At 39.7% G+C, this 144,179-nt stretch overlaps 4 protein-coding genes across 4 annotated transcripts in view; all 4 read right to left on the bottom strand.

Moving 5' to 3' along the window:
* Nucleotides 1-27,111: 27,111 nt before the first annotated feature.
* Nucleotides 27,112-102,695, bottom strand: mtx2 (metaxin 2). Its single transcript, XM_052016517.1, has 10 exons — nucleotides 102,524-102,695; nucleotides 72,879-72,926; nucleotides 72,087-72,133; nucleotides 52,499-52,571; nucleotides 43,487-43,563; nucleotides 42,976-43,068; nucleotides 42,734-42,772; nucleotides 41,699-41,824; nucleotides 28,260-28,336; nucleotides 27,112-27,611 (listed from the first exon to the last, which is right to left on the bottom strand). Exons 1-10 carry the CDS (start codon nucleotides 102,561-102,563, stop codon nucleotides 27,401-27,403), a joined length of 831 nt encoding a protein of 276 aa, XP_051872477.1. The 5' UTR covers nucleotides 102,564-102,695; the 3' UTR covers nucleotides 27,112-27,400.
* A 26,337-nt stretch (nucleotides 102,696-129,032) lies between these two features.
* LOC127572055 (homeobox protein Hox-D1-like) lies at nucleotides 129,033-130,373 on the bottom strand. Its single transcript, XM_052018904.1, has 2 exons — nucleotides 129,797-130,373; nucleotides 129,033-129,437 (listed from the first exon to the last, which is right to left on the bottom strand). Exons 1-2 carry the CDS (start codon nucleotides 130,371-130,373, stop codon nucleotides 129,073-129,075), a joined length of 942 nt encoding a protein of 313 aa, XP_051874864.1. The 3' UTR covers nucleotides 129,033-129,072.
* Nucleotides 130,374-136,779: 6,406 nt separating this feature from the next.
* Nucleotides 136,780-138,234, bottom strand: LOC127571199 (homeobox protein Hox-A2-like). Its single transcript, XM_052017349.1, has 2 exons — nucleotides 137,889-138,234; nucleotides 136,780-137,525 (listed from the first exon to the last, which is right to left on the bottom strand). Exons 1-2 carry the CDS (start codon nucleotides 138,232-138,234, stop codon nucleotides 136,780-136,782), a joined length of 1,092 nt encoding a protein of 363 aa, XP_051873309.1.
* Nucleotides 138,235-140,628: 2,394 nt separating this feature from the next.
* hoxd3a (homeobox D3a) overlaps nucleotides 140,629-144,179 on the bottom strand; it is a 36,255-nt gene continuing 32,704 nt past the window's right edge. The window contains exons 4-5 of the mRNA XM_052028798.1: nucleotides 143,423-143,959; nucleotides 140,629-142,049 (exon numbers count right to left, since the gene is read on the bottom strand). Of these exons, the coding sequence (XP_051884758.1) occupies nucleotides 141,301-142,049; nucleotides 143,423-143,906 (1,233 nt within the window). The 5' untranslated portion in view covers nucleotides 143,907-143,959 and the 3' untranslated portion in view covers nucleotides 140,629-141,300. The remainder of the gene's footprint in view (nucleotides 142,050-143,422; nucleotides 143,960-144,179) is intronic.

Below are 144,179 nucleotides of genomic sequence, written 5' to 3'. Positions count from 1 at the left end.
AATAGTCCCACACGCATGATCAAGGTCAGTGAAGGCATCTTCAAGTGCCACATCCCACTAGCCTAATACACTGCTCAGTGCATCACAGCCCCATCATTCATCTCCCAATATTCTCTGTCAATCAGGGCTCGTACTTAGCAGTCACAAGCTCTACTTCACCCTTATGTACATACCAAGCCTCCCACCTGCATCTCGGAGTCGGCACACACTGCCAGTTATCCAACCATATTGGGAACATCAGCCAAGCAAGCTATGCAACACTAGCTGAACTTCTTCCCTCCCTCTTGCAGCACAAGGTAAACAAAGGCAACTGCAGGAAACTGGCAGAAGACAGGCGTAGCTACAAGAGTTCCCCATCCCTTCTCCAGAAGAAGGCAGTGCTAACCTTCATTAGCGTGGTTGTTACCACAGCAAGGTACAGACAATAGGAAATTGTATCCTCACGTCTAACTTTCTTACCGTCCATTTCCCCTTCTCCTGCAATTATTTCATCTGATATACAAGTTGCAGCAGTGTAGACATGCAGCTGCTACCTACCACCCCCCCCCCTCCCTTTTACTGGAACCCTTCCCTTGTGTCTGTCTCTTTTCAGATGGACAAGATCTGTAAACTGGAGAGGTGGTGGTACAACAGCAAAAAGAAAGCACACCATCACTTGCTTTAACACTTGCAGCCGTCAGCTCAGATACTGACATTGAGGATGGCTGGGAGGTGGGACCTGCAGAAAGCAAGACAACAGACACTGGGAGATTTCCAACCAGAAGAGCATAGGTTCTCGCTTGCCAAAGGACACTGAACATGAGTTCTGCTGCAGAGAACTCATGTGAGGACTTTGATGAAGCTGCCTATCAAAGAAGAGTGAAAACCATGTGCAATTAAGTGGATGATGCTTGACAGATCTGACAGAACACCTGTACACAAGGTCATGAAGGACTTCAGCATCAAATTTTTCTGGGGCATTGGAGAAGGTTGGAGACCTTCCTAGCATAGAAGTAGTGACATGCATGTGGACTGACCCGGTGTCTGATGGCTGGTATTTTGCCTTCCAAAGCAGCAGTCACTTAAAGTTGTCATTATGGCTGTGGATAACAATGTTCAAAAGGGGTTGCCCTTCAGCATGAGATGGCACATGAGGGGAGAACTTCCATTATATGTGTGCTGCACACAAGTACTGAGGAAGGGCCACTGACCTGAGAGGTTGACTGGTTTCCCTTCCCACAGGTGCTGCTTGACCTGTTGAGTTGCTCTGGTATTTCTGTTTTGTTTCAGGTTCCATCATCTGGAGTTTTATTTGTTTCCCACATGTGCACTCTGCTGTAATGAGCCATGTCATCAGCGCTTATCGCCCAATAGTTACCAACTGCAATCAGGTGGTTGCACTCCAGACGGCCATAAGGTGAAGACTTCTGAACTTCTGCCATGATATTGGATAAAGCAAATCTCATTGCTGCTCAGCAGCTGACAGTTGAGGAGATAGAATCTCTTTCAAGTTGTAGTATAGTTCAGAGATACCATGCATTGGCCACAGAGTCTATACATGGAATCAATAGCATCCAACACCAAGGGTAAACCTGTAATAATTGTAAAGTCACAAACTTGCTCTGGGGCCAGACTGAACGAAATGCATTTAGCTGTGTTTGATATTCGAGAATTATTAACTTTCCCTACGCAATAATGTAAGGTAAATAGCAAAATTATGTAAATATCTCCCAGTCCTGCTTGGAAGGTGCCTGATAAAAGTTTGTGGCCACAATCTTCTTGACATCTACTTGCAATGTCGACCTTGCATTGGATGATGGTGTGGCTGTGGCCAGAAGAGGAAGTATATCTCAGTGAGAACATTTGAAATGTGAATGTCTCACCATGGTTCAGGGAAGTGAATTTATCCCTGAAAATCCCAAGGGTTTATAGCTCATTTTCCATACTCCTTCCTCTCCTTTGACTTCCAGCAACTTTTCCTCTTCTCAGTGTCCATTTGTTCATTCCCTCAATCACAATGGGAAATAACAACTTCTGCATCTGAAGCTGAGAGCAACTGGTTTGTTAAGAAACCTGGAGGTCAAGACAAAATCCTCTAGGCCCTTACGTACCATTCATTGTAGATTGAATCAAACTCTAGAAAGCACCAAAATCTTGCATGTTGTGGCACCGGGCAAATCAATCGGCAACTACAACAAGTAGTGCTTAATCCCTTTAAATAGCATCAGAGGAAGATCATTCCATCTGCTGTTTGAATGTTCAGTTGTGTAAAGTCAGGAAAGGGCATTGACTGAGGCAGTGATCTCCAAAATGACAGTGACCTACATAAAATCAAATTAAAATCTTATGTTCTAATATAACCATCTAGTGAGCATGAACTATCGGATAGGCCAATGTGGTTGGCTTGGCTTCTATTTTGTTTTCCAGGGAAGCTGCTATACTGGGCTTCCCTGGTGCCATAGAGAAAGCTGCACAGATATATTCTAGGATAAAGCATCCAGTTCAGCACAGTCTAGCTCAGGTACAGTGGGTTGAACTTTATCCAGAATAGTGTACTTTTTCAATAAATTATCTACCGATAGTAACCAGCTGTTACCCAGAAAAATAGCAGCAGAACTGCAATGTTTCCAAATAATTTTAGATTGTGTTTCTGACAGGACTCAAGGAGAGTACACAAAGGATATTTAAAATCTCACAAAAGCATTTTGGTAAATGACTGGTCATAACTCATTGCTGAGCGCTTTGACATCACCTCTATTCAATATCTCCTTCTAATAGCTTGTCTTAGATTTGGAACTTACTGTGTGGGTAGAAAGTCATAGCTGATGAGCTACGGTGGTGAATGATCACTCTGTAATATTTCATTTTGTTGGCCAAAAATTGTTTATAATGACCATTAACAGTGTTTAAAAACATGTTTTTTAAAAGCAGCGTTTAGTAAGGTAAATATGACAAGAGGTGTTGCAACATGTAATGTTTAGTTATCTGAAATTATAAGATATTTAATTTGATCATAAGTTAACTCATTAGTTTTAGTTCCACAGCTCTTTGTCTGCACTTTATTGATGTTATGTGAAAAGTTAATGCTTTTTCCTGCCCTGATGGTGACTGAGTTTATACTAGAGGGAATATAAAGAGACTCTCTAATTGTCTGATTATAGTCACAAGAGAGACTGATGCATTTTCCCTTTCTGAAATATTGTGATTCAAGTCACAGTGCAAAACCAGTAGAATAAGAAGCCACACCCATGTTTCAACAGATCTTTCAAAATGTAAATTCTCTGAAATTTCTTTTTAGCGAACACTAAATGCAATACACTGGGCCACTGAGGAAGTGTACAAGATTGGCTACATGCGTCCACACCTATGATTCCATAAATAAAACAATCCTGCTTCCAGCTGAGAGAGGCACAGAACAAAAATAGACTACAGTACTGATTTCTACAGGAACTATTGTTTTCACGCTGTGCTTCCAATTTCTTGCATGATTCATGAGTGGAAATACTTAACACAATTCATGCTATCCAGCAAATTGGTAATTTGTGCAGGGTTTGCTTATGCTGACATGCCAAAATTTTCCAGCATCAACCAATCCATGTGCAACACTATTGCTGAAATGTTCCAATCAGTTCCATGACTTAAGATATCTTAACACACAGTGAAATGCACCTTTTGCATAGAGTGTTCTGGGGGCAGCCCGCGAGTGTCACCACGCTTCCATTGCCAACATAGCATGCCCACAACTTCCTAACCCACACGTCTTTGGAATGTGGGAGGAAACCGGAGCATCCGGACGAAACCCACACCGACACGGGGAGAACGTACAAACTCCTTACAGACAGTGGCTGGAATTGAACCCGGGTCATTGGCGCTGCAATAGTGTTTCACTAACTGCTACACCACCGTGCCTGCCGAACCATGCGCAGAGAACCTAATGTGAATAGCAGGAAGGGCTCTACCCTACCTATACTACAAAAGGAATTACGCATGACCTGCAGGTTTCTTTGTGATTCATTGCACGGAGAGCCAGTTGTGCAAATTTGCCTTTTTTTCTTTGCTGGATGCCAGTGGAGTTTCAGAAGTCAAAAGGTTATGCCATGGCTTAAGGTAGATTTTTTCTTGAGCCTTCATGCTGGATATTATAACATGAAGCTTTGGTGACTGCACCTCTAAACCTCAGCTTAAAAGGGAGGAGAACAAGAGGACTTGCAGGACAGTGACACAGTAAAAAATGGAGGGAATTGGTGGGGAGAAGTAAGGATGGCGAGAAGTCTGAGCAGGACCCCTTATCTGCAACAGATTTTCCAGGAATAGTTATCCTCCATCCACTCGTCTGAGGAGCAACACATGAGAAAGTTCAGCTTCTCCATGCACATCCTCACAAATACCCAACACATGCTGCCAGAACTTGTGCTGAATTTCTATTTGCAGGGGGGTATTGCAGACATGTAACATATTGCAATTTGCAGCACAATACTGCATTAAGGTTGTTACAGGGGCTCTCGACTCAAGAAGAATCAAGTTCACCTCTCTTTCTTTGGGCTGAGAGCAAACAAAGAGATCTTCCAGGATAGTGGGCTGTCACTTTCAGTGAGGAGAAATCTGAATTGAATTCTTACTCTTGGAGATTAAAAAAAAATTGTTGCTCAGATGAAGAAAGATCTGGACAATATTCAGGCATGGGCTGATAAGTGGCAAGTAATATTTAGGCCACATGAGTGCCAAACAATGACCATTTCCAATAAAATAGGAAACAGTTTGCCTTGATATTACCATCACCAGATTCTTTGCCATAAATATCTTGGAGATGACTATTGACTGGAAACTTCACTGTAACAGCCACATAATTACAAAAGTAGGTCTGAGATTGAATATCCAGCAGTGAACAGAAACCTAAGAGGAGGGTCATGGCAGAGAGAAACAAAGCTGAAACTTGGAAAATTAGTACCCAAATAAATAAGCAGTGGCGACAAAGGCAAGCAGCAAATAGGGTCAGAATATGGAAATGTTAAATGGCTAAATTTAAAAGCTTTAGATCTGAATACATGCTGTATCCGCCACAAGGATAATTTAACAGCACCAGTAAGAGATTCTGATCAAAGTACCATTACAGAAACATGGCGGCAGGATGGCCAAAGCTCAGAACTAAATAGTCCAGGGTAGTTGACATTTAGGAAGAACAGGCCAAAAGGAAAAGGAGGCAGGGAAGTGCTGGTGATGATGAATAGCAATGAGAACAGCAGTTGGAAGGGATTTTGGCTCAACAGATTGTGGTTGTGGAATTAGCAATGGATTGGATGGAGCTAAGAAGCAGCAGGGAGCAGAAAACCCTGGTGGGAGCTGTTTATTATAGTTATGATTAGGACACAGTGTAGTAAGGAAATTAAAGGTTCATGTAATACAGGGGCAATACAGTAACCTTGGGACACTTAAATCCACATATAGACTGGAGAAATCAAATTAGTCTCAACAATACAGAGGAAGATATCGTGGAATGTATTCAAGGATTTCTAGATCAGTATGTTGAGGAATCAAATAGGAAACAGACTGTTTTAGATCCTGTACTATGTATAAGGAAGAGTTAATTCATAATTGTGTTGTCAAGAGGCCCTAGGAAAGAGTGACCATTATATGATAGAATTTTACATTAAGTTCAAAAGTGATGTAGTTCAATCTAAAGCCATAGTTTCCATTCTAAACAGAGGAAGCTATGTGGAGAATGTATTTCGTTTATTGAAATTTCTTCACTGAGAAGATGGTGAATCTTTGGAATTCTGTACACTGGTGGACTGAGGGTACGCAGTCATTGACAGTATTCAAAACAGAGGGCAATAGATTTCTGAATGTTAAAGGAACCAAAGGAGATGGGGACAGGGCAGGAAAGTGGTGTTGAGACAGAAGGTCAGCTATGATCTTGTTGAATGGGGAAGCAGGCTTGAGGAGCCAAATGGCCTCATCCTACACCTATATCTTACATTCTTATGTCTTGGCAACTGATTTTTGAAAGACCTTCCCCCATTTACATGGTACACGTTGGGAGATGGATGGGAGTTCTCTCTATTTGCCTGGAAGAGTACAGCTCCAATATTTAAGAAACCCAGCACCTGCTGGAATATGGCGGCCTGCTTGTTTGGCATGCAATTAACCATCCTGAATATTCACTCCTTTTACCACCAGGGCACGGTGGCCACAGTGTGTACCATCTACAAAATACACTTCAGTTACTTGTCAAGACTTCTTCATCATTAAGGACCCTCGCCACCCGGGACATGCCCTCTTCACGTTATTACCATCAGGGAGGAGGTACAGGAGCCCGAAGACCCACACTCAAAATTTCAGGAATAGTTTCTTTCCCTCCGCCATCAGATTTCTGAGTGGTCCGTGAACCCATGAACACTACCTCATTATTCCTCTTTTGCACTATTTATTTTTGCAACTTAGGAATGTTTTAATGTCTTCATATCTTGCACTGTACTGCTGCCACAAAACAACAAATTTCACGACATATGTCAGTGATAATAAACCTGATTCTGATTTCAGAATACCTCCCAAAGCTGTAATCTCTGCCACCTTAAAGGGGTAAGGGCAACGGGCACACAGGAACATCACCACTTGCAACTTTACCAGCACGTCACACACTCATCTGTATTGGAAATATATTGCTCTTCCTTCATCAGGGCTAGGTAGAATCTCTGAACCCTCAGTCTAACAAAAATGTAGGAATACATTTACCACAGCAGCAGGTCAATGTGTCAGTACCCCATCAGCTAATTACTCCACTAAATAGTGACCTTGTTATCAATATGTATATTGACGAGAGTTAAAATAAATTTAAAAATGAGCTAGAAATTAATTGGCACTGAGGGATGCACAGTAAAGGGTCATTGTGTGATGTGCCAATGTTCTTGCTTTGTGCCCAAAATTCAGCTGAGACCCAAGGCATTAGGCACTGTGAAAGAGCCTTACAAACTTTCCGCATCCATTGCACCCTTTGTGTACAAAGAAAAGTCTCACAAGATGAATAATGAAACATTAGACAGAAATGACCAAAAACATTGCTTTTGAGCTTCATCTGGTGGTGGCGCAGTGGTTCAGCTAGTAGAACTGCTACCTGACAGCTCCAGCAACTCAAGTTCGATCCTAACCTCCAGTGTTGTCTGTGTGGAGTTTTCACATTCTCCTGTGACTGGGTGGGTTTCCCCTACCCCTAGGTGCTCCAGTTTCCTCATACATCCAAAGACATGTGGGTTAATTGGTCCCTGTAAATTGTCTCTAGTGTGTGGATGAATGATAGTATCTGGGGAGGATGATGACAGAATTAAATGCATTCGGGTAGGATAGGTGTAAATATGGTGTCTCTGTGGTAGCTTTCTCATGTTAAGTTTACGCCATTGCTTATTCTACATTGCCATCTTTTTGTCAGTGTTTTAATTTTTGTCCATTTAGGTAACATTTCTACCTAACATTTTTATTGCTCATAATTATATGCAAATGCAATGGATCTTTAAAACCAATTGTGCTGTGTAAGACTTTATATTAAATCTGACCAATGAAATGAGCTCAACTGCACTAAAATCTTCTGATGAAAACATTCCTTGCCAGACATCAGGGCTGCAATTTATTGAGAAGTACTTTTTTCTGGCCAATCCAAAAGCCTACACACCTATTAGTGTAGAACTGTGATCAGTAAATCAAGGAAACCATCACGCATTAAAGGGAAAAAAATGATTGAGAAGATGTGTTTGAGTGTACATTCGTATTATTGTAGATGATTGATTTATCTTATATCATGCAACTCAGTCACTTAAAAATAAGTTTAGTTGGAAGAATGAAAGATTAAAAGAATTGAAGAGATTATATAATCTATGATTAATTATTTAAACAATGTAAAGTTGAAGGACGCAGGCAACTACGTATATTTAATTACTTTAAAGCACCTAGTAGCAAAACATAAGAAAAAATATGGCTTTTTTTTCTGTATATCTATTGCATTGTGTGCATTCGTAAGCATTATTGAATTTAATTAAAACATTAAAGTCTTTGTTGTAGGCAATGCATGTAGTTTTCCTGTGTGGATTTGGTTGTATGTTTTTATGTCAGCTATTGATGTATCAATGTGTTTCACTCAGTTGGATTCAGCTTTGAACATGCTTCTCATTTTCTGCAACATTACGGTATACTAGAAATTGAATGCTTTCTTTAAGCTTGATGGTTTCTGAGCTTTTTCACTGTAAAAAAAAATCACATAATTTTGCAAGGAAGACCAATGGCTTGTAAGTGGAGCAGAATATGGAATTGATTTATGTTGCCGATTTTATGACTCTGAGACCACAGTGGCTATTAACATTAAGGTGTCACTAAGGGGCGTAGTCCTGCCTTTTACTACTGCATTAATGTTTAGCTGCAGAAGCACCTCTTTGATTTCTAAGTTCAAGTAAAATGTACTAAGAACTCCAAGACCATTAAAAAGCAATACAGCTTTGAGGCTGTGATAATAGCTCATTTCCTGGCCATTAATCCAGACATCATTTAATCACTCATAGAAATCCATTTCTCTTTATTGCTATTTTGAGCTCAGTGCCCCACTGTCACAGGTGCAGGCGATATGTGACTCAGTGGTATAAGCCTTCTTTAAAATTAGGACAGTGCTAACATCCCTTTAGACACAAGTGTTTTTTCCTGAGGATCTGTCATCTAGTTCCAGTTAAGAGCATGAGATGAGCTCAGATTCGAAACAAAGAATCTTTCTTATAAAGACAGTTGTTATAGAAAGGCTGTGCAGGGGAAACAGGATTATGGAACACGGGCAAAGTTAAGTTCCTGTCTCTGCAGCTCTGTATAAATTGGCACCATTTAGTTCATTTCCTTGCTTCCTGTCATTCTTTTGTTTCCTACATCAGTACATTGAAAATCTGACAATATTTACACAACAAACTGATTGGTAAAACTGGAACATTACGGACATTCATCCACTGGAACTTTGCTCTATTTTATTTTTCAAATTTATAATGATCTTTACATTTGCAGATTTGTAATCGTTATTTAATTATTAACATTCTTTTCAGAGAGAACTTTCTTTTCTGTTTTAGTCAAACTCTAAATCTACAAAATTTCAGAAGATTGATTTCATGACAAGTCATTGCTCTAAATCCTGAAAAAAAATCCAGAAAATGTGACTCAACAGAAGCAGAGATTGTCAAACTTTTTTTGCAATGAGTCCCCTTTACTGAGAAGCAATGTTTAAAAAGATAATGTTAGTGTGAATGCAAGTCATAGAGCTGTTTTTTGAAACTTTAGCAGATTTGCTACAGGAGATAGTTTCTTTCTATTCATTTACTCTTCTCGGTTTTATGAAGTTGAATTAGATCAATATAATTCCCTGAATGGAAAACATGTGATCTGTTCCCACTTGGCCAGTGTTACTTCTGTGGACATACGACAGAAAATCTGCACGTGAGCATGAAAGTGAATTCTGCCGCACACCTGGCCACATAATGCTGGCAAAATGGGAGCAGTTATGAGGAATTTCCTGGGAACTCCAATTTGCATTTTGTTAATGTACTTTCTTTGCTATTGGATCTTGTGTCTCGCTCTCCTGGACATGGAATGGCGATGGACACAAAATCCATAATAACTTTGAAATGGGAAGTGGTTGAGTAGTTGATAAAAATGTAAATTGTGTGGGGAAAACCAGGCGAATGAAAGTAAGTGTATGGTGGTTTCAGAGTACTGACACAAGCCCAGTGAGGCAGGATGCATCCTGTGCTATAAAATTATATGTACTAAAAATTTATTCACTTTTCTGCAAATTTACTGGTGCATTTTACCTAAATCTTTTTGTGTATTTCATATGCACATCGAACACGTTCCAAAATTTGAATAACAAAGAATGCTGAGAATACCCATTTAGTCCGGCAACATCCATGAAAAGAGAAAAAGAGATGTAACTTTACAGGTTGATGACCTTGCATTCGACCAAGCTAGTGCTGACATAAACTGGAAAGGCTGGTTGTCTGAAATTGTTGAATTCAATATTGAGTCCTGAGGGCTTTAATGTTCCTAGTTGGACTGTTTTGTTCACAAATAGTATTTCTTTTTGCAATAACAATAACTTGTAGTGTTACGTACCCCTTAATGCAGAAAAAAAACCCACAACACAAGGGAATCCCACAACACAAGGGAATCCCACAACACAAGGGAATCCCACAACACAAGGGAACCCCACAGAGAAGTCATCAAACAAAAATGAAGAGAAAGCAAAATGATGAGATCTTAAGAGGGGTGGCCAACAGCTGCATCAGTGTTGGAATTAAAGGACAGTCTTCAAGCAGGAGGTGTGGAGGGGTGGATGAGCTTAGTGAGGCAGGTGAGTTTAGAGAGCCGACTCCATTACGTGGGGCCTGAGGACTGAATGCATGTCCCTCCATGATGGACAAAAGGAGGAAAAAAACAAAAGTAGCTCAGCTCAGAGGAGTAGAAGATTCTTGTTTGCAATGTAGGCTCAGGGGAGATAAGACAAGACCACAAAGGGTTTAAATATCAGGAGGAAAATGCTAAATTGTAGGTCAGGGATTGGAAGCCAGTGGGTCAGCAAGAACATGGTTTCTGTTTGAGAGGTATTTGGTGCAGAATCAAATACAGACAGCAGGATATTGATTGAGCTCCTAGAGGGTGAAGGATAGAAGCCCATTCAGGAGAATATTTGGATAGTTGTCACTGGAGATGACAAAGGCATGGATGAAAGGGTGATCAACTTCAAGTTCCTGGGAATCAACATCTCAGAGGATCTATCTTAGGCCCAACACATTGATGCAGTCATGAAGAAGGCACGCCAGCGGCTCTACTTCATTAGGATAAGATATCTTTATTAGTCACATGTACATCAAAACACACAGTGTAATGCATCTTTTGCGTAGAGTGTTCTGGGGGCAGCCCACAAGTGTCGCCACACTTCCGGCCCCAACATAGCATGCCCACAACTTCCTAACCTGTATATCTTTGGAATGTGGGAGGAAACCAGAGCATCCAGAGGAAACCCACACAGATACAGGGAGAACATAAAAACTCCTTACAGACAGCAGCCGGAATTGAACACAGGTCGCTGGCGCTGTAATAGTGTTACGCTAACTGCTATAGATGTGGTACGTCACCAAAGACTCTTGCAAATTTCTACAGATGTGCAATGGAAAACATTCTGACTGGTTGCATCACCGCATGGTATGGAGGCACCAATGCACAGGATTAAGACTGCAGAGGGTTGTAATGTCAACCAACTCCATCATGAGCACAACCCTTCCTATCATCAAGGACATCTTCAAGAGGTGGTGCCTCAAGAAGGGCAACCATCATTAAGGACCCTCACCATCCTGGTCATGCTCTCTTCGCATTACCTACCATGGAGGAGGAGGTACAGGAGCCTGAAGACTCACAATCACTGTTTTAGGAACAGCTTCTTCCCCTCCACCAGCAGATTTCTGAACGGTCCTTGAACCCCTGGATACTGCCTCATTATTCCTCTTTTGCACTATTTATTTACTTCTGTAACTTATAGTAATTTTTATGTCTTGCACTGTACTGCTGCTGCAAAACAACAAATTTCACGATATATGTCAGTGATAATAAACCTGATTCTGATTCAGCAACATTAAGAATGAGATAGGATTGGATGTTCCATTGTTACAGATGGTGTTTAAGATGGAAGTGATATTGGAGTGGAAAAGAACACCAAAGGTTTGTAACGTTGTTACCTAAAGGATTACATGATCCTTACAGTGTAAGCCAAGATGATGGCTTTTGTTTTCTTCATCTTTAACTGGATGAAATTGTTACTAGTTCAAGTGGGAATGTTAGAAACACACTGGGAGGAGTGAGACTACATTACAAAATAGAGTTGGGTGTTGTCATGGATGTGAAAATGACACTTTGCCATCGTTGGAGTCAAAAACAGTCAACAAAGAGCTGAGGAAGAGGAAGGACCCTAAACCCTTGGGTAGCAATGAGCAGAGTATAAATTGCCATGGCTGAGATGATCTGGCTATGTTTATTTAGATGGCAAAAGTGAAATCCAGCAATCCAGATTCAGTCAGTTAATAAGCCTCTGTGATTATTTCTAGAGTCTGTATGAAACATGAGTTGTAATATGCTGCCAACATCATTGCCGGATGCCACACAGGAAATTATTGTTCAAACTGAATATAACAGGCCAGGCGTGTGATCACTGCAATATAGTAGATTTATGACAGCAGTCAAAATGGAATGGTTCCAATTGCAATAATATCATAAAAATGGATAAATCTTGTATCATACTAGAGCATGATAACATTTGTTATTTTCTCCTGTATATTCGTTTCATTTCCCTGTACCTCATACCATTCATGACTGAAAGGACTGATAAGAACTCACTCACATTCCCTCCAAAGATTTCCTTGGACTTACCAAGAGGAATGTTAATGGAGTACTTGGAATCACCTTCTTTATGATCCTAGTTGCTACTTAGGTCTTCCAGGATAACACAGCTGAGATTGTGAATTTTGTATTTTAGGGATCACAAACTCAAGTTAGTGGAAGATCAGGTTCAACATGTAGAAATTAAAGTGGTATTATAAAAGGATCAATGGTGAGAATACTGTTATTGGATAAGCATGCTGAACTCAGGAACTAAGGACAATTTCAAAATTTGCTGGTGATATTTAGGGAATGCAGCTAATGCAAAAAATGACTGGTAAAATACAGAAATATTAATACATTCCCATAATGGGGATGCAATTGGAAAATGTATTTCAATGTAGGTAAGTAATAATACATTTTAGTTGGAAGAATATCTCTTTGGAAAATAATTCAATGATTTTAGCATACAGAGAGACCTGGAGCTAGAGGTACAATAAGACAAAGAATGGTTAGGTTAATGAATATACATAAAAATACTAAATAAAGTACTGCATGAAATCACCAGAGGTATAGAACTGAAGAGAGAAGTAATGCTGAAAGTCTACAGGAGCTCAATAAAGTGCCTAAAACTATGAACTATTCTGGTCAACTTAATGTAAAGGGAATCTAGAGGTATTGGAGAGAGTCCAAAAAATAAGCTTTATAGTTCTGATACCATAACAGAACTCATTGTCTGGATTAAGAGTAATAAAGCAGCCAGATCTCTTAGATTTCTGGACTAGGACAAATCAGGTTTTAATATCTACAGCAGTCTAATTTGTCTGCTGACATTTAGGCACACATTCCTCACCCTAGTTGTTAATCGTATTCAATAAAAAGATAAAGTGGCCTCTTGCCTAACCACCACCTTTATAAAAACTCTCCAACTGTCTCCCTCATTTCCTTCTCCCACCTCAGTGAAGTAATTTGGATTTCAAGGCCATGGAAAGGTGTGAAATATATTTTGGAGAATCTCAATCGAGATCTCAAGATACAATTTCACTATAATGATGGTAGATCTCACCTTCCATAAATCCAAAAGATCCAATTGAACTAATTAAAAATCCCTAAATATTACCTACATTATTATTGCAGAAGAAAAACATATTATTTAAAAATGATTACAAAGTCACTAAACTGATTTCCAAAACAACTTGGGAAACCTGTAATTCAAAAGTATTCAAAATCAGTTTATATATGAGATCAGTGTGGAAAATGGCTGCTGCCTTGTCAGTAAAAGCTTGACATTATGCACCAACCGCAATAGTAGTAAGGTGTGGTTCAGATGTGGTAGTAAAATGGAAGTAATTAGTAGGATTGCTCGCTAAAACATGCCAAAGGATGACCTTGCATCATTCTGGTCAGGATGCAGGAATTAAAACACAGTGAAATGGATACAAATGCTTTTACAAATTAAGAAAGCTTTTTATGAAATGCAATTAAGTGTATAAATTATTCTTATCGATAATTGTTTCCTACATGAGTACACCATATGGATTTTGCTGATAATTTGGGTTTTTATATATTCAAATGCTTTTACTGGCTGTGCAGAAAGCTTTTTACTGCCCTTCCTCTGTGTAAGTCACTGGAAATCAGCCACTGCAATTAGAGGGCTTCACCAAGCTGACTTGTAATGTGCTTTCCTAACATCAATACATGACGTGAGAATTCAATATCTTTTATATGAGCATCAGCTTTTTTTTAACTAAATGGAGAAGCTTTGTGTAGATGGAAACACTTCCAGTGCTAAGTACCTTTCTCGTCCTTTCCAGAAAGATTGCTTTTTGTCCCCCAGCTCAATTTGTAACTGGGAAACATTAAGAAAAAGGTATTCCTTACACATTGAGCAAATACTAGAAAGAGCCGAGTTGGTATTAGCTATACAGACATCTGCCGCACACTATGGAGAGAAGTATAATTTTGGTCCATGAATTCAAATTGGGAATCTGGTTTGAATTCCTAAACTAATAAAGCTAAGTTTAGTTACTGTCTAATTGTAAATACAACAAGGTTGTATGTACACCTCTTCAGGAAATTCAGCACTGGAAATTCTGTGAGGCAGTTTGTTTTTCAAGCACTACAGTACCCAATAGGTTTGCATCCACATGGTCTGCACCGGAAGTGCGTGGTGCATTATATTTTTTGGGCTGCTCTGTAATTCTCTGAAACAGGTCTGATGGCTGTAGCTTATGGAAATGTAGAAGCCTATGTTTATCCCTGGCCCCCACAATAGCCTATTATCTTAAGCCCAGCATAGTACAGCCAGGAATATTACTTCAATTAATTTACTTAACCAAAAATGGAGTCGGGGAAGGTGATTAAGTGAGTTGGAGTAGGCTGCTGATTCACCACTTTCTAAAACTCCCAGTCAGCTGCACTACATCAGATCTGGTCAACATCCTTGGCCAATGTCACAAGTACCCAAAGTCACTCCTTGCCTGCCAGCTGCCTCAGCGCAACATAATTTCTGTAACATGTTTGTATTTCACAGTGAAGACACTGCAAACTCCACCAACAACAACCCATCTCCCTTCACCATGTCTGTTCACTTGTGAGCCGTACCCTTCCCATCCATGAGGACATTGTGGATAAGCATCAGTTCTCTGGCCCGTCACTTAAATTTCTCATTCTCCACACTCATACACAGGTATTTTCACTGCTTTCCTTCTTTAGCCTGGTTCTGCACTGAGTAATTTCTCATCCTTGGCGATTTCAGCCTCCATCTTTTTTATTCATATTGTAGAATTCACGCATCACCAGCAAAGCCGGCATTCATTGCTCATGCCTAATCGCTGATCTCTTTAAATGAGATGGTCTTTCTGATGAAGGTACTCCCATAGTGCTTTTGGGCAGGGAGTTGCAAGATTAGATCCAGTGACAAGGAAGGGCCAGTGACATATTTCCAAATTAAGATGATGTGTGACTTTAAAGGGAAACTGAAAATCATGGAATCATAGAAAGTACAGCACAATACAGGTCCTCCATCCCACAATGTTGTGCCGACCTTTAAACCTCGCCTTGAAACTATCTAACCCCTTGCCCCCACATATCCCTCTATTTTAAATTCCTCCCTATGCTTATCTAGTAATCTCTTGAATTTGACCAATGTACCTGCCTCCACCACCGCCCCAGGCAGCGCATTCCATGCCCGAACCACTCTCTGGGTAAAGAACCTCCCTCTGACATCTCCCTTGAACTTCCCACCCATTACTCTAAAGCCATGCCCTCTTGTATTGAGCATTGGTGCCCTGGGAAAGAGGCACTGGCTGTCTACTCTATCTATTCCTCTTAATATTTTGTACACCTCTATCATGTCTCCTCTCATCCTCCTTCTCTCCAAAGAATAAAGCCCTAGCTCCCTTAGTCTCTCCTCATAAGGCATACTCTCTAAACCAGGCTTTGTATGTGCCTACTGCCCTTATTGTTCTTAGTGGCGAAGATTGCTGTTGGAGTAGCCTTGGTGAGTAAGTGGGTTCATCTTATAGCAGCCACTGTGAGCTGGTGGTGGAAGTAATTAATATTTAGGGTGGTTGATGGCATGCCAATCAAGTGGGCTGCTTTGTCCTGGCTTGTACTGAGCGTCCTGAGATTTGTTGAAACTGGACTCCACCTCCGCCAAAAGTTAACCAGCAAAACTGCAGCAGAACATGGAGCAACACACACAAAAAGTGCTGGAGGAACTCAGCAGGTCAGGCAGCATCTATGGAGAGAAATAAATAGTCGACGTTTCAGATTGAGACCCTTCATCAGGACTGGAAAGGAGGAGGGCAGAAGCCACAATAAGGTGGTCAGGGGAGGGGGACACGCAGGCAGGTGACAGGTGAGTCCAGGTGAGATGGGGAAGGCAGGAGGGTGGAGGAGGGAGGAGATGTAAGAAGCCAAGAGGTGATAGGTAGAAGAGACAAAGGGCTGAAGAAGGAGGAATCCGGTAGGAGAGGACAGTAGACCATAGAATAAAGGGAAGGAGGTGGGGAATAGATGGGCAGATCATGAGGGTGGGGGAAGGGGAAAGAGAAGAGGGGCCACAGGAATGAGGGAAGACAAAGGAGGAGAGGGGAAATGGAATAAAAAAGTGGGGGAGAAGAGGGGAGGGGTAACTAGAAGTTACTTTTTGTGCGTGTTGCTCCAGATTTCAGCATCTGCAGGATCTCTTATGGCTCAGCAGAGCATGGAGCTGCCTTTGAGGAAGAAATAGTTGAGGTACTTTCCCACAAGAAGTAAAGGAAGAATAAGCAGATCCAGAGTTCCACAGATGCTGGAGAAGAAAAGGCTGCTTCTGATACGTATCAGGTTGTAAATATCAGTGAGAACCGGCCTCATTATGAAAGAATCAGACAGTGAGTGAAAACTGAAAGAAGCAAAGAGAGTGATAAGAAAAAAAATTGGCAACATAAATGGAGATCCAAAAGTGTTCTTAAGGCAAATTAATAGTAAAAGGGTAATATTTGGAGGGGTGAGCCGATTAATAAAAATAGGAACATGCACATGGATGCTGAGGGCATTGTTAATGTACTAAATGAGTGCTTTGTACCCATCTTCACCAAAGAAGAGGGTATTTCTGAAGTAATAGTGAAGCAGGAGATAGTTGAGACAGTGTATATGTTAAAAATTGATTCCATGGAAGCATTAGAAAAGTTGGCTGGACTTAAAAGTAAGTCACTAAGTCCAGATGGGATGCATCCTTGGAAGTCACAAGGGCACTGACCGTAATTGTTCAATGCTCTTTGTGTATGGGGATGGTGCCAAAGGAATGGAGAGCAGCAAATGTTACTCCTTTGTTCAAAAAATGGGGTGAGGATAAATCCAGTACCCACAGGCCTGTCAGTTTGAAAGTTGTAGGAGACCTTTTAGAAATATTGATCAAGGGCAATATTAATAGTCACCAAGAGGAAAGTGGATACATTAAGGTAAGCCAGCATGGATTTATTCAGGGTGAATCATGTTTCACCAGATTGATAGAATGTTTTAATGAGGTAATAGATACAGTTGATGAAATTAATGCAATTCATGTGATGCACGTGGACTTCCAGGCTTTTGATGCCAGAGAACAGGCTTTCCAGCAAAGTTGAACCATGTGGTATGAAAGGGACTTTGACACAAAGTTAGCTCAGTAAATCAATGGAGGGTTATGGTGAATGGCTGTTTTTTGGATTGGAGGGAGATGAATAATGGCATTCCCCAGGGATTAGTGTTGGGGCCATTACTTTTTTCAATCTATATTAATGACCTGGACTTGGAGTGTCAAGACATAACTTGTAAATTTACAGATGACATAAAACTTGGTAGTATTGTGAACTGTAAAGAGGATAGAGATAAATTACAACACGATATAAACAGGCTGGTAGAATGTGCAGAAAGGTGGAAGAAGGTGGTTAATGCAGAGAAATGTGAGGTGACACACTTTGGTTGGAAGAATGAGGAGTGGCAGATAGAATGAAGGATATTGATCTAAAGGTGGTGCAGGAATAAAGGGGACATGGGGTACGTGCATGTCATTAAAAGTGGCAGCACAGATTGAGAAAATAGACAATAAGGCATGCTTATTTAACAGGCATAATGTATAAAAATAGGGAAGTCATGCTGAACCGTCATAAAATATTGGTCCACTCTCAACTAGAGTGTTTTGTGTTTATTTCTGATTGCCTCATTATCAGAAAGATTTGAAGGCATTTGAGAGAGCCCAGAAAAGATTGGCATGACAGTTGAAGTTACAAGGTTGTATTAGAGGGGCTGGGGCTGTTTTCTTTAAAGAAGTCTAGGGTAGGGACATGTTCGGCACAGTTTTGTGGGCCAAAGGGCCCGAATTATGCTGTAATTGTTCTATGTTCTATATTAGGTCAGGCGGGGTGGGGGAGAGGGAATCTGATATAAGTGATGAGGAGTCTGGACAGAGTGAATAGTGGGTGGTTGCTTTCATTAGTGGAGGAGTTGGGAATGAGAGGTCACAGATATAAAGTAAAAAAAGTCATGCAGCGTGTGTTTGGAATCTGGAATGCACTGCCTGCAGATATGGTAGAAGAAGGTTTCATTGTGGTCTTCAAGAGAGAGTCAGCGAAGTGTAGGATGAAGAAAGATTTGTAAGGCCATGGAGAGGGTGCCCAAAGTGGAGAAGCTGTGGAACTACCGAGTTTCTCTGAAAAAGAGGGGGTGGGGACACAATGGGCTCAATGGCCTTCTTCTTTGCTGCAGCCATTCTTCTTTTCTATCATTCTCTTTCTACATAGTCACGCACCCTCCTATCAATCTCTCTCCGATGTAAACAACCAAGCCTCTATTCCCAGCTACCTCTTTGACTTTTCCCACTCAAGTGGCATTGCTATTCCCGTTATTCAAATCACTTAATTAACTCTAATTTTGTTTTTGCAATGCTCTCTGTTCACAGCCTCTGTTCTCATCCTTATCCTTTTGCATACATCCCTGAGTTATTGAAAAAAATTTCTTCCAATGATGCACTGGCACCAATTGATTCCAATGATGCACTGGCACCATTTCCATGTCTGACCCATTTCCATTTCCTTGGGTTCAAGGAAATTGTTCCCAAAATGCGCCTGGAAGTCCACGTGCATCACATGAATTGCATTAATTTCATCAACTGTATCTATTACCTCATTAAAACATTCTATCAATCTGGTGAAACATGATTCACCCTGAATAAATCCATGCTGGCTTACCTTAATGTATCCACTTTCCTCTTGGTGACTATTAATATTGCCCTTGATCAATATTTCTAAAAGGTCTCCTACAACTTTCAAACTGACAGGCCTGTGGGTACTGGATTTATCCTCACCCCATTTTTTGAACAAAGGAGTAACATTTGCTGCTCTCCATTCCTTTGGCACCACCCCCATACACAAAGAGCATTGAACAATTACGGTCAAAATTTCTTCCAATGATGCACTGGCACCATTTCCATGTCTGACCCATTTCCATTTCCTTGGGTTCAAGAGACAGCAACATGAATAGCTAAGGTGGACAATTGGTTTTGCCATTTGCCACCAGATCTGGTGAACTCAGCACTGCCCTGCATCTCTCACGTCATCACTTCTCTCAACTCAAGGCTGCAGAATGTTTACTGTAACAATTACCATTTTTTTTTTAAATTTCAAAGACCTACAAAGCATCTGAAGATTTTTTTTTGAGACATCCAAGTCCAATTGTTTATTTTAGAGATTGAACTCCAACTGCGGCAAAACTAAAATACTCTGCAAACATGCTAAGTATTACTTATTATCTCTGTTGAATGTTTTACACATCTTCAATATAGTTCTGGTATTGATAATTTCCATTAACAGATTGATAGACTCTACCCACTAATTTATTACAAAAATTGCACATTAAAGAAACCCCCATAAATAATTTTTATGATTCATGTTATGTACACAATTAAGCAGATTATAATTTTCTATAATTGTTGGAAAATGTGATAATGATGAAACTGTATTTTTTGAATTGACATCTTTCTTATTTTGCTGTAATATGTATCAAATTTTAGCCTTCAGGTACTGGTGAAGAGAAATGGTTAGGCCTCAGCTAACTTATCATGAAGCAATTGCATTTTTTTCTGGACCTGCAATATAGAGCTTTATTATTATTTTTTGTCTCTTTATTGAGTATGTACTGTTAACACCATTATATGTTCCTTACCTTGCCTCAGCTACCAATGTTTGTGGTTTTATATTATAGTGAAAGCATGGAAAGCTAGCACAGACAGGAGTAAAATCTGCAAATGACAAACTTGAGGGCTTTACCAAATTGTTGCAAACCGCAGTGACTTTGTCAATATCTTAAACTGACATTTTGATACTTATTGTGTGAATGATGCCCTGTAAATCTCAAACCATTAACAAATTATTTGTGTCACTTTTCCACTGTTTCAACCCAGCACATAAACTGCTTGCCATTGTAACACCACAGCAAAAAAAGCTGAACTCAGCCTTTTCCTATAGTTGGGTGCTGAGCAATCTGCACAGGAATGAACGTACACAGGGCTGTCATTTGTCCTAGACTGCACATGATCTGAAGGTTTTTCACTTTAAACGCCAACCCATGTGGCAGATGATGTATGTGTTTCTTCAGTTCTGTGATTACCAGCTCAGAGCTGTGGTGCAACACTCCTCACCTCATCAGTTCCAGGAGCTGCGCTCCAACATGGGTGAGGTATTTGCAACAAGATGGCTTCTGACATTCAGTGAGGAGGTGGCATTCTGTTGTAATTTTGGTATATAGATTTTTGAACAAACCTTCTGCTGCTGGCTAACTAAAACAATGTGTCTGCTGGACTATTAGTATCCATACATTACATTTGTGGATTTATCTTTTCAAAAATATCTAACTTTTATAGAAAGCTACTGTCACTGTCTGGAGGTAACAACAGAAACAATTCTTCAAGCTCGTAACCCAGTTTGGATTTGTAAGACCAGATAATGAGCAGCAGTTTTTCTCTGTAGTGAATCATTAATCAAAGAAATGATCCTTGCTGGTGTTTAGATGTTTTACTTAATTCCTTACCTCTGGCCTGCTGCCCCACTAGTGCCAAAATTATTATTTCTCACCCAGCAGGTGATAAATAACAACTTCAGCCATGATTAATACAGTGAATTTCAAAACCAGACTAATGTAAAAACCAAAACCTGCAGAACAAGTGGGTGATAATTGTTGTGAGAGCCATGGGAGCTGTGGTCTTGCTTGTAAAAGAAGCTGCAGGAAATGAAGTGCACACTAGTAGCCCAGCTGATCCTAAGAGGCATCATTAGAGACAGATCACCAGCACCATCATTTGAACATCCTCTTTCTTTCCTCCCCTAATTGTACATCTGAAGCAATTGGTCAAAAATAAGTTTGCATTAGGGTTGATTTTTATATTTGGCTCAAATTCATTTGAATTGCTCTCAAACACAGGAGAAAAATTCAACATAAAACGCTGTACTAACAATAACCAGTTATCAATTATGCCTTGTTCCAGTCATGAGCTTTGATCAGCAGACATCTCCACTGAGATATCACAGTCTAGCTATCTGTATTATGCAGCTTTCTTCAGGATAACTATGTTATAACCTAAGGAATTAATTCCTATGGATCAGAAAGGACTGGATGCTCTTAAAAAATTAAAATATCCTTATCATTCCTTGTATTATTACAATTAATTTGGTATCAAATTGTATTAATACAAAATGCGTTATTGTTTGCTTAGACGATACTTAATTTGATTCTCAGCCTTTCAGCTACATTTGTTTTTTTAACTACTCCTTTAAGCATTAGTGGTAACATTAGCTCAATAGTGCCAGATTTGGACTAGCAAAAATACGCAGACAATATTCTTTAATAAGGGCAAATTATGCTGCATGCAAAAATCAATATTTTGTTACATTTCAAAAAACAATCTTTCTTCCATTAATTTTTGTATCATTAATTTGACATTGAGATATAGTGGCAGACTTTTGATACTGAATTAAAAAATCTTTGGCAATATCTAAAATGGAGAAGAAAAAGTCCATCATTTTCAAAATAGTAATTTGCTTTTCAAATCATCATGTTTCTGTTTGATACTAAAACCAAACTTTAGATTTTGTGGAAACATTTAACTTCAACTTTTTATACATAACTGAAATGCTTTTATATCATGCAAGATTAAATGAAGCACATAATCCAATAATTCCCATAAAATATATAAACAAAAAAGCATTCCACAAAACGTAGCTTTACACACTATTATTCTTTTCGAAAGAATCTTTCTTCACTAAATAAGAGAAATGAAATACTATAAGACAGGAAAGTTTCAGTAAAAATGTGCTGGGGTTTACAGTACTTGACATTAGGTAAAGAAAAGGGATTGAGAACTTTAAAAAATGCTCCGATTTTAGGAAAGATATTGATTGAAATGTTATTTTTAAAAAAATATTTCCCTCTGAAATTTTGTATTTAGAAGCAATCAGACTTCTAACAGATGGTAATCATTATATATTTCATTGAATCTTACGCTGCATTTCAATAATGATACATTGGGTGTTGGATGCAATACACATACACACACATATATACTGATGCAATGATCAATCCGGTATCATTACCTGTAGTTTTTAAACCAAGTTTTACACTGGACTGGAGATGCACTCCAGCTTAGAAAGTTTGCTTCCATTAACCTGAAACAAATCTGAACATGCATTTTTCCCCCAAGTATTCTACGTTTACCTATTTTTAAAAACATAGATTTTACAATACATACAATAATCAAACATAATAACAAGCTACTGCATTTCCAATAGTTTGAACTCTTATGGCCTTACGCATTAAAAGAAATAAAATATGAATATACAAATTAGGAAGACAGAGAGGCTACTTGGTCCTTTGAGCAAGTGTCATAGTGTCAACGTTTAATAAGATCATGGCTGATTGGATTGTAACATTAACTCCACATTGTTTCCATTCCCTGCTAACATTTCACCCCCTTGTTCACCAAGAATCAATCCACACTTGCTGTCAGACTCTGTTTCCATTGCTCTTTGAAGAGTGTTCTAGAGATGACAACCCTCACAGAAAAGAATTCACCTCGTCTATCTTAAATGGACACATTTTTGTTTTAAACGGTGATCGCAAGTTCCAGATTCTCCCGCAAAGAGAAATGTCATCTCCACATCCACCCTGATAACATAACTGAAACATAAGATCTTGAAAGGTGTCATCTCTCATTCTTCCAGTCTCCAGCGGATACAAGATTAGCACATCCAATCTTTCCTCAAAAAAAGCCTATTCCAGGTAATCAGTCCAGTAAACATACTCTGGACTACTTCCAACATAATTACATCCTTAAATAAGAAGACCGATACTATAAACAGTGCTCGTGATGTGGTCTCCCCGATGCCCAATATAACTGAAGCACAATCACCTACTTTTGCATTCAATTCCCCTAATAATTATAACATTCTGTTATGCTTTCCAATTACTTGGTCTACCTCCATACTAGTTTTTTTGTGAACCATGAACTAGGATACCCAAGACACAAGAGACTCTACGTCCCACTATCATACTGACGTCCCACTATCATACTGACGTCTATCCATGGCTTCCTCTACTGCCACGTTGAGGCCAGACGGAGATTGGGGAACAAAACCTCATGTTCTGCCTTGGTAACCGTCTCCAACCTGACGGCCTCAACATCGATGTCTCTAACTTCCAGTAAGCCGTCCCCTCTTCTTTCCCCCTACTTTTTTTTTCCCTTTGTCTTCCCTCATTCCTGTGGCCCCCTTCCTGATGACCTGCCCATCCCTTCCCCTGCCCTCATGACCTGGCCATCCCTTCCTCGCCTCCTTCCTTTATTCCATGGTCTACTGCCCTCTCCTACTGGATTCCTCCTCCTTCGGCCCTTTGCCTCTTCTACCCATCACCCCTCAGCTTTTTACTTCTCCCCCACCTTCCCCCTCTCACTTGGACTCACCTATCCCCTGCCTGTGTGTGCTCTTCCCCCTCCCCCAACCTTCTTATTCTGGCTTCTGCCCTCTTCCTTTCCAGTCCAGATGAAGGGTCTCAACCTGAAACGTTCACTGTTTATTTCTCTCCATAGATGCTGCCTGACCTGCTGAGTTCCTCCAGCATCTTGTGTGTGTTGCACTGGGATGCTCAAATCCCTTTGCATCTTAGAGCGCTGCGATCTTTTATCATTTAAATTATATTTTCTTATTTTTCCTGCCAAAGTAGACAATTTCATATTTCCCCACATTGCAGTCCATTTGCCAGATCTTTTCCCACTCATTGAACCTATCTTATATCTCCTACTGCTTTCTTATGTCCTCTTCACAACTTTCTTTGGTGCCTTCAGCCAGTCATTTATAAAAACTGTAAAAAAAGAGGCTGTAGCACTGATTTCCGTGGCAGAGTCCTTACTATATTTTCCCAACCAGAAAAAAATTTATGCCTCGTGTTTCCTGTCAGCAAGCCAATGTTCTATCCATATTACCTTCTACACCATGAGCTTTTATTACCACAATAACCTTTGATGCAGCATCTTATCAAATGCCTTCTGCAAATCAAAGTATTCACTGGGGAGTTGTCAGCCCAAAGTTCCATAGTTCACTCAGTACAGTACCTCTGATGATTGTAATTTTCCAGAGTTCCTCCACCCCTTCCAATTCCTGACTGAAGCTATTTCTGGGATGTTACTTAATGGTCCATAGCAAAGAATGATATAAATATACCCATTTAATTCCCCTGCTACCAGTGTATTTTCCAGATTTAATTCCCAGATTTGTTTCCTGTAGGATCAATGCTCACTTTTTGAAATATTTATAGAAACTCCATCTTGCATTTTTACCGTCTCATGCATGAATTTTTCCATCCCTATTAATCCTTTAATCATTTATTGCTGTTGTTCATATTCTGTACAAGCTTATGACCAGTCATCTGTCCTTGCAAAATTAAGCACTCCCTCTCAAAATTTTGATGACTGAAATTTCTTTTTTTTTATTAATCAAGGATAGCAAGTTCTCCCACTGGATGTTTTTTACCTCATTGGCATGCATTTATTCTGTGTATTCCAAAAATTCCCCTTAAATATCAGCCATTGCACCTCAATTGCTCAATCCCTTTACTTAATTTGCCAGTTCTCTTCAGCTAGCTCTGCTTTTGTAAACTCATAATTGATCTTATTTAAGTTTAAATACTAGCCTTGCACAGATTCTTCTCTCCCTCAAATAGAATGCAAAGATCATTTATATTACGACGGCTGCTCCCTAAGGTACCCTAACTATGGGGTTATTAATCAATCCCATCTCACTGCACATTCACTGGACCAGTGTGGCCTGCTCTGGTTGGTTCCAGAACATGTTGCTGTAAGAAACAATCCCAAAAAATCTATGAGCTCTCATCTAGGCTACCCTTGCCCATCTGATCTTTCCAGTCTACTTGTAAAATAAAATCATTGTACCTTTCTGACATGCTTCCATTTTTTATATACATCCTATATATAACCATCCCACTGTGTGGTTACTGTTAGGGAGCCCGTATATCACTCCCACAAGTGACTTCTGGGCTTTTGGTTCTCACTTCTACCCAACCATCTTTGCATCCAGATTTCCTGAACTTAATTTAGAGTCTCTCCTTTACAATTTCCTAGCTTACTGACCTTCTTTAACATCATGTACCCTTCAGTATTCTGGTCCCAATCTATGTCATCTTGCAGCCATATCTTTGCAATGGCTATCAGATTATATTTATTTCTATTTACCATCCTAGTTAGTCTTTTATCCACTGGAGTTCAGGGAGGGAGGCAACTTGATTAAACCATACGAGATCCCATGAAGTCTCCATAGGTTGGATATGAAAGGGATGATTCCTCTTGTGGCAGAATCTAGAACGAGGGGAGTCACTGATTAAAGATAAATGGGTGACTACTTAAGACAATTTTTTTCTCTCAGAGGGTCACAAATCTTTGGAACTCTCTTCCTCAAATGGCAGTGGAACCAGAGTCTTTGAATAACAAACAATCTGCTGGAGGAACTCAGTGGGTTGAGAAGCATCTGTGGGAGGAAAGAAACTGTCGATATTTCAAGTTGAAACCCTGCATCAGAATAGTTCTGAATGAAAGATAAGATTGATAAGGTGACAGGTTAATGCAGGTAGACAAGAATATGGAGTTAAGATCACAATCAGATTAAGTGTGATTTTATCAAATGGTGGAGTAGGCCTGAGGGGCCAAATTGTCTACTTATCTCTAATTTACATGTTCTACCTGTTTAGTTTTGAATGCTCTGTGCATTTAGATACAAAGACTTTAGTTTTGTCCTTTTCTTATTTTCGTAACTTCTAGCCTTGACTGATTTACTCTTTAATTTGTACTCTCTATCCCTTCCTGTCACAGTCTGTTTCTCATTTCCCACGTTATTACCTATTTTTCTAACCCATTCTCCATTTTCCCAATTGGATTTCTTGCCCACACAACTTTGTTTATAATCCTCTCCATCTTCTGGATATGTGGCTTGCTAGAACATACAACAAATGTGGTTCAGGTGTAAACTGTCCCAATAGTACACATCTTACTTTCCGCAGTGTTCCACAAATCAGAACCCACTTCTACCACACTAATCACTGAGCCATACATTCATTTCTTTAATACTAAAGCCAAGAAGGCTTCGGTAAAAATGTGTTAATTATGCAAGTCTCAGCTATTCACTTCATAGTCATATCTTCAATATTATTTGCAATCCAGCTACACAGTATTGTACATTTTGTGTCTGAGGTCATGATTGAGCTAAAATGCATTTGTAAATTAAGGGATACCACAATCTGTTAAAATTGCATTAAAAAGTTTTAATGAGCAGCTTTTGTAAAAACATAATTGGTTTACCTAGATTTTATTCAGACCAACCAGATCTAGTACAAGGCCTGCCATAATCAAATGGAGCCATCAAATGAACAGGATTTAGGATTGCTGACTGGATTTGGACAAGCAAATGGCTTCCATGAGCTGACTCTCTGGCTCATTGCTGGAGAGAGCCACCCTTTGAATGTAGAATAAAAGGGACTAATCAGCTTGTAAGTACAACAATCCTCCTTTGGTATAGTTGTTAAATCCTAAAGAGAACCGATTGGAAATTTAGGGCTGTAACTGCTAACATGTTAATCCGCTTTGCAATGCAAATTAAGTTTCTTTTCGTGTCTTTCTCAGAAGTCACAGGGATTTGCTTCATACTTAAAATCACTACGATCAGAGGACCATTAGATTTTCTGCATTTTTTTTAATATATTTTAAGTCAGTACAGCTCCATCAAGTTGCTTGTTACATTTATATTCAAGAGAAAACAAAGGACTGGGTCATCATACTAACAATTAGATCATCAGACCTGTATAGTGTTTCACTTAAAATGTTACAAAAGAACAGACTGCAATTGTACCACACTGTATATGGCATCAGCTTGTTAAATACTCTTCAGTTTTATTGTTTGCAACAATGCAATATTAATTATTGTTTCCAATAATTTACTTATTTTGCTTTTTTTTTAAAAAATTACTTTGTGGAAGAGCCTCTTGAGCACCTGGATGCTGAACTCAATGCACTCTCTCGATCATGCTCTTCAAAGTAGTTCTGCTCTATTCTTCTACAAAACTTTATGAGGTTTTCATAATTTTTCACCTTTTCACCAAGTGTATCATCGGTCAACTGAGTTGTAAGGATTGTGAACAAATGACCAAACACCAGTGCATCCAGTTCTGTTGGCCTGCAGCACAAACATTAAAAGGTTAGCTAACCATTATTTTTGAAGGCAACACCGAGACCTGTAGCAATATACTGTAACAAGGAACAGATTAAGGGAAGGTCATTGCAAGGGAGATTGGCATAGGACTTCTGTTCCCCGAAAAACTGCTGGCATTTCTTAACTAAATTAAGCCAATCTCTAAAGGTTTCACAGACGCAGACCATCTTAATTTTTTATTACAGTAATTTATTATACAGGTACTTGTCCTTATAAAAAAAATCTTGTCATTAACAGATTAATTACATTTTTCCCAAATGAGCACAAGTTAAATATACCAAAAAAGTACACTTTAAACTGGATGTGGGACGATGCCTTATGACCACTGACAGTTGTCCATCTCCGCAAAGAAAAATCTGCCTCCCCTGCTGCAGCTATTGTACATAACAAAACCATCCTCAAAATAGCATGTTGCACTTCAAATAGCAAAATACATTGCTTCTGGGCATTTCATCTGCCAAAGACACTGATGCTGTGTGGCATTCCTTTGTACTTATGGTTAAACAAATGGAAATAGAGAAGACATGAAAATCAAGTGAATACAGCATTGGTCCAAACACCATCTCTATTCTCCACTATTGTACTGTGTGTTATCCTAACAATGTAACTTACTGTCGGGTAAAGAAATAGGGCTGGGATCCCAGTCTTTGAGAGAGAGCCTGGCAGCATCGATCTACATCTTCATGTACCTAATAGTTATCCGTAGGGAGAAAAGTCAAAAATTACATTGGTAATATGCAACCAAATGCTGTCACGAAATACATATCTTATATCAGCTCGCTCTAAGGTCAAATACATCAAAAACAAAACTGACAATATTCAGCTTACCTTTTTAATAAGTGGTAATATTACCTATTCTCAACCCAAAGTATTTAATGCTACAGAACCTTAATGTACCTCTCACAGAATTGTGCACCCAGGTACACAAAGGGATAAACTCTTAAAAGTTAAAGCTCAAAGAAGCTACAAAATGCAACAGAGTAATATTTGGTTAGTACCCAAATTAAACTCCAGTTTCTGATGGGTTGGTAGGAAGCCTCAGCACAGAATATCTGGCTCATCCAATTTTCTGATGCATAGTTTTCTGGGCTGAACAAGACTGTAATGAAACTTCAGGCAAAGATGATTGCACTTACCTATTGAAAACAGGGAAAAGACAAGGAAAAAGGACACCCACTATGCTCTCGAGCAGTTTGAATGTATTTTATTTTTCCTCCTTCGTGCATTTAATGCCTAGGTTTTCCTTACATTAACATTTTTGATCATAGTGGTCCTCCCCCCTTAAGAACACCTGACTTATGTACAGCCCTTACATTTGGCAGACCAGCAGGATGGATTTGCTGGCTGCTGGAGGGCTGCTGGCATCTTCTGCCATGTGGGAAGTCCATTCACAGCTGCATTTCCAACTTGCAAATTGTTCTGTTTATGAACAGTTCACAGGAACGTAACCCAGCTGTAACCTGGAAAGGACCTGTACATAGACGCCTTTCAATTATTTAGCCACTCATTTCTAGTGCCTTGATAATTACTGTTGCTGTATAGTTTGTGGCTAACAATGCTGCAAGAATGGGAATCTCCTTGTTCCCACAGTTCTGTGTAAATCAGACAAGAACCATTTCATGAGGGATATTATTTTCCAGTTCATATTCAGGGAGGATTCTGGATGTTATGAATACCACAAGAGTGTTGTTTACAGATTGCATCACTTGGACTTCTGTTTGTCAGAAGAGATCACTCTTTGGTACTTTTGCCAGCTCCTTTGCAACAAGTTACAACCAAGCAACTGTAGGGAAACATTCTTCAAACAAGCCACACATTCCCTTTATCACTTTGGAAACATAAAACTGACTGGATTTCTAGTGCTAAAGGTCTTTCCATTTGTATCACTGTTTTGCAATTCAAATAGAAGATCAAGTGGAAAGGACAATAATGCATAAATGGCAGGTTCACATTCAGAATTTTTATTTTGCACATTAATTCCATTTATCCCAAGCATTCCTGTGATGCTTTCATTATGCAATAGCCTACATTATTTGAAATTCTCCAGAGAATGCGCAAATGGTGGTGGGATGTCAAGCTATCGTAAGTCCCCGGCCCCTCCCCACCATTATGGCTGATTGCAGATAAAATGCACGTTACCAGCCGTATGCCATTGGAAATACATAATGGAAATGGTAAAGCAACAATTTCATTCAATCCATTTCAATAGCTTGAACTACTTGCATGGATGCTGTTCTACAGTTGGGCCAAATTTTTAAAATTTATTTTCTAGATGCTGTTAAATTCATTTATCCAACAAGAGGCCAAACTGCAAGATAATGATGAGCAGACTCGTAAGGCTTCAGTTCCACAGTAAAAGACTGAGGTGATATGGAGACGATGCAATCAGGTAAACTGATTCAGAATATATGGCAAAGTATGACTAACAATGACTACCGCTACTTACTGAACTAAGTAGAGAGTCAAAAGAATTCCAGTATAACAGATGACCTTTTTCATATTGAACTGCCACCTTTGAATGCTGTCTCTAGAACTTACTGCCTTTCCTTTCCTAACACAGCCCATACAAAGAATTAAAAATACTCCTTTCATATTTACAACAATAAAATATTCTAATACATGTCTGAGCCCTTAAACCAAATGTACATCCTATACAACAGGGGAATCTATACAGAGGGGATCTTATAGAAACATATAAAATTATAAAAGGGATACATAAGATAGAGGCAGGAAGGTTGTTTTCATTGGTAGGTAAGACTAGAACTAGGGGATTTGGGGGAATAGATTTAGGACAGAGTTGAGGAGAAACTGCTTTTCCCAGAGAGCAGTGAATCTGTGGAATTCTCTGCCCAGGGAAGCAGTAGAGGCTACCTCATTAGATATATTTAAGACACAGTTAGATAGGTTTTTGCATAGTACAAGAATTAAGGGTGATGGTGAAAAGGTAGGTGGATCTGAATCCACAGCCAGATCAGCCATCATCTTATTGAATGGCGGAGCAGGCTCGATGGGCCAGATAGCCTCCTCCTGCTCCTACTTCTTACATTCTTGCAGGTGGAACAAGCACTCACAACAGCAGTGTGAACTTAACTTTGAAGCTCTGCAGTGATTTTGACTCTTTTGATGCAGGGAAATGCAATATCAGTACTTCAGGTAGAATCTTCTCAGACAGTACACTGATTCTAAACACCCATCCCCTTTAAGGCATTTGCCCAAATTTTTGCTGGAAAGCGAATTCCCTTAAAAGACAACCACATTCTTGGAACCTTACCCTGCTAAATGTTCAGTGCCAGCTACATCAGCTGCATGAATGCAGCCTGCACAGACATTCTGATGTGGGTAAAATCCAACATCAACTGCTGTCTTCAGATCATCTTTCACTCAAACAAACCCAGCAGACACAGACTTGTAGTATTGGATGCCCAAAGTCTCAATGCCTGTCATTTCACTCCTGAGAAACAGAGCTCTCTGCTTGTCCCCTCATTGCTTTTAAGTTCCCCAGCAACATGACAAGATGCAACTTATTTCACATTGTTCTGCAATTAGACAATTTTTTTCCTGCACGAGTGCAAGCTGCTGCAATGAAAAAAAGCCCTTTACTCTTGCATTAAATTTAGGGTGAAGGCAGGCCCAGTATGTTACTTACTTCTAACTAATTCAGCTATCTTTTTCAATGTGGCATTCCTTCATTAATTACCCTTTCAATGCCAGTGCAATGTGGGATCTGACAACAAGAAACAAAGCCTCAGTGGAAGTTGAACCAGGTTCCTCAACCTGCGGTCTTCCATCTCTTGATGATGGTTGGGGATTATCTCAGCGGAGCTGAAACATGTGGCAAGGATCACAGCGAATACCAACACCTTCCATAAAGGATTTAACACAACACAGCCATCTGAAGCAGAACATAGAACCATATGAACATAAGAAACGGGAACAGTGGGAGGCCAAATGGTCCCTCGAGCCTGCCCCACCATGCAACGTCAAGGTTGATCTGGTCTTGGCCTCAACTCCACTTTACTGGCATTCCACATAACCCTCAGTTCCCCTGCAATCCACATTTTCTCTCTGTCTTGAATATAACTATTCCTCAGCATCCACAGCTCTGAGTTAGAAGATTCCAAAGATTCACAATGAAAACAGGAAGTACCAAGGATATTCAACAGGGCAGGCAGCATCTGTGTAGAGACAGCAACAGAATTAACATTTCAGGTCAATAACCTTTCATCTGAATTGGAAAAGTAAGGAAAGAAACACCTTTTAAGTTGCAGGGAGGTGGAGTGAAGAGAATCATGGGAATGTCTATAATAGGGCAGAGACCAGAGTTGCCCATATGACATAATGGCTTTCAGTGCCATCTAAAAGGAGAAAATGAATGGCTTGTTAATCATAGCTGATCTGTCAGGAGGAATGTAAAAAGGAGGAAGATTAATGAGGGCAAGAGAGGAAAAAAAATATGCTGGAACCGTGAGATACAGAACAGAGATTTTGAAACATTCACTACCATTTTAAAGATGAAATTCCTTCTAACAGTCCAATGGCTGGCTCCTTATCTTGCCCTAGTTTACACACTCACCTGTTGTGCTGTCTTTTGTAAATCTAACCATACCACAACCACTGACTTACTTTTATCTACCCTCAAAAAGTTCCAATAAATCTGTTAAAACACAACTTCCATTTCATCAGACCACATCAACTTTACCAAATTACATTATGCTTTGTAATCACTACCTTAATAATAGACTATAGCATTTTTCCAATGAGAGATATTAGGCTAACTAGCCGATAGCGCCATGTTTTCTTGAATAGCAATGTCTGCGTGGGTTTCCTCCGGGGGCTCCAGTTTCCTCCCACATTCCAAAGACGTACAGGTTAGGAGCTGTGGGCATGCTATGTTGGCGCCGGAAGCATGGTGACACTCGCGGGCTGCCCCCAGCACATTCTCAGTAATGCAAAAAGATGCATTTCACTGTGTGTTTCGATGTACATGTGACTAATAAATAAATATTTATCTATATCTATCTATCACATTTGCTGTTTACCAGTCTGCTTGGATCTGAGCAGGATCCAGGAAATTTTGAAAGATCACAATCAATGTATCCTTTTGTCCAATGTTTTTTCTTCCATGGATACTACCCAAGTTCCTCAGTCTTTTCTGCCAATTTGTTATATGATGTTTTGGGTAGCACCTTCTACCATGCAAATCATTTCAAAAAAATCAACATCTTTACAGTTCCTCAATCTCTGTTGTTAATTCCACTTTCTCAAATTCTAAGGGTTCAATGCCTGCTTATGTAATTCCCTTCCCTTTTACTCACATATAGAGCTAACTTTGTTCTTTATACATCTAGTTAATTTAGTGTAAAATTTATCAATTGTTTTGTCAAGCTTTGCTGATTTCAAAAATGCTCTGAATCCTTAAGCAAACTTAATAAATCATTTATTTTAATCTGAGACCATCTTTAGTTCTTCAGGGCCCAATACTCCGCATCCCAGTTTACTAAAGGAGGTAGCCATGGAAATAGTTGATGCTTTGGTTTACATTGTCCAAAATTCTGTATATTATGGAATGGTTCCTGTAGATTGGAGGGAAGCAAATGTGCCTCCAATCATTTTTTTCAAAAAAAAAGAGGAAAAGAAAACAGATCTACAGACTTGTTAGCCTAACATCAGTAGTAGGGAAAATGCTAGTTTATTATGAAGGATGTGATAACAGGACATTTCCGAAATATCAGAGATAAAATCAACATGGATTTATAAAAGCAAAATCATGGCTGATAAATCTACTGGAGTTTTTTTTGCGGAGGAAACTGCTACGATGGATAATGGGGGATCCAGCGGATGAGGGATATATGGATTTTCAGTTGGCCGTTGATAAAGTTTCACATATGAGGTTTGCATGAAAAATTAAAGCACAAGGCATTGGGAGCAATAAATTGTGTGAATCCCCACAACATCCGGCAACCCTGTAATCTCTGTCTTGGAGGCCGATGTCAGAACATCCTTCAAGAGGGTGAATCCTTGCAAGGTGTCAGGCCCCGATGGTGTACCTGGCAGGGTACTGAAAACCTGTGCTGACCAACTGGCTGGGGTGTTAAAGGACATCTTCAACCTCTCACTGCTGCAGTTGGAGGTTCCCACCTGCTTCAAAAGGGCAGTAATCATACCAGTGCCCAAGAAGAACAGAGTGAGCTGCCTCAATGACCATCACCCAGTAGCTCTCACATCTACTATGATGAAGTGCTTTGAGAGGTTGGTCATGGCTGGAATTAACTCCTGCCTGAGCAAGGACCTGGACCCGCTGCAATTCACCTACCACAACAGGTCTACAATGGACGCAATCTCACTGGCCCTCTACTCTGCTTTGGAGAACCTAGACAACAGCAGAACATACGTCAGGCTGCTATTTATCGATTACAGTTAGGTAGTCAACACCATCATCCCCTCAGTATTAATCAACAAGCTTCAAAACCTGGGCCTCTGTACCTCCCTCTGCAACTGGATCCTCTACTTCCTTAACGGGAGACCACTGTCAGTGCGGATCGGTAACAACATCTCTTCCTTGCTGACAATCACCACAGGCGCACCTCAAGGATGCGTGCTTAGCCCACTGCTCTACTCTCTCTACACTCATTACTGTATGGCCAAGCACAGTTCAAATGCCATCTATAAAATCGCCAGTGACTCTACTGTTGTTGATAGAATCTCAGATGGCGACGAGGAGGCATAAAGGAGTGAGACAGATCGGCTGGTTGAGTGGTGTCGCAACAACAACCTCATGCTCAACATCAGCGAGACCAAGGAATTGATTGTGGACTTCAGGAAGGGGACGTCAGGAGAACACACACCAGTCCTCATTGAGGGGCCAGCGATGGAAAGGGTGAACAGCTTCAAGTTCCTGGGCGTCAACATCTTGAAGGATCTATCCTGGGCCCAACACACTGATGCAATCATGAAGAAGGCATGCCAGCGACTCTACTTCGTTAGGAGTTTGAGGAGATTTGGTATGTCACCAAAGACTCATGCAAATTTCTATAGATGTATGGTGGAGAGCATTCTGACTGGTTGCATCACAGCCTGGTATGGAAGCTCTAATGCACAGGATCGCAAGAGGCTGCAGAAGGTCGTAGACTCAGCCAGGTCCATCACGGGCACAACTCTCCCCACCATCAAGGACATCTTCAAGAGGCGGTGCCTCAAGAAGGTGACATCTATCACCATCTGAGACATGCCCTCATTACTACCATTGGGGAGAAGGTACAGGAGCCTGAAGGCACAGACTCAGCATTTTAGGAACAGCTTCTTCCCCTCTAGCATCAAATTTCTGAACGGTCCATGAACCCATGAACACTGCCTCGTTATTCCTTTTTTTTGCACTATTTATTTTGAAATTTATAGTAATTTTATGTCTTTGCACTGTACTGCTGCTGCAAAACAATAAATTTCATGACATACAAGTCAGTGATAATACACCTGAATCTGATTCCAATATGAATTGAAAACTGGTTAGTTGACAGAAAACACAGTAAGAATTGAAGGGCCTTAATTGAGATGGCAGGCAGTGACTAGTGTAGTACTAAAAGGGCTGGTCTTGGTCCACTGATACTCTCAACATATATATTTCAATAATTTGGATGAGGGAACTGAATGTAATATTTCCAAGTTTGCTGATGACACACAACTGAGTGGGAAAATGGGAGGAGGATACAAAGTTTCCCAGCAATTTAGACAAGTTGAGTTAGTGGGCAAATGCATCCCATTGTGAAATAAAAATTCCAGGAGGAAAGCAAACCATTTATCATGAATGGGTACATTCTTCTTCTTAGGCAATCCCTGGGACTAAGGATGACTTGCTTCATTGTGGTCTTGTGTTTTTTTTTGGTGCATGTGGTGGCTAATTAGGTCAGTGTTGGAACCACATATTCTTCCATAGACTGAGCAGGAGGTGGCTGATGGGGCAAGTGAGTGGAAAAGGAATGATGAGGCAGTGTTCACGGACCATTCAGAAATCTGATGGTAGAGGAGAAGAAGCTGTTCCTAAAACTACTTACCCAGGACTTCTCTATGCTTCTTATGCATGGCTTCAAGGTTCTCAATACAATCCTGTAAATACCCTCTCCACTTTGAGTGGTTGTGGACCAGAGTTTTCCAGAAGTCAGTGGGGATGTTGCACTTCTTCATGGGAGCTTTAAACTCATACATGAATCTTTTCCTCCATCTTCCTGGTAATCTCCCATTACTTTATTATTTTGAATACCTTTTAACTATCACTAGTAAACAAGCTTTGAGAGAAAACTGGACGGAAATCCAAATAATATCAGAGGGACAATCATTTGAGATGTGTTGATTTTAACCATTTGCAATCAGATATTGATCTTTTAATCATTTACGCAAGGGGACAAACGCCAGAATTTGTGTTCAGGTTTTCCAAATCAAGCCACCACACTCATTAGACAGCACTTTTGACATGCATCCATTCTTGAAAGAGATGCATTTGCCTTTGGCTTCCGTAATAAGTTTCATAACCTTGCCATGAATTCTACTCTTGTCACCATTATTTCAAGCTGAACTAGACACTAGACTATTCACAACCAAAGCACTTTATTCAACCCTGAACTGAGTTTCAGATGCTTCATTTCAAAGATATTTCCAACTTTCTAGAATAGGAACAAGATAAGGTCTTCGGTCTCTCAGGCCTATTACACTCTTCAACTCTATTATCGAATGTATAACAAGGAACAGTACAGCACAGGAACAGACCCTTTGGCCCACAATGTCTGTGCCAACCATAATCCCAATTTAAACTAATCCCAGCTGCTTGCACATAATCTATATCCCTCCATTCCCTGCCTGTTCATGTTTCTGTCTAAATACCTCTTAAGCGGCGCTATCCTATCTCCTTCCACCACGGCAGCACATTCCAGGCACCCACCAGACACTACAAAAAAAAACTTGCCTCGCAAATCTCCTTTAAACTTTCCCCCTCTCACCCTAAAGCTATGCCTTCTAGAAATTGACACTTTGACCCCAGGAAAAAGATTCTGACTACTTATCCCATCTATGCCTCTGAACATCCCCTTAGCATCCGAAGCTCCAGAGAAAACAATCCAAGTTTGTCCAACCTCTCTTTATTGCTAACGTGCTCTAATTTGGGCAACACCCTGCTGAACTTCTTCTGCACCCTCTCCAAAACCTCCACATCCTTCCTGTAATACAGCAACCAGAACTGCACACAATACTCCAAATATGGCCTAACCACAGTTTTATACAGCTGCGATGTGACTTTCTGACTTTTATACTCAACACCCAAACCAATGAAGGCAAGTATGCCATTCACCTTGATTACCACCCTACCTACATATGCCACCATTTTCAGGGAGCTATGGACTTGCACCTCAAGATCCCTCTGTATATCAGTACTCCCAAGGTCCTTCCATTTACTGTATACTTTCTTCTTACATTTGATCTCCCAAAATGCAATACCTCACACCTGTCCAGATTAAACTCCATTTGCCTTTTCTTTGCCCACATTTCCAACTATTATGGTTCACCCGTATCTCAACTCCAAAGCATGCCTTAAATTCTGCAACTTATAATAACCGTACCAAAATATTGCCAGCTCCACTGCCCCCTCACCCCTGTCGCACTGCATTTTAGCTTGTTGCTGAAGCTCCATCTTTTCATTATTACCCAGAGTCACTGATGACTGCCATTCTTTACCTTCCATTATTCTGGAGCTATGAGCAACTCCAAAACAGTTCTGGCTATAGGCCTTTCACCAGGCCATAATTTGAAAATGATAGAATAAACACATTTCAACCTATTTAATGGGGTTCCAGAATCATCAGTAGGACTCACAATCAGATTTCATGGTTTGGAAATTTCTTTTACAAGAGACTAAACATAACATGCATGCCTATGATGAGAAAGCAACATTTATGCACAATACAGTGGGATAAGTATTTGCTGTAACTTAAAATGCTCGTATATCAAATACTTGTATCTTTCCTAGTTCAGAACAAATTGAGGCACACAAATAAACATCTTTTACATTGGATATAAAGAAATTGGTGAAGTAGAGCAAACAGGCAGAGGGTAACAATCTGTGAGGAGGCATGAAGGCATATGAACCGCACAGGAATTAATAGTTAACAATCCAATAACGGCACAGGCCAATAACACAAAATGCTGCGAAAATATAGTAACCCAACAGTTCTGATAGCTCTCTGATAACTCAGATCACAAATTCAAATGCTACATATTGCAAAACATCATTGCATTTTAAATTGAAATCACAGCACAAAGTAAATTATTGTATGTTAGCTACTTAGTGCTGGCTCAGAGTTGTGACAAAGGACTAAATAACTAGTGTACAGTAACAATTTTCTTTAACAGTGGAATGGGTTGAAGTCATGGTGGTTTCATCTAAATTTTTATTCTGAACTCCATGCATGTTTTAATTGTCTCAAAGCATTTTTGCAAAAGGACTTCACAGATGTTTTGCTAAGTAGCCAATTAATTGCTTATAACTGGGAGAACTTAACAACAAGACACCAATGTAACTCAACAAACTAAAAATGGATGGCTTTCTGATCACTAGCACTGCTACTGGATATATAAAAAGCCATTCTGTATCCAATTACTTTGATGCTTCCTGCAGCAAATCCCACGTGCAGAACAAAAATAAATCTTATGTATAACACGACTGATTTTATCTTCTAGCCAAGAGCAGTCTGTGCCCAACAATGAGCACTTCTTAAAAAAAAGTGAAAGCTAACAAAACATCCCTTCACAAACCTGCCAGTGTATTTCCATTTAAACCTTTTTCATCGCTCCAATGATTGCATTCACTCTCCTGAGGCAAACCAGAGGAAAATATTCTGCCTGTTGTGCACTATGGCCTTAACTAAATCACTCCTCAACCTTTGAAACTCGAGGGAATGAAGTCAGCTTTGTGCTACCAATCCTTATTATTTAAGAGTGCATATTCTTCCTCTGGATGTCAGTATGATTCTTGGAATTCTATCACTCTGTATCCATTTGTCTTGTACCCCCAAATTCTAGCACCACAACTTTAATCAATATCAAGCAAGTGTAAAAAGCTTCAGAACAGTCCAGCAAAGTTAAACACATTCTGCAAATTAGTTCCCATCGCGACAAGTTTTGATGCATGCCAATCTTCAGATTCTAGATGTTTTGTTAGCTGGAAAACCAACGAATTCCAATTGCTGAAAATATATAATAATTTGGAAAGGCTAATGACAATGGTTCTGTCAAAGCACTATCTCTACCTTTCCTGTATTGTGCTGATGGTTGAAACTTATTTCGTAACCACAAAATAATTTCCAACTGAATGTCCTATGAATTATGTGATAACAGTCTTACAGCTGGTATGTCAGTAAAGCCTATAAAAGACTAGTACTAAACTTTGTCTTTAACACAATGCTAGCAATTAAAGCTTTATAATAATCAAAAAGAGGGTGTCAAATGTTTGATCTCTGAGACACTTTGCATGAATAAATCAAATATTTATTCTACCAACCTGCACATCTTTGGGACATGGGAGATAACCAGAGCACTCAGAGGAAACCCATGAGGTCACAGGGAGTACATGCAATCTCCACATAGACAGCGTCTTTACTTTCTTAGGAGGTTCGGCTTGTCACCGAACACTCCAACAAACTTCTATAGAGGTACTGTGAAAATATCCTGACTTGTTGCATCATAGTCTGGTACGGCAATTCAAATGTGCAGAAACGCAAGAAGCTGCAGAGGGAAGCTGTGCCTACATGACAATAAACTTTCTTTGACTTCTGTCTTTGACCCAATGTCAGGATTGAACCTGGGTATCTGGCACTGCGAGATGCCAGTCCTACTAGCTGCGCCATAGTGTGCCCACTTTCTGTAATAAATCCCTCTGCATGTCACAAAATTGCAAGCTAAATACAAATGAAGAAGCACCACAGCCTAACCGCTTTTGAGAAGTTCCAACACTAAATCATAGAATGCTATTCTCTTAATTAATTGCAGGGCTTTTCCCCCAGAAGTTCTTTCTGTACCAATCTGTACATGAAGGATTTTAATATGATGAACATTCTTTTGCTCAAGTAAAATTCACAATATCAGATACCCTAAAACACCACTGAAGCAGAGCCACTGTAGCAATTGAGCCACTGCAGGAAATGCAACTGATAATTGTGAGAAAAAAAATCCCACAAACAGCAATGAGATAAAATAACATACAATGAATTTCACTGATGTTTACTGAGGGATAAATCTTGCCCAGGCCACTATTCCTTATTCAAACTATACCATGGTACATTTTATGTTCAACTAACCGGGAGAAGAGGTCATAATTTAATGCTGCACCTGAAAGCTGGTTCCTCTGACTGTGCAAAACTCTTTCAGTAATGCATTGATGTGTCAGTTTACATAGTCAAGTCTGTAATGGGACCAGAATCCACAGCCTTCTGATTCAGCTGTTTTAATCAAAGACCCACACTGAGTCTTAAGAGCAGTTTTAAGTATGTTGTTGTGTTGCCCTCTTCTTCCTTCAGTTTACATTGAACTGGTTTAGACTTATTTATCCATGCATTATTTATTACTTTGCATATTTCAATAGATTGCCTCTGCATGATTTTGAAAGAAAGCACAATAACCCAAATGTCTCCAAGATTTTTCCAAACATTCAATTTTCTGACAGACAGAATCCATGCTCGTGGTTTTCATTTCAGGGTTTTAATGTTCTTTCTGTACCCTGGTGACCAAAACTGAACATAGTATTTTGGGTACAACCCAAGTGATACACTATAATCTTTCAACATGACATCCTCCAATTTGTGACCATCGCTGCTGCCACCATACCCCTGGCTCACCCCAGCTTCTAATCCACAACTTCAAACTGTATTCATAAACAATTCAAAATAGTTAACTTACAAATGACAATAAATTGACAGACAGTTACAGTTAAGGTTGATGAGCAACTGAATAATAAGGAAATGAACAAGAAAATAATGTAATTGGGCATAACCCCGGTAAATAAAATTCAAGATAGTGAAGAACATGGTATTACATATTTTTAAATAAAGGATGACAGGCACACTTCATAAATGGTATTGAACTGGCTACAATTAGACCTGGAAGATCTAGGGAACAACTGCATGTCCTGCATTATTAAGCAACAATTAACAAACTAAATAAATGCTGAAGTAAATTTCAAAGTCTATAGATCACAAGTTAAAGGATGGCATGTTGAAACCATAAAGTGATGACTAATATTGTGTGGATCATATTACAGAGTTAAGTAATAAATTGTCAGAAGTGTGGAAGGCAATAAACAGTCTCACAGTAGATTAGCTGCCAGGGCCACAGGCTATAGTGTTTAATCAAAGTGCAGGACCAGTTTATAACTGTACATTTTATAAAGTCAAAAAACATGAGGGAATTTAAAATTGTAATGGCAAATTTGCTTAAATATACTTACATTGGAAATGATGTCATGTTCTTAGGTGGTATGACTAACTATACCATTATATTGCCCAGTATAAAATGTTCCTGAATTTTTGATTGTGTTGTGTATTTGAGAAAATAGAAGTGAGTTTACTCGTGTAGTCTCTCGTGTAATTTTGGGTTGTAAACAACTAACATCATTTACACTTAGATTTTCATTTTTATAACCACTGGTGCTAAAAATAGAAGTTTTGAAATTGTATTGAAAGCAGCTATATCTTGCATTTATACAGAATATTTACTATACATAAATCATTCAAAAATAAGCACCAAGCCAAAGAAAAGCTATTCAGAAAGGTAACTGAACACTAGGTCAACAAGTGTTAAGATGATTAAACACAAATGGAGATAGTGAAAGGGATTGTAAAATATGAATGAGTAAATTTACTTCAGCAATACTAAAAATGAACATTTTCAAATATATATTTTTCTTATTCGCAAATTAACATTTAAAAATGAAATGCAATACAAACCTGTATTATTACCATTGTGATAGAGCCGGAAAACGTTATAAATGTAAGAATGGAGAAATTTTCATGACTAACCTGTTTAATAGTTTTCCCAGCCCATCCAATTGCTTTCATCTTGCGTCTTACTTCCCATTGCTTCTGATAGGCCAAGATATGATTTAGAGGCCAAGGATACGGTGAGCCATATCTAGAACGAGTTATCTTAAAAGATCAAAAGGTTCAGATCATTACAAGCTTTTTTTTGAAGTGTTAAATATTCATGAATCATAAAGCTCCAGTAGAATTATCAACAATTGGAATGATTTTTAAATCTTATATATGAATGCAGCACGCTTAATCAACCTGAACAATCTTGGCTTACTGATTCTCTGCAAAATTATATCATAGTCTTTACATTGTTGTTATTTTTATCAGCATGATTTTACATTCCTACTTACTTGCCAACCTTAAAGCTGCCTTAAAACCTATGACTGATATTAATAAAAACATATATTGCATTAGGAAATGTGATATGGATCACATAAATAAAGTTCACGTTTCTGGCTTAACTATAAATATTGTGAGATGGGATCGTGCTCATTTTCTAAAGTCACAGTCATAGAAAATTAATGATATGCTACAACCTTATTCTCTTGATCTTTACAAAATGTATCCAATAATATTCAGAATACTGAATAAATTATGCAACATTAAAATACAGGCAATCTCTGCATTCTCAGGGGGTTGCACTCCTGGAAAATGGTCCACATTGTGATTTTCCATAACGTAAAGCCGTGTCATCTGTGCATTCCCTACTCCCCCCCCCCCCCCCCCCCCCCCCCCCACCCCACACACACACACACACACACAAGTTCTGTAAGAACAGATTTTATCCTGCATCTCAAATTTTTGGGTTGTGATTTGTGAATTCTGCAAGAGCGAATATCCATAACCTGAATGGCCATAACATGGGGGTCGCCTATATTTGTCACAGAGGCTGCTTTTACAATGGAAGTAAGAGTTTGTAATGATGACTGCAGGATGAACTAACCCATCAAAGTTGGTGCATTTGCAAATTAAAGGCTCATCTTATTTCACTTTAACCATTACAAATGCTGAGGAATCTCTCACCTGTGCCGAAGTGCTGTCATCGCACCACTGTATGTAAAGCTACCGGACAAAACATATTGCCAAAGTCAGTTGAAATTAATCACACATATGACTGCAAATTGACATATAAATATATATAAAACATGACAGCTTTAGATGCAATCATTAATCACAAAAACAGGCAAGACCAACTGGGCTGTTTGTCATTGCTTTACAATTTTAAGCAAAGCAAAGCAATATAATAATCCTTTGATCTGACATACCTCTGCTGTCAACAGCATATTATTCACCAGTTCTGTGTAAGCTTTCATCTCAGCCTTCTGAATTTCGTCCAGTCCATCAGTGAGTGAATGACCCTAAAGAGACATGGTATGCAGATGTAAGTGCTTATAGTAGGTCAATTCACAATCAAGTCATAATTGATTATCTTTTAAATGCTCTTACCAACTTTACACAACAAAGCAGTTCCGACACCTGTAGATTGTACTATATACAATAAAAAGACACATAAACCTTCTGTTCACAAAACTATTCCCTGAATATAAACATCATTATTAAATTAAGCAGAGTATAAATATGTCAAATTAAAATGGAAAGTTTCCAATTAATTTAAACTTATTATAGGATAGCTTCATGGATACACATAATTTTGAAGGACAAGTATAAAATACTTAATATCACAATAAATCTCTCTCTATCCATAACTCTATAGACTGCTGAAACAATACATGCAGTACAGTTAACAGGTATACTAACAGCTGCAATTTTTCTTACCTTGGCTTTTGCAAATTGCACAATAGGGCCAAGTTCTGATACGACATGATTACCCACATGTATAAAGGGCGCTTTTCCTAATACAAAACAAGATCACATGGATTATTACATAAATTTTATAGGGAAAATGCACAGTTTTCATGAATAATGATAATAAAATCATTCAAAAAAACCAAAAATATGCTGTAAGAACCAAAATAAAAAACAAAAATTATAGTAATCTAACAGACTTAACTTGAATATATATGACCGTTTCTCAAAATGTTGTATGGAAAACTGGTATTCATTTCGTTATTTGTTATTTTTAACATGTACTTTATGTAATGTATTTGAATTTATCTGGCACTATATCCAGTCAAGCTCACTCATAAACAATTTTAATAACAAGAAACATTTTTCTTTTTTTGTCTGTATAGTTCTGCTAGTAACTGAGCTAATGCAATTTCTAGTGGGGTGTTACAGATTGGTTAGAAGGGCTTCAATTTTCTTCCCATTTATCATCTATCCACTAAGTTCCACATAGAATTTTTATAAATATTTGAACATGATTTTAAACTTTATTATTTGGAGTCATCCAAGCACCTTATTTTAAACTAAACATCAGCTATATTTACTCACTTACAAAGAAATAACAAATTCTTGTACCAGTGGTTAACATGCTATTAAGAATGTGAAGAATCTAAAAATACGCTCATGAGGCATTATTGTATACATTCCTATTTACAAAATTCAAAGCTGACCAGCAACCTCAGAAGAAGTAAAAAAAAACTGATTATACAAAAAAAAACATAAAACTGTAATCAAAACTTAAAACATATTACCAAGGCCACTGGTACCATGGTAATTTACACCTTCAAGAGGCTAGTCATAGCACACATCAACTCCAGCCTCGCAGGCAATCTTGACCCACTGCAATTCACCTACCACTGAAACAAGTCCACGACAGATGCCATCTCCCTGGCCCTACACTCACTTCTGGAGCATCTGGATAAAGACACCTATATCAGACTACTATTTATTCACTACAGATCAGTCTTCAATACCATAATTCCAAGCAAACACATCTCAAACTCCTAGACCTGTGACTCAACACCTTCTTTTGCAACTGGATCCTGAGTTCCTGACCCACAGACCACAGTCAGTAAGGATAGACAGCAACACCTCTGCCATGATTACTCTCAACACTTGTGCCCCACAAGGTTGCGTCCTCAGCTCCTTTCTTTACTTCCTATACACTTGGCCAGATTCTGCTCTAATTCCATCTACAAGTCTGCAGATGACACTGCCAAAGTGGGCCAAATCTCAAATAATGATGAGTGGGAGTACAGGAAGGAGGTAGAGAGCCTAGTAGCATGGTGTCATTGTAACAATCTTTCCCTCAACGTCAGCAAAACAAAAGAGCTGGTCATCAACTTCCAGAAAGAGGACGGTGCACATGCTCCTGTTTACATCAACGGTGCTGAAGTCGAGAGGGTTGAGAGCTTCAAGTTCCTAGGAGTGAACAACACGAATAGCCTGTTCTGGTCCAAACACATAGATGACGTGGCCAAGAAAGCTCACCAGCGTCTCTACTTCCTCAGAATGCTAAAAAAAAATTTGTTATGTTCCTGTTGACCCTTGCCAATTTTTATAGATGCACCATGGAAAGCATCCTATCCAGATGCATCATAGCTTGGTAATGGCAACTGCTCTGTCCGTGACCGCAATAAGCTGCAGCGAGTTGTGGACACAGCTCTGCACATCATACAAAACAGCCTCCCCTCCATAGACTCAGTCTATACTTTTTGTTTCCTCTGTAAAGCAGCCAACATAATTAAAGACCCCACCCACCAGAGACATTCTCTCTTCTCCCCCCTCCCATCGGGCAGAAGATATAAAAGTCTGAAAGCACATACCACCAGGCTCAGGGACAGTTTCTATTCCCCACTTATAAGACTACTGAACGGTCCCCTTGTACAATAAGATAGACTTTTGATCTCACAATCTACCTCATGGCTTTGCATCTTATTGCCTGCCTGCATTGCACTTTCTCTGTAACTGTAACACTTTACTCATTACTACTATCCGGGAGGTGGTACAGAAACCTGAAGACTTACACCTAATGATTCAGAAACAACACCTCCTCCACCATCAGGTTTCTGAACAGTCCATGAACACTACCTCATTATTCCTTATTTTTTGCACTATTTATTTTTGTAATTTATAGTAATTTTATGCCTTTGCACTGTACTGCTGCCACAAAACAACAAATTTCCTGTCATCTAAGTCAGTGATAATAAATCTGATTCTGATTTTTCTGCATTCTGTTATTGCTTTTCCCTTGTACTACCTCAATGTACTGATGTGATGAAATGATCTATATGGCTGCCATGCAAAACAAAGTACCTCGGTACATGTGACAAAAATAAACTTATTTACCAATTTAATTTACATCAAACTAAATTTTGTTTGCATTAAATAGAATTTCAAGCTTTTCTTTTAGGATTTCATTGCAAAAATCAGCAAGTTTTCAATGCATCAGTCTTGTTTAAAGCCAAGATCTATACACGTTGCTCACAAAAATAAAGTTGTGATGGCTGTTGTAGGCTGACACATGCCAGATACACCTGATGAATCAGTCATTTCATTGTTATAACAGACATGCAAAATTTCAATACATTCTTGTATAATAGAGCCATAAAAAAATCACTGACTTCAATCAAAATTATACAGAACCGAGCTTTGAATGATAAATATCAATGGAAAATACTTGTTGGCCCCTGAAGTCGTAGCCATTTGGGCTATGTCTTATAGAATAAACAGAGTTTGTGGAAATACTGGCATTGAGATATTCAAATTATATTATGCAGAGAAACGAGTCAAGCATATTTCAAATACCCAGGGACAAGATAACAACATTCCCAATAGTGAGTTATGATTCCTAAGTGAAGAGGATTGCCCAATTAAATGACAATCAAATATGGTGCAGGTATTTAATAAGTACTTTGCATTGGTCTTTTACCAAAGAGATAAGAGGGAAGGTGAATCCCTAAGTGGTTGAGAATGTTTTGAAATATTATGACTAAGCCAATTTATTGTACATTAATTAATTAGAATAAAGGAACACACTGCAGCAACGACTAATGGAATATGTCTTAAGATCCAGAGGAATGTGAGGAAGGGATTGATAAGGCCCTAGAAATCAAGGTTCATTTTCCAAAGGTATGCATCTCATGCACCATAATGGAATGGACCTGCATTACAGCATCCCTTGAAAAGTGTGCAAGAAAATAAAAATTATAGAGCAAGGTATTCTATTAATTATGGTGCTTCATACGTTCTTTAGGATTTTGTGATATTCCATTATTTCTGCCAAAATGTTAAACGGCATTTATTGGAGCTTCATTAAAGTCAACAGTGATTACAATTTTGCTTCAATTAGCCAGTTTTCAACACCTTTGCTACTTGGACTTTAGAAAATTGTATAAATTGCTTGGCAGTGGCATAATATTTTGCACCAAGAGCGAGTTTAAACTGCCAGTTGTTAAAATATTACTGCTGTGAAGATTAAATGAGGATCTTCAAGTATCCTTTTCCTGTACTTGGGATTTTCAATTTGAATATCGCTTGACTATAGGGATCCCATTATAGTCAATTTATGAGATTGTCCGTAAAATGCAAGTGACCATTTCTGTGCTTAATATGATTCGGACAATTAAAAACAAACATTGCCTGACTTCAAACTCTGATTTGGTTAGTAATTACTATTCTTACCCTGAATCAGTTATGAAGAAATTGGTGGACATATAGATATCTCTGAAAAACTGTAAGACTATCTGCAAAGCATAAAATATATATAGAATATACAGCACAGAAATAGACCATTTGGTCCAAACAGTTCACTTATTCTGCACTTGACTGGAGCCTAGTTCCTTAGGAAAAAAAAATCAATGTCACAGATTTAAACAAAATTATTTTTTGAGAGTTTTTATTTTCCTCTTTCACCTTCTCCCCCTTAATCTTACGTGTCTGAATCTTCATTATATAAGTCTCCAGGCAACTATTCATGAGGTAAAGAACAGAAATTGTTTCTTCACTGCTAAGAGCAAATCCAGGCTAGCATTTATCAAGAACGTGGCTTTTTAAAAAAAAACAAATAAGGAAATTTGAGGTAATGGCTTTGACTTGTTTTGCTTGGATAGATGGTGATAATTTTTCTTCATTTATTCTGTGCTTCAAAATCCAATTTCAATATAGAAACAAAACTACAAATCTTTCCAATTGCCAAATACACAATCAAGCAATAGGAAAATCTATAATATTTATGGAACGGCTTGACAATTTATGCAAGCACACAGAAAACTTTTGAGCATTCTGGAGCACTCTCATAATATTTGTGTACAGCTTCTTGGGACCCCACACTTGCATGAAAGTCTGAACATACACATAATAAAGCTGTCAAAACATTCTGGGTGACTCAGAGTACAGTGCTGGAGGTAATGAAAATCTGGATTTTCATTAGCAGATGCTGACAGACAAAAGTTCCTCAGAAGTATTTCCTGTCAGCGTGAAACACCGATTGTTGGAATATGCCCAGTTTGGCACTTCAACATTCTCTTACAGCAGTGTTGATGATCTAGTAGTAGTTTTGACATTGCTGACTTACATTGGCACCCCATTGCCCAGTCCTTCCAAATTAAAATTTATATTGCCTTCAAACCAATTATTGCCTCATATCTTACTGTCTGCAAAACCTACCCCAGCTGTTCAACAACTCCAGAAGCCTGCCTTCCAAGTTTGGCCTCATGTTCCACCTTCTTTCCCTCCATTCATCAATGATGATAATTATGCCTTCAGTTTTCTATGTCCCAAGATCAGTGATCCTGCTTCTAAACTCTTGCCTCTCTACCCCTCTCTTGCTAAGGCTCTTTAAAAACTCATCAGTAATCATATATTGGATCTCTTCTCCCACATTGCTGGCTTGGTATCCCTTTTCTCTTTACATTCTTGTGACACACCTTACAGACTGAAAGTTGATGGAATATGTAGATTCATAGCTGCTTTATCATGACTTCATCACCCATGGTGACATTTTGCCTCTGTAAAAACCAGCACTCACTTGAGAGGAAGCAGATGGTGTGTTGCAATTGTACAACTTAAGCAGGTACAGGAGTAGAGATTAGAATATTCATTTGCACAAATCTTTGAATATGGTACAGTAAATTGGTACAGCTGTTAAATAAGTATGCAGTCTCTTTACTTAGAGACAAAGAAAATAAAACAAAGAAATTTTGGTAAACTTTTATAAATCACCAGTTGGGTGTTAACTGGAGCAACGTGTCCAATTCTGGGTACCACACTTTAGGCGGGATGTCAAGGCTTCAACAGAGGATGCATTGAAAATTTACTGGAATGGATAAAGGGACAAGAATTTTTGGTTATTTGAAGAGATGAGAAAGCTTTAATTGTTACCCTTAAAGCAGAGGAGGTTATAGAGCAGAAGAGTTGCCCAAAAGTATGAGGGATTTTATGATGGACAGATAGGGAGAAACAATTTCCAGTGGCATGAAGGTTTGGATTTAAGATGATTTGCAAATTAAAAACAAAGGCAGGGAAAAAAGGTGCTAAACTTAAACAGAAGTCATATTGAGTTGCCGAAAAAGGTAGAACAAACATAATGATTGGTAACTTTCAAAGGGGAACTGAATGTATACTCAAGAGGAAAAACCTGCAGCCTCTGGGAAAGGGCAAGGAAGTGAATCTGTTGGATATCTTTTTCAAAGTTCTGTTACAAGCACAAGAGGTTACAATGCTTTCTTCCAAGCAGTATGCATCCATAATGCCATGGGTGTTCACTATGCAAGGTGCCCAGCACTATGAAAAATGACACGAGAGAGGAAGAGGGGTAAGTGTATTGATATTCCATAACACAGAGCAACAGTAGCCTCCAACTCTCAAGCAAAAACAGCAAGTGTTGGAAACATTCAGCAGATCAGGCAGTATCTGTAGAAAGATTGAATGTTTCAGGCCAAAAATCCTTTCATCAGAACTTCGGTCTGAAGCATTAACTTTGTTTCTCTTCCCCCAGATGCAGCCCAACCTGCTGAGTATTTCAAGCATTTACTATTTTTATGTTAGGTTTCCAGCATCTGCATTTTGTTTTATTTTCATCATCAACTCTCACTTAACTGTGAACTTTTTGGACTAACTCAGACATGGTTTGCTGAAGGTTCCTTTTCATTGCAAAGGTATAGAGGCATTTAATTTCCATTTTTAATGATACGCTAGATATCAAATTTACAAAGAATCATTATGTGAACAGATTAGACAAGTTGCTAGAAATAATCATCATTACCATTGAATGTGCTATATAGTAACTTCATCACACTTTACTCTGCCAAGATTCATTTCACATTCCTCAACAGAACTGAATATCAGAGGCAGCGTAAAATGTGATGAAGTTACTATGTAGCAGTCAGCATCACAACCAGACTTAAATTTCTAGACAATCATTAATTTACAATAAAAAAATGGCATATATACTCTTCAATGTAGACTAATACCACCTACCTCCTTGTGGAGGTATTGGACACTAAGCCAAATATGGTAATTGGAGGAATGAGCAAAAGTTTGATACAAGTAGTATGGACCAAGGAGGATCTGACAGGGAGTTGTGGAGGAAAGATTAAATGAGGGAATTTCAGAGTATTGAGCTTAAGCAACTGATGAAACAGATAGAGTTAATTACAGAAAGGAAGAAGTGGGTTGATTACAAGAGCAGAAGAGGTTATGAGGAGGGTTAAAACCATGAAGAAACTTAAAAAGGATGCGAATTTTAAAGTAGGCACTAAAGGAACCATGAGGCATTGCAGGTCTGTCAGCTAGGAATGTGCAGGCTAGAATTTGGGAATTTTGATGAGAGTAAGTTAATGGAGGGTGAAAGATGAGTGAGCAGCGAGGAGAATATTTAACTGATTCAAGAACCCAATGAACTTATCACCTCCCAGAATGGATCAACGGATTATGATCAAGAGAAAAAAAAAGATTGTTTTTGATCCTCAATCTATGGGATTCTGATCAATTGCTATACCATACTGTCCCTAGCCAAAATCAACTAACTCCACACTAAAAAATCTTAGGCACATCCATCAGTCAATGTACATCCATCTATGGAACAGAATAATACCATGACCATATCCAGTAATTCCCTGCCTTATAATATTTATAATATGTATTCACGCTATTTCTCTCTGAAGTGCTGATGTCAGTGGACAAGGTAACTTGTACTGTCATTGAAATAATTGTGGGTTAAAATACAAACGTGATCAAAATACAATTTACTCTCAGCCATTCAGCATCCATGGTGAATGAGGGGTGCCACTGCATGAATATACCAGCTACACAAGAATTGCTAAAAACATTATTAAATATCATACACTAGTATTCCATGCATAAACCTTTAAATAAATTCCCAAAATATATTTTATCAGTCTGAATTTAGGAGGAACTCCAAGCTTTGCATTTTGTGATTTGATATCATAAATCACTGAGGAACCAATTTTATTTCTTTCATAAGAACATTACAATTTTCACCTTTTTCCCAGTACACATTTCCAATTTTGGTTTCAATATTAGAACAATACGTTTGCGCTTCGTACCTTTGCAGGGACTATTCTTATCCAACACAGTGGATGGATGGAAGAAATACAGTACAGTTTATGAAGCACAACTGGAAACAACCACTACTAGTGAACACATGAGGGACTAAGGGCTGTTGGTTGAAAGGAGACAGTGCACAAACAAAAATCACATCAGAACCTGGCTCCAAAGTCAAATTTAACTTTTTGTAAAAATTCTGTGAAATTACTTAATATTGTTTGAAAATTTTAATACGACAAGATATGATCCCTGACGCAATTTGCAAAGAACAAAATATCTTTAGTCTAATAATGTCAGTTATTCTTCTAGGGCCCCTACTATAATTTAGTTTTTCCCTGTGAAAGTGGGTAGGCATCTGATTTACTTTCAGATCTCTTTGATTGCTAGTCAGTAATCAACTGCCAGGAGATGCATGCATGGTGAGGATGATTTCATCCTCCAATTTTTCCTTCTTGTTTTGAACAATGGCTGTTGTAGGATAATATGTGCATGCTGGTAAATTTCTTTTATCCCCCTCTTTGACAGCCTTAAGAATAAGTATTTATTAGGACTAAATCTTAACAAAATTACTAGTTAAGCTTTCGCACAAATGTATGCAAATTATATTGTTTTATACCTTGGAAAGAAAAAGATAAGGAAAAGTGTTTTACCCAAATGCATGAAACCTGCTGTTAAGGCCAGTTCATATACAGTTCACACTAACAGCAGGCTCCGTCATGGTTCTTTTGAATAGATTCATTCTTCATTGCCTTCGCAGGCAGCCTTAGGGTAATAGATGAGGTGAAATGTATGAACAAAAGCCTCATCTGCATCCATACGATAAGTGTTTCACAAAAGAATTGCAGGTCTCTTTGAACATAGTGATCTCTGAGCTTTTATTCATATCTGTTCAGGCACAAAGGAAACCTCAATAAAGGCCAAGAGCATCACATAGACATCGCTAAGATCCAAATGTCAGTCTTAGGAATTCTGAACGAATCAACCACACAATCTGCTCTCTCCTTATTTAGAACAGTAAGGACAACAATCAGCAGTGAACTCTGCTAATAAAATAAATGTGGGAGGTATCCATAGAGTTTATGGTCACTTATTTGAACAATTTGTTAACAGCAGAATAATCCACTGTAAAATGAAGTCACATCAGCACAGAACTATCCCAGTTTACATACACATCAGAAAGAAAATTCCCAAACAGCTGTAACCTTTATAGTCACTTATTCCTCAAATAAGCTAGGCTGAAAATAAAGACTGGGGTATATGGGAAATAAAGCCCATGACCAGAACAGTGCTTTTTACAAGCTATAGGATTAGGTATGTTGCCATGGCATCACACAAAACAACCCCTCTAGGAATTTAAGTCAGCTCCAGACTTACCAGATGGGGACATGTACTCTGCATTTGCCCTACAAATCACCTGGACCGGCAGATTGCACATCCGCAGAAATGCCTGAAATACATTTTAAAAAGAGATTTTAACCAATTTTCGATCAGGCTATAAAAAAGACAAAGAAAAAGAGCTAACTTACTTTTGGCTAGCAGAGCTGGGATTTAAACAACTGAAAAAGATCCAGTTATCTTGATAAAATTTGTCCCTTGCCCACCGTATGGATATAAATAACACTATAAAATAGTTAATTTATGAGTGTCGAGTTCATTGTGCACCAGCATTTTTATGACATTAATGGATTAACTATAAATGTACAAATAATAATTAAAAAGAGCAGATTAATTAAAATCACAGAATGATCAAATCCTTTGACAGGTCTAGAAAAAACTTTGTGCTTCGCCTCATGTTATTTTTTACAATTATTGTACAATAAAAATAGAGCCACATATTTCATTAGGTTATCAATGCCAGATTTTTCTCAAATGTTGCCTTGTGTTTAATTAGTTTTATAATCAGAGCTGGTGCCAAAAATATTTTCTATTAAAGCTACAGAGAATTTCACTTAATTGCTGGGGCTATAAACAGTGCATCATTAATTCTTCCTAATATAATCTCAAATTATTTCAGGCTTGAAAAAAGAAAATCTGACTGAAAAAGTAACAAAATTTATAGGTTTGACACACAGCAGATTTATCATTATTTTGTTTGGCATGCATGTTGTGTGTGCTCCCCAAAGGCTCACAGGAGCATAATGTTAGAGACAAACAATTTGCTGGCACTTTGCTTCAGTGTGCAATGCTGCCAACCTTGAACCGTGTCTCAATTTTTCCACCAACCACTCTATGAAACCAAACTGTATTCAAGGCAACTAGCCCGAGGTAAACTTTAAAATTATGTCACCAGGTTGCTTGCCACGGGTATGAGGAGCACCGTCTGAGCTTTGGTGTATTTACGCTGCCAGCCAGCCAGCTGACTGCATTGGCCCTGAGTGGCACACTTGAGGATGGGAAAATGTGCTAAACTGCCAACAATGAATTCTCAGGATATTTATATTATTACAAGATAAATGCATTGTCAATTTGCTGTCTCTAAAGAGTAGAAGACCCTTTTTTTTCTTCTGCAATACAGTAAATGAAACTCCTCCATATTAGTTCACATATTTGCAAGAAAAAAAACAAAAGAAAATGGGCTGTGCAACTTTACTTATATTTGTAACTGGAATATTTGCTTGATTTTTTGAGTTTTATCCTATAAGCTGGCAAGTCAAGATTTTTAACAAGGAAGTAAATGAACATTTAAAAACATCAGCACTTAGGCTGCGATAATCAATGTTCTGATCAATTAGCCTGAAAGATACACTGTAAACAAAGCAGATGCTTCATCACAAACTGCAAAAAAAGGTGGGATAGGCAGAAAATATGCTATAAGGCACTTTGCAAAGGTATAAGGCAGTACAAAACTCACTGATTCTTAGAAAATCCTAAGCACTGACAACTGTTTCTTTCTCTACAGATCTTCAGAATCTTGCCCAATTCGCTGTCTTTCTAGTTCTTTGTTGTTATCTGACCAGGAATTGAGAGTTTTATGCTCAAGTTAACAAAACTTGTTGCTCTAATTTCTTGCTCTGCAATTTTTGTTATTAGCTTTGATAAATAGATGGATAGAGTATAGCTGGCAGAATGATTATTCTTCATGAGAGGTCCCATCATTTACAGCAACAAAATTACAGTAATAATGTTTGATCCTGGGGCATTTCTTTATTTCTCAATGCTGGACAGACAGGCATCAGTATTTCCAAGTTTTGTGGAAAAGAAACCCCTGAAGTATGGGGAACATGAATTTGGCAGAACCTTGTGACATTTTGTTTTGTGTCCCACCCACAGCATGCCATCTTGAGACCCTTGCTGGCTATCAGGCAGAAAAGCCTGCAGTCAAAGACTCTAGGAAGGATGGAGGGTGAGAGAAACCACGCCGATCATCAGAGTGGCTGGCATCAGATCAGGAAAAATGGGAGGGAGGCAGATCACATGAATTAGCTCGGCAGAGTGCAGTAGGGAACCATGCCTTCTTCTGTCGCTGACCCCCAAACTAGAAAAATTGCTTACCTAGTTAATCTAACAGGTCTTGCTGCCCATTAGATACAGGGCTAAAAAAGCTTTGGGAAACCATCCTAAAAACCATTGTCCGAATAGCAGCTAAAATCTGAAACATGCAGTCTTGTTTAATAATTACTATCTCACCCATTGAAAGTAAGACTGGTTAGTGGTGTGGGAAGTTGACGGTGGAAGGAGCCAAAAGCAGTGGGCTGGGAAACCAGAAGCATAAAGCTGTATACAAAAATCAAAATAAAATGTAAAAAGTCACTTAAACTACAGAATGAATAATTACACAGATTATGCTTATGCCATATTATTAGTGGTAAGTTATAAAAAAAAAAGCTGTAAATGAATATGATTTGCCATTCTCCAGTGAACTTATTTCTATAAACTCATAGTAATTAATCTCACAGTATCAGCCATTCTAAAATAGGGGGCCGTTCATATAATTGAGTCCTCAAACTGGATAAAATTCCCGACCAAGAAATGTAGTAGTCCTATTTAATGTTACTGGTTTATTCCTAGGCATCTAGTAGCCTACACAATATTTTCTCTGAGAAAAATTACAATTTTTTTTATATTAACAAAATCAAATTTACTTCAATTACAAGATACTGTAATTTTTAATGTCCAATATGGGCATTCACAAAAATGCCTCATTTTAAAAAAATGAATTACACTATTAAAATCCTTGCTTGAGGCACCTAAATATGTCTGTCACTTCAACTTTGCTAACAGCATAAAAAGTTGCCTTTCACTTTTATTCACATTGACTCAATCATGTTGATAGGCTCGAAAATAGGTAGAACAAATATCAAATCAGGAACTCTGACTTCATAGTAACTAAAACACTCACCAGACTTGCCAAAAATGAACGAACCACCAATCAATCAATGTCAGAAAGAACTTTTTTTCCAAGTGCTCAGGGCAGCTACCTTACTTCTTTACAAATTTCCACTTCTCAAGTTAGTCATGCACTTTAGAAATGCTTCCTTCTGAATGGAGCCTCGGGCTTCAAAACTGTTGAACTGTGCACCTCAAATGGAGAGACTGCACCAAGAAGAAAATTCTCTAAATTCACCTACTGCATTTTTCATATCAATGGCTCTACTCTAGGCTTCTCCTTCCTGCTGAGATGATCATTGAACAAACTCATTAATAAGGGGTAGCACAATACAAGTCATTTTTGATGTCAGACAAAAATAATTCTATCTGTAACAAAACCTAGTTTACCACCTTTCTCAAATCAATAAAAAATTTGTAGAACACATAACCAAGTTTATCTTATTGCTGCTTATTAATACTGAATTTGTGGCGACTCACCGTCTAGTCGGGCGAACCGGCTCGGCAGTCGGGTCGCGCGGTGTCGGAGCGACAAGGCCCAAGATGGCGGCGGGCCTCGTCTTTCCGAGCGACGGGGAGAACCCGCACGCGGGAAAGTCCTGATGACGTAGGACTTACGTCATTGCCAGTTTTTTGGGCGGGAGTTTTCTCCCTTAAAGGGCCCGCGCAAGGCGGGAAAATAAACCAGTTCTGTTTGGCAATCCTCCGAGTGAGTCTTGTTTTATTCCGCTGTAGCAACCGCTACATTGGTGACCCCGACGGTCCAAACGGCTTTTGGACCCGCGAAATGGACGACAGCGCAGCAGCCAACGCAGTGGCCCTCAAGCTGCCCACCTTTTGGACACTTCGGCCCAGCGTCTGGTTTGACCAGGCCGAAGCGCAATTCCACCTTCGGCAGATCACCTCCGACTCCACGAAGTACTACCATGTGGTTAGCTCTCTGGACCAGGAAACAGCCGCCCAGGTTGGAGACTTCATCCAGTCGCCTCCAGAGGAAGATAAGTACCCGGCTTTCAAAGACCTTTTGATCCGGACCTTCGGCCTCTCCCGTCGTGAGCGCGCCGCCCGCCTGCTTCATCTGGATGGCCTGGGGGACAGATCCCCATCCGCCCTAATGAATGAGATGCTGGCATTGGCCGAGGGACACAAGCCATGCCTGATGTTCGAACAGGCCTTCCTCGAACAGCTCCCCGATGACATCCACTTATTGTTAGCTGACGCCGACTTCAGCAACCCCCGTGAGGTGGCCGCCCGGGCAGATGTCCTGTGGAGGGCCAAGCGCGAGAGTGGTTCGTCCATCAGTCAAATCACCAGGCCGCGAGCCCAACGCCCACCTCGCCCGGCCCCAGCAACCGAGCAGCCACGCCCAGGAATGCAGACGACGACACGGGTGACCAGCTGTGCTTCTACCATCGGACGTGGGGTGCGGAGGCCTGTCGATGCCGCCCACCCTGCAAGTTTCAGGGAAACGCCAGGGCCAGCCGCCGCTGATGGCTACGGCGGCTGGCCGCCGACAGAGCCTCCTCTTCGTTCAGGACAAGAAATCTGGACGGCGTTTCCTCGTTGATACTGGAGCGGAGGTCAGTATTTTGCCCCCGACAGGCCGCGACACTCGTGACAGGCCACCAGGTCCTCTACTCAATGCCGCCAACAGTACAACGATACGGTCTTTCGGCACCTGTACCCTTCAATTACACTTTGGCGGCAGCCGTTTTACCTGGACCTTTACCCTTGCCACCGTCGCCCGACCACTCCTAGGAGCCGATTTCCTTCGGGCCCACAACCTGTTAGTCGACCTGCGAAGGAAGCAGTTAGTTCACTCTAGCACTCTCCGGACCTATCCCCTGGGAGAAATCAGCCCACCAGCCCCGCGCCTGGACTCCATTTCCCTTTCTGGCGACGATTTCGCCAAGCTCCTAGCCGAATTCCCATCGATTTTGGCACCTTTGTTTACAAATTCTAGGCCCACACATGGGGTACGACACCACATCATTACCACAGGGCCACCCCTTCATGCCCGAGCACGGCGATTACCTCCAGACAAGCTCCACCTGGCAAAGAAAGAGTTCCGTCACATGGAGGAGCTGGGGATTGTTCGCAGGTCAGACAGCCCCTGGGCCTCCCCCCTGCACATGGTCCCCAAAGCCACTGGAGGGTGGAGGCCCTGCGGTGACTACCGCAGGCTGAATGACGCAGCTGCACACCACCACGGCCTACCATCCTCAATCAAACGGGTTGGTGGAACGTTTTCACCGCCATCTAAAATCGGCCTTGATGGCCCGCCTGAAGGGTCCCAACTGGGTTGATGAGCTGCCTTGGGTCCTGCTCGGCATACGCACTGCCCCCAAAGAAGACCTCCGCACTTCGTCAGCTGAGCTTGTATACGGGGCGCCACTAGTTGTCCCCGGGGATTTCATACCTGCCCTTCGGGACCAAGGGGAACAACCCCCAGCAGTCCTACAAAGACTGCGTGAGAAGCTTGGCGTCTTGGCCCCGATTCCCACCTCATGGCACGGTCAAGCCCCATCCTGCTAGCCCAAGGAACTATGGGACTGTAAGTTTGTTTTCGTTCGCAGGGGCACACCTCGGGCGCCACTGCAACGACCATATGAGGGACCGTTCTGAGTCATACGGAATAACGGATCCACTTTTATTTTGGACATTGGAGGCAGGGAACAGGTTTTCACGGCGGACCGCCTCAAACCGGCCCATTTGGATCTGCAACAGCCTGTCGAGGTTGCCACGCCGCGACACAGAGGCCGCCCCCCTAAGCGGCAGCTGGCACAGCCCACGGACCTTGGGGACTGTCTCGCCGGTTCTGGGGGGGGGGGGGGTTTTTGTGGCGACTCACCGTCTAGTCGGGCGAACCTGCTCGGCAGTCGGGTCGCGCAGTGTCGGAGCGACGAGGCCCAAGATGGCGGCGGGCCTCGTCTTTCCGAGCGACGGGGAGAACCCGCGCGCGGGAAAGTTCTGATGACGTAGGACTTACGTCATTGCCGGTTTTTTGGGCGGGAGTTTTCTCCCTTAAAGGGCCGGCGCAAGGCGGGAAAATAAACCAGTTCTGTTTGGCAATCCTCCGAGTGAGTCTTGTTTTATTCCGCGGTAGCAACCGCTACAAATTGTGTAAAGAAAATCTGTTACATCTGTCTTTAGGTTGCCCCTGCAGTATCAAGCTGTAAAAGTAATGGACATCGTGTGAAGTCGGCGCAACCAAACTTAATAAATGACACATTACTGGAGTCTAATCAAAGCTAATTGTTGTCAGAAGATACATTCAGAACAAATACCCCTCTGTCAAAGTAAAAAGGATTTCAGTTTTAGAATTTCACAACAATCCGGAGGAACTCAGCAGGTTGAGCAGCATCTGTGGGAGGAAAGAAATTGTTGACATTTTGGGTCAAAACCCTGAATCAGGACTGAGAGTGGAGAGGCAAGATGGCCAGCACAGAGAGGAGGGCAGTGGCAAGAAATGATTCCGAGGTGATTGGTGGACTGAGGAAGGGTATAAGATGATAGGCAGGTAGTGCCAGGTGAGCAAGGGTGGAGTTGAAAGACTGTGGCAGGTGAATGATAGATGGAGGCAGACAGAGAGAGGAAAAAGAAAAAAAACAACAGATGGAACAAGGTGGTGGGAGTGGAGTGTGAAGATGGGAGACAGTTGCTGTCTCCACCAGTCGCCTTGAATCTCCACGAAGCTCCACTAATTGCCTCAGAATCTTTTCTGGTCACTCCCCTTCTCCTCTCTGTGCTGGCCATCTCACCTCTCCACTCTCAGTCCTGATGCAGGGTTTTGACCTGAGACGTCAACAATTTCTTTCCTCCCATACATGCTGCTTGACCCATTGAGTTCCTCCAGCAGATTATTTGTTGCTCCAGATTCCAGCATCTGTATCCAGTGTCTCCATACCAATTCACCTTCCTTTTCCCTGCATTAGTTATTACTGCAGCCACCTCTCCCTCAATTAGTGCAGTCCTGTAATAAGCATTGAAAATGCCTTAAACAAAAAATCTTGTATCCAATTCATGTACCATCCAATAGGTAAAACATGCATGTGATATATTATGTACATAGTCCTCTCCATAGGAGAGAGTTTTTCCAACTCCAGTCCTTTAGGTACCCTGATAACTCCAATGCCTAATAAAACAAAATGTAACATCTTGATGGAAAAATTGTGAAACTTTGCAACAGTAGAATATTTTCAGCAGTTTGGCTGTCAGAGTCCTTGAAAAACTTTGGACATCCTTTCTGATCCTTTTCCACAAGCTACAAAGCTTTCCATGACATCCTGTCGAATGCCAATGCTATAATCATTAACACCGTTAACTTGTCCACCTGCAAATGTGTCTTATTGTCACGCAGCAAAGCCTGGCCTCCAGTCACTTTGGCCAGTGACTCAAGACCTGCAGTTGGTATACAATAACTATTCCACATTTAAAGAAATTATGCAGGACCAACTTCCACTTTCAATATGAAGTTCAGGACCCAAAATATCAGGATTATCATTGACAACCCCAATAATAACAGACCAGTATGACATTCCACTATCATTGTCTGGGAACTCAAGATGCTTTTACAGTGATCTCACCCTCTTGAGAGAGACACGATAGGCAGTAGGTGGCCAGCTGAAAGTAGTGGGTACATTTTCTTTGTTCTGCAAAGAAAGAAAGAAAAAGTCTGGCATCTCAGCAACTGCCCTGTGAATGTGAATGTCTCACAACCCTCCAGCTCATTCTAAAGTGGAACCATCAGACTACAGTAATCGTCACATATGTCCCAACTCTGGAAGCCATGGATGTGGCCAGGTGGGATTCTGCTCCAATCTTAAAATAAAACCCTTACCGGCATCCCAGAGGGAGATAAACTGAACCCTCCTGGGCAATTTGAATGCCAAGGTCAGAAACCATGCAAACTTCTGGCAAGGCCTGAGTGCAAGGAAAACTGTAATTTTCCTCACAAAATGCTTGGTACACAGTCCTATCATAATCAAAGTCCTGTTTCACCAGAGAGACGAGACCTTTGGGAAATACTGTGTATCCATGCACTGGCATCCATTAGATTATATCATCTTAGCAAGAAACCTCAAGGATATTGACATCATTTGTGTTATGACATTGCCCTGATCACTGCCTAGTCTACTCATTTATCTCCATGAGCTAAACCCCTTAATAATAGAGACAACAGAAATGTTGCTGCAAGAAAACTGATGTTGGAGCACTCAGTAATGCTATGAAGTTACCATATCTCTGACAGTGCCTTTCAGATAACCAAACTGAGAATCCACAGCAGTTGAACTGTCCACAAATCCACCATAATTCACTCTGTAAAGGCACACTTGGCTTCTCTACTAGAAAATACTAGAACAAGTTTGAAGCAAGTGACCAAGAGATCTAGAAACTAAATGCAAAAGGTATTCTTGGAGTGAAACTCCATCACACCACAAGGGAAAAGAAACAGTTCTACAGATATCTGAAGGCTGAAGTCCAACAGAAAAGTCATGATCTAAAGAATATCAAGTGGGTGGAATGAGCACAGGAAGTCCAGCAACTGTGTATTAACCATGAACTGCACATATGTACAAGTAATGGACCAAACACCGAATGAGAGCCAAGAACCGAGGTTAACCAAGGACAGAGAAGCAGGAAGTACCTGCTGGAGGGAACATACCATAAAATCCTCGGAGATAACTCTATCCTTGACATAAGTATTCTTTGTTCCATTCCACAGTAAACCATCCAGTCCAACCTTGCCGCCAGCCCTGACCAATCAATCACTGAAGAAGCAAATTGTATTCCTGCTGAAGTTCTAAATATGGCATAGAGGAACTTCACGCACAAATACACAACTTCATCTCCCACATATGGGAAGAGCAGGACCTGCCAGGATACAGAGATACTGTAATTGTGACCATCAAAAGAGGAGATAGGGTCAACAACTAATTAGTTTATCAGGGTGCCTGGTATGGCATAATAATGAACTACTACTTGGAGAAGCTCGAGGGAAGGATATAACGGTCAAATAAATGACAGATTGGCTCGGAGCAGTGTGAACATGAGAAAATTACTAAGATTTTTGCCTCTTATTGCATGCAAACCTGGCTTTGAGGTCACTTGTGCAAAGGACAACCACAGGCAATGCAATCAAGCAACACTAATAGCCCTTTTGCACTAGATTTAAAAGTATGATATATGGAATGTTATGTTTTGAGTGGGAATGTATCCCAACTAAAATGGCTCCTTCCTTGCTTGCATAGACTGCTTGCATTCGTTCATGTAATTTACACATGACAAACAAGTTCTCAGTGGTGCCAGATCAATGACTTTAGTGGTTAACCTTCCTTCTGGAGACAAGGAAGGGTGCATGTGGGAAATGGAGGTCAATGTTGATGGAAATCATTGATTTCCAAGTGAAACAAGATTTAAATACGTACACAAGAACATAAGGAATAGGAGCACGTATAGACCATCTGGCCCATCAAGCCTGCTCCGCCATTCAATAAGATCATGGCTGATCTAGCCATGGACTCAACTCCACCTACCTGCCTTTTCCCCACAACCCTTAATTCCCCTACAATGCAAAAGTCTATCTAACTGTGTCTTGTATATTTAAATGAGATAGCCTCCACTGCTTCCCTGGACAGAGAATTCCACAGATTCACTACTCTCTGGGAAAAACAATTCCTCCTCATCTCAGTCCTAAATCTATTCCCCCGAATCTTGAGGCCTTGTCCCCTAGTTCTAATCTCACGTACCACTGGAAATAACTTTCCTGCCTTTATCTTATCTACCCCTTTCATAACTTTATATGTTTCTATAAGATCCCCTCTCATTCTTCTGAATTCCAGCAAGTATAGTCCCAGGTGACTCAATCTCTCCTCATAGGCTAATCCCCTCATCTCTGGAATCAACCTGGTAAACCTCCTCTGTACCGCCTCCAAAGCCAGTACATCTTTTCTCAAGTAAGGAGACCAGAAATGCATGCAGTACTCCAGGTGTGGCCCCACCAGTACCTTGTACAGTTGCAGCATAACCTCCCTGCTCTTAAATTCAATCCCTCTAGCAATAAAGGCCAACATTCCATTTGCCTTCTTGACAACCTGCTGCACCTGCAAACCAACCTTTTGTGATTCATGCACAAGCACTCCCAAGTCCCTATGCACAACAGCATGCTGCAATCTTTCACCATTTAAATAATAATATGATCTTCTATTTTTCCTTCCAAAGTGGATGACCTCACATTAACCAACATTGTACTCCAACTACTGGACCCTTGCCCACTGACTTAACCTATCTATATCTCTCTGCAGACTCTCCACATCCTCTACACAATTTGCTTTTCCACTCACTTTAGTGTCATCAGCAAACTTAGATAGGCTACACTTGGTCCCCTCTTCCAAATCATTAATGTACATCGTGAACAGTTGCGGGTCCAGCACCAACCCCTGCGGCACCCCACTCACCACTGCTTGCAAATGAGAGAAACACCCATTTACTCCAACTCTCTGTCATTTATTGGTTAACAAATCCTCTATCCATGCTAATACATTAACCTCAACTCCATGCATCCTTATCTCATGGATAAGTCTTTTATGCAGCACCTTATTAAATGCCTTCTGAAAATTCAAGTCTACAACACCCACCTGTTTCCCTCTATCCACTGAACTCATTATATCCTCAAAGAACTCTAGTAAGTTTGTCAAACAGGACCTGCCCTTCCTGAATCCATGCTGTGTCTGCCTGATGGAACCACTTCTATCTGGCCATTTCTTCCTTAATGATAGCTTCAAGCATTTTTCCACCTACAGGTGTTAAGCTAACTGGCCTATAGTTAACGGCCTTTTGCCTACATCCTTTTTTAAACCATGGCAAGACATTTGCTGTCTTAATGCTAAAACATTTGCTGTTTTAATACTTAATATTTTGCAAACTTATTTTCTTAATGGAATTATTTTGTTCTGGAATAATATGCAGTCTTATGTAGCGATGCTATTGATCTTGACATGGCTCATGGGGAAGGGGGGGTTGCAGTGAGTGGATGTGGTTGCAATATAGGAAAGGGAAATATAGCAGTTAAATTACTGGACTAACAATTGAGAATTATGGACTAATGGCCAGAGTCACAAGTTCAAACACATCCATGACAGCTGGGGAACTTACAAATTCAATTGATAAAATAACTTTGAATCAAAAATCTAGCATCATTAATATTGACCACAAAACTGCTGGATTGTTGTTAAAATCTATCAGGTTAACTAATATCATTTAGGAAAGGAAACCTTACCCACTCTACCATATATGTGACTCAAGCCCCACAGTAATGTATTTGATTCTTCACAGTCTAGAAAGGCACTATTTTCACCACAAAACTGCAATGGTTCAAGCAGGCAGCTTCAAGTGGAGTTAGATATGAACAATAAATGTTGGCTGGTTTTGCCAGTTAATCCGAGATTCCAGAAATGAATCTAAAAAATACTCCAGAAATGAATTCATCATGCTAGTGTTATTAAAAATTGGACTACCATTGAAACAATGACATTATAACATGGAAATAATAAAGAAATAAAATAACATTTTCCAATGTAGACCAAATGCTGTATATGCAAGTCAAATATCAGTAAATAACTTGAGCTAATAATTTGCTAGCAAATGTGCAGTTTAAATTCTACCTGCCTGAAAAGCAAACACGATGGAAACACACCTATGCAAGTCTAATGTGAAAGGGCCTTAATTAAGCAGAGTTAAAGCTTAGAGTCAAAGTGCAGGAAACAGGCCCATTGGCCCACTGGGTCCACACCAAGCATCACTTACACTAATCCCATTTTATTCTCCCCACCTTTGATATTAACTAACGCTAAAAGATAATTGTTAAACTTGCACAAGGGAATTGGCTTAATATAATAGACATGGATTTCTCTATGAACATTAAGAAAATTTCAAATGGAGCTTTGCACAACCTCATCTTTTGGGAATTGTCAAGCAAAACTTGTAACTTTTTCATTTAGAGTTTCGATGAGAAACTATATTACATTGTTGAACACTCATTTGACCCCATTTCCAGGAGTACTTTTTAAAATACAGTTACATACATTTTCTATTCTATTAACATCTATACCACCAAAATATATCATATATTCTTGTCCTTTACACCATGCCAAGTTACTATTTCATTTCCTTTAAATTTAAAATCTGTGATTCTTAATCTACTAATCACCTACAACTAAGTTGATAATGTATGCCTGCTCATTCTTATCCCTTTCTGCATTTTACTTTAAAATATCCATAGTAGAAATTCACAATCAAAATCCATCTTGTAGCAAGTGGCAAACAGTGCAAGGCCCCACCTAAATTGCAGGATGAACTTCAAAAGAATTGCAGTAATGCTGCAAACAAGACAGCCAAATGGAAAATTAATATTGACTTGTCATCAATAGCAGTGATTTGCAAAAGTTGGTATTCATTTTGTGCACAGGTGAGGAAAGGGCAATTGAAGACTGCTAACTCTATATAAAAATTTATTATACCAAGTAAAAGCGTTTTAAACTCGCTAATAACAGGGTTCTCTCCTGCTATTATTGAGAACCAGCTGATGTCCCTCCTCAGCCATCAGCTTCAGTGAGGATCAGTGAGTGAATGGAGTGGCACTTAATGTTGGCCCAGAAGGTAGATGGGAATAGTTGGGTCAAGGCTCTACATCAACCTCTCTCACACCCCAACCCAAGCCCCACTACTTCATCTGATCCAGCTCCAGGTGCAGGTCCCAACAGTCCAGCAACAACCCCCTCACTATTGGGGCCAGTTCACCCACCAACCCCCACCCCAAAACCTCCTCAGGCAGGGTTGGCAAACCTGGTCCCCGAAAGTCACTAACCTCTGAAATGAGCCAATGCACCCTGACCTGTATATGAGCTCTCCCTACCATACTTAATTGCTGTTTTTCACTTATTTCTGAACCAGGCATCCAGAACAGAGAGAGTCAGAATGTGAGCAAGTGAGTAGTGAGATATTCAGCACCGATGGTCAGGGCCAAAAAGTTATAGTTCAAGGCTTAAAATTAATAGTTCAAGAATCTGCAACTCCTGCAAAACTGCAATTTAGGTAGGGATACAGGATAAAAATCTTGATCTTTGCAGTTACTCCAAAATTTGAAACAACTTTTACACGGTAAGACATTAAGATCTTTGAATACATCTAAGCAATCACAATTCATTTGACATGTGACAATCCCAAAAGGTGGTCTTCACTTATCATATTCACATGTCATTACAATTTTCAATATAGTTTCGCAATCTCATGATTAGATGCTCTCACTAGTTCCAAATCTTTTGGGACACTATAAAGGTCAAAAGATGAGGAGCATAATGAACTTCCAAGATTCTGACACACATCCAACCCAATGATACTGTCACTCATTTCTATAACCACACACAAGTTTAATATGATGCTAGGAGATGGAAAAATACTTTACCAAAAAAAAAGTAACAATTCCATTCATGCTCAGCAAACAAAAAAGTGGAGTTTGTAAAAGCAATAGAAACTAAAAGGTTTGACTGAGACTCAAAATGAAATAGGCAGCTACTCACAGCCAACTGATTTTAACTTCTACAATGAAACAGTAATTATATTTATGTGTATACAATCTATTTTACCAAAAACTTGCTTTGAATACAATAAATCACCTATCTGCACCATGAACAAAATTGTCACCAATGATAAAGTAAACAGTATGTGCTTTGAATGTGCTTAATTAATTTCCAATATTAAGAGTCACTGCTTACCATATTCATAATCGTTTGCAAATGTGATATAAAAATCTTGAAATGCATTCAGAAAATTTTGAACTAGACGTGGGTCTCACAATTTGGGATTTACTGGTTCACAAAATACCTGCTGCTGCAGAGAAAACAATGAAAATATCCACTAATTTGGAGGCTTAATATGTAGTCTCAACAATATGACAACACAAGTATGACCCCATACTTTAACTGAGTTTCTGACTTTATCATGCTGTTGACAAACTCCAGCCAACAACCTCCATTTGAAGAAAGTAAGGGGAATAAAGGAGGATAAAAGCTCATTAGCCTGGAATGTTCACTAGATGGTTCTGAAGGTTGCTGGAAGGCCTTAAACGGTGCAGTAGAATGGAACAAAGCAAGCAAAGAAAATTTAAAAAACTCAAAGCAAATTCAAATACTATGAGGTCAATTTCATGCCATGTACCATGTCCTATTCTATACCGTGGGGTGTAAAATATATTTCATGGAATATTCTAGTTTATCGGAGGTACAAATATAACAGGTAATCAAATGTTTTCCTTTAGAGCTTTAGCTTACTGAAAATAAGCAGTCTGCTGCTCTCTAAACCTTATTTCAGATTTTACCATTATATGGACAATAATTAAACTGATATGTTTATGGTTACAAATGAAAATTACATTGCATCATTCTTCATTTCTGAGTCAGAATAAATTCCTAATCTGGTTAGTCTAATGGCTCTATTTGCAGTTTAACACAAATGAAGATGCTAATTACATTAAATACTATTTTAAACAATGTTACAAATTTCCTCAATCGTGTGAATGTAATTTACCATCAAGCTACAATCATATTTGAAATCAATCTACCTTATGTTGCTATGAACTGTACAAATGGTATAATGTAATCTTTTTGCTGTTCTGCATTAACACAAATGAAGTCTGGAAATGATAAATGAAGACACTGTACATTCACCAGTAATTTTAGGATTGCTCAATTTGTTTTCTCATCTCTTGTAGTACAAATGTACAGATAATCATTTCCTAAGCATAAAACTTGTGAATTAGTCAAGATTTTTTAAATCCAGATTAATTGCTACATGTAACACTACAGGGAATGCAACCTATAATGAGTACATTCTGCTTTTTTGAGACTTTAGTTCGGAATCCATATATACACGATTTAACAAAGTTTGCAATGTGTTTTTGGTGACAAAATTAGAAGATCCTCTTTCAACTCTGACCAACATTTAAACACCTCTGTCTTGACATCAAAAGCCATCTCAGACCATCACCTCCAGTATCAACCCCATCCTCCTCTGCCCAATAGCTCACTGGTTGCCATCTCAAGATATATTTGGAGAACCAGAAATCTGGTATACTGATCAATTCAAAACACAACTTCCTTCCTCACATTTGTGTTCAAGTGTTTTTCTCTGCCTTTCTTCGCATTATTTCATTTTCCACGCATCTTCATCTCCAAAAACATAATCTACATCACAATCATTTCAAGATGCAGCCTCTCTCATGTTTTCACAACATGATTCCCCACACAGCCCAACGGTGTCTGCTGTAATATATTCTGATCACGATAGTCATGTTCTAGGATACAAAAGGAAGTACAATCATTACCCTCACCCTGGCTCACAGATCCCAGAGAACTAAGTAAATTTTACCACCATCCATTGGCTTGTTTAGTCTCCATCTCCTTCTGCTGCAACCACTGCCAACATGAAAATATTCTTGGCTTTCTATTCTTTGCACTCTACAATTGCTGACTGATCTTTGCCTCTGCTTCAAACTCCCTCCAACTCTGGCTTGCTATCGCCTTCAAGGTCTTTAGCTGTAGATGTGCAAAATTTCTCCATCATTTTTCTTCTTCTCAAATATTTTGAGAATGAGAAACATGTCAATATCTGCATAAAGATTTCCTTTCAAAACAAATTATTACTTATTTATTAAACAGTTGTCTGTCCAAAAACAGGGAGAGATGGTGTTTTTTCCCATAATTCACCCTCCCTTCATCAGGTTTCACTCAAAGTAATTTTGACAAGCCGTGAATATCCAGAACCACCATACCTGTGAGAAGAAAAAAAAGAGACCAAAGATGCTGATGCCGTCTTGATGTAGGGTCCTCGACCCAAAACATCAACTTACACCTTTTGCCCCCACAAATGCTGTTTGACCTACTGAGTTATTCCAGAATTCTGTGTTTGCATTATATTAGTGCATTTCTATTAGCCAAAACTTGCATTTGTTCAGTATTTATTTGTCTTTCACAATCTCAAGATATTTCCAAAGTCCTTTACAGCCAATGAAACGCTATCTTAATTTTCACTAATTCCTGTTCTTATACAACATAGCTACTGCACTACTTCATTATTTCAAATACATGATACCAATTCAAGATAACACCCCCCACCCCCACCACCAAATTGACACAACAGTAGAGAATAAGAGCACCAGGAGATGCAGTCTGAAGTGAGGGTTAGCATTAAGAAATCAGCAAGGAAATAGTGTTGTGGATTCCAGCAATATGAAGATGAGAACCTTGGTAGGCAAATAATTGAATGTCAGCAGTCAACTCATGCGGTATTCACTGCCTAACATATCGACAGAGTGGCAGGGAGAGCCTGGGTGATCAAGGCAACTTAGGGAAAACCAAAAGGTCCCAGCCGTGGGCTCCTGGGCACCATGCAACTCAACACTGCAAGAGCTGCAGTAGACGTTGTTACAACATGGGGATCATATTTTTGAAGGAGAAAGGAAATAATTACATGTTGGAGGACTGGATAACGCAAGATGCTTACAAACTAAAACTACAATATTACTTTCTGAACAATAATTAACCAGTATTTTACAGAAAATTCACTTTAATTTAGTAGGACGTGGGAGAAGCAGAATCATTATCTGAAATTTTAAAAAGAAAATACTGCAGATGTCCAAAGACACAACATCTGTCCTTTTACATTCTCCCTTCCCACCAAGTAGAGCCCTAAACACACATTCCAGATGATTCAGTGATTGAAGTGCTTCTTACAGTTGAGTAAACAACAAAGATCAAACATAGATTAGGTGGCCACATTGCAGAACACCCCCTTCAATTTACATGGATGGCCGTGAGCTTCAGATTGCCTGACACTTGAACAAGAGTTGCATAAATAATTGCACAATATAAATTTCAATGCATGTTATGAGAAAGGTTCTTTTGGATCTTAAAAACAGAGGTATCTGGACGCACAGTCTTTGTACTTTAAAAAGGAGGATTTTGTTTACAAAGACTGACACGGGAACAGAATGTGAAGAAACAAATGCACACTCGCACTCGGGTGATCGCAAAACATGGGGGAAGTCGCAACAGGGGTCAAGTGCACACACGCATGCACACACATGCAACGAACTAGTACAAATGATCAGGGGACGAACAAATACGTTGTCTGAACCCCTGAATCTGGACAAACAACAGCTGTACACTACTGGGAATCTACTTAGGATGCTCCTAGACCCCTGTGGAAGTGCACCCTCTCACCTGTGGTCTCGACCCGGCAGCAGTCGGAAGAGAGAGAGCTGCCCACGTGTACCATCTTTTATAGGGCTGGAACTGGGTGGAGCCCATTCAGGTAATTCAAGCAAGCCAATGATTCAGGGTTGAGAACAAAGGTGTGTTACCAAGCCAATCCTTAGGTGTGCTCTTAATGGGTGGGGCGGAGCCGAACCCTTGATTGACAGTGGTGTAGCTTCCGACCCGATGGGCAATGTTGTCATTGTTACTGTCATCTGACCCCTGGCCTTTCATACTACAATACATTATATAAATAAACAATGAATTGCAAAATATACTGCTATTAGAATCATGCAGAGAGGATGTTGTTTGGATCCGAGTGCTGGCTTTTCTAAAGAGCTTTCCAATTGGTTAACTTCTCTGCTCTTTCCTGATAATCCTGAAAATGTCTCCATTTCCAGGAATCCGATTGCCTTTTGAAAGTTCCCACACTGATAAAACTGCTCTCAGCCTCCTACACTGCCCCAACAAAGCTCAACAGAAGCTAAAGGAACAGCACCACACCTTCCAACCAGGCACATTTCAGCCTTCTGGATTCAACATGTATTTCAGTAACTGTGGATATTGAACATTTCCAGCATGTTTGGTTTTCATTTCAGATTTTGAGCAAACACAGGTTTCCATCTTTCCAAACTATATCTCTCCATGCTCTATCATATCTATTCCATTGTTTATTCCATCCAGCAATCAACTTTATCACAAGCCTTCCCTTTTGTTCACTGCTCCCCTTCATCGGCTTTTAAAAACTCATCCAATGCATGTCATTCAGTGGCATCTTCATACTTGGTTCATGTTAAGTCTGCTTCCCCCTCCACATGCGATGCACAACCTGCTGAATATATCCAATATTTTTTTTATTTCTGGTTAACAAGTAGCTTATAATACCTTTTAACTATTATATTTTTGTGGGTTTTTTTAAACTTCCATTTCCATCCTCTGCAGACTGTGGATAATCAGTTATGGAGGGTGCTCAATGAGGATCATGGGATGTGGAAATTGGTTGGGAAAGTATATGAAGTAAAGGATAAGTCATGATCTTACTTAATATTTGCAGTACGCTCTCACAAGGTCATCTCGCCTGCTCCAAATTCTATCTATTTTCTTAGCATTAAAGGGTTTAGTAAGTTTTAAAATAATTAGTATATCTTAAAATTCATTGAGAGTTTTGAGTTTTTCCATTTCATAAAAACTTTAAAAATCTTTGCAAAAGGGGAAATTTTTAAGAAACCTAGAATGTGCGAACAGTTTTCTTTTGCCTTTAAAGGAATGATAAAGATGACAACATTCCACTAAAGGAATGGTTTTTGAGGATCTTTTACTTTGGGGTTGAACTTAATTTAAATCTTTACTATAAAGCTACAATCTTGCAAAGAGATTATTTGCTTAAGGAACGAAAACACTGCTTATCCAAGTCTACACTATTAGCAAAATAACAAACATATATTTGAAATATATGAATTTTAAAAAATTATGGAAGAAAACGAATTAAGACAATTGCTATTACAGAACAGAAATCCCAACAAAAGAAATGCACCATAAATAACTGCATAAAATAAACTGTATGACTTTTATAAATAAGCAATGAGTTGCAAAATACACTGTTATATTTAGAATAATGTAGAGAGTGTGTTGCTTGGACCATTGTGCCTGTGCTGGCTGTTGAAAAAACTTCCCAATTAGTAAACTTCTCTGCTACTTCCAGAAAGTTGTGTAAGTGTTTCCATTTTGTGCATAGAGCCAATTTCCTTAAAAATTGCTAATGAATCTGCTTCTATCAATTTCTCATGTACTGAAATCCAGATCCTAATAATTCACTACATAACAAAACATCTTCACCTTCCTTTAAGCTTATTTGGGAAAAAAAATGGCAAGGTTGCCAAAACATTAACTTCAACTTGGGCTGAAGGTCCCTATTAAGAACATATCCTGAAGGATTCAGCACAATTTATATTCAAAATACTTTAACATCTAGCAATGAACATTCCTTTTCATAAAAGTAAAGCTACCCCTTGACTTTTGGAGAATGACAATATTTAATGAAAAAAGGGCTGTGATATTACATACAGTGTTCAAATTTGGGATCACCTTTCTTTCTTATTAAACTCCAGGTCACCACCTATTGCTGTACATTCATTTTTTTCAGCCATTCCTCTGAAAACTGAACACGTTTTGAATCCAAGCAAGATTTAATGAGTTTCCTAAAACTTATCCTACTACAATGCATTTTGGTTTTCCTTCCATCTCGCTTACATGCAATAAAGCACAGATTTTGCATCAGATCTGGTTAATTGACCTTTAATAACAAGAACACCATCTTAGTTTCCTACCTGAACAGCAAGGCACGAAGCATTGTCTGACAGCAAAATCTGTTCCCCTGCATAATAATGAGAAGACAAAAGTCATTTGGAAGGTAATTTTATCATCTGTATCTGCTCATTAATACGCTACAATCTATTTTGCACTGCTTGAAGCAGGAAAAGTCTCTCATATTGTTCTTGAAATCTGTTTGAAGCTAATATTATAAAACATTTCAGTCTGTCAGAAGAAAGAAAGATGACAAGTTCACTGCAATAAAAATTCCTTGGTTTAGAGAACTAGGGCAGCAACCTATTAGTCTTCATTACTTTGCAGTCTTCTGACAACTGGAGCAGGCTGTGTGCCCCAAATGGGGGCCATAACATGAGCTGATGATATATGAAGAGCTGCTAAAGGAAACCTGAACTGTCTCTGCCAACATGAAGCATTTAAGTTTTTTTTAAAATGAAAGCCATGTTTGCCATAACATTTAAATATCTGATGTATCTACAAATCACTTCTCAAATGTTGGGAAATCCAACAATAGGATTCTTATCACACCATTTTACACCCAGCTACTTATATCTACTGATATAATAATTCAATAATGAATTATGAAAGCTAGATTTCATGAATATATTGTCTATGTTGACAGAATGATGTCAGTAAAACTTCAGAGAAAGATGAAATGGTACCAAGTATTAAATCTTACCACAACTTTCTGAATCTTTTACTAAGTAATAATTACAAAGAAAAGTGGCAGTTACTTGCTGTTCTTGTATTGCAATAGAAATAACAGAATTTAATTCCAACACAATACCTACCTTTTAATGGTTGGTAAAGTGTTGCATTTTCAGGCCAAGGTTCTGCAGCTGTGAAAACAATACACTAAATTAGTACAGCAGATAAAATATCCAGGCACAGAATACATTTCTGAATTTAACACAGTTGACCTAATTTCTGAGGACATTGGTCTATACCTGTTGAAAAGAAACAGCACAGCATAAGCTGCATCTCCTCAGCTCCCAGATGTTAATTTTATACTGCATTTCATGATTTCAGTCGTTGAAAAGGCCAACTGATAATGCCAGATAATGAAACAAAGATGATTTCTTAACTGATTTTCTTTTTATGATAATACCTTATATTGGATTTTTTAAAAGAATTGGCTTAATTACATGACATAATACTACAACTTCCGAACTAGAAAAACACATTTAACTCATTGAACATTGACCATTTGTAAACCATCACTTTTTGATGGTTTAAAAATGGTCAATGTTCAATGAGTTAAATGTTCAATGATCTAACCACAAGGCACATCACAACCACTGTGTTAAATGGGATAGACTCAAACTGATCTAGCAACTCAGAACACGCATGTTATATCAGAAGTAGCAGAATTACATTCCACCGCAATGTAAGAATTGACACAGCATATCCCTCACACGAGGAGACCAAGCCTGACTCAATAAGGAGTGCAGGAGGGCATGCCAGGTACAACATCAGGCAAAGCTAAAAATGAAGTGCCAACCAGGTGAAGCTACAACACAAGACTCTGAAATCATCTTCAGCTACAAGTGCCAAATGGACAACCCACCTCAGCTTCTTCCCGAGATCCCTATGGCACAACTGGTCTTCAACCAATTCAATTCACTCTATGTGTTATCAAGAAATGGTCAAGAGCACTGGATAAAACAAAGGCCAAGGACCTGACAACATCCTGGCTGCACTTCAGAAGATGTGCTTCAGAAACAGTCACACCTCTAGTCAAACTGCCCCAGCACAATTACAACACTGATATCTACCAAGCAATGTAGAAAATTGATGATGAGTTTGGATGGGATGATTGTGTTGAACGCCAAGCTGTAGTAGATAAACACCAGCCTGACATACGAGTTCCTTTTCTCCAAAGCAGAGTGAAGAGCCAGGGAAATCACATCTGCTGTTGACCTGTTGTGACAGTCGGCAAGTTGGAGTGGATCCAGATCATCTCTGAGGCAAGAGTTGATTCACGCTATAACCAACCTCTCAAAGCACTTCCTTACAGTTGATATAAGCGCTACCAGATGGTAGTCATTGAGGCAGGTTACCACGCTCTTCTTGGGCACTGGTACGATAGATGCCTTTTTGAAGCAGGTGGGAACCTCAGACCGCAGAAGCGAGAGGTTGAATATGTCTGTAAATACTCCAGCCAGTTGGTTCACACAGATCTTTAGTACTCAGCCAGGTACACCATCTGGACCAGATGCTTTCGTAGATTTACCCCCTTGAAGTATGCTCAGATGCTGGCCTCAGAGGCTGTAATTACAGGGTCATCTGGAGATGTGGGGGCTCATGTGGATGTGTCAAAAATTCTCCCTATCAAAGTGTGCATAAAAGGAGCTCATCTGGGAGTGACGGGTCCTTGCCACTTGTGCTTCCCGATCTCACCTTGTAGGAAGTTGTATCGTGCAAGCCCTGCCACAGCTGTTGAGCATACCATAAGTGATTCCAGTTAAGTCCAAAATTGCCTCTTTGCACTTGCAATGGCCTTCCTGAGGTCGTACCTGAACTTCTTATATGATCCTGGGTCGCCAGCCCCCAATGCCACAGATCTAGGCCTCAGCAGATTATGAATTCCTGGTTCATCCAGAGCTTCTGATTGGGGAAGACTTGGAATGTTTTTGTGGGTACACACTCATCCACACATGTCCTTATGAAGTTGGTGATGACTGTGACATATTTAGGTCCATTGATGTATCTTTGAACATGGTCCAGTCAACTGACTTGAAGTAACTCCTGATTCGCTCCTCCATTTCTGCCATCGAGATCTTCATAGTCCTCTTTGCCAGTGCCGAGCTCTCCAGTCTCTGCCTGTACGCAGGCAGAAGCAGCACAGCCAGGTGGTTGGACTTATCAAAGTGTGGGTGCGGGATGGAGCAGTCAGTATTCTTGATGGTGGTATAGCAGTGGTCGAGTGTGTTGGGTCCTCTGGTATTGCAGGTGATGTGTTGATAGTAGTTAGGCTTCAAGACCTGGACCTCTGTACCTCCCTCTACAACTGGAAACTCGACTTCCTCATCAGCAGACCTCAATCAGTGAGGATTAGTAACAACATCTCCCCCTCGCTGATCATCAACGCAGGTGCACCTCAAGACTGCGTGCTTAGCCTCCTGCTCTACTCTCTATACACACATGACTGTGTGGCTAAGCAAAGCTCTAATGCCATCTTCAAATTTGGCGATGACAGTACTGCTGTTGGACAAATCACAGGTGGCGATGAGTTAGCTTAGTGGACTGCGATAGCACAACTAGTTGAGTGGTGCCGCAACTCAATGTCAGCAAAGCTAAAGAGCTGATTGTTGACTTTAGGAAGGGGAAGGAGGGCAAAAATGCACCAGTCTACATTGGGATAGATGCAATCATAAGGAAAGCGCGCCAGCGTCTTTACTTTCTTAGGAGGTTAAGGAGGTTCGGCTTGTCACCAAGCACTCTAACAAACTTCTACAGATATACTGTTGAAAGTATCCTGACTGGTTGCATCACGGTCTGGTATGGCAATTCGAGTGGGCAGGGATGCAAGAAGCTTCAGAGAATAGTGGATGCTGCCCAATAATCACGGGCACATCCCCACCATCCAGGCCATGCCATCTTTTTGCAGCTACCATCAGGCCGGAGATACAGAAGCCTGAAGTCCCACTCCACCAGGTTCAAAAACAGCTACTTCCCTTCAACCATTCGGTTCTTGAACCAACTGGCAAAACCCTAATCACCACTATAGTTTAGCAACACTACGACCACTTTGTACTAAAATGGACTTAGTTTTTTTGTTCTAATTGTATTTATTTTCTTGTAAAAATTGTGTATAATTTATGTTTAAGTGGTGTTTTTCTTGTGAACGCTGCTTATATGATGCTATATGCCTGTGATGTTGCTGCAAGTTTTTCACTGCAACTGTGCATATGTGCAAATGTGCATATTGTCATATGTACATATGACAATAAACTCAACTTTGATTTTGAAATTGCCCAAGTACATCATGTCCACAAATTGCTGGACAAATCCAATCTGACCAATTAACACACAATCAGTGTATTCCTAATCATCAGCAAAGTGATGAAAAATAATATCACAAGTCCAGAGTGATATCACAGAGACTAATTGTGGATTTTGTCTATTCCTCACTTCAACTTGGTCCAAACATGGGCAAGAGTCTGCAATTCAAAGCATGGCAAGAGCATCTGCCATAGTTTTATCAAATATGATTTCACTTTTATAAATCCACGATGATTCTGCCCAATCCTATTTCTAAGTGCCTTGTTACCACTCCCTTAATAATAGATGTGCATTATTTCCCTACTGCTGATGCCAGCTCACTCTTCTACATGTCACTGTTTCCTTTCTCCCTCCTTTCTTCAATAATGGGCTTATATTTGGTACCTTCTATATGGTGGAACCATTCTAGAATTTGTAACATTTTTGACAACCAGTGCATCGAGTATTTTTATAGCCACCTCCTTCAAAACCCTTAAACACAGTACATCAGGTTCTGGGGATTTACTGCTTTTTTGTCCCTTCAAAACTAGTTTTTTAATTAACACATTTTTTTCGGCTTCTCATTTAATCTATACCCAAAATTTTCCACTATTTTCGGTTGGTTTTCTGTGTTTTTTCCCCCCTATGAACATAGACACAATATTTGTTTACCAAGTAAACAATATTTGTTTAAATTTTCTGCTGTTTTCTTATACTCCAATATGATATCTCTCAACTCTTTCTGTAATGGACCCTGCATTGACTTTTCCTAATTCTCCTTTTCATAGAAGCTTTTATGTTTCTTGCTAGTCTAGCCTCCCATTCTACTTTCTGTTTCCTTATCAATTCTTTGGTCCACCTTAGCTGAAATTTTTCCAGTCCTTCGACTCACTGTGGTTGGTTTTAAACTGTTCAGGGGCAATCACAGATGGGCAATGTCCATACCCCATAAAACAATTAGAAAAAATATAACACAATGCTGACTTAGAAATATAACTGCCATTCCTTCTTCATTGCTGGGTCTAAATCCTGATATTCCTGTTCAACAGCGACATGGGAGTCCCTTCAAGGTAAGTACTCCAGCTGCTCAAGAAGGTGGCTCAACACCAATTTGACGGATGATTAGGGCAATAAACACTCGCCTTGGTAGCAACACGCTCATCCTGTAAAACAAAAAAAGGCTCAAGGTGCTAAATGAAGTGCTCCAATTTCTATGTAAGCTAATCTCTGATAACAATATTGACAATATCAGCCTGTTTCAGAGGCAGGACTTTTATAACTTCTAATATAATTTTTTGCCATTTAAAGAAAGCTGGCCTAGAAACCAAAGAAATAAAAATTCATCAGTATTATGTGATCGAAAAAACTTGATTCTTCCACAAGGTGAAATGCAACAGGTCCTTTCACTTCGCACTGTAAGTTCAACAGGGCTCTTCACTGAGTGAGTCACACACAGGTGATTTGTTTCCTATGCTGAATGCACAAGTGGACAATGCTGTTTTCGCACCCCCCCCCCCCCCCCCACCACCTCCAAATCTCCATTCAGTGGAATTCAATCACATTTTTGCCAAGATCCTCCTTTGTTGGTTATTCAGAAACCAAGCGAGTTTTCATCATGCTGTCTATTCTGCAACAGAGCTTAAAGGGTCACTCACATTCTCACTTGCAATTCTGCACTTTGGTCCACAACATTATGGAATTGGACTGCTCAATATAAAACTTGCTCCTAATCATGACTAAAATTTCTCCTGACCTCCAATATATTTTCAGAACTTACAATTTGCAAACAAATGCAATGCTCTTGGTCTTGCTATAAAGACTCGGAACTGAAACATGGACATTGGTGCAGCTGCAGGCATGGATGGAAACCCCATGGAGGGAGGCTAAGGAGGACAAAATTATTGAATACCTTATCCTCATCATGTTCCCAAAGCAACCTCTCCAAGGAGTAGTGGCTACAAAAGCTACAGTGTACAAAAACAATTTATCTGTGACCTTCTAAGCTCCAGGTTTGCCTTAGTCCTTACATTGTTTTGACAGTCAAGTTCAAAGACATTATCACATTCAACCCCTTCTGACTAATCCATGTCATATCTCATTGCTCATGGAGGTCACCACTTCTATATACTCTAGGAGAAATAACCACCTATTTTTCCTTTACTGCAGAAGTTGAGGAAAAACAGATGTGTGGATCTGCCAGGATCATCTGCTTCCCCAAAGTTCAGCTCAGCATAAACTGCATCCACTTATCTCTTTGGGCTCCCATCTGAAAACAGAGCTCCTTATCAATCACAAGGGTACTTTCCTCAATGTTCAGGTCATAGTTGACCATGAAAAGAACTTTCTCATGGTTAACACAGGGCATCCTGCAGGAGTCAGACAGCTCTTCATTTTAGGACAGCAGATTTCAGGGATCACAGTGTGATAATGGATGGATATTGGATGATAAAGGCTATTCCCTCCTTATATGGATTCTGACTCCTATGCCTTTTGCATCCATGGCAACTTATAATAAAAGCCACACCAGGGCAAGGGGCTTAGAGCACACTTGGGAGTGCTCCTTGCAGTCTAATTGCCATATTATAAATAGGTCACAGAGGCAATGGAGACAGTACAAGGATGGTACCAGAATTGTCATGGTATACATTAAAAAAGGATTAATAGACCAAGTTTCTTTCCTCAGATGACGGATGGTGTAAAGGAGGTTTCTAAAATGAAGATATTTCAGACATCTTAAGTTCTCAACAGACAGGCTCTCGTACTTTTTTGTTGTTTGCTGTTTATTGCACAACTTAGCCAACAGAGTCCTTGCTGGTTGCCTTCAGCAAGAGGAACAGCAGGAAACACAAAAAGATTACATGGAAGAAGAAAAAGATGAGAAGGATGAAGAGGAGGATAACAGGGAGGCACTGGGCCATCACTAGCAACATCCACAGCATGTGCCACTCTAAGAACCAAATGACAGGCAATGCAAAGGGCAGGCATTATCTGGACATGCTGTCAGAGACCATCTAATAGTCAGGAAAATGTTGATCTAACAGGACACAACTGTTTCCAGCCCACACAATGGCATGTGCCTCTACCAATGATAAAAGGCTTTGATGTCTTCCATTCTCCACCAGTGAAATTGTAGAATTGCTCAGTACGTAAATATATGGCTTATCATTTCCAGTTCACAGCTTCTGGCAGTGAACCTGAAATTAGAGTGCGAGGCATACAGCAATAGACCAAAGTACCACAAAAGTATACTGTGTTATTTGGCTCAACACAATGTCGATACGTTATGACTTCCTCTGTGAAGGCTAATTAAAATGTTAAACTTCATTCACAGCAACCTCAGCACCTCACAGCCATGTTTTTATTACTCTCCAGAAAGTGTTAATCTCTTCTGAGCAAACAGCTACTTCCATTACAAAACCTTGCAAATTTTTGACCATACTTAGAGGCTTGCAGTCAACTGGCTCAACAGATGTGTTGTCAGTGTCAAATTCACAAGTAAAGATGAACCAGTAAGATGCAATATAATAATATTCATCATTTCTCTTAAGTATCACAGGCACAGTAGTGTAGCGGTTAGTGTAACACTATTACAGCTCCAGCGACCCAAGTTCAATTCCAGCCACTGCCTGTAAGGAGTTTGTACGTTCTCCCCGTGTCTGTGTGGGTTTCCTCCGGGTGCTCCGGTTTCCTCCTACGTTCCAAAGACGTACGGGGTAGGAAGTTGTGGGCATGCTACGTTGGCGCCGGAAACATGGCGACATTTGCGGGCTACCCCCCAAACACTCTGCACAAAAGATGTATTTCACTGTGTGTTTCAATGTACATGTGACGAATAAAGATATCTTAGATTAAGTATCACATTGAAGCATAATGAGCAAATTTGATCCTTTCAAATGTAGAACATTTAACTACAACAACTGCTTATATCATCTAAATTAGAGGCAAGGCCCTAACACTGACTGAAACGTCACCTTTCCTTTTTGGAATTGCAATTTTCATGCATGCACCAAAGAAGCAGCCACAAAACTTATCTGCTCCAAATAACAATGCAAATGAGAGCAAAGCTTTGTGCCCATCGAGGTTTTGTTTAAAGATCACATGTCAAAGGATCCATTGATTTGGAGGTATTGCTGGCATTGACATCTGAGTAAAAACAAAATAAAAGCTGCAAATCCTGAAAATCTGGAAAAATAAAAAAAAATGCTAGAAACACTCAGTACCTGGGGACAGAGAAATAAAGTTATCATTTCAGGTCAGAGACCCTTCATCAGAATTGGCATTCAAGTTCCTGACCATTCCATTCAAAGAAGTCCCTAATGATGAAACAGAGTTGGGAGTGAAATGGCTGTGCTGACTCATGTACCATTAATTCAGAGGTTTTGATTTCTATAATCATTGATAAGCAGGTTTGCAAATGAGACATGAGATACATGGAACAGATTCTATCTCTAAGAATAGTATACCAAGGCACATCTTCAAGTTACTTTTTTTTTGGTGATAATGAAGCTCAATGCTGTTTTAACATTCCAATTTCATCAGTGCATAAATTATGCAAATCCATCCCTGATGGAATTGTCCATGTTCATTGGAGACAGAGGCCAGTATATAAAAGCTTGCATTTTCTACCAGTATACTTAACTTGAAGAATGTAATGGGGAATAATTGTGCCTTCCCTCTCCATCAACAGACATTGTGTCACCATCAATACTACCCTTAGACCTAGATGCAGCCGCAATTGTTACTATGATGATTGCAAATGTCTTAATAATGATGGCTGTACTGACTCATGAATCATTAATTCTGAGGTTTCTCTCTCTCTACTATGCAAAGGCTGAATTTGGTGCTTTGGAGTGCAAGAAGGTAGTGGCAAACAAAGCATTAATCCATCCCTCTTGAGAATCCCCAGATTGTTCTACAAAACATTGCCATGTTATATTAAATGTAGCAGTTAAACAAAAATGCTTTATTCGGTATAAAAAGTATGAAAATAACTATTATCTGAAAATAAAAAGATCTTTCATTTAGGTCAAAGTTAACCCAAACACATATCCATGCTGAACACCATAATGATCTCTTGTCCTGGCAGCTCTGCTTCTTCCAGGAGTGGCTGCAATCTGGAAAAGCTGTCTGTGCAGCACAAAAGAAGGCACTAACTGCAAGGGAGGAGAAACCTTGACATTCTGAGAAAACACAGGACATTCAAACTCCACAACATCACTGGAACTCAAGGGATCTGGCAGATAATCATGTGCTGAGCTGCTCAACTCAGATCATACTAGTGAGACAGCAGCCTCCAGCACCCTGCAAACCCCAGTGAAAACCTGCTGGAAAACAGCTGCTGCTCCTTGTTGGCCACGGCAAGATTTAGTGCCAGTCTAGCTGAATTGTCTTGACCCGAAACATCGACTGTCCATTTCCCTCCATAGATCCTGCCTGACTGCTGAGTTCCTCCACCCCTTTTTGTGTTGCTGAGGACATGTTTTGTCTCTTTCTGAAAAAAATTCCTGCATAGATTTTCAGAGAGACAGATTAGTGAGGTGGACCCAGAATATCGTAGTTTACTTAATGAATGTGTGTCACTAGGGTGTTAGAAAATTTGGGGTGGGGGGGGGCAGGGAGGGGGAAGGAAAGGAGTTTTGCTGTCCAAATGCCCTCCATCAGAAAGGAACTCACTCCAGTTCATCTACTCCACTGAGATTTTTAAAATTTCTTAACCTGTGAGCCTATAGACTAGTGACCCCCCCCCCCCCCCTTTCCTGCCTCTCCCTCTGATATTTCTGCATCCATGCTTTGTGGTATGTTCCATGGGTCCCTAGGAGGATGAAGCCCCAAGATCACAGTTGCATAGCTAGGTAGCAACAGCTACCAAAACTGCATTTAATGAGTTTTGCAGAATTGCTGCCACTTGCCACGTAAGGCAGAGTTTGAGAAATAATTGCACTTGGACATTTACACAAGGATTATAATTGAAAAACAGACTCTGACAATTTTTAAGGTGACAATTGTACCACTATGATTACAATGTTCCTCTGTTGTGGCATCCTCACCAAATACATTACATTAGCACTAAGATCACTGCCACTCTCAATGCTCTAATTTCAGAGCAAATAAAATTCTAGGTTGCTGCGATTACAATGGCCTTTCTGTTGAAAAGTGGAAAGATTGGCAAATATTGAAAGCAAGATGTTTAATAAAAAGACTTGCAAGTTTATAATGTGTTAACTACTTTGGATATGAGCATGATAGCCACTGCATTTTTAAATTGCTTTTAAGTGTAATGTCTGGAACTAGCTGTTGATGCCAATGTACCATTCTTAATACATCAGCAGACCTCCCATGTTTTTTTGTCTACAATGTACACCATTAGAGATCAGTTTGCACTTCTAAAGTACAGCATAAAATCATGCACAAATCTCGTAACACTGAAAGGATACTTTTATAAAATGGATAAATTAATATGGAAACTAAGGGAAAATTACACCTATGATGTATTTAAAGGTATACAGCCAAAAGAGAGCAGGCCTTTGAAAGAAAAAAACAAAAGAGAAATGGTGGAAAGACCTGTGGAGAGAGCTTAAGAGAAGGAACAAGAAAGGTAAAGAGTAAACAATGGTGGAGCAAAGTGCATGGGAAATAAATAGAACAATATCAGCAAAACAAAAACTGCGAAAAAGTGTTGGGAGGGGCAAAGGATAGAGGACTAAAAGAACTCAATAAAGAAAGAGAAAGGCATGGCTTTTAAGATATAAATGGAGAATAAAGAGGAACAACTGAATCCTGATTGGCATCAAAGCATTAAGCTACAAAATTCTGGAGGAAATGCAATTTATGGAAGATGGAAGATGCAAGGCCATTTGTAGCATATCTGATCTACTAAGTCATGGACAAAAGCTTATGACAATATTAAGAAGTAGAGTTGCCCAACAATGGAGGAAGGCGGCAATTGTACTATTATGGTCACGGTGTGTCTCTGTTGTGGCACTCACCTGATACCTACAGATTATATTAGACTCATAAATACTAGCTCTTTCAGGACAAGCAGCAGCTATTCAAGATCCAAAGAAATTCCCCTAATAGACTGGCCAACCTTTATCCCTTTACTAACATCACCAACGTCATGAACAATTTGTCTGGCAATTTATCTGATTGGGACCTGACTTTGTTCAAAATGGCACATTTCTGTGTATTAATGCAATAACTATTTTGCAGAAGCAATGCTGTTGCTGTAAAGTGTGTTGGATCTCTGAACCCATGAAAGATGCTGCATAAACATGCATTTCTTTTCTTTTTATAAATTTTTAGCTGAATTTTCGATTAATGTTACATGATGTCTTTTATGATTTGCATGAAGCCCATTAGCCTCTTGTATCGTTCATGGTGGTGGGGGTGAATGAGAAACACATCTTTGCTGTCTTTAATTTAATGTTAAAGCAAATCCAAAATCAGTATGGATGACAATTTCTTCTAAATGGGCAGACAAATAAGGTATTTTAACACCTAGGATGCAAAAAAATTTCCTGGCTTTTCTTTTGTTTTTGTTCTACCAGTAGTCATTTGATTCATCACATTCAAAGTCAGCAAGGAAGTAGATCCAGACCATTTTGCTATAGATGAAGGAGTCACCTTAGCAATACCATTGACTGATGCAACATTTTAAATGACATTTTTCCTGTTAGCCTAAAGAGATAAAAGTAATTTCCCAAGTAATTGTATTTATAATTTTTTTTTCTACATTATTGGATAAACATTAAAATTTAAAACTTATGTAAATAAAAAGAAACATCCTGATACGTTAAATATAATAGAACACATAAATAAGAATATCTCTCCACTGATTATAGATAACATGATAAACCTCCCTCCAACCTTACAATAGCAAATAAAATATAGGGCAATGGTTTCCATAACAGGTTCAAAAGGCAGAATTTACTGGAATACTTGCATTGTACATTCTTGCAATCAATGTAAAAAGATATTATGTAGTATATATGCAATAAATTTTGTTTCAGCTTCTACATTTCACAGCATATAAACCAAATTATAATCTTGCATTGCACCCTTGTTCAACGCCAATAAAAAATGAGAAATGGCAAAAGCATTATTTTGGAAAAGAAGTACCAGATTAAAGGGATATTTATCCAAACTACAATCATCTGCTTTATTCAAAAAACAATTCTGAAACTAGTATTAGTCAGTTAAGTGTCATCCATACACAAATTCATCATTACCTTTCAGGTAGGGGATAAAGCAAACCACATTATTATTTAATATCTTTACTTGTATTTGCAGAATTACATAAACATTTTTTAAAACAACACAAGTAGAGATTTAATATGAAAATAGTTCCATGCTTTGACATTAGCCAACAACCTTCTGACTAACAGACTGTTCAAGGCCAATAAATAATAGAATAGTAAATATCACAGTTGACAGCTACAGCTGTGGTTTTTTGGCTAAAATAACAGCCTTATTCAAAACATGCATTTTAAAAATACTGAACATGTGCAACGTTTCTTACATCACCAAACATTAAAATTACATGTAGCTTAACCATTCAAGCTTGTTTTCTTCAATCATAGTGATTTATGATACAAAAATTTCCACTAGAATCAGATCTAGTTTATTCGTGGGCTGCACATTGCCGTAGCATATGGATTACAGTTTGTAGCTCACCACATCTACCATCAGAGCATAAAAAGAGATTTCCCCAAGGTCTGCTGATCACCAACAGAGGTCTCTGTAGCATTTCAAAATCTGATTTTGTAATGTATAATTTAAAGTATTTGTCTTTGCCCAATGTATTTTATTTTATAAAATGTGGTTGATTTTTCTTAAAATTTCCCATTTTGTGCAGAAAGTGTCATTTTGTTCAAGGATATTTCCACACATGCAGAGTGAGCCCTTCATTATGCCACCAAAGTACTTATGGTTCACATACGACCTCAGACAGCAACTTCCAAAAGTCTAATCAGCTGCAAAGAGAATTACAACCATAACAAATATACACATGACCATTTACAATTAAGGCCCACCAGATAACATGCAAGGAAAGCTGATTTGTTTGCTATTTATAAATAAAAATGGCAGAAATAATCGGGAAGCTAAATAAGCAGTAGCACAAGGGGTGTTACAATTCTTCCAGTACCCTAGGTTAGTAAGGGGAGTAAAAATATATTCATTTTAGTTTACCCAAGACTAATCAACTGGGCCTATAGTACATTGATGTTGACAATGGACAGGAATGAAGAGGCCAATTTCCCTAGTGGTGGGCCTTCAATGTGTTGATTCAGACGTGTATAGCAGCTACTTGTTTGTGATACCAAAGAGGAGCCAAAGCCAAGGAACTGTGCAAGCAAGCACGGCTATTTTCACAGGAAAACGATATAAGAAAAATTGTTTGGGAAAGGGGAAAACACAATTTTCTAAGATGTATTTTTACTAACAACACATTTTATGCAAATAACACCTTAAAATCACTGACACTCTGCAAACCCACGTAACTCCCCACATCCCAGGTTCATTAAATAATGCATCTATCATTTGGTCACAGAGTTGCTCAAAGTATAAGACATATCGTGCAGTGAATCAACATACTATTCCTTTTTAAACTGAGTTTGAAAACACCTCAAAATTAGTCCAGTTAGATGAAAACTTCCTTTAAAATACATAAGTAACAGAAGTTTAGGGATGACAAACTGCTCCCTATTATGCACAGAGTTTACATTATAAAAATATCCATGAAGTGGCATAATTTAGCAATTATTTAGCTTTAACAATGGCTACCTGTTTTTGCTAAAGTTGGAACGTCACTCTAAGCCTCAATAAGAAATGGTTGAAGGCAAACTAAACTGGAAATGCTTGAAATTGGCAGTGGATTTCCAAGATGTGTAAGTGCTTCATTTTGTCAAAACACTCATCTTACTTTAATTAGGAGGGATACAGAGTATCTGACAAAACTCAATTTAAAATACCATGTGCTAGATTTTCAATGCTAATTGTCATTACCAAAATTTTAATTGCATTCACCATTTGAAATGCTTGTTGGCACCAAATGAGATTGTCTAGAAGAGTACATTTTATCACCAGCCATAATCAGTGTATAGCCTACCTTTCACAATAACAAAATTTGCCTTACAGAAAGTTACATAAATATTTTCCATTAATGAGAAAAATGACAAAATAACTTAAAATTTTCAGTCTATTTTTCTTAAGGGGGCAGAATTTGCAGGCCAAAAGGAAAGATAGGTGGAGTGAAAATTATAGCTCCTTCCAAAAGCTGCAATAGGCCAAATGGCCTGCTGCAAGAACGGCTAACTTCAAGGAGACAACATGATGCTTGCATAGAAATTAGATTGTATGTATAACCTCACACATTAGACAGAAATGCTGCAATGACCAAATAAGTACTGACAACTGGTGACACCTGTGAATTGTGATAAAAGTTATTAAAAAAAAGTGAAAAGTTCAGGCCCCAAACACTTGTGGTACCTTTCTGCCATTTTCAAAAGTGAATTGGGATATGCTCTAGAGGGAAAATAATTTGTAGAGTGCGCAGGGGGTATAGAATCAATTGCATTGCTCTACAAAGCTTTGACACTAATGTGATGGGCCAAGTGGCTTCTCTCTGTGCATAATGGTTTTATGATTCTATTCTATGCAGAACCTGTTCATAATCTTCAGGCTGAGAGATGGGAGACAATCTCTAGACCAGGTCAATGGTTTGCCACCCTGATCTTTAACTTAAGCTAGCAGTCACTTTATCAAATGCCTTCTAGAAGTCCATATTAAAACATGCCAACATGTTTACAACTTGTGTCACTAATTCAAAAACTGAATCAGGTCTGTCAGGCTTGACCTATCCTTTGCAAATTCATGGCAAGTTTCCTTGATCAGTCAAAAGTTTTCAAGGCATTCCATCATTTTATCCTTAAGGTGAAGTTCCATAACTTCCCAACAACTGCTAAGCTAACCCAACCTTCCATTCATTGGTTTTACTCTCTCATTCTTCTTAAATAGCAGAGTAACATACAAAATGTTCCAGTATGTAGGAATGGTTCCTTAGCTTTGTAAGATTATAGACAGGACATTTACAATATTCACAACTACTTCCTTTAAAACACTAGGATGAAAACCATTTGGTCTATGGGATTTTTCCACTCTCTAGTGCCATTATATCTTCTTTCAGTGTTAGTTTCCTTTATGTTAACTTTGATTAAACATTATTTTTCCATCAACCTCTGGCAAGTTATCCTCTTCTTCGACAACAATTTCTGATGAAAAGTAATTTAACATATTCAACATTTTACTGTCACTTTATGTTATCACAACCATTAGTTTTTAAAGGGACACGTTGCTGTGAAGCACTCGTTTCTAATATTGTAACAGATTGCATAATTTTTATATTTTTATTTACTTTCATACTTCTTTTTATAGTTCTCTTTGATTAGTCTTTGCTGTTCTTTCTATCTCTCCCACTGATCACAATCTTTATTTTGGTTTGCATTTTTGAGCACATTTTCTTTTAGTTTCTTAGGGTGACACTTGTATCTTTAATCTGGTATGGCTTTTATTTTGGCGAGATATGCTGTGTCCTTTCAGTATGTACATTTCCTTTTTAATCACTAAATTGTCATTAATCCTTTCCCACTGATCTCCCATTCACATATTTGCCCAGTTTTCTGTGGGCAATCTCTTTCTCACCTGATAAAGTCAACTTTACTACAAGAGAAAATCACAGTCAATTCTTCCTTTCAAACACAATATGAAACCTATGTATTATTACAACTGCAATTAGGTAAATTCTCATGCACCTTTAGATCTATTGTTCATTATTAAACTTAAAATTCCTTCTACATTGTTGATAATATGACACATTGGGTTAGATGAGAGCTCTACCCCTTGCTTCAACAAGGAATCTGCGATGTTCTTTAAAACAGTGAGTTGATAAGCAGATACAATGCCTATCTGGTCCTTCAAGCCCTATGCCAGCCATAGCTGTTGTAGCTAGTGCAGTCCCATTCATTTGAATGTAGTCACCAACCTTCACTAAAATGCAAAGCAAACTTAAGGTTGCATATAAAAAAATAAAATTACTGTTTTTACTTTTCTGAAGTACCTCTAAATAAAATTAAATATTCATAAAGAAATTCAAGTTAAATGTTTTTCAACACACAAAGCACTGGAGGAACTCAGGGAAATGGACAGTTGACGTTTCGGGTCGAGACCCTTCATCTGGACTGGAAAGAAAGAGGGGATATAGCCAGTATAAGAAGGTGGAGGGAAGGGGTGGAGAAAGAACTGGCAGGTGATAGGTGGATGCAGGTGAGTGGGCTGATAGGCAGATGAAGGGTGGGAAGGGGAGAGTGGGAATGATGTCAGAAGCTGGGAGGTGGTAGGTGGAAGTGACAAAGGCTGAAAATGCCAGAATCTGATAGGAGGGGATGATGGAGCCTGGAATAAAAGGAGGGAACTGGGGAGGGGAATTAGTGGAAGGAGTATGTGGGTGATAGGTAGATGGAGAGGGTGGGGGAGAGGAAAGAGCTTGGGGGATGAGGGATGAGGGATGGGGGCCAGTTGGATCAGGAGAGAAAAGAGACATGGGGAAAAAGGGACAGAGGGGGGAGCAGCTATTCTAAGTTTGAGAATTTGATGTTCATGCTGCCAGATGGAATATGAGGTGCTCTAATTTGCGTTAACCCTTGTCCTGGCTGTGGAGGAGGCCGTGGACAGACATGTCGGTGTTGGAATGGGAAATGGAATTAAAATGGCGGGCCACCAAAAGATGCTGGCTAGCACAGCAGACAGAGCAAAGGTGCTCAACAAAGTGGTCCCCCAATCTGCATCCGGTCTCACTGATGTAGAGGAGACTGCACCGGGAGCGCCGAATGCAATAAATAACACCACGGGATTCACATGTGAATGACTGCATCACCTGGAAGAGCTGTTTAGGCCCCTAGATAGGGGTGAGGAAGGACATGTAGGGGCAGGTATAACACTTTGTTCAGTCACAGGGCGAGTGTCAGGGGAGGGGACTGGGGCTGGCGGTGGGGTCCAGTTGGAGATGTCAGGAGTTGCGAAGAATGATATGTTGGATATGTAGACTGGTGGGATGGTAGGTGAAGACTAGGGGAATTCTATCCCTGTTATGCTTTTGGGGGGGGGGGGGGGGGGGGGGGAGAAATGGGGTGAGGAGCAGAAGTATGGGAAATAGAGGAAGTGTGGGTGAGGGCTTCATCAATAGCAGTGGGGAGAACCCCATTTTCTGAAAAAGGAGGAGATCTTGGATGTCCTGGAGTGGAAGGCCTCACTACGAAAACAGATATGGTGGATAGGAACTGAGAAAAGGGAATGGCGTCCTTGCAAGTGACAGGGTGGGAGGAGGTGTAGTCGAGGTAGCTGTGGGACTCAGTGAGCTTGTAGTAGATGTCAATAGATGAACCATCTCCTGAGAAAGATTCTGCCTTTCTAGTCCAGATGAAAGATCTCGACCTGAAACGTTGACTGTCCATTTCCCTCCATAGATGCTGCCTGACCCACTGAGTTCCTCCAGTGCTTTGTGGGTTGCTCCAGATTCCAGCATCTGCAGTCAACTGTTTCTAAAAAATCTCTGCAGCCACAGCAGCAAGGATGTTCACAGCGCCATAGTTGCGAAACAATGCAATCATGGGCATCTTACAGGAAGCAAATGCAGGGAATGGGCTGGGTCGACCATCCAATACCACAGAAAATTATCCTGATCATAAGAAAATTGTTGTCTTTTTATGATATCAGGTTGCCTGCTTATTCCAACCTAAATGAATGTTAAAGTCCTTTTTAAACCAACTCTGCCTTTACTAGGTGTTCATCTAATTTCTGAGTTGATGTATTTGGCCACTTCAGAAGTGCTGCCAAAAGGGACCAATCACTACTTCTACTAGTCTTAAATCCTTTTCTATTTCATTATTCTCCAATACCCTACCTACCCCTGGTAAAAATCATCTTTCAATATAGAAGTAATTATATCATTACATCGTTTTGCACTCATGCCCAACTAGCAGTAAAATGGCATTAGTACCCTTGGGATAGTAAAGTACATGAAGGATAACAAAAGACTGGAATTTTCTTAAAGCAGCTTCCCCTCTACTGTTGGAATATTACAATAGCAGCAAAACCTTATTTACGTGTGGAGCCAGATCAGCTCCAAGGAATTCCTGGACAATTAAAAACAAACTGCCTTTCACATCTGCTTAGCAATCCCTGCAAAACTATAGATTTATGGCTGACAAGTGCCAACAAAATCTGAGTGGGTAGCAATCCCTACTGTTGAATCAAGTGCTTTTCTGACAATTATTGTTTAGGTTATACAATACTGGTCCCAGGACTACATAGGGGATTATTACCATCACCTACGGTATTGAGGATGACTCCTACATTATTCATCACTTCCCCTAGATGCTGCAGGTTCTCCCAGCTGAGTCCACATAAACTCACTATCTAACTCCTTAATCCCTCTCCTGCCTTGCCTGAGTCATTCAAGTTTTTCATGGTCCAATTCATATTTTTTTTTTGAAGCAGAGCTTTCTTCTTGTGACAATTAAAGATATTTTAAAATCTTATTTTATATCTGCATGCAAAGATTTTTTAAATAACAAACTTAAATAGAAGAGGTCTTTCTTACTCAGCTTCAAAACTCAGGACAGCTGGTAAGAATTACTAACCTGGGAAATAAGGAAATGAGAACACATCTGCTACTGGCTCATTTCAATTACCAAGTTCAAAGGTGGTATGTTTTAGGATTAAAGTCTTAGATATTTTAGGTCTTGGCAAAAACAGGCAGATTATTACATGAACAATGAGAGCTAGGCAAAGGGGGAGGTGCAACAAGATCTAGATGTCCTTCTGCACCAGTCAATGAAAGTAAGCATGCAGATGCAGCAAGCAGTTAAGACAAATAGTATATTGTCCTTCAGAGCAAATGGAATCAAATACAGGAGCAGGGATGTCTTACTGCAATTGTACAAGACCTTGATGAGACCACACCATGAGTATTGTGTAAGTTTTGGATTCCTCACCCGAGGAAGAATGTTCTTGTTATGGAGAAAGTGCAATGAAGGTTCACCAGGATTATTATATTGAGATATATTGAGAGAGACTGGGACAATTGAGCTTGTATTTACTGAAGTTTAGAAGAATGAAAGGGGACCTCACTGAAACTTATAAAATCATGATGGGTCTGGAAGGATTAGATGCAGGTAGGGAAGTATAGAATCACAGGTCACAGCCCAAGGATATGGAGCCAAGGGGAAATTTCCATGGAATTCTCTACCACAGAAGGCAGTTCAGCCAAATCATTAAATATATTGAAGGAGTAGTTAAATATGGTACTAGTGGCCAGGCCAAGGGGAGAAAGCTGAAATAAGGTATTGAGTATGGATGGTCAGCCATGATTATATCAAACAGATGGAGCATGCTCAAAGGGCCGAATAGCTTGCATCTGCTCCCAGTTTCCCTAAGACACTGACAACTTGTGTCAATGGGATAGGTGACACACTGCTTCACAATCAGAAAATTGTTTGCAATTTGTGTCTTTTTTTGTTAAAATCTTGTACAGCTACCAAGCAGTATTATTCTTATCCAGTGACAAGAGTTCAAATCCCACCATGTCAATTATGGAATTTAAATTCAGTTAATAATCTGAAATGTGGGTGAAAAACATTAACTAGTCTTAGTAATGGTGACCATGAAAAGCTAACAAAACATTGTTAAAACCCATATGATTCACTACTATCCTACATTATGCACATCCTAAATCTGCCATCCTTACTCAGTCTGGCCCCACATGCAACTCCAGATTCACCCCTTGTGGTTGACTTGTAAATACTCGTAAGTGGCCTAGCAAATCATCCAGTTGTACCAATACTGCTACTTTTATACAAAGAAGGAATAAAGCTGGACAGAACATGCAGCATTGTCCTAGGCACCGGACTCACAAAGTCTTCCTTATAAACATCTGGGAGAGCCAAATTGGGAGAGCTGTTCCACAGACTAATCAAGCATTAGGCCAACAATGTCATACAAGTTATCATTTTTTATGGGTATGACTATGTGCCAAACACTTCCATCGCAATTTCTGGGTTTGTCTTGAACCAACAACAGAACAGCCAACAGAAGTGACAGCACATTGGGAGAGAGTAGCCATTGGAGTCCTTAGCATCAACTCCAGACCCATGAAGTCTCATAGCACAAGGTCAAACATAGGCAAAGTCACCTCCCCCTGATTACAAATTACCGTCCTCCCTCAAATGATGAATCAGGATTCCTCCATATTGATCATGGCTGTCAGACTGGGTCTGCAGCAGGCAGTGATTGAACCTATTGGTCTTCACCTTCACCAATTTACCTGTGGTGCACCTATCCATTGTATATGTTGACGAGACCAGTGCACAGGGCTTGTGGAGACGTATATTGCCTTCACACCAAGGACACCTTCCATCATGTTGTGGGTCATTAAAATTGTGCTAATTGTCTCAGAACAGTTCTAGAAGCTAAAACTGAGCATCCATAAGACCATAAGACATTGCAGCAGAATTAGACCATTCGGCCTAATGAGTATGCTCCATCATTCAATCGTGGCCGATTTGTTTTTCCCTCTCAACCCCACAACTCCACCAACAGAAAATCACAATCTATAACCTCATGATTCAGCATATTTCCCACTCTGCTATTATTTTCAAGCCAGGGGATCAACCTTGCTTCAATGACGAACACAAGAGTTTGACGGGAATTGCACCCGACACACCTAAAAATAGTAAAATGTCAGTCTAGTGAAGTTGCAATACAGGACCACTTTTGCACTAAACAACAAAAACAGCAAAAGTCGACAGAGCTAGGCAATAGCACATCCAATATATCTGATCAAAGCACTGCAGTCCTACTACATTTGGTTGTGAATACTGGTGGACAATTAAACAACAATCAGGAGGAAGAGACTCCAAGAACATCCGCATCCTCAACCACGGCAGAGCCCAGAATATGAGTGCTGAGAAGGCAAAAGCATCAACCATGTTCAATCAGAAGTTCCAATAGATGATTAGCTTGACTTTCTCCTGACTTCCCTACCATCACTGAAGTCAGTTCTCCAGAAAATTTGCTTCACTCCATGTGATAGCCAGTTCTCTCAGCAGTTTCCAGACACATCAATAATTACGAGACCAGACAATATCCCAGCCAAAATACTGAAAATCTGTGCTCCAGACACCCTGTGCCTCCAGCCAAGCTGTTCCTATTATAACACTGGCATCTACCAACAAGGTGGAAAATTGCCCTGGTGCGTCCCTTTTGCAAAAAACAAGACAAATGTAATCCAGCTGATCGACACACAAAGTGATGGAAGTTATCATCAACAGTGCTATCAAACAGCACTAACTCACCAATAACTAACAAATTCATGCCAAGTTTGAGTTTTGACCAGACCATTCAGCTCCAGACATTATTACAGCCTTTGTCCAAACATGGAACAAAGAGCTGAAGCTCAGAGGTGGATTGAGAGTAACTGTCCTTGACATTGAGGTGGTAGTTAACTAAGTGTGGCATCAAGGAGTACTGGTTAAACTGAAGACAAAGGGAAAACACTCCAGTGGTTGGAGTCACAACCTGCACAAGAAAAATGATGGTTGTGATTGTCTGAAGGTCAGTTATTCCAGTCTGAGAACATTGCGAGAGTTCCTTACGGCAGTATCCTAGGCTCAACTATCTTTAGCTGCTTCATCAATGACCTTCCTGGATAAGGTCAGAAGTGGGGGTGTTTGCTGATGACTGCACAATGTTAATTCCATTCATAACTCCTTCGCAAATGAAGTAATCCATGCCTGCATGCAGCAAAGCCTGAACAACATTCAGGCTTGGGCTGTTAAGTGGCAAGTAAAACTTGCAGCACACAAGTGTCAGGGAATGCCCATCTCCAACAAGAGAGAATCTAACAACTTACACTTGTCATTCAATGGCATTGCCTTCCCCAAATCCCTCACCATCAATATACTGGTTAGTTAACATTGACCAGGAACTCAACTGAACAGGCATATAAATACCCTGGCTACAAGAGCATGTTACATGCTGGGTATTCTGCAGTGAGTGACTCGCCTCCAGATACCAAAAGGCCTTTCCACCACCTCAAAAGCACAAATCGGGGCATGACGGAATATCTTCCCCTCACCTGGATGATTGCCGTGCCAACAACTCTCAGGATGCTCAACGCCATCCAAGACAAAGCAGCTTGCTGGATTGGCACCACTCAACCACAATGAATATTCATTTCAACCACCACTGGCATAGTGGCTGCAGAGGGTACCATCCACAACATGCACTGCAGTTACTCATCCAGGCTACTCCAGCAGCACCTTCTGAACATGCAACCTCTCTCACCAAGAAGACAAGGGCAATACCACAAGGGAACATCACCTTTTGGAATCTCTTATGTCTGCTCTCTTTTCTCATATCCTCTCTTTGCCCTTTTCCTTCTGTGCTTCTCCTCTTCATGTACTGTAATTGGCCTGGTTCTCACTGGTATTAACATTGACAGGTTATATGCTCCTTTTAATGCAGTATTTTACTCTAAATCTTTGGTCATCCATGGAGCTCTGGCTCTATTTCGTCAGGAGTGAGAAAACAATTGTTTCGATGTGACAACATCCTGAACTTCCCATTACGAAAACCAAATGACATATATAACAATGCTGTATCCTTGTAGGGCAATGTTTGATTACAAATAACACTTGTTACTGTCACAAGTCACAGTCATGCCTCTGTGGGTTCATTGTCAGAACATCCTATAAATGCAGTTTGATATGTGATAGGATATATAGCACCCTACTAATACTAGGGAACTTTGCCAGTTGGATATAATCCATTTCTTATGATAATATCTCATGAAAGCTAAGTGACTGATTGTTCTTACCCAATTTCATTTATTTGACTCAGAATGCACATTGCTCAGCATGACTCACCAGTATAAATATACAAGAATAATCTGGAAGCTATCATGTATGTACAAAGGGCATTTCTGAGTCTTCAAGAGCAGTTTATGCTAGATACAGTGGCATGCAAAAGTTTGGGCACCCCTGGTCAATATTTCTGTTACTGTGAATAGCTAAGCTAGTAAAAGATGACCTGATTTCCAAAAGGCATAAAGTTAAAGATAACACATTTAATATTTTAAGCAAGATTACTTTTTTTTATTTCCATCTTTTACAGTTTCAAAACAAAAAAAGGAAAAGGGCCTGAAGCAAAAGTCTGGGCACCCTGTATGGTCAGTACTTAGTAACACCCCCTTTGGCAAGTATCACAGCTTGTAAATGCTTTCTGTAGCCAGCTAAGAGTTTTTCTATTCTTGTTTGAGGGATTTTCGCCTATTCTTCCTTGCAAAAGGCTTCTATTTCTGTGAGATTCTTGGGCCATCTTGCACGCACTGCTCTTTTGAGGTCTATCCACAGAGTTTCGATGATTTTTAAGTCGGGGAACTGTGAGGGCCATGGCAAAACCTTCAGCTTTTTTCTCCAAACTTTCCTGCGTCCTCACCACAAAATTCAGTGTCAGAAGTTTACAAAGGAACATATAAACAAGCCTGATGCATTTTGGTAACAAGTCCTGTGGAATGATGAAGTTAAAATAGAACTTTTTGGCTGCAAAGGTATGGTTGGAGAAAAAAGGGTGCAGAATTTCATGAAAAGAACACCTCTCCAACTGTTAAGCACTGGGGTGGATCGATCATGCTTTGGGCTTGTGTTGCAGCCAGTGGCACAGGGAACATTTCACTGGTAGAGCGAAGAATGAATTCAATTAAATAACAGCAAATTCTGGAAGCAAACATCACACCGTCTGTAAAAAAGCTGAAGATGAAAAGAGGATGGCTTCTACAACAGGATAACTGTCCTAAACACACCTCAAAATCCACAATGGACTACCTCAAGAGGCACAAGCTGAAGGTTTTGCCATGGCCCTCACAGTTCCCCGACCTAAACATCATCGAAAATCTGTGGATAGACCTCAAAAGAGCAGTGCATGCAAGACGGCCCAAGAATCTTACAGAACTAGAAGCCTTTTGCAAGGAAGAATGGGCGAAAATCCCTCAAACAAGAAATTAAAGACTCTTAGCTGGCTACAGAAAGCATTTACAAGCTGTGATACTTGCCAAAGGGGGTGCTACTAAGTACTGACCATGCAGGGTGCCCAAACTTTTGCTTCGGGGCCTTTTCCTTTTTTGTTATTTTGAAACTGTAAAAGATGGAAATAAAAAAGTAATCTTGCTTAAAATATTAAAGAAATGTGTCGTCTTTAATTTTATGCCTTTTGGAAATCAGGTCATCTTTTACTCACTTAGCTATTCACAGTAACAGAAATTTTGACCAGGGGTGCCCAAACTTTTGCATGCCACTGTATCTTGTCTGGCTCTCCTTTGAGATTAATTCATTTAATACCTTGACTATGACTGTGATAATTGATGGACAAGAAAGTTGGCAAGGGCAGGGCAGAAGAGGTGGTTTATATGGACTTCAGTAAGGCCTTTGATAAGGTTCCACATGGTAGGCTGCTCTGGAATGTTAGATCACATGGAATCCAGGGAGAGCTGGCTAATTCGATACATAATAGGCTTGATGGTAGAAGGTTGTTTCTCAGACTGGAGGCCCTTGACTACTGGTGTGCCTCAGGGGTTGATGCTTGGCCCATAGTTGTTTGTCATCTTTATCAATGATTTGGATAAGAATATACAAGGCATGGTTGGTAAGTTTGCAGATGACACTAAAATAGATGGCATAGTGGACAATGAAGAAGGTTATCAAAAAATTACAAGGGGTCCTTGATCAGCTGAGTAAATGAGCAAGGAGTGGCAAATGGAGTTGAATTCAGATAAGTGCAAGGTGTTGCATTTTAGAAAGTCAAATCCAGGCAGGACCTTCACAGTGAATAGCAGGACGCTGGGGAGTGTTGAAGAATCGAGGGATCTTGGAGTACAAGTACATGGTTCACTGAAAGTGAAGTCACAAGTAGACAGGGTGATGAAAAAGGATTCTGGCACGCTGGCATTCATAAGTCAGGGCATTGAGTCTAAAAATTGGGAGGTCATGGTGCTGTTGTACAGGACGCTGGTGAGGCCACACTCGGAGTATTGTGTTCAGTTTTGGTCGTTCTGCTATAAGGAAAGATGTTACTAAACTGGAAAGAGTGCAGAAAAGATTTACAAGGATGCTGCTAGGACTTGAGTTATAGGGAGAGGTTGGACAGGCTAGGACTTTATTCCTTAGAGCGTAGAAGACTGGGAGGTAATCTTATGAAGGTGTATAGAATCACGAGGGGCATAGATAGGGTGAATGCACTCAGTCTTTTTCCCCCAGAGTTGGGGTATCAAGAACTAGAGGACATAAATCTTTCCACTCTCACCTTAAACTTAAGAGGAACACGAGGGACAACTTTTTGTTTCCACACAAAAGTGATATCTATGTGGAATCAGCTGCCAGAGGAAGTGGTTGGGGCAGGTACAATAACAACTTTTAAAAGACAGTTGGACAGGTACGTGGATTGGAAAGGTTTAGCAGGTTATGGGCCAAATGCTGGCAAATGGGACTAGCATGGACCAGTTGGGCTGAAGGGCCTGTTTCTGTGCTGTATGACTCTATGACAATCTGAATTATCTCAATCATTGTTTCTTGACAATGGCATGGAATAATCATGCAATGACAACTTGCATTCATATGGCACCTTCAATGTATTAAACCTCCAAATTTGCTGCACATGGGTGTTAAGTAAAAATTAGAACTGTTAGGACTGACATCCAAAGTGGTAGGTTGTACAGTAAGTTACAGCAATCAATCCTGACAAAGTTGAGCCTCAATTTCCCACAATGAAAGGAGTGCCCCACATAAAATCAAACCCAAACCATTATATTTTTCATACCCATATTTTAATCTACCATGTTTAAGTGAACTAATTGGTTCAGTCAGGCTTAGGATGCAACTCCCAGGTCTAACTAAATATGACTTAAAACTGCAACCAAGTCCTCCGTTAGAACACAATGAATTTGTTGGCAAAAAACATTGGATGCAGTTTTCTTTCCAAAACATACTGTTGTCAATCCATATAACCCTAGCAATGTTGCAAATGTGAAGTGCAACCCAGCATCTACGCCAAGTGGCAACTACCAATAACCATTACTCATGTCTAGAGTTGTTTGATTCATGGCATTCTCTAATCCAACATCTCCATGTGGGAGTCAGGTTCATTACCATGCTTCCATCGGTAAAACTGATGACCACTTTGAACTTTATTCCCAGCATCTTTCCTACCTACCATGTTATCCATTACCTTACATAATATGCCACAGGGTAAATGTATTGGCACTGGTTTTGAAATGTTTATGTTTACCTCACAAACAAGCTGCTTAGCTTCATCTAGTTGACCAAGAACATTTGCAAAAACGTAGCAAAACCTGGTTTGTCATTTCAACGTAAGAGACAATTGAGTTAATAAAGCTATCTGGGGTAAATATACTAAATTTACCCTCGAGAGAGATCTACAGTCTCACTACTGTTCTTCTTGTGGGCAATATAGCAGCAACTTCAAAAACAGAGATTGGACATAACAGGTTCATGTCATGGATCTGGCATTCATGTGGTTGCCTGGGTATTCAAGATCAAAAATCTACCTCATCATACATTTCTAGCACACACCAAACAAGCCGAGAGCGTATCCAGCCAGGAATAGCAGCACCAATAGATTCTAATTAGCTACATTCTGCACCCAACAACATCGTGCTGTGGTGGCTTTGTGCGTATTTTAGGTACTTTTAGAAAGAAGAACCTAGGATTTCATCCTTTAAATACATCTGTCAACACTTCTGTAATTTTCCATGCTGCTTTTCTCTGAATAGTATTTGTGCACCATGTATGTGATGTCCAAATAAAAATTAAAATGTCAAAAAAATCTGCAGATGCTGTTAATCTCAAATAAAAGCAAAGTGCTGGAAATACTCAACACCCCAAACACATCCGCAGAGAGAGAAATGGAGTTAATGTTGCAGGCCAATGACCCTTCATGGCAAAGGGCCACTGATCTGAAATATTTGTTTCTCTCTCCAGAGAAGCTGCCTGTCTTGCTGATTATTTCCAGCACTTTGTTTTTTTTTAAGAACCCCATTAAAAGGTATTTTAGTCCAAATACATTTTATCCCAGTCCTTGGGATGCTACTTTGCATACGAGTGTAAAGTACAAGCTTATATCTCATTAAATCTCTCAACCACCCAACTATATATTTTGCCACAAGTAACAGGGGTGGAAAAAAATGTTCCCTGATCAGATAAATCACTTCCTGCAACTCAAGTAAAAGTTCTTGGCGGTGTTTTGCCATAATGGTTGTGTTCTGGGGATATGAGTAGCACATTAGTTGTCAAAAATATTATTTATTTGAGAGATCAACTTCTTTAGCTTCTAATGCCAAAATAATTGACATCCAAATTTAATTAAGGCCAAATATTAAGACTTTATCAATATATCGATACCTACAATTTTCCCAAATTAAGATGAATAATGTTCCAATGGTGGTACACAAGAGATTCTGCAGATGCTGGAATCTGGAGCAACAAGCACAAAATGCTGGAGTAACTCAGCAGGTCAGGCAGCATCCATGGAGGGAATAAATAATTGACATTTCGGGTTTTGACCTGAAACATCAACTGTTTATCCTCTCCATGGATGCTGCCTGACCTACTGAGTTCACTGGCATTTTATGCGTGTTGCATATCAATGGTGATGTTTCTTTTAGAGCACATGAGGGACAAAAATGGAAACTTGCACACAGATGCTGAGAGCTTTAAGGTAATAAATGAGTACTTTGCATATGTCTTCAATGGGAAAGAGGCACTGAATACATTAAAAATTGATAGCACATTAGTATTAGAAAAGATAACTGAACTTAAAGTAAGCAAGACACCAGGACCCTATGGGATTCATCCTGAGAATATGAGTAAGTCTGGGAGGAAATTGCAAGGGGCAGGGAGGAGGATGCCTTTACCATAATCTTCCAATGTTCTTTGCATACAGAGTTAGTACCAAAGGACTGACAGTAGCAAAACTTAAGCGCTTCTTTAAAAAAAGGGGTAAGCCCAGTAACCATACGCCAGTCAATTTAACTGGGGTAGTGAGAAAGCTTCTCTAAACATTAATCTGGGGCAGGATTAATAGTCACCTGGAGCAACATGGATTAAGGCAAACCTGCTCAGATTTGTTCAGGAAGAATTATGTTTCACATTGATAGAATTATTTGACGAACTGACAAATAGAGTTGATGAAGGCAAACAGTCAATGTGATGAATGTAGACTTCCAGAAGGCTTTTCACAAAGTGCCAGATAACAGTTTGTCAGCAAAACTGAAGCACATGAGTTAAAAGGTACATTCATAACATAGATATAAAGTTGGCCAAGTAACAGACAATGGAAGGCCATAGTAAATGGTTGCTTTTCAGACTGGAGGATGGTGAACAGCGGCATTCATCAAAGATCGATGTTAAGGACAGTTTTCTTGATTTATATTATTGACATACTGTAGGTGTGAGAGTGCAAGCCACAATTTCTAAATTTGTGGATGACGTAAAACTTGGCAATATGAGAATTGTGAAGAGGATAGTGACGGAATGCAGTAACATAAACACAGGCTGGTGAAAGGGGCAAACATGTGGCAGATGAAGTGCAATGTGGGGAGATATGAAATTATGCATTTTGATAAAGAATGAGAGGTCATAAAGAAGAAAGGAAATTGTTTTTAAAGAGGCACAGAACCAGAATGACCTCAGACTATGTATGAACAAATCATGAGTGTGACAGGATGGGTTGGGAAAGTGGTTAATACACAGTTTTGAGGCATGGAGTATAAAATATGTTATGCTGAACCTTTCTAAAATACAAGTCCAGCTTCAACTGGAGCATTGTGTTCAATTCTGGTTTCTGCATTATAGAAAGGATGTGAAGTCATTAGAACAGTCCAGAAAAGATTTACAATGATAGTCCGTGGGATGAGGGACTACAGGTACAGACAGATTGGGGAGGCTGAGACTGTTTCTTTGAAGAACAGAAAGCAGAGAGGAGATATGATAGCGTACAAAATGACGAGGGGTCTGGGCAGAGTGGATAGTGGGAGATTGGGGAAGCGTCAAGGACTACAGATCAAAATAAAGGGGAAAAGAATCAGGAGAGAAAATTAAAGTACAACTGACATGAATAAAGCAATCTTGGAAATTTAGTGCTTAATATTTGAATTATCAATTTGTAACTGATCTGAGGGGTAGAGTCATGCTTGCATCACATGTTGGTGGAAACTAATCTTTATTTAATAACAATAAAATCATAAAGCTACAACATGACAGGGATCATTTTCAGTAATTTGTTTAGTTCTGTCTAAACCAGAACAATGTTTGCTAACATTGTTAACAAGCAAGGTTACAAAGAAATAAAGTGGCTCCTTGAACATTAAAATTATGCAACAAAGCCACTTTAGCCATCTTCAAACATTGTTACTTTTAATGGAGATTGATGACAAAGCACTGTGCACTCATTGACAGAAGTAGAGAAAACTGAACTGTCCTACTGACCAGATAACTTCAACATCCAATCCCCACAGCCTCATCCAATCAGAGAACCCATTGTCCTATCTATCCCTTCACCACCTTCTCTGGAACACAAAACTAACTTGTTTCCCTCATATAATATAAACAGAAAATGATGGAAACACTCGGCAGGTCAGGTAGCATCTGTGGAAAGAGAAGCAGAGTTAACATTTCATATCCAAGAATATTAATTTCTTCCTTCTTTTCTCTTTCTCTGTTCTGACAACAGATCTTTTACCTGAAATGTTAATTGATTCTCTTTCCTCCATTGCTGTCTGACCCGTTATTCGCAACATTTTCTGTTATTATTTCAGATTTCCAGCATTTGCAGATTTTTGATCTTTACATAAAGCTACATTAAAAAGAGAAAACACTGAAGATATTCAACATATCCCAGCTGCACTGAAACAGTTTCTCCACTGTTGCTGCCTGGACTGTTAAGATCTTGAAATATTTGCTGCTGCTGTTTCGAGAATCTGCAGGTGCTAAGCTTTGGTACAAATAAAAGTGTTTTTATTTTGAACAGGGCAGGAGCAAGTTCAATGCAACCAACTGCCCTACAAAAAACAAAGACGGTAAATTGCCCAACTTAAGACACTGACAGCCTGACCCTAATCTTGCAAGTCAATAAGAACTTGCAATCTTGTCTTGCAAGGCACTGCAGAGCACCTTCCACCAGTTCTCGCGAGAGAGAGAGAGGAGGCGCAGCAGCACTGCTCCCCCGTCCACCTGTTGCGCCCTCGATCCGGGCCCAAACTCCCCCACCGCGCTCTGACTCTCCCGAATCCACGTTCTGTTACACTTCCAAGCGGCTCGGAAGTCATTACCTGCCATCTGAGAAACGAACGCATCCGCTGCTATTGACATGGTGCGACGCCGCCCCCCTCCCCTCCTCCCTGCCCCAACTTTCCGCCGAGCGAAGCCGTGGCACCTCCCGCACACACAATGTCAACCCCACGGCGCAACCCACTTCCGGCAAGCCTGGCGCCACTTCCTGTCGGCAAGGATCGCGCCTGCGCGGTGGGCGGTTGCTGGTTGCGGTGCGGGGGAGCTCGCTGCCAGCTGCGGGTTTCTGGTGATGCCCGCTGGCCATCTCTCAGTTAGTGGGATGCTTTCGCTGACTCTACAGGAAGCTCTTTCATCAGAACAAGAGGAAGTTGCATTTATGCAATGCCATAGTCATGAAGAGACGTCCACAGGACGACTCCCAGTAGCTCAGTCTCTGGCCTAAGAATGTCAGGGTGGGTGACTAAAAACCTGGCCAATGTGACTGGTACTCAGGAGGAGGAATAGCCCAGGGAGGGAATTGCAGAATTGAAAGCTTGGACGGTTGGTGGCAGAACCGCCAGTGATGGAGCAAAGGAAATGAGGAGGGACTGGGATCTGAGCTGGAGAAGAAACATTGCTGGATTTGAGATGCATTAGCGAGGTCAGAGGAGGATTGCAAAGCAAGGATGAAAACTTTAAAATGCAGCGGTGAATCATGAGCTGTGCGTGGATGAAACTTAGTGTGGATTGGGATACAGGGAGCAGAGATTTGGAGCCCATTATCTTCATTTGAAGCTGACCAGAAGAGCATTAGAATGGTTGAGTCTGACAATAAAATTTGTGCATACGAGGTTCCACGGCAGATGGGCTGTAGCAGGTGTTGAACTGGACAGTGTTATATTAGAGATAGAAGAATGCAGTTTTTGAACAGAATATTATGATAGAGATCGATGATCTATCATAGAGATTATGCAGGTTTCAAACATTGCCAATATACCAACATCTCAGAGCAGTAAAGTCTTGGTCACTGTTTCATCCAGTGGGAGTAAAGTGCAGAGGAATTGCTGGGTACTGTAAAATTTGTCCATATCTCTATTAATCAATGAGAATAAAGGGTAGTTACTCACGGTGGAAAACTATGTGTTGGAGTGTTCAACAAGGAACAGTGCTGGGCCTATTTCTGTTAATAATTTGCATTAATAAGTTAGACTTGGAATCCAAAATGCTAAATGTGCAGATAATACCAAATCTGAGAGGATAGTCAATGCTGAGGAGGATTGCAACAAATTATAGGAAGACCTTAATAAACTTGCAGAATAGACAAATAATTGGCAAAGATGTTAATCACAGGTAAGTACCAGGCAGTATATTCAGGTAGTTGCAAACCTAGGTGAAGTAGGGGATCAAAAGGACCTTGAAGTACAAATACACCAATCACTATAAATTGCTCTATAGGTTAGCAAGGCCACTGAAAAAAACTAGTGTTTATTTCTGAAGCAATGCACACAAAATGCTGGAGGAACTCAGCAGATCAGGCAGCATCTTTGGAGAGAAATGAATAGTCAACATTTTGGGCCAAGACCCTTCATCGGGATTGGAAAGGAAGAGGGCAGAAGCCAGAATAAAAGGGGAGGGGGAGGAGCACGATCTCTGGGGTGATGGGTGAGGCCAGGTGAGGGGGGTAAAGGGGAATGATGTGAGAAGCTGGGAGGTGCCCACGTGAGAGGGGGAAGGTAGGTAGGTTGGGGGGGTGTAAAAGGGAATCCGAGTGAGGGGGAGAGAAACGAATTTTGGGCAAGTAATGCCAAACCTATACTAAATCTTGGATATAGATTCTATATACAGATAAGATATTATGAAAAGGAGTTTGCACAAGGAAGATTTAAAAGAATGAAACCAGAAACTTGAAGGTATAGATATTAGGAAAGGAGGATTGGCTAAGTCTCTTTTCTCTTGAGAAAACAATGTGAGTTCTTTAGTATTAAAAAAATATTTTGAGAATGGGTACAAAAAGAATCTGATGGGGAAGAGCATAACTAGAAGCCATCAACATAATATCATCACAAAGAAACTCAGTAGGGACTTGAGAAGAAATGTCTGCTCAAAGAGAGGTGAAATGTGGAATTTTCTGTCATGGGGGGGCGATGGATGAAGGATATAGATGCATTGAAGGGGAAGCTGAACAAGCACATGCAGGAGAAGGAACAAAGAGTTATGCCAATGAGGCAAAAGGGGAGGAGGCTCAAGTGGAGCATAAACACTGGCATGGACTGGATTAGTCAAACTGCCAGTTTCTGTGCCAACATGTATGTAATCCAATGTAAAACAAGGAAGGCAGGCGCCATAAGGTTTTCCAACTTACATGTCCTCTGATACTTTTAGGAATAAATGAGAAATTTTAACAGATTTTATAACTGGGTTTAGCATGAATCCTCACATTATAAATTTTCACCTGCACAATCATCATTTTCATACATGCCCCCACCACCTCCCCTCCTACCTGTTGGCTTCTTTCATAATGGTGAATAATCTGGTACCAAATTATGAAATGATTTTGCTGTGGGTTTATGTCCATTAAGAATTTCAATAGAAAATGGAAGACTTGAGATGCTGGAATCTGTAGGGTGGAGTTGGGAGATCCCCAGAGAGGCTAAATTACAATATCAAAACCTGAACTAAAAACAACTGCTAAAGACTTTTCCTGATTGTTTCTCTTCCTCTCAGGCCATCCAATGAGATCAAGGATGACTTGCTTCCACTGCATTTTTGTGGTTTCTGACATGACTGATGTGGGCAATGTGGATCGGCAGATTTTACCACTGCTGGGAAGGATGAGCAGGTGATCAGTTTGGGAGAGGTGGTGAGCTGCTTCTGTCAGTTATGCTGAGATTTTGTATAATTACGATGCATGGACCTGGGATCATTCTGCGTTCTCCTTTTGAGTGGACATGAGCCAGGGATTCCCGGAAGTTGGTCAGGATATAGCATTTTTTCAAAGAGGTTTTGATAATATTGTTGAATATTTTCTTCTGTCCATCTAATCATCTCTTACCATGACAGAACTCAGAAAAGAGTGTCTATTTCAGGAGTCTGCAGTCAGGCATGGGAATTATGTGGCTTGTCGAAGATAATGGCCTGGGAAAGGATGTTGATCTGGTTCACTTGATCTGCCAGTGTATATGTAGGATAATGTGGAAACATGATTGATGGTATCTCTCCAGTGCTTTGAGGTGCCTACTGTAAATAAAGTCTCAGAAGCATGTAGGAGGGCAAGGATCACTGCTGTCCAGTAGACCACAAGTTTTTGTGCCAGGTTTGAAGTCTTGAATGATTAACATGCTTTTCCTCAGATGGCCAGAGGCTGTGCTGATGCACCAAAGACAATGCTGAAAACCATAATTAGAACGTCTAAAGTTGCTCTCAGCTTCTCTAACAGAAAGCACCAGGACTGATGTGATGAGGATGACCAGTGGATCCAGGAGCTAATAAACCACAAGTGCAAGCCATTCCTTTATTTGAAATGCACCGTAGTTCAAGGGAAAAGAAACAACTCAGCCTTCAGGTGCCTACAGTCAAACAGAAAACCTGAAAACAAAAAACAAATGGTAGGTAGAAAGAGTGTAGGAGATCTAGCAACTCACAAATAAGCAAGGTTTGCACGGATTGTGCTTGTCCATCTGATGGTCAATGCATTTTGTTGACAACCCCGTAGAGTTAATCTTCACACCTTGCCAGAGGAGGGGGGGCAGAGACCTGAATGAACACCATTGACTGAAAAAGACAATACATTTGACTTTTCAGTTTAACCAACAAAATCTGTGCAAAAATAACTTGGAGGCCTATTTGGAAATTTAAATGTTGTTAACTGATAAAACTCCATGCCGGCAATAAATGTCCTTTGTCTCTCTGTCCAGGATCAAACAATAGAGTTGCACAGGAGACACAAGAGACTGCAGATGCTGGAATCTGGAGCAACAAACAATTGGCTGGAGGAACTCAGCGGGTCAAGCAGCATCTGTGGGGGGAAAGAAATATGTTTTTGAAAAATAATATTTATTCATAATGTAATATATATAAAGGGAAAAACAGTGCAAAAACATTTTACCTTCTTAGTGACATTTGATCAATACATTAGTAGTGTTGGCATTTTTTAAACCATAGCACCATTGCCACTCATGTGGCCCCCAGGGGTGAAACACCATTTCAATGTTTAAGGGGCTTCCCCACCCAACTCAGCCCCTGCATATCCAGTAGCAAAAGCACCCTTCAAGTTCCTGGGAGTGAACATCACCAACAACCTGTCCTGGACAAACCACATGGATGCCATGGCCAAGAAAGCTCACCAGCACCTCTACTTCCTCAGGAGGCTAAAGAAATTTGGTTTGTCCCCTTTGACTCTCACCAACTTTTACCGATGCACCATAGAAAGCATCCTATCAGGATGTATCAAGGCTTGGTATGGCAACTGCTCTGCCCAAGATCGCAAGAAGCTGCAGAGAGTTGTGGACACAGCCCAGCGCATTACACACACCAGTCTCCCCTCCTTGGACTCTGTCTTTACCTCTCGTTGTCTTGGTGTAGCAGCCAGCATAATCAAAGACCCCACCCACCCGGGACATTCTCTCTTCTCTACTCTTCCATCGGGTAGAAGATACAGGAGCCTGAGGGCACGTACCACCAGACTTAAGGATAGCTTCTACCCCACTGTGATAAGACTATTGAACAGTTCCCTTATACAATGAGATGGACTATGACCAATGACCTCATGACCTCACGATCTATCTTGTTGTGACCTTGCACCTTATTGCACTGCACCTTCTCTGTAGTTGTGACACTTTACTCTGTACTGTTATTGTTTTTACCTGTACTACATGTCACAAACCAGCAACAAAAGAAACACACTGAGCATGATTCAGTGTTAAAAACTATTTTATTAATCACTACTTATGATAATACGTAAAATAAAAGTAAAAAAAAAATGTTAGTATGTTAGAATTCAAGAATGTTAAACCTCGAACATTAACCCCAAAACTAAACTCTTCGTGTGTGTGTGTGACAAAGTCCAAAACTCCCAGTTCCGGAATGGTTCTTAAAGTTCAGTTCCGCAAGCCATAAGGTGAAACATGAGCAAGGGCTTCTTCAACAACCACCGTTGTCTGAAGATAAGATGTAGATGTAGAAAAACATAGAGAGAGTACATACGAAATCCAAATGTTCCACGATGGAACCCAAACGACACTTCAGTGTTTACTCGGTAGTGACTTCCTCACCCTGAAAAGCATCCGAACCGTGGTCGTCCACACACAAATACCTGTTTCCTTCTACAGGTCAGCAACAAAGTGAACTCCATCGGATTACTTCCAACTTCCATACATGGATTTCAGTGGCAAACACAGTTATTGTTTCTCATCCATCGATAGAGAAAACAAGCAGGCTGGTGTCTCTCTCCCTTCTCTCTCTCTTTCTTCTTCTTCTTCTTCTTCTGACTTCTTCAACAACGTCATTACGTCCTTTATCTTCTATTGACGTAAGCACGCCCCACACACACATACACACACACTCTCTATCTTAAAGGGACTTTCACTGAGTCCACAACACCTCCCACCAAAAAAAAAAATTTTCCCAAGAAAATTTTAACCGCGCATAGAGTTAGTAATGTTAATAATTATCACGCTACACAACTACAGACTATCAGATTAGTATAGATACATGTTTCCCATTTAACATCGGGAAAGACAATCAGCAATCACATTATCTTTGCCTTTAATGTGAGTTATCATGAGATCAAACTCTTGCAAAATTAAACTCCAGTTTAACAGCCTTCTGTTCTTGTTTTTGACTCGGCTCAGAAACACCAATGGGTTATGATCTGTATACACAGTCAATGGTTTCTGAGCGGTGCAAACATATACACTGAAATGTTGCAAGGCTAAAACAAGCGACAGTAATTCTTTCTCTATGGTGGAATAATTCTTTTGATGCTCATTAAATTTCTTTGAAAAGTAAGCTACAGGATGGTCAATATCATCAAGGTCACCCTTCTGCAACAACACAGCTCCTGCAGCTTCATCACTGGCATCTACTGCTAATGAAAATGGCTTTTCAAAGTCAGGTGTTTTGAGCACAGGATGATAGCATAAAATGGCTTTCAGCTTCTCAAATGCTTCTTGACAAGAATCTGTCCAAACAAACTTTACTCCCTTCTTCTGAAGATTAGTTAGGGGAAGAGCAATATCAGCAAAATTTTTACAAAATTTTCGATAATATCCAACCATTCCCAAAAATCTTCTAACAGTCCTCGCACCTGTGGGAATAGGGAACTCAGATATTGCTTGAACTTTTGCCTGAACAGGAGCTTGCTTGCCTTGACCTACAACATAACCAAGATACGTCACAGTGGCATGGCCAAATTCACTTTTAGCCAAGTTAACTGTAAGGTTAGCCTTGGAAAGTCTTTCAAACAACCTTTCAAATGCAGAGATGTGATCCTCCCATGTATCATTCCCAGTCACTAAGTCGTCAATGTAGGCATCTGTATGTTTTAACCCATGAATCACTGAATTAATCATTCTTTGAAATGTTGCCGGAGCATTTTTCATTCCAAATGGCAAAACATTGTATTCATACAATCCAGAAGGGGTTACGAAGGCTGAAATTTCCCTTCCTCTATCTGTTAATGGAACACACCAGTACCCTTTTAATAGGTCAATCTTTGTAAGAAATTTTGCCTTTCCCACTCTGTCTATGCAATCATCCACCCTAGGAATAGGGTAAGCATCTGACTTTGTTACAGCATTCACTTTCCTGTAATCTGTGCAAAATCTAACAGTTCCATCAGGTTTAGGTACAATAACACAGGGCGAACTCCAATTTGAAGTAGAATGTCTAATAATATCATTTTCCAACATGTATTTTATTTCCTGATCAACAAGTTTACTTTTTTCCACATTCATTCGATATGGGTGTTGTTTGATTGGTTTTGCATCCCCAACATCAACATCATGGGTAATTATCGATGTTCTGTTTGGAACATCTGGGAACAGATTTTTAAATTTTAAAATTAATTCTCTCATCTGTTGTTTTTGTGAAACTTGTAAATGGTCCAACTTCGTTTCAAGGTTCTCCATGATATTTTGGTTTTTCAGTTTCGATGGAACAATATTTGGTCTAAATTGGCCTTCTTCAACATCAACATCAGGCATTCTAGAAACAACCTTTACATCATCCACCAAGGCCACCACTGAATCCCTCTCATAATAAGGTTTTAGCATGTTTACATGACAGAGTTGTGTTTTCTTGCGTCTATCTGGTGTTTTGATTATATATGTTAGATCAGTCACTCGAGATTCAATAACATAGGGTCCAGAAAAACGAGCTTGCAAGGGATTATTTTGGCTAGGGAAAAATACCAACACCTTTTGCCCCACTGCGAATGTCCTAGGCCGAGCACGTCTATCAAAATATGTCTTCATTCTTATCTGGCTTGTTTTCAAATTCTCTCTCGCTAGCTGGCAGACTCTTTCCAACCGAGTTTTAAATTTTTGGACATAGTCCAACAGACTCAAGTGAACTTCCTCATTAACCCATTGCTCTCTTAACAACTCCAAAGGTCCTCTCACCCTATGTCCAAACACAAGCTCAAACGGACTAAATCCGATTGACTCCTGGATCGATTCTCTAACGGCAAACAAAAGTAAATGGATACCTTCGTCCCAATCCTTGGTGTTTTCAAAGCAATAAGTCTTCAGCATATTTTTGAGAGTAGAATGAAATCTCTCCAGAGCTCCTTGAGATTCTGGGTGATATGCAGATGATACAATCTGCTTTGCTCCCAGCTCATAGACTATTTGTTGAAAAATTTTTGACATAAAATTACTACCTTGATCAGATTGGATTTCTTTTGGCAAACCAAACAAGGTAAAAAATTTTACAAGAGCCTTTGACACCGTCTTGGCCTTAATATTTCTAAGGGGTATTGCCTCTGGAAATCTAGAAGTGGCACACATGATGGTTAACAAATACTGATTTCCAGTCTTAGACTTTGGTAATGGACCAACACAGTCCACAATCACCTTCGAAAAGGGTTCACCAAAAGCAGGAATTGGTTTCAAAGGAGCCACAGGGGGTTTTTGATTTGGTTTACCTACCATCTGACATGTGTGGCAGGTTCGACAAAACATCACCACATCTTTTCTCAAACCAGGCCAATAGAATTGTTTCAAGATCTTCCCTACAGTTTTATTCACACCAAAATGACCACCCAAAGGCATACTATGGGCCAGGTTTAAAATCTCATCCCTATAAACTTTTGGAACAACAACCTGATGAATAACTTCCCATTCCTCAGTAACAGGAACATGAGGAGGTCTCCATTTCCTCATTAACACTCCATTTTTGACATAGTATCCAGTTGGCACCTTTTCAATCTCCTCACATGAGAGAGCTTTTTCTTTCAATTCTGTCAACTCAGGGTCCTTTGTCTGTTCCACCATAAAATCCTTCCTTGACAAAGACAAATCTTTAAATTCAGGCTCACTATAAGGATGTTGATCCTCCAGTGAAGACAGAAAAGTCTCAGATAAGGCATCAAAATTTTCTTCCTGTTTAGGACTGTCACAAGGAACCACATCAGACTGCACCGGACTGTCTGTCTTGGCTAATTCTTTAGCTCTAGCTCGAGTCACCGCACATGATGGGTAAACATCTGAATCATCCTCAGACTCATCAATCCTTGGTTTGGTTGTTAACCGTACCACAGGATCACTTTCTCCATTTGCAAGGTCATTTCCCAATAACAAAGAAACTCCTTCCACTGGCAAACTAGGTCTTATCCCTATCTCGATTGGTCCTTCTACGAACTTTGACTTTAAAATCACCCTGTGAAAAGGGACAGACATGGTCTCACCTGTAACGCCTCGTACTAGATTTACTTCACCAGTGTCACTTTCTTCACCAAAATTTAAAACACTGTCCAGCAAGAGAGATTGACTAGCCCCAGTATCTCTAAGAATTTTCACTGGTACCTGGGGTGACTCATCATTCAGTGAAACAAAACCCTCTGATACATACGAACGGAATTCTTTTCTCACCTCCTCCAACTTTTCCGCTTTTCCCTCTTGCAAGGACTGATCTTTAACAGCATCTCCTAAACCTTTTTGATTTTTAATTGCCTGAAAGCAAGCATTGGGCCCAGCTTCCTTCTTTTCTTCAAAAGGGCACAATTAGATATCACGTGGCCAGGTTTCCTACAGTAATAACAAGTACGCTCAACAGGTTTCTCCAGCCCTGGCTTCTTTTCATCCTTTCCTTTTTTATTACCTCCCAATTTAATCTCTGGTTTACCTGGATTGTCTTTGTAACTCTTTTGAAAGGTTTTAGGTTGTCCCCATTTGGATTTATGGGTTAAAGCATAATCATCTGCCAACCTAGCAGTTTCTTGTAAAGTTTCCACTGCCTTTTCATTTAAATATGTTGTTAATTCAGCTGGAACACATCTTTTAAAGTCTTCCACCAGTATCAATTCTGTCAATTTATCGTAATCCCCATCTACATTTTTAGCCAGGCACCATCGTTCAAAACATATTCTCTTTCCATTGGCAAATTCCATATAAGTCTGATCTGCAGATTTCCTCAAGTCTCTGAATTTTTGTCTATAAGCCTCAGGGACCAATTCATAGGCCTTCAAAATAGCTTGTTTTACCTTGGTATAATCAGCTGCATCCTCAGCAGACAAAGCAGAATAAGCTTTTTGAGCTTTACCTTTAATCACACTCTGTACCATAAGAGCCCATCCTTTCCTTGGCCAGTTTGAACTCACAGCAACCTTTTCAAAATGTTGGAAATACTGATCAACCTGATCTTCTTCAAACGGAGGGACTAATCGAACCTCCCTGCTGGCTGAAAAACCATCATCAGAATCAGATTCCGAACTCCTACGCTTCATTTGTAACTCATGCTGCCTCTTTTTCTCCTCGTTATCCAGCTCCATCCTCTTCAATTCCATCTGCTTCATTGCTAGATCAGCCTCTATCTTCATCTGAGTTATCTTTTGTTCAGTCTCTAATTTCTTTTGTTCGGCCTCTAATCTCTTTTCCTCTCGTTCGGCCTCTAATTTATTTTGCTCTCGTTCAGCCTCTATCTTTAACTGGGTTTGTTCTCGTTCAGCTTCTATCTTTGCCAGCTGCACCTGTGCCTCAGAAATTGCTATTTCACTGCCAGGAAACTGTTTTAATACTTCCTTCTCAAACACCTTCTTTTCCACATAATGGCCAGCTATCAGTCTCTGAATATCTGCCTTTCTCATAGACTGCTTTACTTCTGTAAGGTTTAGCCTTGTAGCAATCTTTATCAGATCATCCTTTTTCGCCACCTCCAATCCCTTTTGGGTTGGTGACTCCAAAAATGCCTTAATATCCATTGCTGCTGGTTTCCACACACACAAGCCAATTAAAAAGAATTTATCAGACCTCCCTCAAAAATCTTTGGATTGAATCCCGAACAAATCTCGTCAATCTGGGGTACAATCCCAGACGACACTCGTTAACCTTGGGAACTATCCCGGACGAGCCCCCAATTTTGTCACAAACCAGCAACAAAAGAAACACACTGAGCATGATTCAGTGTTAAAAACTATTTTATTAATCACTACTTATGATAATACGTAAAATAAAAGTAAAAAAAAAATGTTAGTATGTTAGAATTCAAGAATGTTAAACCTCGAACATTAACCCCAAAACTAAACTCTTCGTGTGTGTGTGTGACAAAGTCCAAAACTCCCAGTTCCGGAATGGTTCTTAAAGTTCAGTTCCGCAAGCCATAAGGTGAAACATGAGCAAGGGCTTCTTCAACAACCACCGTTGTCTGAAGATAAGATGTAGATGTAGAAAAACATAGAGAGAGTACATACGAAATCCAAATGTTCCACGATGGAACCCAAACGACACTTCAGTGTTTACTCGGTAGTGACTTCCTCACCCTGAAAAGCATCCGAACCGTGGTCGTCCACACACAAATACCTGTTTCCTTCTACAGGTCAGCAACAAAGTGAACTCCATCGGATTACTTCCAACTTCCATACATGGATTTCAGTGGCAAACACAGTTATTGTTTCTCATCCATCGATAGAGAAAACAAGCAGGCTGGTGTCTCTCTCCCTTCTCTCTCTCTTTCTTCTTCTTCTTCTTCTTCTGACTTCTTCAACAACGTCATTACGTCCTTTATCTTCTATTGACGTAAGCACGCCCCACACACACATACACACACACTCTCTATCTTAAAGGGACTTTCACTTTCAATGCACTCTGTACTAACTTGATGTAACTGTACTATGTAATGAATTGACCTGTAAGATCAGTTTGTAAGACAAGTTTTTCACTGTACCTCGGTACAAGTGACAATAATAAACCAATACCAATACGAATACCCTAGACTTGTGGTCCTTCCCCACAGAGCCTTTACGTTGGCTGCACCAAGGTTCAGTGCATCTCTCAGCACGTACTCCTGCAGCCTGGAATGTGCCAGTTGGAGGCATTCCCTTATGGACATCTCACTGTGCTGGAAGACCAACAAATTTTGGGCAGACCAAGGAGCATCTTTCACCAAGTTGATGATCTTCCAGCAGCACTTGATGTCTATTGCAGTGTGTGACCCTGGGAACAGCCCATAGATCAGAGTCCTCTGTTACCCAGCTGCTTGGGTTGAACAGAGACAAGGATCCTTGCATCCTTCTCCACACCCTCTTCGCAAATCTGCAGTCTGCAAAGAGGTGTGTGACCGCCTCTTCCCCACCACAGGTCAATGTTTCAGGTCAAATCCCTGCATTGTGACTGAGTGTGGAGAGGGCAGATTACCAGTATAAAGAGGAGAGGGGGTGGAGTGAGACAGGAGCCAGCATGTGACTGGTGGACCAAGGATGGGTGAAGGATGATGGGCAGGTAGGCGAGGGGGAGGGGTGGCATTGGGAGACAGAAGCAGGTGGATGATAGGTGGAGGTGGGCATAAAAAGGGCAGATGGAGCCAGGTGGGGGGAGAGGAGGGTGAAAGTGGGGACAGCTGCTGGAGGGGGATAAGTGGGAACACAAAGGCAACCAATGGATTTGCACATCAGGACTACAGTGGACTTCTGCCAGTGTTTCCTCTGACTTCTCCCTGCTTGGGCACAGTTCACCATTTCTTGGGTCCTAGTACCATCAGCACTTCCTCAAGGGCAATTAAGGCTGCATGTTATGTGATGGTATTGCCAGTGATAGCCACATATTGAAAAATAAATAAGTAAGATATTAACCATGTAGAATTTCCATTTTTATTCACTATGCTTTATATGTGCTTTCTAAATGCTCATGATTGCCAATTCCTTTTGCTTGGATATGCACTGTCAGTGGCATGACTGTGATGAAAAAGGCCAGAAGAGTAAAAGCATAAGCAGAAATGAGCGAAATAAACCAAATGTGACTGGGATTAAATAAAAGACAATTAAGATTTTGTCAAAGGCATAATTAAAGTAAAGCTTAAATTAGTTTATCATTACTTCTGATGTAAATCTACTTGATTTACAGAGTCAGAAAATTAATGCATAATCCAAGTGAAGCTTTTTAAGAACTGGCAGTACTCATTGTGTTAAACACGAATGAAATTTAAAAAAATCTAAACCAAAAATAACAAACTGAAAAATTCAACCCTGCTTGTGTCCAATTTTGCTTCCAGTATGTTATCAGATCTTCCTCATTAATGAATCAAACTGAATAATTCTTCACATTCCAGCCTTTGTGCACAAATCAAACAGTGTGGTTGGAACACTAATATAGAGCTTGTGGTAATGAGATTACATTGTTTTGCAAGCTGAATTTAACCATAATGTAATTATCCATTCCTTGTTTTCTCTTTGATTCTAGCAGTGCCTGATCATTAGTTGTCATAAGGGAGAAAATTACTGAGATGAGATAGTGAAGGTCATCTGGATTGTTTTCAATAATGCATTTGAGCTACTTTGAACTGCAAGTTCTAAAGTTTTATTCACTACCCCTACAAGAGAGTTAACTGAAATTCTTGACAGTACCTCTAAACCCAAAATAAGTTAGTTAGCAGTAGTGTAAAAAGTATACTGGTTAATCCACTCTATGACATTAGCTGGAGTCCCTTAAATTTTATTTATTCCTTATTTTAGTTTTCAACATCAATGCCAGCAAGGGCAGCATTGCCCATCTCCAATGAGAAGGTGTGATGAGCCACTGTCTTATCACTGCAATCCTTTTGGTGAAGATAACCCCACAGTGCTATTAGGTACAGAGTTCCAAGATTTAGACCTAGCAATGATGAAGAAACAGTGATGTGTTTCCAAGTCATGATGGTGTGTGAGGTGAACAGTTGGTTGCATTTCCGTGCCTCTGTTGCCCTTGTCCTCCTTAGAGGAAGGGCATGGGTTTGGGAGCTGCTGTTGGAGTAGCATAGGCAACTAACTGCAATTCACTTTGTAGCCACCGTGCAGCAGTGATGGAGAGAATGAATGTTTCGGGTGGTGGATAAGGGACTAATCAAGCAGGCTGCTGATTTCTGAATAGTATTGAGCTTCTGGATGATACTAAATGTTTTGGAGCTGTGCTCATCCAGGCCTATGAAGGGCTTCCCATCTTGATCTTGACATGCCTTAGTGGAACAGTTTTGGGTGTCGATAGTGAATCAATCACTGCAGGATATCCAGCCTCTCACTTTCTTTTGTAACCACAGTATTTATGTGCTCATACAATTGAGATTCGATTCAATAGTGACCCCAAGAATATTGTTGGTTGGGAACTTCACATAGGCAATACCATTGAATGTCAGGGGTAGGTGACTAGAATTTCTCTTGATGGAGATGGTCATTGGCTGGCACTTTTGTGTAATAATTGTTTCTTGCTGCTTGTCAGCCTGTACCTAGATGTTACCCAGGTTTGCTGCAAGTAGGCATGTCTGCTTCATTTGCAAATGAAGGGCATGCAAATGAAATTGAACATTGTGAAATTATCCCCACATCTGACCTTATGTTGGAAAGAAGGTAATTGATGAAGCAGCTGAAGATGGCCGGGCCTGAGGCATTGCCCCGAGGAACTCTTGCAGTGATATTCTGGGAATGATTGACTTCCAGCAAGCATAACCATCTATGACTCCAACCACTGAAGTGTTGTTCCATTGATACCCATTAACTACAGTTTTGCATGAACTTCTTTGATGCCACATTTTGTCAAATGCTAGCTTAATATCAAGGACCTTCACTCTCACCTCAAATCTGAAATGTAACTCTTTGGTCCATGCTCAGTTAAGGGTTATGATGAGGTCTGGAATTAAATGGTCCTGGCAATACACAGTAAGCATTGGTAAGCTGACTGGTGAACAAATGCCATTTATAGCACTGATTCATGAAACCTTCTTTCACTTTGCTGACAACTGAGAGAGGATTGTTTGGGCAGTAATTATCCAGATTGGATTTGTTGGGCTATTCATTTTTCCTGCCTTTTCTCTGAAAGATATATTTTAATTCTGAAGCTTGATGATTAATGATTATGAGAATACTTCTAAATAGTGTCAGAAGTTATTTTAAGTATGCCTGAGAAGGCAGATGTTGTAATTGTATTGGAACTGGTTGGCTAGGGGCATGGCTAGTTCTGGTGTCTTTGTGGGTCTTTCTCACTACAGTCGAGATGTTGTCTGGTCCCATTATCTTTCTGGTATCTTCCATTCTCAGTCATTTCTTGAAGTCAATTCTCTGCAGATTGATTTATGTGATAATGGGAATCTCAGGAAGAAGCTAAGGTGGAGCATCTACTCAGCACTTCTGGTTGAACATGGTTGCAAATTCGTCAGCCTTGTCTTTGACGATTAGAATCTTTACAGAATCTCCTCTCCAAGTAGGCAGTCCAATCGTCCATTACCATTCATAATTAGGTGTGGCGGGGCTGTTGAGCTTTCATTAGATCAGTTCATTGCAGGGTGGCTTTGCATGTTGTTTTTATTGTTTAGTACACATCATCTTGTGTTGCAACTTCAGTAGGTTGGCAACTCATTAGGTATGCTTGTTGCTGCTCCCGGCATGCCCTTCTGTACTTTGAACCAGGGTTGATCCCTCGGCTTGATTGTAATGGCAGTGTGAGGGATATGTTGGGACATACTCAAATATGTTTTGAATACTGCAGTGGATTTTACTATTTCTAACTTCTCTGCATACACAAATTCGAATTGTCTTATATCCACTGCTGGAGTAAAAGAAAGACCAGCTGAATTTAATAGAAATACTGCTAAAAATAGAACATAGAACACTACAGCACAGTACAGGCCCTTCGGCCCACAATGTTGTGCCGACATTTTATCCTGCTCTGAGATCTACCTAACCCTTCCTTCCCACATAGCCCCCTATTTTTCTATCAAAGAGTCTCTTAAATGTCCCTAATGTATCTGCCCCCACAGCCTCTGCAGGCAGCGTGTTCCATGCACCCACCACTCTCTGTGTAAAAAAACTTACCCCTGACATCCCCCTTATGCCCTCTTCCAATCACCTTAAAATTATGTCCCTTCGTGTTAGCCATTGTCACCCTGGGAAAAAGTCTCTGCCTGTCCACTCAATCTATGCCTCTTATCATCTTGTACACCTCTATCAAGTCACCTCTCATCCTCCTTCTCTCCAAAGAGAAAAGCCCTAGCTCGCCCAACCTATCCTCATAAGACATACTCTCCAATCCAGGCAACATCCTGGTAAATCTCCTCTGCACCCTTTCTAAAGCTTCCACATCCTTTCTATAATGAGGCGACCAGAACTAAACACAATACTTCAAGTAAGCGCTTCAGCCCACGATGTCAGTGCCAACCATAATGTGAATTTAAATGAATCCCATCTGCCTGCACATGGTCTTTGTCCCTCCATTCCCAGCCTGTTCATGTGCCTTTCTAAATGCCTCTTAAATGTTGCTGTGGTATCTGCTTGCACCGCCTCCACTGGCAGTACGTTCCAAGCACCTACCACTCTGTGTAAAACAACTTGCCTCGCACATCTCTTTTGAACTCCCCCACCCCCCACCCCGCACCTTAAATCTGTGCCGTCTAGTATTTGGCATTTCCACCTTGGAAAAAAGACTCTGACTATTGCGACTTTGACTCTGATTCGACTTGAGAGGTTTAAAATTGGATTCTGCACACCTGCAAAGTGACCTGGCTTTCGTATGAAGGAGCAGTTAACGGGGCCGACATGTTAATTATTGCACACACTGATGGCAAATGCTAGGGCTGCTGCAAAAGTAATTGCGAGGAGGAGGTCCGACTACGGAACTTCGCCTGTGCACACTCTGCAATTCAAAGGAAAGGGAGCAAGTGAATGGAAAAAAATCTTTAGGGACTGGTTTCCATCGCAAGTAGATGAGAAAAGATGTTGCGGTCCATCAAGCCTGCTCTTTCCAGGATGGATGACAAGAAAAATGTCCTGGAAAGGCATTTTTACATAATAAGTCGCCTGTTTGAATTAGTCATTGCAAATTAATACAACCCATTTACATATATTTCATAATTGTTTCAGTGTTCAAGCTAATATAGAATGTTGAGAAAGAACTGTTAATGTGCATTAATGGAACGTCTTTCACGGACTTTCTACAACCTAATGATGTATAGTTGTGATGTGAGGAACATTAATAGTGAATATGCTCACTGTCAGATTCCATAAACAACAGTTCAACTTTTTGTGCTTTTCTCTGAAATATATGTTTTAATTCTGATGCTTGACCGTTGAGAATTAGGAGAATGCACCTAAATTGTGTCAAAGGTTATTTTAAGTGTGCCTGGGAAGATAGAAACATTTCTGTATTGGACTTGTGTGCGCTGTACTTCCTCAACACTTAACTGGTGAATTCAAACGAATGCATTGCGGATAATCTTTCGCCTCCTCACTAATGCAACCTACCTTTTGTGCTGATCCTGCAGTGAGACTTGAACCCTCACCCTGCTATCTCAGGGAAGAAAGTGCTCCCATTATTTCCAGAGGCTTTTTTTTTGGTGAAGTGCCACAAGCAGCAATGTTGAAATGCATGCAAAAATAGAATATTGATAGCAAGGGTACAAAGTTGGTTAAGTAGCAGACAACAGCGGGTCATGGTGAATAGTTGTTTCTCGGACTCGGGGAGGATGAATAGTGGCATTCCCCAGGGGTCAGTAATGAAGCCATTGATTATTTTAATCTATATTAATGACCTTGACTTGGGGGTGCAAGCCATAAGTTCCAAATTTGCAGTGTTTGAACTGTGAGGAGGATAGTGATAAACTGCAGCACGATTTAAATCGGCCGGTAGAATGGGCAGACGCCTGGCAAATGAAGTTTAATATCAGGCGACGAAGGATGAGAAGAGACAATATCGAAAGAATGGTACTGTTCTAAAGGGAGTGCACGAGTCGAGGGATCTGGGAGTATGAAAGCACAAATCATTGAAAATGACAGGACAGAGTGAAGAAGTGGTTAATAAGATGTATACAGTTCTGAGCTTTACCAATACAGGCATAGAGAATAAACGTAAGGGACGTTCTGCTGATCTCTATAAACAATTGGTCCGCCCTCAACTGGACCTTTGTGTCCAATTCCGGTCACTTCGTTGTTGGAGACATGTGAAGGTTTAGAAAGGGTCCAGAAAAGATTTAAGAATGGTTCTTGGAATGAAGGAGTACAGACACAAGGATAGTTTGGAGAGGCCGGGACAATTTCCTTCAGAATAGATGACTGTGGGGAGATTCGATAGAAGTATAAAGAATGATGAAGGGTCAGGACAGAGTGAATATTGAGAGGTTTTTTCCCGTTGGCGAAGGGATCGAGGTCTAGCGATAATAAATACGAACTAAAGGAGAAGATAACTGGAAGTGATATGAGGAAATTTTATTGCGCAGCACGGGGCTGGAATCAGGAATACACGGCCTGCAGATCTGGCATGTTTCCATTTTGGCCTTCAAGAGGGAATATGGTGGAGGAAGATTTGCAAATCTACGGAGAGGGGGGCCGGGGGAGTAGAAAGTTGTTCTCTTAGAGAGGCGGTGTTGAATGGCCGCCTTCTGTGTTGTAACAATTCTCTGTAACTGATGGTTACCTATAATTTATTGTTAACGTTATTGTAATTTTGAAACTCCAACTAAAGTACTTAAACCCAACGTGTTAGACAGTGTTAAACAAAACCACTCAAAATTGTGACGATGAATACATGACCGTTATCGGGTGGAAAGAATCGAGTTTTAGATTAAGCAAAGTGAACCTGAAAGGATTGAATTTCAGTCATGACAGCTGAAAGTGCCTTTCTTGCAGAAGATCGTGCATTCTCCAATCACTCGTTGTTGAGCAAAACTGTAATGGCCCAGCAGCTCCAAATTCGTGAAGATCTGGTGTAGGAATGACTTTATATGATATGAACAATTTCATTTGAACAACCTGCTCGCTGTAATAGAAGACTCAGCCACGAATAAACGTATTGGCTAGTCTGTAACAAGCACCTATTATATTTAATTCTATGATTTACGTGAACTGCTGTACAATCCGTACATTTGGAAATTACTTTCTTCAAGCTTTTGGTTCATTATGGACATAAAATGGAAATGTAGTTAGGTATATAAATTTTCGATCTAATTAGTAGCTGTAAAATTTAGAAAATTCGAAAAGAAGCTATTGCAGATAATGGTAAAAATGGTGTTCAAATCATAGTTTAGAATTGGAACACCCTTATATGATGAACAACGCACTAAAGCGCGTATTTAAAACAATAGATAAAATGTACGCTACGGAAAATTACATTTCTTACAGTCACTAAGAACTGCAGATATAAATCAGATCATGGAATTGCATCTTTGTGCCGGGATATTGAATTGATTCCACTTCAGGCGTCCGGTGTCATCATCAAACACTTCCAGGTCGTGTACAAAGCTCAGTTCTATTTGGTCCCAACAACATGCGCCGTTGCACTGACGTGATTTGTTTTCCAATTTACCACGCCAGATATGTGGTTTCTCTGAGAGAAGCTGTCAATTAGTACCGAACTGGAGAGTTCTGTGCCGCAGGCCCACGTTAGCTGGTTACTAGATTGAGACTGCCCAAACTCACTTAGGGCGCTGACACTGACAAATTCATTTCTTCTGTCACCACTGAATTTCAACCAGAATGTCAGAGGCGGTAGGTCAGTCTCTACCCAAATACGCTCAGCAGTCCTTTCCACCTAAAATATTACGTCTCATTGAATAGATGATAACTGAAATATGAATTGACAGTTAATGCATCCTGCCTATTTAGCTTTTAAGTATTAAACGTGCCTTAGAAACGAAAGCTCGATTACATTCTCACCAAATATAGGCTATTCCGGTATTGTTTGATCGTGCTTAATATAACACCTCATTCATGACAGACTATATAATTCAAAATAATTTATGGACCAATTTTAAAAGATGTCGAGTCAAATAAACATATATTCTGATTTCCCGCTTATTTGTAGATCGGTACGCTATTCTAGGGAAATATAATTAAACATGAAGCCCTCTTGCGCAAAAGGGAAAGGAAGATAAGTGATTTAAACCCTACTACAAAGTGGCATATAGAGTGGATCTGGTTCACTTTCTTCTTTTCTCCGAATAATGGCGCTGTTTTCGATTCCCCAAAGAAACAATTTGGTCAAGAAAATATGAAACTTATTGATTGTAAAATCTTATAAATAGTCCACAAGGATTAGCGATTAGATGAGCCGCCATTTCTTCTGCAATTCCATTGTATTATTTTTCTGCAGGTTGGGTTGGATCCCGGTGCACAGAAAAAAACGTTGAACTAGTGCGTAAGAGGTCTACTAATAGCGACGTATAGTGTACAGTGTATAGAAAGCATGCAGTTTTTTTTCCCGTTCATTGTCTATTTCAAGCTTATCAATCATTTGATATACACTAATGAATTTCTGGGATATCGAAAATTGACGGAACATTTGGAATAGTAAGAATGGAAGTGTGAGACATATCGTTTTGCTGCTATTAATATTGTGAGATAATCGATTGGAATAAGTACACTGAAGCAATCCAATCCATTTGATGCATAACTCAATTTAGGGTTCAGTATAACATCTCAAACATCTGCGGTAGAGAAATCAGGCAATTTCACTTAATGAGCGCAGTTACACGAAATTTGACAGTTCCACTGCTAAAAGTTTCATTCAACTTCAGCACTTTTAGGATACCAAAAAATCTTTTAAAGTACCAATGTCATGTTATTTATCATTTAACCATGTTATTAAATATGTTGTGATTACATATTGATTAGTTTAATCTGCAATTAACAATTTTTAACCAAGTCTAAAGTAGGCGGGTGAAATGATTTGTTTTAGTGTGGTCAACCCTCCAGGCGTCTAAACAGAATTGTGTCACAAAGATAGAAATACACATTGTTATTTTGTCTAAACCTACTCCCAAATTTAACTAAATCTTAAAAGCAGATATTGTCATCTTTCTTTTTGATTTGTTACAATGTAACATATAACAACTGAAGCTTGAGGCCTTCCTGACTGATTTCCATAATCGGCCACAATTAGTGGCGGTATTTTTGTGATTAGAAAACATCTTAGAAAAGGGAAAATGTGTATTCTTCGCTTAGTAATGTGGCTTGAACCTCAGTACACTCAACGGCTTTTTCTTACGACTAGTACGTCTGCATATACATGGGCGCATAACTATGCTCCAAAGAATGAATGGGACATCTTTAGTGAAATACGTAAACACTTCCCCACAGTAATGCCTGTCCTGCTGAACGGAATAGTCATATCTAAATTAAATCAATGTTCCAATTGTATGACCTCTATCCCAACACATTTGGCAAAAGTTTATGCTAAGTTAGTTCACGTAATGCTAATTTGTAACTGTTCTCTGGTATCTAAACATTGCTTGAAGTTTGTTTTAACTTCAAAGGATTTCAAATGTGATACTAAAAAGACCAAACAGAATGTAATAATTTTCTATTAACTATTCACTTTTAACGCAAATGTATCCAAAATTGCACGAGCTGTTTTCCAAACGCCAATAGCATTAAGCATATTATGCCTAGTTAAAGAAGAAAAGGTGCAGAAACAGTTTATAATAGTCTTTTCGCTTTGTTTTGAACTATGTTGTATGACATGTTACAACAATGCTTGTCACGTTAGATTTACTGTGTATTCAGTAAGACTACGCGACTAATTAATGTTATATCTCTCCATTAGGACTGCAGGCCATACAAATGGCGTAATGGGTATACAGCACTGTACTTGCTGAGCTTGGCTCTTACCAGCTGCCAGTCTGCTCTAGAAGTAACAATGTCAAATAAGTTTAGAATATTTAAATACATAGAAGTCTGGAACCATGTTACGCGTTTGCTGTTTATTTCCTGTGCCAAAAAGTTGAATTTCCTGCAGTCCCTGGAATAGCAGTACGTGAAATAAAGCATTAAGGAACACAGTAAAATAAATAATTATTGAAGGAGCGCCTCAATCAAATAATTATGTTCCAATAAATATCAAAACAAGCGAGCGGTGAGGGTTATTCGTTAGCAGTTGTCACACGGATAATTTACATGTTAAAACAACAGGTACCCAATAAGATCCGACTACTTGTCCTCGGATCGAGTTAGTTAGGAGACGCTCCACAGCAACCAATTGGTTTCATTCTCAGAAAAACACACAGATGTGTTCATAAAAGCAAAAAAAAAATGCTCTAAATGCTCAGTGGTCAGTCAGTATCTTGGAAGGAGGAACAAAATTATTTTTCTGAGTTGATGTCCTTTCATCAGAACTGGAAAATTTAAAGAGATCTAACGGCTTTTCGACAAGTACCGATGCAGAGAAAGGCAAAATTGAAGAGATGTTTAAAGAGGTGTGTGATAAGAGTCCAAACCAGAAGAGATTAAAATAAAACAGGAATGAGTCAAAGAATGAAACAGTAAAAGAAACAAAGGACGAGTCCAAAGTAGAATCATTACTAATCACTGTTAGGTAAAGAACAATCAGGGCAGTGGTTACCCGAAACGGTTACATTCAGTGAACAGTCCAGAAGTGCTTAACTGAAAGATGTCGTGCTGTTCTTCAAGAAGTTTTGTTTGAGATGGAGCGTTTCAGCTCTCGAAGGGAGTTTGGATCGGCTGATCTTAGTTTCCTTGGAGCCTAAGAGGCTGAGGGGGGAAATAATTGCGTTACACAAAATTACGAAAGGTAGATAGTGTGGAACCTTTTCCCCTTCCCCTTAAAAGCAGAGGATTTAATGTCAGGTGTAACAGATTTAGAGGGAATTCGATGATTTTTTTTTCCACGCGGCGTGTGTTGAAATCTAGAAGGCACCGTCAGGAAGGCGCGGTGGCAGGAGAGGGGAGTGGGACAGCGGTGTTGGGGGCAGATAGTCTCACAATATTTAAGGAGTATTCAGATGGACAGTTGAAACGCTATGGCATAGAAGACAACGGGCCAATGCTGGAAAATCGACTTAGTATAGATGGGTACTTGATGGCCCGCACGAACACGATGGGCCGAAGCCCCGTTTCCGTGCTGTATTACTCTTGGCACTTCTGTTGATTTTCACTGGAACAGTGTATGCGGCTGACGATAGAGAGCTCGGAGCGGCGGTGTAGCTGAGGGTCACAGGTATTCTGCAAGGTGTTTATTCTCCCTGATGCAGAAGAGATCACGTCAAGGGCAAAGTACACAGAATCGAATGAGGCACAAGTAACGGTAGATGGTTGATCACCTTGTTTGGTCCCTGACTGGTGAAAAGTCAGGATACAGGATGTCAGGTGTTCCATCTCCTGCATATGCAGGGGATGATGCCACGCGAAGGCCAGAGTGAATGTAGAATGGACTGGGGCTGCGGAGGGAAAAGGTCCCTTCGGAATGCTGAAAGAGGAGGAGGAGATGTGCTTGGCGGTGTCCTCGTGTTGCAGGTGGCAGAAATGACAGAGGATGGGCCATTGAATGCGCGGACCATGTTTATATTCATTACATGTTTCCAGGGCAAACTGATAAACTCGACACAAAACCGAGAAGGGCTGCCATGGACTGATGTTATCATCGCTGCGGCAATCCTGTCTGTGCCAAAGGGCTTCTTCATTGCATTATTTTTGTCAGCAGTAAATTTCGCAGAAACATTGGTTTCCCTGCAGCGCTGACTGAAACATGCACATTTATGTGATATGAGTTAATTACAACAAACTTTAGTATCATCTAATTAACCTTTCAATATACGGTAATGTAGATGAATATTTTATATGGACTACAAACCTCAAAATTAATCGAAATTAGCGAATAGCCCATATATGATACGCCCTTGATATCTTCCACCAACGCAATGAATTGGCGGCATATTAATTGTGCGTCAGCCATAGAGTAAGGTTAAATATTCATTTATGCAGTGCCACAGTGAACTTTGACCTTTGAGTCTATTTAAAGACAAGAAGAGCGCGTCTCCTTAATTTACTGATTCCCCCCAAACATTAAAAGCAAGTTCTCTGATTAGATAAAGACAAGTATATATTTTCTGCTGGTTATTTTTGAAACAAAAGAACTGAAATTGTGATCCCTTCAAGGAACCCTTGAAGACTAAGGATCGACCTGGTTCTTTTTTTCATGAACTTTCAGTGAACCTGGTTCTGGGGGTGGGGTCGATGGGATGCCTGCTATGGTTCACCCTTCCACAACCCCATTCAGGCAGAGTAAATATTGAATAGTCCTTCCGCTGTGAGCAGAAGTAAAACGGGATATCAAACAAGTGCAAACGAGTATTGTGACCCTTACAATACAGTCACAGTAACGAACAGTTTTCGCATTGTGCGAATAAAATCCCTAGCATCCCCCACGTCTTCAGGAGCTTTGGGGAGTAATCACGACTGGGATCAGAGGTATGATAACATAAAAGCGAACAATAGGCGCCTAACAGCAAGGGACAAGACAAAAGACCTGCAAGTTTATAACATGCAATCGCACCAGGATATGCCATCTCCCGAGGCGTAACCGAGCATCACTTACTTATGCTCTCAAAAAGTACCACGTTTTTAAACCACTCTCCCGGTCTGGGTGTAACATATGTCTTTGCCTAAAAGCAAAATAAATACTATGTGCAATCAGCTTTTAGAAGAAGCATTTCCCTGGACATAGAAAAATACAACGACCGTCCACGACGAGTCATCATCAAAGGAACGTGGATTTCATATCAAAGATTTCCGAGTTGATTCCCAAGGAGGTCATTGTAAAATTTACGGCTTCAGCCATTCTTTGAAATGCCGCTTCTTGGAGCCTGTTGTGTGTTATTTCAGTGGAACTGTAATTAACACTGAGCTGGGAGGACCAAATGGTCGAAACATTTGGGTGTAAAATATTAGCATGTTGATTGCGTCCTCCTTTCTTTCTGGTTTTATTCAAAACTTGTTCATTTCTAGAATATACAATGGCAGTTTGATTTGTGATTTTCTTGTTTGATTTAAGCAGAAAAGTAGACAATCAAAACCGAACAGAATATCACGATGAAAGCAATTAGTGTTGAAAATTGGCCAATTTTCCTCATCATTCAGAAAAAAAGGCCTACATTTTTAAATAAACGTTCAAACTGAACCTAAAAAAAGATTTTGGGCGCATTGTGTATACCGATAATCACAAGCTTATTGAAAATTTAATTTTAAAGTACATTTACATGTTTGCAAGTGTAAATACTTTGTCATCCTTATGTTTCAAAAGCGCTTCATTGGCGGCGGCATGAAGTCGAATGAAAGACGTAAGAAAGCAAGTTATTTTCCTTATCTCAACTTATTTTCCATTGATGCTCTACATGCTCAATTTCAGGTGACGCCAAGCATATCGAAGATTAGTAAATAACTGCTTGAAATTATTATCATAATCTCCATCATCATCTGTATAACCAACCAGTGATAATTTGTAAGACGGATTCAATTGCCTAATTAAATGGTTATGCTTTAAATGTAGTTAGAGCTGTAGATTAAACATTGATGCAGCATTATCCACAGCAAGCTGCCGACATAAGTTGCAAGTCAAATACAGCTGTCTTGAGAATAAACATGAAAAAGATACATTTAAAATTAATAGTGTAATCTTAACAAATTATACAACTGCTATTTGTTATTTTAGCAGCAAAACTGTTCATTTGACATTGTACCTGTCCGTACAATATGTCACCACCACCGAATGCCCTATTTTCCTGACTACTACCAACGATGGAGAACCTATAACTGGGTGATATAGGCAAGGCTCATTTAGCTTGCCAGTAAAATGTTCAAGCACATGCTACAAAAATCTCGAAAATGAACATCTTTTGTTAAATTGCTCGGGAAGTGAAATGGATGTTTTCCCTCTTTTAGTGTATTGATCACTGCATAGGAATGTGCTGAGCAAAGATGTTCAATCCAAGTGGACTCATTATAACTTGTTAATAATGCAAAAGCTTGCTTCTCTTTCCTGCCTTTGCAGAGAAAGAGAATTTTCTATATTCTTCAAACATATTTTGACTAAATTAACATTAAAATTGACAATAAAAGGTGAAATGATAAATGCATTTCAATTTATAGAAGCCATCCACACTTCAGCTAAATGTTGCAGACTGCAGATCTCTTGGTTATTTTAGTTGGCAAGGCATTAAACTCAGTTGAGCAATATGTTGTGTTTCACCTTTGCATTGAACTGCTAAGTGTTTTCTTCCCTGAAGTACATTTCAAGTCAAAGCAAACATCTTTAACACATCTGGCTGAATTAAGTACTGCACTTGGAGAAAAGAAATTAAGATGTTTGGAACAGTTAATATATGTTCTGATATATTTTATTCCAAGCTCATTTTTATGTTCTCAACTTCGGACATTGTTTTGTACAATAACAATTACTAAAGCTGACAAATCATTTCCTGTTGCAGATTAAAAATTACAGGTTTTTAAGTCAATTCATAAAATAAAGCAGAATACAACCTGATCATCATTTTTCTTTAACACAGTGGTATAACCGAGGTAGAGTAACCAAGTATCATATTTACTAGTGAAGGAATTGTAGATAGGCACAGTGTTACATAGCAGCAACCGCAACCTTTCAACCTGAGGCATAAATTGTGCAAATTCCACTCATTGAGGAGCTGTGTCAAACATGCTACGTTACATTCTCATTGTCATCACACGTAAATCAATAAAAATACCATACATGTAAACCATTTACTTCACACAAGTAACAATCTCACAAGGCAGTATATAGAGAACTAAACCTGCAACACTGTGACAGCCTGTTCATGGTCAGACTTTACTAAAACATCTGACCCACTGCTTGTGCAAACGTATTAAGAATGTTTACTGTCACTAGTTGACTCATACATAAGGTTTCACGTTTGCTTTTAACTTTTAATGGTACATTTGTGAACGTACATTGCAGGTCAAAGTGAAAATATTGACCAAACTTCAGAACGTCCAGTTCAATAACTACAGCATTTAAAATCATCTCAAACCAATATATACAAATGTTCCACTTTCTGGCAGCTGTACAATAAATGTGAAAAATGTTGTCGTGTGCTAAGTGATTCGAATACATTGAGCAGGTATTTTTGTGTAAATTATGCGGTTTGAGAACTAAGTCTTGATTATTTTTCAGAACAGTTAATTCAATTCAGCAAGGTTCGGAGTTTCTGACGTGCTCTTTGTTGGTGGCGAAGGCAATGGCGAGGTAGGGTCGGATTTCTCAGAAGTTTCTGTGAACGGTGAGTCCTGACTACCGCCTAAACAGGTTAGACTGACGAGGAGGCCTTCTCTCTCTCTCTTCTTTTGCTTCATTCTTCTGTTCTGAAACCAAATCTTCACCTGGGTTTCACTGAGTTGCAGGGCGTTAGCTATTTCCACACGCCTGGCTCGTGTTAAGTATTTACTGAAATGAAATTCCTTCTCCAGTTCCGTCAGTTGTTTGGTGGTGAAATTTGTACGTGCTGTGTTGGGAGGGCTGGCGACTCCGTGGTCGGTTGGTTTAGCTACAAAAGACATACAGTATAGTTAGGCATAATGTTTCGTGGAAAGCACAAACAAGTTAGTAAGCACGTTCCAGCATTGGCACTTTTTTTCCTGTGCAATTTGTATTTAGAATGCGTGGTTTACTGTTCTGAAGTTCAAACAACATTCATGCCGTCAATATGAACGTGGACAGCGGACCGAATCAAACAGCAATGACCTCATTCTTACCGATCAGTTTGTCTCGATTTAATGAGATTGCCTAAGAAAGGGTTAACACTAAATTATTGCTTTGAATGCATCTTGCAAAGGGCACCCACACGACCGCAGATTCATTAGATGAAGAAGTTGAGCATTGTCACCTACATGAGTTTATACTGACCTGTTTTGGGAGGATTTCTCTTCACCTTCATCCAATCGAAGGTATTTGCAGTAAGGATCTTTTCAATTGTGGGAGACTCTGGCCTTTGGTAAACGCCCTGAGAAGGGGATAGACTCTGATATTGCCCGGAGTAAAAGTTTGGGAACTCCTTGCCATAGCTTTGGTATTGTTCCTGCTCCTGTTCACCAAAGACGTTGTAGTCGTGCCGGCGCGCACCAAGCGGGAAAGAAGCGCCTCCTGAGTAAACAGAGGTGGTGTATGAGATAAGTCCCCCAGTGTCATCCAACTCCTGGTTAGCAGCATAAGCAAAGTCACAGCCGTGATTACTCTGAGGTAAGAGGTTAATATCTGCAGTTGAAGAGGAGTTATAGGAAAGTTCGAGGTTAGCTGGTACCGCCTGATGAAGGTGATTAAGGTGATGATGGCTGGGAGATGGATCACCTTCCGGTCCAAGTGCTATGTACCGACCTTCTCCGGAGCACTGCTTCAACGAGACAGATGAAGAATTACTGTGACAGAACTTTGGCGAAAACGTCAGAATATCTGCACTGGGAATATATTCTAAATAAGAGTTCATTCTTCCAAAGATGGGCTGGAGGAGAATGGAATGTTTGGCGCTGCTTGATTACTGTCTATCCCCGATCACCATAGCAGATCCTTCACTTGCAACGCAGAGGAAGTAAATATTCCTAATATAGAGCAAGGAAGTCATGTGGCCACAGCCCTCCAATCACAGCAACCATAAGCAGAGCTATTCCATGGCGGTCGGAGGTTCTCGCTTATCACCGAAAGGAGTGGACTCTTCAATCCCCTCATTTTCCATTAGGATCACATCATCAGCACAGCGCGCAGGGACGTCCGCTGGCCAAGCCCATGCAGCGGTCGGTTCTCCGAAAGCCCTTTGAGAGGTAGGACCTTGCTGTTACCCGGGTTCGCCTATGACTGCTACAGAGTAATGAGAGTGTGGTGGTGGCGCATACAGTGCAGGGCACTCCGTCTGCTGTCAGGAGTTGCTCGATGACAGGGAGATCATCCAAATAGGGGTGCAATCATGGCAGAGTCACGAAATGAGTTACTATAGTTACATCACCAACAAATCAGAAATGAAGGGAAAATGACAGAAACCACCCAACAGGCCGATTAAATAGTTTCAGGAGTTCAGGCAGGGTTCCGTTCTGCAACTCGGTGTACAGTCTGCAGTTCATCGCAAGCAAATACTTTTTATAATTTAAAGTCTACTCTCTGGTAGGCGCGTTTTCCTCACAGCATTACCAACCAATGCCATAGTCAGGTCTGTTAAATGCTTTTTGGGAATGGTTAAAAGGTCGAGTTGTTTAAAAGAAACTCTCAAATTACGTCTGATAATCCTGCGAATCGCGGACTTCCGAATGTTAACAATGTAAAATAGCAGGCTGAAATAGAAACTAGGACCTTCCTTTGCTGCCACTGGCTTGGTTATTTGACTGACCAGTTTCAGCCGTGGCTAACCCGAATTCTCCTCGAACCCTGCTGTATGTTAGGGTTTTGTGACATACCGTAAGAAATATCCAAATCAAGGTAAATATGAAATTAAACATGTCATTTTCAATTAGGATAAAAAGTTCTTTTTAAACCAAAAAAATCCGAACTGTCTAATGGAGTCATTAAATTCGGTAGGAGAAATCGATACTACAAATTAATATTTTAATTCAATCGTCTCATTCTGCCCTGGTATTTCTCCGTGGTAAAAAAGTGAATGGAAGCCACTCGCCTGTCAAAGCATTCTCTAGCAATGCATGTACAATGCTGATAGACTTGTTCTTTTTAATCGCCAGGGGCAGTATGCGTTCTAATTCATTTCAATAGCTTGTTGGCACTGTGTCTTTTGCCTGTGTGTGTTATGGCCAAGGACTACAGCTATTTGAAGGAAAATTCTTTAGTAGTATAAAAGGACTGCAAATATATGACCGTATGAAGTGTTCTGAATTTAAAATAACTGTTGACAGCATTAGTATGTCTGCTTGTCTCTATATTTGTGCTTTTTTCCCCTCATGTCTGTCCATCCATCCAATCCTCAAGTGAATTCTAATCCCTCTGCCTTAATTTTTAAAGGCGGCAATTCGAGCTGGTTCTTTACTTTCTGTACTCGTGCCCCCTCGCAATTGGATCTTGGTGATGGTTTGAGTTTATGTTGCTGTTCTGCGGTTTGAGTAAAAGCTTCGTTTGGAAAAGCTTTTCCCGTCCATGTTGTGGCCAGATCAAAAAAAAACTGTTATGCATAATTCAGAAGTAAGTGAGTTTGAGGGCTTTGAAAGCATACAGTTACCACGGGATTTGCAAATGACTAAATTCCTGCATACACAATTCAGCATATGCGCATTCTCATTCACTTCACATTTGTCTTTTGCTAATATGTCTTTTTTCGTTTTTTTTGTGAAGGACATAAGCAGCATTCTAAAATTTAAAAGAAGAAAAGCGTAATAACAGCGTATTAGCGATTTGCATTTATACAGCGCCTATCGCGTCCCATTCAGCACGCCCCAAAACGCCAATGAAATACTTTTGAAACATAATCACAGTTAAAATATAGCAGCTAAATTAACATGTTGTTTCTTATTTAAATGATATTATTAAAAATGGACTGCTTCCCTTTTGTTGCTTCTCAGATGCAAGCACAATCATTTTGTTTATATCGATATATTTAGATTGTTCTTTGAAATGCGACGATGGGCACTTACTGAGCTACTGTGAAAAATGGGGATCCAGAGCAAATGCCTAGTCATTTATGCTGGTATTCGTGTCATAGTACACGTCTGTATGTTTAACATTCAATGATATAATGACGATCACTTTGAAACACTTATTTGCATAATTTAACATGATATATTGCCCAATCATTTATTTTACGGATGACCATTACAGTTTATTAAGTGTAATTTACAAATACAAAAAGTAAACTCCGGTTTCCAAAACTTCTTCGAAAATGTATGTGTTCCATATCCAAATAATTTTGGAAGTTTTATGATGTTGCTTTGTTTTGACCGCTGCACGCAAACCTGCCTTACAGTTTTGATTGATTATTTGAATAAGCAGGCAGCCCTTTGAATATTTATTTAATTTAATCGCAATTTCATTTTTAATGAATGGGCTGTAACAGACCCACGTGCTTGGTTACTTCTAGAAACATGGAACTATTTTTGTTTGAAATACTATCAACTCTTAGAAACTCTTCTGTAACTAGTTGCAATAAATCTGAAAGCAGATCATTTGATACTGGTAGTATTAGGCGAAAATGACTGAAGATGGTATTGTGCACACATCAGAAGCGGAGAACACGCTTATTTTATCACAGATTATGCTCACACTACTACATTGTGTTGGACGAATCCCAAATCGAAGTGTACATATAGATTTAAAGAATGGCGCGCTTTTTCATATTCACGGCAGTTAAGCATATGGATTCACTAGATGCTAGACAGTTAAGCGTCTGACGCAGAGGATGTGGCTTCTCAGTACTTGGCCAACGATTTGGAGATAAAAGTTTTCCAAGTACACATTACTTACTCAGTTGGTAATGGGCTTTTATGATAAAATAACTATGTCAGCAATTTTCCCACGCTTTCCAATAAAAACCTAGATACGTACGAGGTTAGCTTCCATTTTAACACTGTAACCATATGGGGCGGAGTTGCGGGTGGGGTGGGGGGAGTTGGGGGGGTGGTGGTGGGGAGGGAAGGCGACCGGCTCCTGGAGATGAAAGGATCAGTTTGGAAATATAAACATTCAGTTCGAAGTTGCTTTTACGTTTTGCAGCTTCTTTTCAGGAATCCCAATATTGTCCCTGAAATAGCTTTGCTTTTATTTTTGGGGCGATTGAAATGAGCGATCCTACCTTCCTAAGTTGCGTTCTTTATTAAACACCAAAAACAGAAGTCTCGGTTTTCTTCCAGTCATTGTACTTCTCCGACAGAAATAGCAATCATATTAGTTTTTCATTAACTGTACTGTGAATCGACAAGAGAAAATGGAAGGTTGTAAATAAAATATAGTGTGTTTTATACTTTAGGGATTCCTTGAACCTACATCTATTAGTGCCACTTTTTAAAAGGTTAATGCAAATGACCCAATACCACAAAAGCAGTCATACATGAAAATAATTTAAGCACACATAGCTTTCACATCCATGCCAGAATTTTTGATGTCCTTGAAACGTTTTACCCTCTTTAACGAGCAGTAACGAGGGATCCAGATTTGTCGAAGGCTGGCCGTACAGAAGGTTTCGTCTGTGGTGTGATTAGACTGGTGTGTTATTCGTTTTCGCATTTGTCCGCTTTGGCAGCGGTTGCTGGAGGGATCCCAGCTGGCCTTGGCTTGCTTTAAAGTAGGAGGAACTGCTGTCGAGGGAAAAGTGCAGATTTCATGATTGATGAACTCTTAACAATGCCCCACTGACAGCCATGCATCCAGAGTTAGGTGCAAGTCTTTCAACAGAACTCCTTATTTGCTAGTATGTTGTTTCAAATTCCAAAATTAGCCTTCCTTTTCATTTACAATTGCGCTTTTACAGCCTTCACGTTTGTAAAATAAACGGAAATAGTGGTTGTAAATATACCAGCTAGTTGTCAATATAAACATGAAATATGATGACTGATTTTGCAGTCACATGACCATTTGCTCAAGGGTTCCTGGAGAGCTGCTGTTTATTACCAAGAACAGTAAACAATGAACTCACGCCTTTTATTCGGAGTGGGAGTTTAATATTTTTGGGTAACATTTATTGTTTTCTACTAACTAAAATAGCAAAATCTTCATAACATATGCCGGGTTAAAGAGTCACTTGTTACTGTGAATGAGCTGGACAGGATGACCTTACTGTAGTGGAACGAATGCACAACATTTTGAGTTGGAGAAAGAATTAAGTGAGTTTATTGCTAATTTCATCAGCATTTAATGCAGATGGAAAAACACATTACAATTAATTATACTGAAAAGTGTTTACTATTTTTGCGATAATATTCAAAAGTGAAATTAGTGATTATTTGCAGAGGATTAATAATTTATTTTGAATTTATAGTTTATAACGGTACCAAATAAGCAATAATTAACGTAGGTTTTTGGCCTTCACGTAAATAACAAACTTAAATTTAAAAAAATCTTTGCTACTTTAATATAGTGACAGTTGATCCTGAAATGTGAAACGACATACCGACCATTCCTTAAGTGTTTAAGCAATAAAAAGCATGATGCTGCATGATTAAAAAAAACAGACACCTATGACTGGACTGTTCACAGAACGGCGTTTTCTCTAGTAAAAAAAGACATAAAAGGATTTTTGAAAAATAAATATTTATTGGGCATTACAAATGTGCATTGTGGGTGTTTCAAAGCGCAATACTGACACAGTCAGCATTGGTTACCAACAAAAATGTGTGTGGGCGTGTTAAGGACTTAAAAACTGCATTATTTTCTAAGTAGAGTGTTATTCTTTGTCTGCTGGTCGCGTAAGGTAGACGTTTTATAAAGCACGTGTTCACCTTCAGAAACAGGAAAATGATTTGCATCTTCGAAATAACTCGTGAATTTCTGGCTGAGACTGTGATGCATTTTATTCCTTTCTACACAATTTTCAGCCAATAGCATGCGCAATAAATTTCATGAAGTCGTGAATTCAATTGATAAATGGCTTGGGGAAATATTTTTGAGAATACAAGAATTTTTAGATCAAGGTTTTGGCAATTGCTCTGCAGGGCCGATCTTATCAACAGTCACTTATTACACGGAAATGTTTTAACTTGTTAGAGTTGGAACTTTACCATTCATTTTTTTCGGCGAAGAAATGCACAACATTTGGAAATGTACACAAACCATGTAATGTGCTAATCAAGCCAAAAATTATGGAACATAAAGAAATGATGACCGCTTGAAATATCATTTTGTTTTGTTTTCTAACATTCAGCGTTAGAGATTTATTCATGTCTTGTTTATATTTCTAAAAGTTATGCATTTCTTCAGAGGTACCCTACTTGGATACTGGAAATCCAGTTATTTATGGAGCTTTTTTCTGCCATCTCTTCTAAATGGGTACCCATGTATTTGACTATTCAGCTGCTAAATTTTGTTAGTCTAACAAAATGGCGCCTTTCCTTGCTTATGGTTCGCTTGGGATTGCGAAGAGTTTTCTTTACGAACCACACTGTAATAACAGATTATCTTGATAATTATACATTGTATGGTGCGGATGATCAGGACCTTTCGAGCTGTTTTGGACATTAAACGTCAGAAGTAGCCTTGATGTTTAATTATGAATAAAGATTCACAATGCAGCTTGAAAAAATCAATCCTGTAGTTATTTCTAAAGCCAGATTTTTTAAACACTACGTTAAGGTTAATAAGGGAAAAATAGATCCACAATTTATAATTAATGCCTTTTTTCTGTCACCACCAATTGTTCTGTTATAAGCAACGATATTTTTAACACAAACAGTGAAGTTTGTTTGAGCCAGAATACAATTATTATTACTGTTGTTTACTAGCTGTTGAATACTTTTTCTTGTTATTTTCCAGGAATATCGCTGATTTGGATTTTGGACTGACGCAGATCATCTACTGGGCTGAAAGTGATCAGTAGTGTCAGGATAGACATTTAAATGCAAGACTTTATTTTTGCTTGCATATTTTTATGTTGATACTTCTTTACACAAAGCAATATATAATTTGTTATTTAAGAACATGTAATTAGTTTTGGAAAATGTGCAATATTTGAAATATTTATATTCAAAATAAAATATTGAAAATAATTTTATTTCTTGCACTTCATTAAATTTGTTCTGAACTCTTTTTTTTCATTCATGGCATAATGCAGGTATGAGCTGGAAGTCCGGAGTTGATTATGTATTGGACTAAGAGGCTTGTAATAAATGGCACGACTTTTAGTTCGTAGTTACTGGAAATAACACTTATTAAAGTATCTCAGCAGAGTGTGTATGCATAAGCTGGAATTCGAACTAAAACTGCAGCTGCTGCAAATCATTGGAACTAAAACTGTCACTTAAAAAGTCAAAAACATTAGACGGAATAACTAGTGTGCCTTCGTTTTCCAACAAAGACATTTGAGGTAATTCTTCTATCAGATCTAGACGGGGTTCGATTGTAATTTTGTCTAAATCCTCCAGAGATGGGATACTGAAACTCTCCGGACTGCTGGGGCTTGTTCCAGCCGAGCAGTTCTTCAGCATAGGTAGCAGACAGTCTGTTTCATCTGAACCCTGATGGAAAGTATGGCTCTGGGCTCCCTCAGTGGAGATCAGAGAAGTGCCAACAACACTGAGCAAGTCACTGCTGATATCGCTCAATGTATCTTTATGTGTAAGACCACAAATATCTTGCTTTGTAATGTTTTCACTGTCTATTGAATTCAAAGATTTATTTACATGTGTCTCAAAACTTCTCGTGGAAAATCCACTCTGATTAACATTGTTGGCAAAATGGCGCTTTGAATCAGCATTTTGGCTTTGTTTGAATCGAGTTTGTCTCTTGTGTTTCATGCGTCTGTTCTGAAACCAGACTTTGACTTGCCTTTCTGTTAAATCGAGGAGAGCTGCGATTTCTACCCTCCGTGGTCTACAAAGGTATCTGTTGTAATGAAATTCCTTCTCAAGCTCCAACAGCTGAGTGTTAGTGTAAGTGGTTCGTAGTCTCCTGGAGCTGTCAAAAGGACTCCCGTTATCCGGTTCATTAAGCTCTTCGTTTTCTGTAACAAACAAAGAAAAGTTTCGATAAATCATCACAATTTTTAACCAAATAATCCAGCAACATAAAATGGCCGTCTCCGTGATACAGGAGGTTTCCATTTAAGTAATGGCCCAGGCAGGGCAAGAGAAAGATGATACAGCTGCTTGTCTGCAGTATAGTCCAGTTGTTGGTACTTACACAAGATCAGGAGAGCTTTACCTTTTTGAATATTGTTGGGGGAAGGGATGAGCATTTTGCAGCTATGACACCTTTCAGTCAATTAAACGTTTGTTTCTGCTTCAGAAATGACCTTTGTTTAAAAAGAACCACGACCTCTGAACACCAAATTTAAAAAAATACAAATAAATATTATTGACCCGACCTTCATTGGAAGAACAAGACGAGAATGATCCTGGCGCAGGGACTGTTTTTTTCTTGTGGTTTTTCTTTTCTCTCATCCACGGATATTCCAGAGGTTTGTCCCCTAACGTGGCCCGACCAATGCCTTTTGAAGTGTGGGTTTTCCCATTTTGGTGTGTGTTACCAGGGTCCAAGCTGCAGAAGCTCTGCTCAAAAGGAGGAGGAATCAGTGTCGAATGTGAAAGCGTCGAGTTCTTGATTGATGAACTTTGAAATGTCTCGCTTACAGGAGGAAAGGATGTCAGGCACTCGGCAAGCGATGGCTCACTATTGATAAAACCAACCTCTCGTTCAAATTCGTTGTTCATTTCTGCTCGGGCAGAATCGGTAGAAAATTGCTTATTTGACAATTTCTTTGAAAATGTATATTTATAAAATATACTGATTGCAAATGCTAAGGGACCGTCCTATTATTAAACTATGTCTATTGAATACACGGTCACGACGTTGAGATGAGGCTGATTTTCTCGTCACATGATCGCCTTAACCAATGGCAAGAGTGGAAAATAAGACCGGCTTTCTCAATGATTCTGAAATAAAATATATAAAGGTGTGGGTAACATTTCCTCTGCCTTCTACGGGTCATATTATATAATGTAGGGTAGTCAAGAAGCGGTTTTATAAAGTAGAAATGTACGACTACAAAATATTCTCTTGGTGGGTGGCTACATCATGGAGCAGAAAAGAACACTGGAGTCTAGAGTCCTGCTAACAAATGTATGGTGCGGAGTAATAAACGGCAAATCAATTAATCTTCGGAGCTGTGACAGACATCGCAAGACTCTTCCTCATAGAAGAATGAACACAAGCTGTGGTCAAAGCAGTACGCTGGACACTTGGAGCTGGCAAAGCCAAATAGGGGAATTACTTTCAGACACACTCTGGATTTTACCATGAATATAAACTAGCATGGTAAACATTTCCAACTTTACTTTCTTTTTCCCCTTTGGGCCATGAGAATTTGTTTTAATTGTGCAATTTATTCGGTGTCTGTACAGTCTCAACAAGTACTATCCAACTCACCCCATCTGGAGCAGCACGCCCTGTTTACAAATGACTCCTCGTTCATATGTTATTTGTTGCTTTCATAAACACCCACAAGCCATTTCTTTAAATCTTTGTGAAGTAACATCTCGGGGATTCTATCTGAATACAGCTGTCGCGATTTACGAACTTTCCACATTTTATAACAATATTTGTAAATTATTTGCCACTTAAACCCCTAGGCTGCGCATTCTGTAATACATTATTAGCAAATTAGTAAGCACAATATTTGTTATTTTTTTCCACTCATATTCACAGTATGTTTCGAGCTCAAAAATCAAAGTGCAGCATTGCATTTCTTTGTGTAATTCTAATGGATTTGTGTTGCCTTTCAGAGATTTGTGGAGTGAGTGGGTGACTTTACTCCTTTCTGTTGGAAAGGCAACATTTGGCATGTTTTGTCGTGTGGGTGGTATAATAAGAAAACAAGGCTGAAGGACTCCTTTCCAGCGTTGGCGTTAATGATGACTACAAGCCGCTCAGGAGCTGTTTGTTGTGCATTGTAATCTGCACTGCATCCATATCTAGCACTAGTTTGTCATTAGAAGTTTTAAATGAAGGGAATTAAAGGAACTTAATTAAATTAAATTAAGAGAGAATTGAAATATTATGCTGCTTTTCTAATGTAACAATACTCAACGAAAGGTAGTTAGATTGCTGTCTTCCCCAAAGCGCTGACGGCTTCAAATCTATGCGCCCTTGGAAAGTAAACTGTTTATTTGCCACTTAAAACACGGACATGCACTTTTTTTTTCACTGCGTGGGAAGATGTCTTTGTTGCTGGAGGGATATCAACGGCCCTGCTCTGCTTATCAACAAAATGGCGGTGCGGGGGTCGGGGTTGCGGGTGACTGGTGTGGAAGGAGACTGCAGCCAGCGCCCTGGAGCTGCCTCGGCTCCCGCGGGCGCTCACTGCCCTGCGCTACACTGGGCCAATTGACCCGGGCAGCATCGGATGAAACAGCGTAGTACTGTTGTCTCCCAAACACAGTAATATTCTTTGCATTAATTACAGCTAGCTGGGAAAATGCGGACTATCTTTGATTTGCAACGTTATTTTCTAAATTAACTTTTATGCTTAAAGTTATATCAATGGAAACATTTAATATGGCATGAATTCCTAATATTTAGGAAAAGCAAAGCAAAGAATAATAGACAGGATTCATTAAGATAACCAATGTCTGATATTATTCCCCTCCCTAGTTACATCCTGCTGTTTTGCCACAATTTCTTTCTTCCTCTTCTCCATTCTTTCTGTTTCCACCCTGTTATTTTGTGTGCCCGTCTCTTAACATTTCTTTTGAATGTATCAACATTATATTTCTAGATAAAAACAGAAAGTCATACTTGTCACATGATGTCGCATTTGGACATGACAGTGTATCGTCTTGGAAATTCATTTTAACACAGAAAGCAGCTCGGCACAAACAGCTCAGTTCCCAACCTTTGACTGTAGTGGTGTATTAATGAGAAGCGCAGAGACAAGATGGCGAGGCATAAAGCTGGTGTGGTGCATTCATAAATGAAGGCTACATGTTTGTTCAAAGAACACCGTTTTATTCTAAATATCTGTTGAAATCGTACCAGACAGTTGAAATAAAGTATTCTTATAGAAATGTGTTGTCTATTCTGTAGTGTCACATTTTCTCTGATTTACTACAGTCATAACTTACAATTTGCTTTCAGAGATAATCCTTACATAATCTACAAACACCAGCCACTGATACAACTGCTCAAAAAACTATCCTCTCATCTAGTTTAAACCCAGGTTTACTAAAGAGGAGAAATATGATTGTAACAGACATGGATCAAACAGGTCAAAGTCAGATTGTATAAGCTCTATAAATTTCACATAAATACATTAAGACAAGGATAAATAAGTGATAGAAAAATCTTTTTGATATTGACTTAAAATAATAAATACATATCAATGACGCTGAATGCAGTTTGTTCATTACTGAAAAGTACATAGCTGAGGTTCTGAGCAGTAAGACCAGTTAGACAGAATACCACCAAAGTGGACTGTATAGAACACTAGTCTTTAAAATTCACATTATGAAGGGTTTGCTGAAGACTGACTTTGTATGTCTTACCTTCAAAAGCACCTATTTCAAGCAATTGTTCCTCTATTTGCATTCTGTTTTATGCTAGGATCTTATTGAAAGGGATGGCTGATGTGTAGACCCTTAAATAAACACGGAAAAGCAATGTGGTGGATAGAAAATGAGTGATGGACAAATACTGTGGCAGTCTCATAGCAGGAGAATATCTGATACAAATGAGGTAATAAAAAAGCGAAGTAGCATCGCTTGGCAGACCGTGCTAGTCCATTACAGATGTGTTAGTTTGGGCGCTTCTTGAATTCTTCCCTGAGCTGTGTGATGAGTAGTCAGATCTGTGTATGTGGGATGGGGATCACATGGTCCATGGTGGTGATTGCCTGGTATTTGAGCAGCACAACTATAGTCCACAGTGGCTGATGAAGGATGAGGAAGATGACTAAGGTTGAACATCGGACCAGAAGCTGGCATCGAATCAACAAAGTTCCCTCCAACATACACAGGGCTGCTTTGCAAATTATGGTTGGCAAAGCCACCATTGCCCTGCATTGTATGATGGTCATACTCTGCGCCTGGATACCTTTTCTGCTGGGGTAGGCAGCTATTAAGAGGTGCTGTGTAAGCAGCCAAGCCATACATATTTTGCTGAGATTTGTTGAAGGATGTTGGAGAATGAGCTTCGTAATTCAAAGTGTTGACGGTGGGGAGCTGGTTTGAGAATCCAATATTATTTGGAGCATTTAGAAGTGGACTTCTGTCTGGAGACTGTCCAACTGGCGAGTGCATGATCCCTTTGGCCTTTTGATCTTTTTTGTACTTCATTCTTCTGTTTTGGAACCAAATCTTTATCTGCCGTTCAGTTAGATTTAATAAGTTTGCCATTTCAACTCGGCGAGGACGACACAGGTAACGATTAAAATGAAACTCCTTTTCCAATTCAACCAATTGTGCACTGGTATAGGCTGTACGGACTCTCTTGGAGGCTGGGCCTGGTGGGCTTTTATCCTCACAATTGTCTCCTACAGAATGAAAACATATTAATACCTATACATAAATGTACAAACACACATCCTCCATACAGAACTCTGCAATATAATTATTCTGATATGGAACTAATACATTTATGAAGGAAAAACAATTCTTCAACCATTTTTCTCCTCCAGACTACCACATGTTGCCAGGGCTGACTGTGTAAGAGGTATAAATATAACCCACAGGTAATAAATACTGTAACATAGCAACATATAATTTACCACACTGCTAGAGTTAGTAACACCACTAGTGTTATCAACTTTTGGATATCCTGGGCCCATAGCAAATATTGCACACTGTAAATGCGAATTGTTTAATATCATTAGTACATACTCCAAATGCTAAATGCAGTTTTGGGAGTTTCCACCAGAAATGTCATTAACATGATAAAATATGACTTTCGTGCAAATTAATTTAAATGAGAATATATACTTAAGAAATTACTCTGAATATTGCAATATAAAACTTGCTTTTTGTTGTTCCCAGATCACATTTAGTCTGTCTGATGAAGGTAACTATCTGAAATTAGGGATAACCAGTAAATCCGCTCCAAACAAAATATTATAAGGGAGAAGAAAAGGTCCCCTTTTATGAATAGTTTGTAAAGTAAAAATCAATTTTTCCATGGGAATTATGATGCTGTGACTTGTAGTCTAGATGTGCATTTTTTTTGTAAATATTGAGCAATGTATAGCTATTGTCATTTAAATCACAGTGATAACAAATGAGAGTTCCCATCAGAATGTAATTTGGATACGAAGTATGTTTTCCAGTGCAATCAGACATTTAAAGTATACCGAGGTCAAATGATTTCAACCTTCTGAATTTTCAGGCATTGTAAATGAATGAAAGTGTAAAATGGGTTTAAATTTGTTCAAATTAATGGAGATATAAAAGAGATACAAGCAAAATCTTTACAGTGGAGTATTTGTTTGGGCTTGTCCACCTATGGCTATGCCCACTGAGATCGTGGAACAATTTGAGCCATTTCCAAGAATTGCATAAATTGTAATTCCAGGAACCTAACAGAAAAGTCTACATTTTTAAAAGTGCCTGCCATCCTCATTCCTCATTTCCTCTTAGGAAATATTATTTATTCAACTGGATATATTTTAGTTTGTCTATATCTTTACTGAGACCACTAAATGCAAGAAAATTTACAGAAGGTTGTTAAAAAGCTCTGGATGGTCCCTTTACCTTTATCAGCCATTAGCTACAAAGCGGAAGGAAAGTACTCTCACCGACATGTGACATTCTTTGATAAACTACTCCCACCCACATGTGACATTCTTTGATAAACTTTCCCATTTTTAAGACGCCTGATGCAGTTTAAAGTAAAAAAAATACTACAGAAAGATACCTGCAACTGTGCAGTTGTTTTTCTGCTTGGCATTTTGTCGCGATTCTTTCATCCATGGGAAGATTTGCTTGGTAAGGGTGGTAGCTGGGCTGGTGGAAGAATTTGGAATGGACTTGGTTCTTTTCTGAGTTGCAGTGTTGCTTCCATTGGGTGAAGGTGGCAAAGGAGGTGGCTGTTGTGGCTCACTGATGCTTGGAAGTTGGGCAGTGCCTTGACTGCCACTTGTTCTCATACAGCTGCCATTTATATCAGTGGGCTTATGGGTTGGGGCTCTAGCACTGGATGTTTGAATTGGGCACGTTGAGTTCTGATAATCATTGTCAACAGATGATGGTGGGTAGGCTTGATGACTAGAGCTGTAGTTGTATGTATTAGATTTTTGGTAGGAGTAACCACTAAATATTCCAGAGTTGTCATAATAAGTTGTTTTTTGCATCTCGCTATTTTGAAATGACAGGGTCTTGACACCCTTATCGAATAGCATTGACACCTTTGATCACACAGCACGTTTACAACAATCGTCAGAATGCAGAGCTCCTGGAGATTATGAAACAAAACACAATAAGAGTGAAACATTAGGAACATAAATAATTCAGCCTATAAAATAAAATAAAAAATCCCATGAATAACATTTCACAATCCTGCCATTAGCAGATTTGATCATTTCTTCTCCTACAAGTTTGAGAACTATTATTTTATGAGACAATTAATTTGGTGAAATGTAAAATACATTATGTGACAATTTCAGGGAGAGTAT

Source organism: Pristis pectinata, chromosome 1, assembly GCF_009764475.1.
Source record: "Pristis pectinata isolate sPriPec2 chromosome 1, sPriPec2.1.pri, whole genome shotgun sequence".
In the NCBI taxonomy this organism is placed as follows: Eukaryota; Metazoa; Chordata; class Chondrichthyes; order Rhinopristiformes; family Pristidae; genus Pristis; species Pristis pectinata.
Note: the sequence above shows the minus strand (reverse complement) of the source record. Positions and strands in the feature narration are given on the sequence as shown.

Excerpts from the sequence above, each read along its gene's own strand:
- mtx2 (XM_052016517.1), bottom strand. The coding sequence starts at position 102,563 with ATGTCAATAGCAGCGGATGCGTTCGTTTCTCAGATGGCAG. Across the intron at positions 72,927-102,523 it reads GTTCGTTTCTCAGATGGCAG|CTGCAGAACCTTGGCCTGAA; the intron begins GTAATGACTTCC and ends TTGTTTTCACAG. Across the intron at positions 52,572-72,086 it reads CTTCGTGCCTTGCTGTTCAG|GCATTTCTGCGGATGTGCAA; the intron begins GTAGGAAACTAA and ends AATGTATTTCAG.
- LOC127572055 (XM_052018904.1), bottom strand. The coding sequence starts at position 130,373 with ATGAACTCTTATTTAGAATATATTCCCAGTGCAGATATTCTGACGTTT. Across the intron at positions 129,438-129,796 it reads GAGAAATCCTCCCAAAACAG|CTAAACCAACCGACCACGGA; the intron begins GTCAGTATAAAC and ends TGTCTTTTGTAG.
- LOC127571199 (XM_052017349.1), bottom strand. The coding sequence starts at position 138,234 with ATGAACAACGAATTTGAACGAGAGGTTGGTTTTATCAATAGTGAGCCA. Across the intron at positions 137,526-137,888 it reads GTCTTGTTCTTCCAATGAAG|AAAACGAAGAGCTTAATGAA; the intron begins GTCGGGTCAATA and ends TGTTTGTTACAG.